Below are 121,896 nucleotides of genomic sequence, written 5' to 3'. Positions count from 1 at the left end.
AAAAATATGCTGTATGCTTTAGACATTTTCTTTAACTCTGAATAAGATTTTATTTTCACTTTTCAGGTGAGGAAATAGAATCTTAGTAAGTTTACACAACTGGATAAATTGGTAGAACTGGAACTTGAAACTTAAGTTGTTTAATTTTCAAACCAGTCCTCCTTCTTCGTGACATTATGAGTAAAGTATTTAATCTGGCAAACTACTTCAGATATTTCTGGGAGAAAACTGTATGGAATATAATTCAAATGATATTAGCTACTGGAGTTTCAGTTAGATGATTCTGCACTGAGAAAAAGAAAATAATGAGTAGTAGCAATATAGGAAAACACAGAACAGCGTTCAGAAAGTTTGCATTAAAGCATCACCAGACGCAGATGTAGAGAATGGACTTGAGGACACGGGGAGGGGGAAGGGTAAGCTGGGATGAAGTGAGAGAGTGGCATGGGCATATATACACTACCAAATATAAAATAGATAGCTAGTGGGAAGCAGCTGCATAGCACAGGGATATCAGCTCGGTGCCTTGTGACCACCTAGAGGGGTGGGATAAGGAGGGTGAGAGGAAAATGCAAGAGGGAGGAGATATGGGGATGTATGTATACGTATAGCTGATTCACTTTGTGATACAGCAGAAACTAACACACCATTGTAAAGCAATTATACTCCAATAAAGATGTTTAAAAAAAAAAAAAGCATCACCACTAGCTTGGCTATTTTTCTATTCAAATATATTTATAATCTGGTTTCTATCCAAAGCACACATTTCCAATATTACTCATATATGAATAATAGCATAAGTTTCTGAATATTTGGAAGGATGACACAAGGAATAATGGTGATCATTTTTTAAACTTAAAATTTCTTAGAAACATAAGATATAGTTAAATACTTTAATATGAGTTTTACATAGGTTCATTATAAAAATAAAAACATTCACTGCTTTTTACCCCTTTTACCCATGTTCCATATTAAAAATTTTATAGCACCTCTTAGGCAATTATCTCAAAAACAAATTATTAAAAATTTCTAAAATTCTAAATATAAAATTTTTACATTTTTCTTCATTAATCTTGTTAACAGTAAAACTACTTAATCTCATTTCTCATTTTAAGAAATTGTTACTTTAGCAAACAAAATTTACCTAAAATTTCCTACTCTAACTTTTAATTGCCTAATTTATTTGAATAATTCTTACAGCTCAAACTATTTTTTAAAACTTTGGGAAATAATAAATATTCAACACATTTTAATATCAATAGCTATCATCTTATGGATACTTACGGTGCAGCAAACACTATGCTAAATACTTTCCATGTGTGCTCCCATTTACCCTCATAATCATTTCACAGGCAAAGAAGAGAGAGTCAGGCTTATTGAGTACAAATCCAAATTGGTTTGAATCCAAATCCTATGCTGTTTATTATTGCATTTGATTTGGTGTTTTATGTTTTTCTTCTACAATACTTAAAATATTCTTCATTTGTGTCTGACAGTTTACTGGCAGCCAGTAGATAAAGAGAAACTGTGGGATTTACTGGATTTTAAAGATTTTCTTCCCAATTAAATGATGGTATGTATGTGTGTGTAGCTTGTGAAGGAGAAAAATAAAGAGAATATGCAAAAGGTTGAATAAAATTTTTCCTAACGTATACTTAGCTTTATAATTCCACAAACTTTCTCATCGAACAGTGGCAGATATTTTGAGTTAAAAAAAAAACGGTAATTGTTTATTTCTTCATCTCTGGAGTAGAAACTTCTTGGCAAGATGGATCATTTAGGTAGCTCACAGCTGTTTGCATTTTGAAACTCTCTGGAAATCTCCCTAGAGTGATTTACAAATTTTGTAGAACATTCTGTTGAGAATAGGGAATACGTTAAAAAAAAATTGACTTTTGAAGGTCAAAATTCTTGCTTTCTGATTCCAAAAATTGACTAAGAAGGAAGTATTGAAAGTTTCCTCTGACTTCTAACTTGAGAGCACCTGCAGCTTAAGAAAAGAGGTCAGTAAATTGGAATTACACTCTTTATGAAAATACAGATTAAATATGGATTAAAACCCCAAAGACACTCAGGTTCATAACTGACTTAGCTGATATTATCTCATGATAAATGAAGAAGAGCAAATTATCAGTAGTGTTGACAGAAATGGCTTAATTTTGGTTCAATTGAATTTGCTTAAAACTTATTAGTTAGAATAAATTGTAGATTGAAATAAAATATTTTGGTACTTGAAATAATTTACGCTTCACTAAATTTTGCTAGCTCTTTCAAGAATTATTACAAAAAGAGATTAAATACTTTATCATAAGCAAAAGCCAAATGTTAAGGCATTCAGAATCTTCCAAAGTGAGTGGGCCCCCTGTAAAGTAGTAACTTGGAAGCTTGTCATAAAAAACTTCTGTTGTTTATGGACTAATCAGGCACTGAAAAAGAAAATCTGTTGCAGGTGTAGTCAGTTTAGATAAGGCAAGCTGCATCCACATAGGCTAGTTTTGGAGGAATATAGCAGACCACTGAAAATGACTTCCTTAATCTACATGGAATGCGGTTATTACCAACAGAAGAGCCTGGCCAGTGTTGACTTTTGTTTTTTAGTCACAGAACATCTTCACATTTGTTTTGGCTTACCATGTATCGGTGTTGGAGGCTTTAAAATAGAGAACATTTTTATAAAATTCTAAAATGCCAAACTGGAAGAATTTTTATAAGCAGTCAAGTCCAAAACACTATTTCTAAATATGAGTAAATGTGGGGTAAACAAATTAGATGACAAACAAATTCATCCACCAGGTAGTGTCAGTATTTGTATAATAAACAATATCTCTTAGTTCACAATTCAGAACTTTTCCCCACAGCCTCTGATGGAAAGTGAAAGCCTTAAACAACTTTACATTTATTTTAGTTAACATCTATTTTTCAGCTAAGCACTCCAGGCACATAATTGAAAGATCAATTAGTACTAAATGTGTATAACAAGTAAAGAGCTATTCCTCATCCCTCAGACTTCCACATCCAACTTTTTTCTGGCTTCCGTCAATTCTTGCCATTGAGAGGCACAATTCCTTTTTTTATTTCTGCTTCTCTGTATGTGACCTATTCCTCCATATTTTCCCCTGTTCTTTAGAATTTTCTCATCTGTAGTGTTTGAAATTTCGTGTGTGCATGTGTGTGTGTGTGTGTGTGTGTATGTGTAGGGAGTGTGCTGGGTAGGTTTCCCTTTGTTGAATACAATATCCCATTTCAATAAAGGAAACATGTTAGTTCTATAAAATTTCCCTCCCCTCAATTTTATCTCTTCTATTTTTGTAGAACTTCTATTACAACAAGTTTGGGCTCTTGAATTGAATTCCGAATTTTCTTACTCTTTTTTTCCTCTCCCATTTTCCTTTTCTATGGCTTTTTCCTTCTATAGCTTAGATATTTTCATCACTTTTCTCTCCAATTTCTTAATTTTAAAAATGTTTATTGTATTTTAGTGTTTTTTCTTCATAATCTAGTGTTCTTTCTCTGCAAATACTAATTATAAGGGTTACAATAAATAGAAAGGTATTTAGCTTTTTTTACATCCCTCAATAACATATTGAATTTTTCTGTGGGGTTTTTCTGTAAAGGTCATTTACACATCTTTTGTGGGATTTACTGTTAAGTAGATTAGGGTTTTTGTTCTATTGTCACTAGTATGTATTTTCTGTTTTTCTTTTTTTAAATTTATTTTTAATTTTATTGCTATTTTCCTATTTAGCCTACAGAAATACTATCGATTTCATATGTTAAAATTGCATAAAGTAATCTTGCTGAACGCCAGTGTTCTGTTGTTTTAGATTCTCTTGGATTTTCAATTATGACAAGCATATTATATGCAAATAACTAATATCATGGTAATATTTATACCTAATTTCTGTTTCTTGTCTTTTTGCTTTGACTGTAAAACTAAGCCTGGATATGTTAATAGCAATGGTAATAGAGAGCATCTTGCTCCTGTTCCTGAGTTTAATGAATATGTTTCTAAAAGTTTACTCCGAAGTATTATATAATTTTTGGTAGATATCCTTTACCAGATTAAGGACGGTCTCTTCTCCTAAATTTGCTAAATTTTTAAATCATAAAACAAGTATCAAATTTAATCAAATGATTTTTCTTTATATATTGAAAATGATAATTTGGCTTATACTTTTTATTAATATTTTTTCATTACATTAAACAACAATCGCATTTGAACCATCTTTATATTTCTTGTAAATCATCAGTATTATTGGTTTTTCCTTTTGCCTCAAATAACAATATGGCTCAGTTACTGACCCTGTCTTTAAAAAAATTTTATATTTTCATCATGGATATTTGCTTTATTTTTGATTTATGAAAATACTACATTACAGTATATTTATCTTACTGAGTTTGTTTATGTCCCTTCAAACTTTGTGCCTGAGGCAAGTGTCTCACTTGTCTCACTCTACTCCCAGCCCTGCCAGTCAGATCACATATTTCAGATAGTGCTGATACCAACCAGATATTTGGGACTAAATTTGTGAATCAAATCTGGTCAGTCAGAAAGTTACATTTCTCTAAACATGGCATTTGGCTCAAGGCTGGCCATAAGACATTTGGGTCAAAGAGAGGGAGGCCAGGATTTGTTTTTGTTTTTAAGTTAAGATTTTTATTATTATTATTACTGCTACTACTACTATTATTATTATTAAAGCAGTTTTAGATTCACAGCAAAATTGAAGGAAAGGTAGAGTTTTCCCATGTCTCCTCTACCATAACACATGCATAGCCTCTCCCATTATCATTATCCCTGACCAGAATGTTACATTAGTTACAGTTGATGAACCTACATTGACACATGATCACCCAAGGTCCATAGTTTACAGTATGGTTCACTCTTGCTGTTGTACATTCTATGTTTGGACAATATATAATGACATGTATCCATCATTATGGTATCATACAGAGTATTTTCACTGCCCCCCAAATCCTCTGTGTTCTGTCTATTCATCTCTTCCTCCCCCATGCCCCCAACCCCTGGTAACCACTGATATTTTTACTGTCTCCATAGTTTTGCCTGTTCTAGGCAAATGCCATATATTTGGAATCATACAATATGTAGCTTTTTCAGATTGGCTGTTTTCACTTAGTAATATGCATTAAGGTTCCTCCATGTCTTTCCATGGCTTAGTAGTTCATTTCTTTTTCGTGCTGAATAATATCACATTGCCTAGATGTAACAGAGTTTATCCATTCATCTACTGAAGCACATCTTAGTTGCTGCCAAGTTTTGGCAATCATGAATAAAATTGCTATAAGTATCTGTGTGCAAGTTCTTACATGAACATACATTTTCAACTCCTTTGGGAACACCAAGGAGCATGATTACTGGATGGTATAGTAAGAGTATGTTTAATTTTGTAAGAAATTGCCATGCTGTCTTTCAAAGTAGCTATACTGTTTTGCATTCCTACCAGCAATGAATGAGTTGCTCTTGCTTTACCACATCTTTTCCAGCTGTTGGTGGTGTAAGTGTACCTTATTCAACCATCCTAATACGTGTGTAGCTCACTGTTGTTTTAATTTGCATTTCCGTGGTGACATATGATGTGGAGCATCTTTTCATAAGCTTGTTTGCTGTCTGTATATCTTCTTTGAGGTGTCCGTTAAGGTCTTTGACCCATTTTTAATAGGGTTATTTGTTTCCTTATTGTTGAGATTTAAGAGTTCTTTGTATATTTTGGATAACAGTCCTTTATCCAATGTATGTTTTGTAAATATTTTCTCCCAGTCTGTAGCTTGCCTTCTAAGCTCTTGATATTTTGCAGAGCAGAAGCTTTTAATTTTAATGAAATCTAGCTTATCAATTATTTCTTTCATGGATCATGCCTGAGGTCAGGACTTTATTTCAATTCTTTGAGGTAAGAGAGTACAAACTTTTCTAGAAAACTTTACTCTGAGAGGATGTGGGACTTAAATTCTGGAAGTCATCTTGAAATCCTGTGAGATTAGAAAATAAAGGCAAAAAATGTTGGGCAGCAGAATCAGAGGTGAAGATAGATTGAATTCTGATGACAATATGAGGCCCTGAATCCAACCATAATGCAGTCAGATACCTTTGGCTTTTTCAATTTTTGTGATAAAAAATATCCCTGTTTTGTTTCAGACTGTGTGGGCCAGAATTTTTCTCATTTGTAAGCAAATTGATGAGGAGATCATACCTGTTGTCCTAAAGCTCTATTTTATTTATTGTTACGTTATATGATTAAATGCCTGTGCACCTCTCTCTCTTTGGTAAGATGAATTATCATGTATTATTACTCCCTTTAAAAGTGGTCTGAATAATCCTAGCCAAGACTTCAGCTATGTGGTTAGAATAGTTCAGAGGTTGGGCCTGAGCGGCTGACAAGATCAAGGTTTCCGGTTCTGCAAAGCAGAATGCAGGGAAGGCAACTAAGATGTGTCCATGTTCAAGTCCTTGAGAAAGAACTAAAAGTCAAAAATTGGAGAGAGTAAATACAAACGCTAACTTCATGAAAACGAGACAAGAGCAGGAAGAGCTGGTGAAAAAATCAGAAAGTCCCCTAAATAATTGGTTACTTTAATGTCATATTCTTCCTTCTTCTGGTATAAAAATTGGACAGGCCTCCTTCAATAGTCAGGATCGGAAGTCATTTATATAATATATTGTCATATGATATATATTTAAATATATTTGTACAAATATGAGATGATTGGTAGAAATATATATGGAATAAATTAAATGTAGAATATATGGATTATAAGGCATAGCACACTAATTTGCTGAGTAAGAAATCATAACACATGGATGCCCATTTATAACTGAAAGGATTATTAGCAAATTCCAATTAAAGGAGGTAAGTAGAGTGGAGCTTGTGGAATAATTTTTTTCTTTGTCTTAGAACTCTTTATCTTTGGAATAACTGAAGAGCATTAATTTTTATTTTTTGAAGTATAAAAAACTCATGAGTATAACAGTCATACTTTACTATTCAGGATAATATATTTTATTTCTTATACTGTAAAAAATAAAATCATTTGAGCAATTTTCAGCATACATGGTTAATTTTGAACAGAGAATAAACAAAGTCGGTAAATAAGCATTATATGCTGTATAATGTAATTCTATATAAAATTCACAGTTAGATGCATTTGATTATGCAAAATAAGGGAAAACAATACCACCAGCGACAATCTTACTTAAAAACACAGTAAACATAATATTCACATGCATTAAACATTGCAAACCATCTCTCAGTGTGTGTCTTTCTTGACTAAGTAATGAAGCCATGAATAGTTGTTGGCGAAAATAGTCAACTCACCAATGTGCTGTTTATATGTCCTTGGTAGCAACTTGCAACTTGACCTAGGGAGACTTTACCCTTTATTTAAAGCTATCGCTATCCATGTATAAAAGATAACAGGAATATTTCACAAGAGATTTTGATTTCCAAAAGTTCCAAATTCCACAGCAGAGACTCAGTTTAAGGCAGTTACTTATGTATGAATATTTGAAATCAAGATATAGAAATTTTCTTAAGTGAACAAATTGACACTATTTTTCAATGATATAATTTTTACGCCATAGGGTGTATATTAGAACTTTTCATATTATGCCTCAAAATACAGTGATTTTATAGTTCACATCAGCTGTACCCTGACTTCACATGAATGGTCTGGAGGGGATCATATTTTTAAATAAAAAATCAGCATGAATAAACTAAGTAATTAAACATATATTCAGTGATCAGTGAATACCACTTTAAATTGAAATAGTCATGAAAGAGTAGTGTAGGTAAGTGCAAAAATATATATAAATATATCAAAATTGAGGGATGGGGTGGGGTTAAGTACCAATTACTGAGTCATCGAAGGTTTGAGTGGTGGAGAAATATATGAATTAATTCTTAAGTGGTTTCCAAGGTTTGGGGAAGGAAAAGGAGTGAATAGGTAGAGCAAAGAGGATTTTGAGGACAGTGAAAATACTTCGTTTGATACTGTAAATGGTGGAATCATGTCATTACACATTTGTCCAAACCCATAGAATGTACACCAAGAGTGAACTATAATGTAAACTGTGGACTTAGAATGATTATGTTTTGTCAATGTCGTTTCATCAGTTGTAATAAATGTCCCACTCTGTTGCAGGATGTTGATAATGGTGGAGGCCATGCATGTGTAGGGTCAAGAGTTATTTGGGAAATCTTGAAATGTCCTCTCAATTTTGCTGTGAACCTAAAAGTGCTCTAAAAAAATAAAGCTTAAGGAAAAATTTAAAAAAGAAAAGAATTAATAATGATATGAAGAATGAAGTAGATGTAAAAAGCCTGGGAGTTAGATGAACTTTATGAAAAAGGAAGCGTTAGTGTTTAGAAACTGATTGGAAGTAGTATATGAGGGAAAATAAGAAATCAAAATGGGTTCAAACTTTCAAGCCTGAGGAGCAGGCAGAATTATGCTACTATTGCTAGAGAGAAGTAATTAAGCTAAACTAAATGGATAAAGTGGTTAGTTGTTTCTAGATGACAAGTTCAAATTTTAACGTGAAATTTGAAGTGAACATCATAGAATCTGAAATATCTAGAAGGCTGTTGAGATGTCAGGCTGTACATGACTCAGCAGCGAAGGAAAGGTATAGATCTGGATAAAGTGAATTAACTCCAGAGAAATGTTAGTTAAAAGCCTGAGAGTGAATAACACATATGTTTTCTAGTAGAATCTTCCTTGCTGATAATTTTCTCTTCCTTTTCTACAGAAATAACATGATTTTGTTTTAAAAGCATGAATTACTGGTTGCTTTGTGTGCAAAGCCTAATTATAAATGAATAGGTTTCAGGAGTTTTAAATATACTTGCTATTTTTGGTAAGAGAAAAGTTTGTCAAGCAATAAAATTAGGAAGTACATAAACAATTTCCTTTTGATTGCCACTAAGAAATTCCCTTTCCCACCAAGTCTTTTCTTATCATGATCTGTATTTAACACACAGCTATTCAGCCGTCTTTACTGATATGATGAGCCATAAGCAAATAAAAGTTACATCAATCAAAATCAGGCAGGCACATGACGTAGAGTTGACTTTCTTTGTTCAGATACGGTTTGGCTCAAGATTGTTCGAGGTACTGGTTAATGCAAAAGGAGAAAAAGTATGTCTAGGGAGGGAATCACATGACAGAATTCTGTTATTACCAGCTCTTTCCAAATGAGTGATCTTTCCAAATTGAGTGATCTTTATCAGAAGAAGATGCTTGCCACTATTTTAGATGTGAAACCCCAAAACCACTTGATCTTTAATAGTTGTATTTCTTAATCTGGACATAGGCTGTAAAAAATATAATTGTATACATGATCAAAACAAATAAGGGACAACACATTCTCAAATAGGATGATCACCAAATGGTAAAATGGACTGATTTGATGTCAGTTGTATGATAAATTGTAGTTATGGCAGATAGTTAGAAAGGGATTGAGAGAATAATAAGTTCAGAGTAGACAGTTAATAAGTTATAGCCATAGAATAAGCAATTTGACCAGATAAGTAAAGGAACTCTGATGCAAATGCATTAATAGCAGGTAATATATGCATAGAAAATTCATGAAAAATTCATTAAAAAGATTTCAGGTGAGAAAAAATAGGAATCATAATGAAAAGTTTTATCCAAAATATTTAGTAGAAATAATGTTGTAATGTAACAAATTTATATCTTTTTAACAAAAATTTCTTCATATGCTATTTTCACTGGCTGCTTCTTTCTTTTTCTTTTGGTTTTAATTAATCCCCCTTTTGATATTCTTTGGATAAAACCTAAAAAGGAAGATAAATAAATTTATGCATGATAAAGTAACAACATAATAAAACATTTAATCTAAAATTTCTTCAAATTATCTTTTAATGTTTAAAACCAAAAAACATGTAATTGGTTTAAAAGTCTTTAATTTGTCTATATCTTTGTGTAAACAACCTCTTTCTAAGGATGTCACTTTGCATAAATGGGTAAACGTTATTGATTTTTATTATTCACCTTGAGCTACAAAATAATACTCATTTTATTAAAGTGGACATGTGGCTATGTAGAGTTATAGATGATTTTTATTTACATATTAATACTCTATAAATATGCAACATTTTTATTGTCAGAAGAAAATAAATACATTAAAGTTTTGTGCATTAGAAAGCTTAAAGATATTTTGGTATAATCCTTTAAAATGAAAGCTTAGTATTTAAATATTAAAAGAATAAAATATTTTGTTTAAAATTGATTTTTTTCTATGAAGACACATTAAAAGGAATTACAGTTAACATATCTGGCAATATTATCAAAATGTAGTTGAAAAGGGGACACTTAGTTAAATAATAATACTGTTTCTTATCATAAATAGAACTCATTTCATACTTTCATAGATTAAAATTCATTCATAATTTCAATATAATTATTATCTTAAACACTAGTGAATTAATAGGAAGAATGTCCTCTATACCTTTTTTACAAGTCTTAAGACATGCTTTTTTAGAGGTAAAATTGTTTTCATTCCCTCCACATCCACTGTACTTAAATGGGCGGCATTTCCCAATGATTGAATTGTAGTAGAATCTACTCTCATTGGCTTGACATAATCCTCTGTCTGCTGGGCTCAGACACCAGGAGGGGCCATAAAATTCTAGAAACATCAAGAAAACACGGTAAGCCATATATGATAGTTAATCTGAAACTTTCATATTTATTGTTTATAGATTAGTCTTGTGGCATGTTTATGTAAAACAGTAATCTGAATGAATTAAAGTAACAAAATTCATGTATTTCAATTCTAGGAAAATGTTAAACCAATCTCCAAGTGTCCACTATACTGACACCTTTCTCCAATAAATGTAAAAGTAGGTACATTTGTTAAAGGAAAGTGCCGAGATTACTCTTTATGTGACAAAACTAGTTGTACATAATACAAACAACCACTATTCAACAATTTAATTTGTGAAAATTTATTAACCATATCAATTTTAAAAAAAATTATCATTGTTTACATATCATTTGTTCATGAGTATTCAACTTTGCAAAACAAGTCCTGATGAGCAAAATCCTTACTCATTGTATGACACAAACTGAAGCTGAGAAAGAGTTCTTTCCCTGACTAAAGTTCTGAATGATATAACATATCACAATTTAAAGCGCAGGGAATCAGGTATAGCAAATTCTAACCTTAAGCTTTGGAAAAGGAGCTCAGAAGAGATGATCTGGCTTAGTAATAAAGTTTTCTTGTGAATTGAACCATCAGTTCTAGATGAGTTAGATATTTTTGCAAAGGAAGGAATATTGCTAAAGGCAGGAAAGATCAGACATTTACAGGTTTAAACCAGACAGACAGGCTGGTCTGTCAATGGGACCAACCACTTTCAAAAACAGAAGGAAAAAAACCATGCAATTAGGGTAATGAAAGGATAACTCATTTCCTTAAGGCGAAGCAGAAAAATGGTTTCAGCCCAATGATAATTTTTAGCTCCTTCTGGAATTCCTGTCAGTGAGGGGAAGCTGGTACTCTTCAGTAGCAGAGCTAAACTGCTTGATATTATTATTGGTAAATCAGTACCGCAGGTAAATTGGTGGATGGTCAGGAATCAGTAAAAGAGAGCTTTAGTGGCTTTGCCAAATAGTGAGATGTGGTACAGCAAATGCAGATGAAGAGGATTTGCTAAATGTACATCACTGGCAGAAAACAGAACTTTGAGGAATCCAGTAGCAATGAAGGCAAATAGGTTGTGCAAAAAAGCAAGAAGTGGTTTGATGGCAAGTGAACCCCAGGTGAATAGACTAAAAGAGAAATAAAACAATTTGAGAAAAAAATGAAAAAGATCTTAAATTGATAAACACAATTTTATAACCTTCTGCCTTCTATGTATTTAAATATTAGAGTGTCTTGATATAACGTCTCATGTAAAGAGAAATTCTGGAACATATAAGAGAAGCAGTGGGAATACTATGGGAATAATTTATGATAAAACATTTTAGAAAGGTGACATTTTCTGTCAATTCAAGAACTGAAATCACATTTAAAATTTTTGTATTATTTAGTCTTTGACTAGGTGTGTAGACACTGATTTTTTTTTTTTTGCGGTACGCGGGCCTCTCACTGTTGTGGCCTCTCCCGTTGCGGAGCACAGGCTCCGGACGCGCAGGCTCAGCGGCCATGGCTTACGGGCCCAGCCGCTCCGCGGCATGTGGGATCTTCCCGGACCGGGGCACGAACCCATGTCCCCTGCATCGGCAGGCGGACTCTTAACCACTGTGCCACCAGGGAAGCCCTAGACACTGATTTTAAAAGAAACTCGTAGGATCTATAAAACATCATTCAAAATCACGTAGTCTAATTTGTTTGGCCTCACCCCATTTGGGGGTTACAGTGCATGATTATTGCCATCATAAATCAAATTTAAAATGTACTTGGTGAGAATGTGTGCTTAATTTTTTAGAAAATGTCAAGGTCTTTTTGCCCCAACAATGGCTCAACTAAGAGGAAATTTCTAAGAACCTAGGAGAGATATGTTCTAATTGAGTCCAATATTGTGCAAGCTTATCCAATAGGTATGTTGTGGATTCTCATTAATCCACAGCCAAGAATATGAGATGATGAGATGGTTATCAGTTGCCACCACTTCTAATTCCATGAGTCATCAAAAGTCATCACCTATATTCAGAAACAAATGAAATACCCCACAAGCAATTAGCCTGATTTGAGAAACAGAGAAAACAGAGGAAATTGCTATTCTTTGAAAAATTATCCTCAGAAAGTACCCACAGATGCTTCATAGTATATGTGTAAGTATGATGATATGATTTATACATCAATTTCACTTTAGCATTTTGTACACAAGATGTCATTAGCCCACAGTAAGTTGAAAATAATAATATGGATGTACTTGTAAGTTGTACACTTCTTTTCAAATGTTAGTTATTATGTCTTAATAGCAATGCCCTACCTAAAGTTCCTTATTCCGGGACAGAGAGAGTTTTCTGATGACAGGGAGCAAAATCATCCTTCTTTTTGCTTACAATCTAGAGTAAAACTGGCCCCATAACAAAATCAATGCCATTTCAACTTGAGCAAAAGTTGGCTTGGATATCTGGGGCTACAGTCCCTAGATTAAAGGTAACAAGGGATGTGTCTCTGTTATCACAGGCCAGGAGCCTCAAACATCTTGTGAAAGCTAGAACCAAAATGATCTCTCCAGTGGGATCTGAAACCATGGAGCATACACCACACAGTTTTGGTGGAGAGAGGTACTGCAGCGTCTGTATTCCTTTGGTGACCCAGTCTTCCAACAGTTTGCCACTGAAAAGAGCATGTTTTGCCAAACTGTTTTGCCAACGTTTTGCCAAAGAAAGAGCATGAAGAAGGCAGGGGATTAGTTTGAAAGCAAACAGACAGTTGACAGCACAGATCCATCAAAAAGAGTTTTTCTACCTGTTAAATTGTCCCAGGCATCAGATTGCCTCTACCCGAAGCTCTTTGTGACTTCTGAATCAGAGGATGTGTGGAATGCTGCTTTCTGACAGCCTGGCATCTGGTGTGCAGACTTGAATTGTCCCTCTTAACAGATAGCAGCTCCTACTCAGAAAGTGTCTGTCCATGACTGACCCGATGACAGCTGTTTGTCTATCTCATTTATTTGTCCTGTTTTAATCACTACCCAGACAGATCATCAAACACAACTCACATTTGACCCAGGTCAATATAGAGAAGTAAGAATATTTTGATTAGGGTGTTAAAGCTTGAAATTAATCACTAAGAATGTTGTATTTTAAATTTTAAAAATTATGTATTTAATAATGCAATAAATTATCATCAGTTGGGGAGTCTTCATAATGTCATTACTCTTCAGAAACATGAGTTATACCCACTACATAAACTAATCTATTTCTCCTAAAATCATTTAAACTCTAAGCAGTTAAGACTCTCATTGGATTATTTTAGCATAAACAACAGAATTAAAATAATGAAGCAGATGGTTTCTCAAGGACATTTTAGCTCCAAGGATGTTTTGGGTCCTTGATTATCATTTGATTCAATCTCCAAAGGTGAGGAAATAGAAATATTTTTGCCCGCTGTGAGGAGATAAGCTTGACTGTTTTAAATTAACATATTTATTCTAGATAAACACAGGCACTCACCTATTCAAAATCCAGACTTTGATATCTACAGTGAAAGAAAATATAAAGATTTTGAAGTAGTTGCACAATGTGATATTTTGGTCTAGATTATAATTATTCACAGAATTTAAGATCGAATAAAAAGACGCTAACCTGACTTCTGTTCTTTTCCAAAGTAATTTAATAACCAAATGCATTCTGTCTTGATCTTGCCATTAATAACAATTTGGATAGCTTCCATTTAGAGGGTCTATGATAGATTTCAGAATTCAGGATCCACTTATATTCTGCCAGGAGCTGCCATGATGTAGTATGACTGGTAAACTATAAGGTGATGCTCCAGAGCCAGTTTTATATGTAAAGTGCCTTATGCAATTGCTTTGAAACTTACACACTAAACTTTGAATTTTGTACTCACTTGAATCTTTACTATGGTGTCTCTCTTACTGTCTCATTTTACATGCCTATATTTAGGCTTTTATTTTACCAACGAACTTAGGTTTTAGGAACTACCTCATCACTTGTTGAATAAATTATTTTTTGTCTTCTGAGATTGTTTTAGGGAATTGAATAACAAATCTTTCCTTTGAACAACAAATTCTTTTTTCCCATAATTTTATTGTGAAGAAAAACATAAAGATTTTTATTTTCTAATTATATTTTATCATTGTAAAATGTTGAAATAATATAAAAGTATGACAAATATAAAACAAAAGTTCTCCATAATTTGACCCTTGCCCTTTAAACCACCACCAGTGGTTTGGGAATATCTTCCCCCAAATCGTTTGCATATGCAAACATATTAGTATACTGTTCTGTCTCATTATTATATTTGATAATATTTTCTGGCTTGTTTCCACATTTCTTCATCTGTATACCTCATTCTTTTTTTTTTTTTTTTTTTTGCGGTACGCGGGCCTCTCACTGTTGTGGCCTCTCCCGTTGCGGAGCACAGGCTCCGGACGCGCAGGCTCAGTGGTCATGGCTCACGGGCCTAGCTGCTCTGCGGCATGTGGGATCTTCCCGGACCGGGGCACGAACCCGTGTCCCCTGCATCGGCAGGCGGACTCTCAACCACTGGGCCACCAGGGAAGCCCTACTACCTCATTCTTTTTAATGTATGCACAGTATTTAATTTTTTGAATTGACTACAGTATACTTAATCCATTATTGTGTATACATAGGTAATCTATTTTTTTCAGTTCCAGACAGTGGCTCATGAACATCCTTATATACTGGTTCAGATATTTCTAGGAGATATTTCTAAAATTAGAATAGTGCAAAAGCTATATTCAATTTATAATTTGGTAGATGCTGTTGCCTTTTCCACTAAAAGTTTATATAAATTTATACATTTACAACAGTGTTTAAAAGTGCCTAAACAATTTAACAAAAAGAAAAGTGCCTAAAAATTTTAACAAACTTGGACCTTACTGCATTGTATTTATTTACCATTTGTTGCTTTTATTTTCTCTTCATACCGACAAAAGTGGAAGTAATTGCTCATTACTCAAATGTTCTGCAAATTTACAGAACCTAAGGTGCCATTGATTTTAAGATGCACCATTATTTTATGCACGGCTTATAAAGAAAAAAAATACAATTACACTGTTACATACCATAAGTTACAAGTTTCATCATGATCTGAACCATGTTAAAACATGGAAAAATATGTACCTCACAATCAATAAAATATGATAGTTTATCTTTTTGTGTCAACACCCCAAAATTAAGCACATACATATACATATATAAACACACACAAAAAGCTGAGAGGGTATGTAATCAGTGGGAAAGGTGATCACTGTAGAGATGTTTTTATGACGTAGGGAGCTTAGACTTTACAACTCTGCAAAATAGATTCTTTTGTGCTAAGCCTATTCTATATTGCTGGGGATCCTCCAGAAGCTACTTTTACGGTATTTTATTTACTTCATGATGAGCTGGAAACAAAAATAGCAAAGAAATAGTTAAAGGAAATATGTTAGAATATTAATGGTGAGTGTCTCCGCGTAATCCAAATATGGCTAATTTTTTCTTCTACTTTTGTATTTTTTGCAAGTTGTCTTCAATTATAATGCTCAAATTATGTAATAAAATATATTATATAATAAATATTAGAGATATTATATAATAAAAATATTTTTAGGGGGATCCCAGTGTTATGGGGTCATAAAGAAAGGCTAGAGATTAGAATCTATTTCAGATTAGGAATGAAGAATAAACCTGTCACTTGTAAATTTACTATTTACAGATAGTAAATTTGTACTACAGGGAAAGCATGTATCTCCATTCACTAGGTAGAACTGGTGTTAAATGGGTAGAAACTGACATGCCATATAGAAAAGAGGGCAGGGAATGGGAAAACAAGCACTATGGAACTTTCTTTTTTCTGTGTGTACTGGGCCACTTAGCTGAGGTTGAAATGTAAACGGTAAACTGCCGGGGCACTTGAAACTGAAAGGTCATGGGGAAATTGACTGTCAGAAACCTTGCCCAGACAATGAAGCCCCACAGATTAAACAGGAGGAAGGGAAATTAGGTAGATATTTATTCAGTTGGATTTCCTTGCCTAGATATTGCCTAATCCATGGACAAAGTTCACAAAACTATTTTCATCAAGGGATTTTTCTAAATAAAGCCACAAAGGAAGAAAGCCATAGTAAAATCACAAATTATGAGACTCTTATGAGTAAACTTACACTAAGATAATTATACCTTATAATACATTAGAAAAACTTTTCTTCATATCTGCAACACTGAAAACCCTATAAGATTTTAGTAAAAGGTGAAAAGTAATGCTTATTTAGTCCCTTGATCAGCTTTCAAGAAATTTTAATAAGCAAAGGAGGTAGAGGGAATATAGGTGAAGGAAAGCACAGGTCCGAATATTCCTGGTTTGTTGAGGTACTTCACAAACTCCAAGCTATCTGAAGAGCAGAGTGCATGGAGCGTATAGTGGGACACAAGGCTGGAAAAGCAGATTTAGACAAAATTAAGAAGGTCCTTGAATATTAATATATTTGGTTTTTATGATGTAGACATTAATAAATGACTGAACATATAAAAGGATGAAAGAGACAAATTCTGATCTATATGCGTGAAACAAACACAACCAGGCATGTGTCAGCTGAATCCAGTAGGGGACTTGCAATAGAGGAGAATATAAGATAACCCTAACTAAAGCAGTTACAGTGGGAATGGCTAAAATTAAGCACCAGAGTGAATGTGGGTAGTGAGACAGCTAGAGAGTAGGTAATTCTAATATGTCTAGACTGGTTGACTTAGAAGATGGAATATTTCTAATGTATTATGAAATATAATTAGAGTATAAAATACAGGCAGTAGTTTCAAAATTTGTCATTTTATCATGGCTTTCTTTCAATGTGGCTTTACTTAGAAAATTCCCTGAATGAAGATGGAATTGTGAACTATGCCTATGGATTAGCCAGCACCTAGGCAAACAAGTCCAAGACGTTAGATAGAAGATGGAACTCAGGTTTTGAGAAGACAGAAAATTTTAATTTTGACAATCCTTCAGTGCAAGTACAACATCATGACTATGTCCTCCCTTCATCTATGTATGCCCCTATTTCTCAGGCATGCCTGTAAAAGACAAAACCACCCTCTTATTTATTATTATTAAACTCCCAGTCTGCATGACAAATCCTGTCATATAGAAGGCACTCAATTGTTATTGAACTGAATCGAAATTTAGAAACATAACAGATCTGTACCTAAAGTCATAAGATAAAGTTGGAAACACAGGTTTGCAAGTCCTCTGATTAGAAATAAGACCCAAAGACACGAAACAGGTATTGGTATTTTATAATTATGTTTGAATTTTACAAGTGCTTTATGTTATTTCAGGTAATCATAGTATTAAGTATATTAAATACAGACGCTTCAAATCAAGGTTACATACTTTAGTTGTATTAAAAATTATTACTGATAAAGTGCATACAAATGATACCCCTGATTATTTTATTTTTTCCTGCTTTAAACCTCTGTTGATACTGGATAATCATTGATACCACCATCGTGAAAAATTCAAATATTAATAACTTTGAGCTCTTATTTGTGCTAAACACTGGGTTAAGATGTCATTACAATCTTCCCCAAAAGTTTATGAGCTATCAGTCTTCACATATAACAAATGAGGCACCTGAGGCTGAAAGTTGTGTAATTTTTTTCAAGGCCACAGAGAGAGTCTGCAATAGCAGAACTGGAATTTAAACCACATCTTTCTGCCCATAAAGCCAATGTTCTTAACCACTATGATATGTCTTCTGAAAACGAACTAGAAAATAAAAATAACTGAGCAAATATATTTTAGTAATTATCAGGTAAAATGAAAGTTGTCACAACTTATCCTTTATGTTTCATTCTCAAAGGCTCTCTTCTTTGAAGCTCAGATTCAGTATGTCTTAGAAGCTTCTTACCCTCAGTTATGTGAGTGGAGTTGGAATTTATCAAGTTTGTACAGGAGAAATATACCTAATCAAAACAGGTCATCAAACAAGGAGGCTGAAGACAAGTTTTGGGAGTAACAGTGCTGAGCCAAACGGTATTCAGAGAGCTCAAACATTTGAAGGCGAGAATTATTGAGTTGGCATGTTCAGCCTGGGCAGATTCTAGAAATAGACCAAAGTTCCAGGATTTTATGCCCTCTCTGATCATATTTGCACTGGCCAGTTGGATCCATTTAATAGCATTAAGATGTGATAGAAGACTAGAACCCTCATTCTGCTGTGTCCCTAGGAAAGATAAAGTTGGAATTTTCCTAAAATATACATTTTATATCAATGCTTCTCAAATTCATTCCTGCAAAGATTGTCCAGCATTCAAATAGAAAAAGGGCAAAGGCTTACACGCAACACAGAGTAGCACAGGGTTTTCTAACCTATTCCTATCTCATTCCTAACATGTCCTATAGCAGTCCATACCAAAATCATAATATAGGGATTTTTCCTTTTTAGCCGAAAACATGTGCCATCAAATGAATCAATGAATTAGTATTATTAATTTGTTAGTTTGTATTGTATTCATTTGTGAATAAGTTTTGATTTATAGTTGTGTAATGGTCACATGCCAAAGAAGTTTATTCCTACCATTTTACTTGTTCATATAAAATTAATGTCATTCAAAGTAATTTGGTTTTCAAAATGGAGGTCTGTGAATTTTCTCTTTTAAAGCTATCCATATATTTAGAAACACTTCTCTGGAGGAATCTTATGACTGGGGCAAAAAATTTATCCTTGTTAAAACCAGAGATGGTCCAGGAAGAAAAGGATTAGCAAAAGTAGTCAGTGGTCACCTAGAGTGACTATAGTCAGATGGCAGCACTCTTGGCAGAGATGAAGTGCTACATTTTTGTTTCTCACCAGATCTCCTGCCAAGAAATAGTAGGTCTGATGAATCCTTACCACAAGTTGTTATCAAGTTTTGTAAAGCCAGCTTGAAGGCACCTGATTCACCATGCAGGAATATTTAGATTATGAGGGAAGTTTCTGTGCTTCTTGGTTTGAGAACACAGTATGAAAAACAGGATACTTCTTTGGGACTATGGAAGCGGGTTGTTGATGAGTGGGGTTTTCCAGAATTGTTGACACTGCTTAGTGATTAACTGTGGTATATAGCTAAGTGTGTAACTCTTCAGTTGATGGAGGTTATTTTCTTTCCAAAAAATTTCCATGGTTGTAATAGTCTCCTTTATGTAACCACAGCTTCAACAAGAGGCCAAATAGGTGACAACATTCTCTTGCAAATCTGTAAATTGACCATATCAGTAATGGTGTTTGTTTGGTGTCAATCAGGCAATTTCTGAGCATAACACCTCTTCCAGATGAGCATAACACCTCTTCCAGAAGGCTGATAACCAAAATTTTTAAAAAGATGTGTGTGTGTGTGTATGTGTGTGTGTGTGTGTGTGTGTGTGTGTGTGTGTGTGTGTGTGTCTTTTCTACCCATTTTTTTCACATATATATGGAATCTGGCCACTAGGTCATACAATGAATACAGTCAGGAGAGACACAGAGTTCCAAGTACCCAAATGGCCTTCAGAATACCATCCAATCATTCTCCCTTGACCTGGAGGCTGCCAGGAAGCAACATGGGACTAGGTCAGGTATATAGATGTTCATTTTCTTAAATAGTAAGTACCAGACTGGGTTGGCAATAGACTTTTGAAGTCTACTCAAAGTTTTTCTTTCCGAAATATCATATAGCTGGTGTAGTTCCAAGACAGCTATTAAGAGTTGATATACAGGGGCTTCCCTGGTGGCGCAGTGGTTGAGAGTCCGCCTGCCGATGCAGGGGACATGTGTTCATGCTCCGGTCCGGGAGGATCCCACATGCCACAGAGCAGCTGGGCCCGTGAGCTATGGCCGCTGAGCCTGCGCGTCCGGAGCCCGTGCTCCGCAACGGGAGAGGCCGCAGCAGTGAGAGGCCCACGTAGAAAAAAAACCAAAAAAACAGTTGATATACAGAAGCAAAGGAAGCTATGAGCAGCAGAAGGATAATCCACTTTTTTCATGAATGAGTCAAGTCCACTCAAAAGGCCCAGTACCAATATGAACACTTGAAAACATTAGTTTTTCTTTGCTAGTTAGATGTTTATCAAAGAGATATATTGAGAGGAATATATTAACTCTATGCATATAAATATTAAAACTTTATTAATAGTATCCTATGAAAGGCATCACATATACCATATAAATATTAAAGAAATACCAAAAAACAATTATTAACATATGCATAAAATGCTATGTAATCTTAAAATGAATATGGATGCATGAATGCAGATGTTCAGAAAGACTTGGTAAGTGTGATCAGCATTCTTCCAACCATCATTTGTTCTTTCTGTTGTAACTGTGGATTACAAAATTAATAAATAAAAAAAATATTAATCTTCTATCCTGTGCCTAACAATGGGATAAACACTAGGGGAGGGAGGTCTACAAAATATATAATCCATGGTCTCTTCCTTCAAAAAACTTGTAATCTAGTCAGTGAGGCAGAGCTGACACATCAAGCAATATAAATATTAAATGAATCAAAATAAAAAGCCAGGGGAAAGAGAGAGGAAGAAGTCTTCCTTATGGTGGTAAAAAAGCAGCTTAGATACGATGAGGAAGGCCAGTGAGTTTTAGGTGGGAGAAAGCAGTGGATAACTTGTGTTTAATAATAATGAAGATAGTGGATAATTTGTGTTTAATGACAATATCTATTCTGAATGGACAAAAAACTTTTTTATTTACAGGATAGTGAGACAAAATCTGGAATAGGTAGACAGCTAACAGATAACAGACAAATTTAAGCCAAGTGGATGAGGCTAAATTAACATGGGGAAAAAATGTATCCATTAAGTTAAAAATCTTTTCTATAAAGCAAGAGAAATATGTAAATTTGCTTGACTCTAATATAATGAATGTATCTAAGTAGGCCAGTCATGTCAAAAAAGTCATATCTTATACATGTTATATGTAGCTCTGATTCTCCATCTACGTCTTTTATGTCTATACATATACACACATATACATAAAATGTTTTACTTGACTTATGCCTGGTATATGACCATATTAATAATATATGTAGTATATCTGAGTTATAGCTGAACTCTGCGATATCTATTTATTTATCCTCCTTATCTACCTATCTAATGTCTATAACATCTGGTCTGCCAGAGCTAGTATTAGTTCATGCTTATTTTTTGGTATATCATGTTCCAACATATTGTGCTTTTTAAAAATTGAAATGTTTTAAAATAAAACTATAATATTTATCCACCAAAATGACAAACCCAATTTTCTGTCTATATGTATATATTTTAAATAAATAAAATTTTTTTTAGCATTCTCCTTTCATTTCTTTTAGCATCCCAGTTTGGTTGACATATGATTGTTGTAATCTAAACATGAAGGATTGATAGTCTGAAGGAAACAGGCTAGACGGAAAATGGAGACGATGAGAATGGACATTTCATCAGAAAAAGCAATAGAATTTAATGACTGACTAGAACAGAAGTGATCAAAAGAGATTACCAAATGCTCAAGCTGAAATAAATGGAAAAATGGTGGCAGAATTCTGAAAATTTGGAAAGCTGGAAATACTGAAAACTATAAAGAAAAATTTTACAAATAAAATTCTTTTGGTTTCAAAGCCCCATGATACTTCTGCATGCCTATATTCTCAATTTGTTTCTAGGAAACACATTTGAACTGTTTAAGTTCCCACATATGTATTTAGTTCTATTGTGAATTCTCTTTTAAAGGTTAATTGTAATTTTTTTTACTGAAGCACTTATTTGAATAATTAGAGATTTTATAAGTGGCTGAAATACCACCTTTTCCTGCAAATGGGAATTTACAAAGAGTTGTTTTACAGATGAGAAACTAAGACCTGGGAACTAAGGCTTGTATTGCTCTGAATTACATGGGTAATAATGACAAATCATACTTATGTAGCACTCAATAGGTTATCAGGTACTGTCCTAAGCAAGTTATGTATATTGACTGATTTCACCTCACAATAAAACCTATGAGGTAAGTACTATATTATTAACATCCTCATTTTGCGGTGGGAAAAAATAAGGTTCTGAGAGGTTAAGAATTATCTTAAGGTTGCACAGCTAGTAAGTGAAAGAAATGGGATCTGAGACCAAGTCTTCAGGCTCAGAGTCATTTCTCTTATCCACTATATTTTAGTGCCAATCCCAGCAGGAAAGTCAAGAAGAACCAGTTGTGACAGTCTTTCATTCTGAAGATCTTACACAGAACTGCATACATTTAGAGATACTGTGTTAGAATTACTTCTCTCCCACATGTACTGAGCACATATTTATTGTAACTATGCAGAGATCCTCACAATTCAGGACAAAGAATTAAAATCAAATAATTTGCTCTCACTTTTGCACAGGGCCATGCTTACAAAACATTTATAAAAAATCTCTTTAGGGCTTCCCTGGTGGCGCAGTGGTTGAGAGTCCGCCTGCCAATGCAGGGGACACGGGTTCGTGCCCCGGTCTGGGAGGATCCCACGTGCCGCGGAGCGGCTGGGCCCATGAGCCATGGCTGCTGGGCCTGCGTGTCCGGAGCCTGTGCTCCACAACGGGAGAGGCCACAACAGTGAGAGGCCCGCGTACCGCAAAAACAAAACAAAACAAAACAAAACAAAAACCTCTTTAAGGAAGAGCAAGTTTCAATATTTGAGGTCACCTATGTAGCCTATTAATATTGAAATATGGAAATGAAAGAAAATTAAACCTCAGTTGTTCTTAATAAGCATTCAAATATCTTGAGTCAAGAGGGTTCACTGGAAAATATATATTCTCATGCTAATTTGCAATATTATGGTTGAGAATAAATAGCAATTAAAAAAAATTACCAAACCATTTTCCAGTAACATTGAACAAAATTTCTAAAATGTTTTTCTATTATCATCAGAAAGAGAAACATTAAAATTATATTTATAAATATTTCACTTAATAACAATAACACAATCTAGCTATATTTTTGGAATATTCAAATACCTAAGGATTGTTTTTAATGAAAAGAATTTTAAATGAATGCTATTCTATTTGTATTGTGGGGCACATTCTTATTCCTGTACACTGAATCAAAACCTTAAAGGATTTACATCTTTTCAAAAGAACCTAATACCCACGGAGAACCTTACACATTTGCTAAAACGTTGAACAAGTTTTTACATAAACATAGAACTGTATTTTCTTAAGTTGTTATAAAATGTATTTATATAATTGCAAGCAGTGACAGATGTAATACTTCACTGCTCTAATTATAAAATCTAAAGACCTGAAGGCATTTTGAATATACTAACTCCCTCTGAAATTTTGCATGCCCTTTATGACACTGCAAGTACTATTGGAACACTATTTGACTGCCTGCAATTTGGGGAATTTAGTCACTGAAGCACTCATTCATTTTTGAAGACCTCACATTAAAAATAAACACTTTACAGAAAGAAATTTGTACTTTAGATTTCATTCATTAATTCTGATTCTTAGGCTGGGTTGAGGGAGATAAGGAACCGGGGGGATATGGACAGGGAAGACTGAAATGGAGAAGATTGAGTGAGGCATGTACAGAATTTAATTTTCCTTTCACATGACAGTGTTTCAAGTACTGAGAGTATATATAATGTTCTCTCTTAGATCTCACATCTCCTTACACTTTCCAGTCCTAAGTCTCAGTCCAGTGACTTCTAAGGTATGGCATTCAGGGCTGAAGCAAGTCCACAGACATCATCAGGTCAATGTAGGACTATATTCCTCATTCTAGATAAATCACAGACAACATTTGCAGTCCTTTAAATCCATCTGGGCAGAAGTTTTGCTTGTTTGTTTGTTTTTTGTAAAGAAAGATGCTCAAAGACATTCTGAACCCCATCCAATTCTGACACATGGCTGGGGTAGAGAACCTGTGCCCCAGACACTATGTCTCTTTTTACCCTAAGGCTGAAATTTTAATAGCCACAGAACTCTCAACACATGCCACCTTTACGTTTAACACTTATACGGACTGCTTCTAAGCAAAATCTCCAATTTCTGAATAAGCACTTGTGATTTTTTAAATTTAGAAAGAATTACATTCATCCCATTAACTTTCAACTTTTTAGGTTGTTTGTCTAGATATTTGTAGTGTCTGGTTATGTTTTCCAGTATTTCCATTATTTTCCCAGCTCTGCATTTTTGTGAGCATATTTCCTGTATGTTTGTTTAAATTTGACAAATATGTTGACAGGACAGAGTCCAGAAAAGTGTTCTGCATACATCCAAAAGAAAATTCTCTCAGAGTGACATAGCCTCACGGATGGTTAGTCACCGAATTCCTAATCTGTCCTGTGACTAACACCAGAGAACTTCTCCAATGCTATGCTCAATTTAAGAACACTTTAGGATGCTTTTGACACACTGCTGCCATTACAATGATGAAGTTGATAATTCCTAGCATTATTTTATAAGATAAATTTGGTGCAGAGTTAAATATCATGTAAAAGTTTTCATGGGATATGTAATCAAAAGCCTACTACAAAGCATACTTTAAAATAGACTAGGAAAATTATCACTTTTCTGGGACAAAAGGTCTTAAGCAATTTTGAATCTCAGTATTTCAACACACGTATTATTAAGTAACAAAAGAAGTATAATTTTCTAAAAAGCATAGTTCTCATATACATTCTATTTCTATTGTTACCATGATAATATTTTTCTGGCAGCAATTAAAAGAGAGTCTTACCGAAGAAGCTGGGTACCTTGGTAGGCTGGGGAGTCAAGGAGTCATTATTCACAGCATCAAGCTGGGTTCTATGATCATCCACCTGGAAATCATTCACTGGAAAAAAATACAGCCAATTAAAATAGAAGACATTTTCACAAGCTCATAATTGTACACATAAAGCAAAGCACAGAAGTTGTGTTAAGAAAAGTAGATGTCTAGAAATTTTATTCACATTGGTATGTTAAATTAGTGAATCTTTATATATCTTTATATCTCATATATATAAGATATATATATCTTTATATATGTATCTTATACTATAATATTTCCACGAGTAACTTTGTGGTTCTTTGTCAAAACAAAAAAGGTAACAATTAATGTTTAAGTCACTCCTTTAATTAATTTTAGGCTCAGATAAAACTGACTGATTTTAGGTGGTAGTTTCTAAAGAACCACGTGCTCTCAAATTTTTATAAGCCTAAGGGATTTCAGCAGTCCTACTCTTGTGCCTAAATTGCACTACAGTATTCTCAGAAAGGAAGATTAAATAATGTAACCTAAAAGCAATTTCTATGGAAATAATTTCCACTATAAATTTCTTAATTCTCTGTTTCTTAAATAAACTAACATGGTGACTAATTTCTATCAGATTAAGAGTGACTACAGTGGATCTTCATTTGCATGGCTGCAACAAAATCTGGGTAAGCCTGAACATCCTCTAGGATGCCTTATTTTAAAAAGAATGCTATAAAATGAAGTAAAAGGAGATGAGAAATGAACGTACATGAGTCCTCACAGGTGTCCTTGCATTCTTCCAGTGATTCAAAGTTGTTGAGATTGCCAAGGCACCCACCATACTTGAAGCGTTCACACTGCTTTGATTGATTGTTATAAAAATACCTAGTAATATAACCTCGACAGATTCCAGCATCTTCTTCCAAAAAGCAGAAATCTGGCTTTTCTAGAAATTATAAAAATGTCAGAAAGCAATATTCCTTTTTGTTAATAATTTAATTACGTTAATTAAAAATATAAATGGTTAAGTTGAAATTATTTAAGGAGTAAATATGAAAAGATAAAGATAAAAGGTAAAATATAACTTTATCCACAACTATACTATATCTACTGTGACATTTAGAATAAGGGAGTTACAACTGTTGTCATACATTGTGTCTATTGGAATTTCAAATTCTAAATTTCTCATAGTAAATTAATAGGGCATTAACTATCAGCTCTTTCATGAACTGAGAGAATAAAAGATATTTGGTTTTTTTACCCTTGGTTTGGAAGTCCAAAATATTATGGCAAAAATTTGGTTTAATTATTTTTACTAAGCTTATGTGCATCAACATTTAGGAAAGATCTACAAATATTTCTTATTTTTCAGGTGTGCAGTCTCATTTAAGTATACTTTGTTGCTTCATTAGAATGGTTTCAATTTTTTAAAAAGGGAGAAGCTTTGAGGGGTATGGAAGCTTTCATGGCTATACTTAGAATTTCCTGAATTCTTATGCTGAAATTAATATCTGTATTAGGTATGACATCCTCCTCCACTGTGTCTCTTATTTTTCTTCCAGGCATTGGAATGACTCCAATAGTGCAGAGGCAGACAGGAAATACATGTTCAGGGATTGGAGAGGCTTTTGAAAAAGTCTAATACCCATTCTTTGATAGTGCTCCAAACCAGGCTAAACATAGCTGTCACAAAAGTTGTACCACTGTGATCTACATTACAAGCCTTGTTTACATGCATACTCTGTAAAGAAAAGCAATAAATTATTTTCAAAATTATGATGATTGCAAGATATATTGGGCTTGAATTTTTTAGGGCAAAGTTCCAATTTCCCCATTTCTTTCCCCCTGCAACTATATATTACCATAGCTGCAAAAATGAAGAGTAGCATCTTTTCACATCTTAAAGCATCTTGCATTTATCTCAGGGAAGCAATATTCATGAGTGCTTTATTATAAAAACAGTATGTATTTAATAATGTTAATGATTTCTGCAACAGTAGAAAAACCAATCCCCTATGAAAAAATTGTTTTATTAATTAAAACATCCTATTTTAATATAGAGTAAAATATCTATTTTCTATGACTTCTCAAAGTACCAATTTGAAAGTTATTTTGTTCATTGTTTACTGCCTCTTGTTTCTTAAGGTGAATGTAACTATTATTCCCATGGTTAAGTTTAATATATGGGACAAGGAAAAATCCTACTTCTTTAAATTTTTATAATACACCTTATCTTTGATAAAGGAGGCAAGAATATACAATGGAGAAAAGACAGCCTCTTCAATAAGTGGTGCAGGGAAAACTGGACAGCTACATGTAAAAGAATGAAATTAGAACACTCCCTAACACCATACACAAACTCAAAATGGACTAAAGACCTAAATGTAAGGCCAGACACTATAAGACTCTTAGAGGAAAACATAGGCAGAACACTCTATGACATAAATCACAGCAAGATCCTTTTTGACCCACCTCCTAGAGAAGTGGAAATAAAAACAAAAATAAACAAATGGGATCTAATGAAACTTAAAAGCTTTTGCACAGCAAAGGAAACCATAAACAAGACCAAAAGACAACCCTCAGAATGGGAGAAAATATTTGCAAATGAAGCAACTGACAAAGGATTAATCTCCAAAATATACCAGCAGCTCATACAGCTCAATATCAAAAAAACAAACAACCCAATCCAAAAATGGGCAGAAGACCTAAATAGACATTTCTCCAAAAAAGATATACAGATTGCCAACAAACACATGAAAGGAAGCTCAACATCACTAATCATTAGAGAAATGCAAATCAAAACTACAATGAGGTATCACCTCACACTGGTCAGAATGGCCATCATCAAAAAATCTACAAACAATAAATGCTGGAGAGGGTGTGGAGAGAAGGGAACCCTCTTGCACTGTTGGTGAGAATGTAAATTGATACAGCCACTATGGAGAACAGTATGGAGCTTCCTTAAAAAACTAAGAATAGAATTACCATATGACCCAGCAATCCCACTACTGGACATATACCCTGAGAAACCATAATTCAAAAAGAGTCATGTACAGCAATGTTCACTGCAGCACTATTTACAATAGGCAGGACATGGAAGCAACCTAAGTGTCCATCAACAGATGAATGGATAAAGAAGATATGGCACATATATACGATGGAATATTACTCAGCCATAAAAAGGAAAGAGATTGAGTTATTTGTAGTGAGGTGGATGGACCTAGAGTCTGTCATACAGAGTGAAGTAAGTCAGAAAGCAAATACTGTATGCTAACACATATATATGGAATCTATTTAAAAAAATGGTTCTGAAGAACCTAGGGGCAGGACAAGAATAAAGACACAATCATAGAGAATGGACTTGAGGACACAGGGAGGGGGAAGGGTAAGCTGGGATGAAGTGAGAGAGTGGCATGGACTTATATACACTACCAAATGTAAAATAGATAGCTAGTGGGAAGCAGCCGCATAGCACAGGGAGATCATCTCGGTGCTTTATGTCCACCTAGACGGGTGGGATAGGGAGGGTGAGAGGAAAATGCAAGAGGGAGGAGATATGGGGATGTATGTATACGTATAGCTGATTCACTTTGTGATACAGCAGAAACTAACACAACATTGTAAAGCAATTATACTCCAATAAAGATGTTAAAAAAGTTCAGGTGCACCCTGCCCCCCCCGCCCCCCGGGCTTCTGACCAACAAGGCTGTAAATCTGAGGTTCCACACCCCCCTCTTTGGGTTTGATTAATTTGGCTCACGGAACTCCAGAAAAGTTTTCTTACTAGATCACCAGTTTATTACAAAAGGATATAATTCAGGAACAGCAAGGTGGAGGAGATGCACAGGGCAAGGTATGTGGGAAGGGGCAGAGCTTCCCTCTCCAGGTATCCACTCTTCCCGAATCTCCCCAAGTTCAACAACCCGGAAGTTCCCTGACCTCCGTCCTTTTGTGTTTTTATGGAGGCTTCATTACACAGGCATGAATAATTAAATCATTGGCCATTGGTGATTGAACTCAACCTCCAGCCCCTCTCCCCTCTCCGGAGGTGGTGGAGGGGGGATGGGATTGAAAGTTTCAACCCTCTAATCAAGGGGTTGGCTCCCCCAGCAACCAGCAGTCCCCCCAACTGAGGAGCTGTCCCGGAAGTCACATCATTAACATAACAAAAGATACCTTTAAGACTCAAGTCAGGAAATTCCAAGGGTTTTTTGAGCTCTGTGCCAGGGACAACAGGAGGAAGACCAACTATATCTTTATTATAAATCACAATATCACAAATAAGAAACATTCAAACAACCCAACAGTAAAATAAGCAATGGATTTAAACAGGTAATTCATGAAGATGTTCAACTTCACTCAGAATTCTAAAAGGAATGCCTATTAGAACCACACCGAGGCCTAGGTGTCTAGGCCAAGAGAAATGAAATCACATGTGCACACAAAAACTTGAACCCTAATGTACCTAGCAACATTATTCCCAAATTCCAAAAGGTGGAAACAACCCAGATGTCTATCATCTGATAAATGGATAAACAAAATGTGGTCTATCCATATAATGGAATATTATCCTGTCATAATAAGGAATGAAGTACTGAGATCTGCTACGACATGGAGGACCTTGACAACATTATGCTGAGTGAAATGAGTCAGACACAGAAATCCATATATTATCCATATATATCTATATATCCATATATTATATGATTTCATTTTTATGAAACATCCAGAATAGGCCAATCTATAGATGTAGAAAGTGGATTAATGGTTGCCTGGGGCTGGGGGAGCCGGAAGAAATGGGGCAGTGTCTGTTAGTGATTACAGAGGTTTTTTTGGGGGTGTGTGTGATAAAAATGTTCTAAAATTGATTATGCTGATGGTTGCGCTATACTAAATATACTAAAATTATTAAATTGTGCACTTTAAATGGCTGAATTGTTTAGCATGTGAATTATATCTCAATAAAGCTGTTTAAAAAAGTTTTATAATATACTGTATTACAAGAGAAAGAAAAATACATTTGGTCACTAATTTGATTTGTTTAGGTCTTAGTATGTATTTATGAAATTTTAAATCATATTAACAAATAATATAAGAATTCTATGTTTAACAAAAGGGAGTAGGTAAAAAATATTGCATACAAAGAAGAGAAAACAGTAACAAATTACTCTGAAAATATGATTAAGGAATTATACAACTGAAAGTTGCCATATTTATATGAGGCCCCATTCTAGGACATACATTTATTTTAGGAGTTGAAATTGCATACTTGTAAAATAATTCTGCTTAGACCTAGAATTTAATATATCTACGGTCACAAATTAAGAAATTCATTCCCAATATTCCTCAGATAAATAAAGTTCTAACGTTTGTATTGAATCTGCATACACAATCCTCGCTCTAAATTGATGCTCAGTTAAAACCCAGAAGGCAGGCTTTAAGATATATGCCAACTTCCACAAACCACATGATTTTCACTACTAACTTTTGTTTGAGGCTGCATACTTGGCAATTGTCTTAAACAAAACTTTCTCCCAAAAGGGTTGTAAAGAATCCCCATTGTCTTTATAACTGTTCTGATGTGATGTTAGGAAGCATATCACAAAGTTGACTTCAAATCAATATGCTTAAAGGTCTTCATCATGGATTGGTTTTAGCATCTGAACATTTTTTACACATGTGAATAATATCCATAGCTTTACTCTCTAACTTTCATATATAATATCAAATAAGAATGCTTCAATTCTAAATCATTAAATATAAATTAAGTAGCATAATTTTCCAGTAAATTTCCCCTGCATATAATTTTTTCCTAAATCTACATTTTTTTTTTTTTTTTTTGCGGTACGCGGGCCTCTCACTGTTGTGGCCTCTCCCGTTGCAGAGCACAGGCTCCGGACGCACAGGCTCAATGGCCATGGCTCACGGGCCTAGCCGCTCCGTGGCATGTGCGATCTTCCCAGACCGGGTCACGAACCCGTGTCCCCTGCATCGGCAGGCGGACGCTCAACCACTGCGCCACCAGGGAAGCCCCTAAATCTACATTTTTGAAAAAAAATATACTAATGTTTAAATGTTGAAGATATCATCTTTTACTTGATGGACAAAAAAACCCTATTTATAAATATGCTGTATTCTTTGATATTACAGATAAGAAGAATTTCATTTAATTGAAGTATGGAACACTTTTGTAAAAATTAATTCAATATTTATAGAAAGTTATTTTAAAACTTATAAATAAATACATTTACTTATGTTGTTTGTACAAACTTTGCTGAATTTATTTTATAACTTTTGATTGAAATTCTGGACAGTAGTTTGTCTTAAGCTTATCAGTGAGTTATAGAATTTTTCAGCTCTTTCCCACATAATTAAATCAAAGTTAGTAAAACTAAAATTCACTTTGAATTATGTAGCTTTTTAATGTCCTGAATTAAATAATTTGATCTTTTTGTTCAATATTTTCTCATTTAAATGTAAATGCTGTGAATGGTAATTGAGCAAAGTCAGCTTCTAGACCTTTATTAAAAGGAGCATGTCTTTCTTCATCTCTTGTAACATTTTTCTTGTACTGATATAATATATTCACCAAAAAGTAATTCTTTTTAGTTAAAAACTATAAATAATTTAAATCAAAAATATGCAAATGCTAAATAATGTTGACAAAAGCAATTATTTATTGTTAAATATCTCCACTTATTTTTGCATACAGGCTGTTGACAACTCAAAGGCATATATATATTCAGAGTAATACTGGATGAAACTTACTAAAGCCACACAATGCTGAGATTATGAAAGGATTAGAGATCTGAGAAATAAAGTAAGAACAACAACATCTAGATCACTATTTTGGGGATGTTAAAATAGCATGTGCAAAAAAAAAAAAAAAATAGCATGTGCATGGCTCTGGATTGTTACTCATCTAATACCAGATATCACACTGAATTAGAATGAGTAAACACAGTGTTTGAAGTCTTCCCTTACCAAATATCATGTATGTTATTTCTACATTTTCATTATATGCACTGAAACAAAACACCATGTCAAAGATCACATGGATTTATGATGAATCTCATAGCAGAGAAAGCTAAGAATTGAATTGCCAAGTGCCTTATGTAAATGCTACTAATGAGCATACAAATGAATATTCACCTTTTTGCAATGTTGTCTTTGTCCTTCTAGTTTTCTTTGGATAATCTGCAAGTAAAACAGTATATATGTATCAATTACCACAATTTATAATATAATGTTATGACTTTCAATTTAACAAACTAGGGTGATATGTTTATTACTATTAAAATTATTCTTATACAGAATGTCAATAAATTTCTTATTTGCTCTAAAGATTAAATTAAATTATTACAGTATAACCATAAAGTCACCTACATTTTAATATAATAATGTCTCAAAAACTATTTTAAAACTTTCTAACACATTTACAAAAATAATAATTCATGGTGAACTAAGTTTGCTATTCAAAATATCTATGATTAAAATAGTTACTTATTAAAATAATGTGAAATGTGAAAGTAATTCAAACAGATCATTTCTATAGAGGAATGGAAGTAGGGGTGAAAGGAACCAGAATTACCTCCTTCCCTGATTCCTTCTTCTGCTTCATTATCTTAATCCAATTACAAGCTTCATTATTATTTCCAATTACAGAGGAGAAATGAAGCAAATGGTATTTGTGATGTATTTTTTAGTTTAATCTCATAGAATTATTGGAATTACTCCACTTGAGAACTAGAATGCTACTTGTCTTTGACCCATTGTATTTCAAGTATGGATTCTAAATTCTAATTTAAAGGATAATGAAATTCAAATTGATATATTATGTAAAATTTTGATTTGTTCACATAAACATTAGGAAAACTAAGTGATATTTGATTTGTTGTATAATCAATTGTTTTACAGAGAAAAGCTTTGTTCAAGGCAGCTTATTATTAGTTGTATGGCCAGAGAGACATAAAAGGGAGGGAGAGAGAGGCAAGAGAGAGAGAATATGAGTATGAGTTGGCTTAAATGCCCCTTTCAGCCAGTGATCAATCAGGTTATTCTTTGGAGAGTAAAATGTCTACAAATGATAAGGTGATGTGGTTCATCTCCCTTTTGAGCTTTACTATGTTTTATTCAACAGTCTTAAAAAAGATGTGCGCGCGTGTGTGTGTGTGTGTGTGTGTGTGTGTAATTCTAATTGTATTTTAAATGTTAAGAAAACCTGATTTTTTTTTTATTGTAAATAACCAACCCCCAGTTAATGTTTTTAGATGGTGGATTGTCATAATAAGCTTACATTAAAATATTTTAATGTACAATTATTATGTTACATTTTTAATTTATGAAGGCAGGGAAAGAATATATACATATAAACAGTATATAAGACTAGAGAGCTGAGTAATCATTTTTGCTCTGTTTTACCTACTGACAATAGCCACGGAACAGGAACATAGAGATGCTTGATTTCAATATTCATGCAATATTAAAAGAGAGAACTTGTTCCTTTCTGGTAACAACCATGGATACCCTATTTAATTTATTTTTATGCCAATTACAGTCTGAAAAGATAGATAAGGTTTACAGCAAATTATCCAAGTTATCATATTTTCCTAGATTTATGCAGAACATAACATTTATTAATGATGTCTTAAGGAATAATGAGAGTATGTTTTACTAATTCTTATTTTAGTAATTCCTTGAACTCCAATGTACATGAATTCACATTTTAATATTTCATCATGAATATTAAAATTAATTAATATCAAAATTAATTCATAATTACCTGATACATTTAAACAATTGTAAAAAAATTTTTTTTTGCCCTATTCTTTCTTCATCTTTTTGTTTTCTGTTGGGAAAGGGGAGGGTAAAATCTGAATGCTAACTTTTATATTTCATATTTGTTGAAGTCAGCCTAGAAAATTTTCCAAGTAGATGGGAAAAGACTCTATGGACAGAATATTCTTGTTACTGGGTAAGTCTTCACTATTCCAAACAAATAAAACACAAAATAAACTTAAAAATAAAGAGAATGGAAAAAGTATTTACATGCTCTTTAATTCCCAGTGGAGAAAATTCCCATGTAAATCCCCATGAAAACCTGCAAGTCACAGTTAGTTCAACTAATAAAATAGTAATTAATATAAACAGAATACCTATTGGAACCTTTAAAAGTTGCTGTAGAGGCTGACTAGCTAAAAAGTTAAGTGGGAATTTGATCTCTTTCATCTAATTCTTTAATTCCCACACTACATACACCTATTTTTCAAAAAATAATAATCAAATACAATGTTGTTCTTGTATAGGCTATGGGAAAAAAGCAACTAAACCAAAAGACAAACATTTTGAAAGCCATGTGTTTAGAAACCATTTTACAAACTATATTTTAATTTTTTCTACCTTATTAACGTTGTTACCATGTCTCTATTATTACATAGGTAAATACATCATGCAAGATTATATATATTTGGAAACAACTGATAAAACAGCTTTACATGCAAAAGGACAGCTGAGCATACATATCAAACTAAACACATGCCTAGTTCCTATTCTCTGAAATATTTGGCTTGACTTTATTCTCAGGCATGGTAATTTACAAGCCATAGTTCTCGAAGGTCTCCAAAATAAAACAAAAATTCAGCTTCCAAGTCTTAATATATAAGATATACATCATATTTCTCCTTTCACTTCTGTCAGTTTTTTCTCTGAAAATTTTCCAGTTCTGTAATGAAGGCATACACATAGACATTGAGGATTTTTATGGTTTTTTGATTAATTGGCCCTCATTCTTATAATGTGTCTTCCCTTTCTCCTGCCAATATTGCTTGTCCTATAGTCTACTTTTACTAATCATTCTTCTGATCTGTGCTTGCATCGTATATCTTTTTTCATCTTTTCACTTTTAACCTCTCTGTGTCTGTATTTTTAAAACGTCTTTCCTGCAGACAACACGTACTTAGTTCGTGATTTTTTTATATTGTCTACTATATACCTTTTAACTGGAGTGATTATACCATTAAAATTTAATGTAATTTTAATATGCATCTTTAATTCATGACAATTTGGCTTCAAGTAATTAATACCACTTTCATCTGTAGTATCAGAACCTTACAACAGTAATCTCGTATGTTCCCCCTCCTTTCCTGTGTGCTTTAGTTTTAAATCTTTTACTATTACTCACAGTACAAGTCTGCTAGCAATAAATTTTCTCAGACATTGTTAATCTGAAAAAGTGTTTATCTCCATTATGAGGGTATTTTTAATAGATCTAGATTACTAATTGGCAGTTTATTTTTTCCTTTAGCTCTTCAAATAAGATGTTCCATTTTCTTCTCTTGTGAATTGTTTCTTGATGGGAACTTGGGGATTCTTTCGATCTTCATTCCCTCATGTATCATTTTCCTCATTTTTTTATGATTTACTTTTTATCCACAATTTTCAGCAATTTGATTATTATATTCATTTGTGTAGACTTCTTTTTCTTTTTTTTTTTTTTTTTTATTTTGTCAGTGTTCTTGGTTCTACATGTTACAGTTTTCATCAAATGTGGATAATTCTTTGCCATTTTTTTGTTTACATATCTCCTGCCCCAACTGCCAGGACTCCAATTACCCATTTTGATAGACTTCTTGATTTCCTGTCATGGGTTATTGGGATATATTCTTTTTTGTTTGCTTGTTTAGCCTTTTTTTAATCCCCACTGTCCTTCATCTTGAACAGTTACTATTGCTCTGTCTTTAAGTTTACTGACCTTTTCTTCTGTAATGTCTAATCTGCTTTAAGTACATCTGGAAAATTTCTTATTTTATATACTGAATTTTTCAGGTTTAGAATTTCCATTTAGTTCTCTTTTATATATTCCATTTTCTTCTTATTATGTTCATGTTTTCTTTAAATCCTTTACCATATTTATAATAGCTATTTTAAAGTCCTTGTCTACTAATTTTGTCACCTCTGTCATTTCTCTGTCTGTTTGAATTGAGCACTTTTTTCCTAATTATGGATCACAGTTTGCTTCTTCTTCAAATGTTTAGTATTCTGGGCAGGGGGGATTATAGATATTTTTGAATATTATGCTGTTTGCTGCTGGATTTTATTGTCTTCCGTTAAAGAATGTTTTACCATCTTCCATTAAAGAAGTGCCTTCTGGCAAGTAGTTAAGTTACTTGTGGATCATCTGGAACTTTTAAGGCTTGGTTTAAGCTTCACTATGGCAAGGTTAAAGTAGCTTTTACTCTAGGTCTAATTTAGTCCTAGTACTAAATTAAATGTAAAATTCTCCTAGTCATGTGGGAGCTCTGGGAATTGTTCCACTTACAAATCCCTGTAATTACTTTCTCAAATTCATGGAATTTCACCAAGTGCATGCAGTTTTATTATTCAGTAACAAACTCAAAGGGACCCTTATCCAGATTTTTTAGCTTTTTCTCTACATATGTCCATTCTCTCTCACATATTGTCCCTCAAAACCCAGCCACATCAGTCTACCAGTCTCCAATCTCCACATCCTCCACCATGGAGACCACCATGCTGTGCTGGTATTTCCCTCCTTTAACTGTGGTCTGAAGTGCCTTCATGCAGATTGCTGGGGAGACCGGAGCATTCACCTCATGTGTTTCCCGTCTCTCAGAGATCACAATCCTGCACTGCCTTTTGATCAATGTCTGTAAACAGCTGATTCATATATTTTGCCCAGTTTTCTAGTTATTTACATTAGGAGAGAAAGTTCAGCTCCAGTTACTCCATCACAGCTGAAGATGGAATTTTCTCCTTAGGTGATTTTTTAAAAGTTTAGTAATTCTTCTATGTCAGCTATATCCTTAACAGTAGCTTACTATATAAAACACTCAGATATTCAAACAGTAATATCAATGACTTTTGAAGAGATAATGAGGAGATGGGGGCAAAAGACATATAGTTATGGTAGGCAATAATGATGTTTGAGAAAACATTATAGCAGGACATTCACTGAAGAACAAAATCATATTTGATTAATTTCTAAAGAAAAGGGTAACTTTTCACAATGGTGAAATAAAAGATTTGTAAATTATAAAAACTAAATAGGTATGTATTTCAGGAAAGAGGCCAGTTGATGAAATTAAGTAGGCTGCTACATGAAAAAGTGAGGATTACAAAGAATGAGGCAACCAGGCCTCTAGCCAAGGTGCTGAACCTGAGTGATACTCAGTATGAAAGGATACTTGGCCCAGTATGGAAAAGAACAGGGTATAGAAATCTGTGATGAATGGAAAATGACCAGGCAATCACAAAAACCAAAGGTACTACAGAGAACCACTGAATTGCCTAATCTGTGTTAGTAACATTTCTAGCACATCTATGGAGAGGAAAGAGGGAAATAAGTGCTCTGAGATAAAGAAATTCATTCACATCAATTCTTTTCTGCCAGGTCTGGAGCATACAACAGTCACAGAGGAGAAAAGCTCTCTGTTTTTACCACACTGAGATTTTCCCATAGGCCGAGAGCATCATGATGCCAGGGCTGTTTTGTAAAAGCTGTTTAGGAAAGCATTATCAGAGTGAAAATGCAGACCTGCCTGCTTTGCAAAAAACAAGACACCAGTGTTAACTAAAGATACCATTGCTATGGCCCTACAGTTTAATTCAACTGTCTCTAAGAACATGCAGTGGGGAAATTTGGGACTAGAAACTGCAGAAATAAAGACAACTCAGGATTTTCTATCTCTCAAGTAGCTCTCAATTCAGAAGAATAAAACTGAGATAAAAACATTCAAAATTTTGACCAGTAATTGTTTGGAATTTATCTCAGTCTAAAGAGAGAAAACCACATGAAACATTGTAATTTGTAGAATTTGAAAAAAAAAGTTGTTTTAACATGATTAAAAGAATAAAAGTGTTCAATAAAGTTTAATAGTAGAATGTGATATGCTTTTAAACCTTATAACTCAGTAAAACTATGAAAAGTTGGGTTCAGTAAGGTCTTCATAGGTCATCAGGGATGATATTTTCTACATTATTCCAAGGCTCCAAAGAGAAGGATTTTACTTTCATATATATATTTCTATAATTTTCTAATTAGTAGCTGTTGAGAACCTCAAATTGGATTAATTCATTATCTTGACAGGGAAACAACTATGAGATCATTGTATTGGTAAAGGAAAGTCTAAGTCACTGTGAATAACAATTTATTTCCTGTGAACTCATAGCTACCCAAGGAGGCTGAATTACACTTAATTTGTTGCAGATATAAAATCTGTTCTGCAAACTTAAGGGTTTTCTTCCCTCTTTATTATGGGGAAGAGTATAGGACAATAAGCTTACTGTATTTTATAATGACTGATACAAAAAAATGAAAAACAGTAGTTGAACATTAAAGCTAAAAAAGTGAAAAAGATTCCTTGGAATGTTAAAATAGTTTTAACATTTTTTCTAAAATGATCAAATCTATGATTAGATCTAATAACTCTAAAGGTTTCTGGGTAATAAGTATCTCCAGAAACCTACCTCTTGTACATTTTTCTTTGCACTCTTCCAGACTTTCAAATCGATTCTGATTTCCTTCACATCCCCCATATATAAATTCTTCACATTGCTGAGTGTGAATATTGAAAAAAAATCTCTTTATCATTGCTTTGCATGGGCCATCATCTGCTTTAAATGCACAGAATGAATGTACAAGTTTCAACGGTGGCAACTCAGCATCTACAAGGTAAAAATAAAAGAATAACATTCATTTTTAATACATCTTAATTTTAAGGAGAAGTGCAACAATAATAAAATAGGCTGATATAAGAAACTATGAAAAGTTATCAAAAAGTTAGATAAAATATATAAACTCATCAAATGAGACAGGTCTTACCAACTTTATTAAACTTTAATAGTTGATTATTAACCAACTTTTAAGGAAAAATATCAAATATTTTTTCTAGACTCTTGTTATAGATGTTGCTTAAACTTGTACCAGTTGACCAATATGGAATTGAGTAGTAGTTATAAGGTAACTGATGTGTTGACATTACAGATAAGTAGAGATGTCTCCCTAATCCACAGCTGTGTCATTTTTTACATACAAAACAACTCTTTAAAAGCAACAATATCAGGGCTGGTACATGACTCCAATCCTCATGAAAGAAAAAGCAACAGAATATTTATATTCATACATGTATGTATATATCATACTACATTAAACCATTCTCTATTTATGAAAATTTAGGTGTTAAATACTATAAATTACAAATAATTAATTTTCTTAAATTATACACACAAGTACTTCTTTTCCCTAGAAATTAATAATATATAATAACATTTTAGAGTATTGTATATATCTGTATATAAACAAAAAATGACATGAAAAATATATATTTTCCCTTCATCACTGAAGTTACAACTGTCAATTTGAATTCAAAAATAAGCGAAAGCATTTTCTGAGTAGTACATTTATGCATGATTGTGAATGCTATTTATATTCCTTTCTTTACTTAAAGATTGATAATTCTACACATGACATTCTGAGTTGTTAAAAAATTGTGAGAAGTTAGAAAGCTTCAAGGACCCTAAGTGGTGCATCTGACTGAGAGATGACGCACAATGTGTCACTGAATTAGCACTTTATGTTTTATCTGCTCTATATACATTTTTGTAGGGCTGACAAAAATTTGACCTATCAGTTCTATAAATATCCTTAGGAGCAGATCTTAGAATCTCAGAAGTCACATAAATAATTTTGAGAAATGAGCTAGAATAAAAACTCTGACATTTTCATAACTTATGGCTATATACCATTATTTCAGAAATTCCTATAGCACTTCTCATACAATATGATGGTCTTGATTCCCAAGTTAATGTTACTTTAGAACTCTACAGACACCAAATCATTGAAGCAGTGCTTCAGACAGGCACCTTTAATATAGGCCACTTGTAGAACACAGCTTTACCTGAGTTGCCAAATACTGTATACTTAGGGAAACTATGTCTTATAAATCAATAACTTATATCAAATTATTTCTCATTGATTATTCCCGCATTTTTGACTTTTCATATATTTGATATTCTTTATTATCATGCCAAATCTTTTATTTTACATTTTCTGTATTAAGGATATACCATCTTATTTTCAACCTGCTATTTAGTAATGGTGCCACCAGGTGGTGGCAGCGTACCACAAACAAAGGATATTACACCATAGTTGTAGCAGTTGTCCTGGTAGTAAGAGCTAACGTTTACTGAGTAATTACTGTGCTCCAGACATTTTGCAATTATATTATTTAACGATCACAACAAACTTCTGAATTAGGCATTATTATCTCCACTTTACAGATTATAAAATAGCACTGCAAAAATTAATTGTTCAGTTCACACCATAAGTGACGGCTTCAGAATTGACCCTCAGATAGTTTTATACCAGATACTGCTCACCTTCTTAATAACTGAGTGATACTGTCACAGATCTGTGTGACTGAGATTCCTTAATTGGCATTTAAGTCAAGCACATAGATTTAATTGTACAATTTCCACTCAATAAATTTTTCTAAACTTCACTTTATAAAAATTAAAAATGGTTTCAGTGATGAAAGCAGGTAATGATTTTATAGCAATTTCCTAAAGAAAACACTAAGAATTAACTTTGAGTAATGTATTTTACTAATTATTATCTAGTTACTCATTTTTACCATTCATATTTTATTGTATTTCTTACACGAATCCTATATTAGAATATTCTTTTGTGCAGTGACCTTGCAACCTCGCACTTGGGCACAGCATTCTTGATTTGGGGGAGTGATCAGGTGGCCCCTCTGGACACACAGCCATGCTGTGCCACTAAAAAGGGATGAAAGTTTGTCTTGTTTTGATTTTTTAATTTAGATAAACCTTTTCAAAAGTTAACAATCGTGTGTTGGTCATTTGTCAGGCACTGTGCTGTCATGGCAGATATGATAGTAAATTAGGTGGCAGTGACCACCCCCCCTTCATGAAGCATGCGGACACTAAAGACTTAGTTATATAAATATTCAAGAAGTTCAGGATGCTGTGTAAGTGTATAATAAGATACTTAAGCTTTTCTGAGGGGATCAAGGGTAACTTTCCCAAGACTTGAAGAAAGCGTTGACTGTGACAAGGATCTACCTAAGGCCGTAAAACTGGAAAAAACATACAAGACAATGTAACAGGACTTTAATCTGATGTAGTAAGATAAACAGAATTATGGTTTATATGTAATTATTTTCATAATTAATTTCTTATATTGGGTTGGCCAAAAAGTTAGGGGTTTTCCATCACATCTTACAGAACTTTCTGGCCAACCCAATATTTTATGTCTCACAGTCTGAGAATTAAAATCTCAGTCTTCCCTCCCCCTGTCCTGGGATGTTGAATGGAAGGCTCGTGATATATTTGGGGATGTGTCATATCCTTGACTATTAGAATCCTCATTCTCCTGGAATTTGTTTGGGAACCTAGAGCTTTATGGTTAACCTACTATCTATATATATGCTACTTGACTCTCTAACTAAAATATTTGATTTCTCTGGAAAGGAAGAACACAGACGTGTACTCTGCCTCCTCTGTGCTAGGAAATATGCCAGATGCTTTTATGCAGTTTATATAACAACCATTTAAATGTAGTTATTTAGATCACTTACTTATAGATTAGGATACTGGGAGTCAGAGAGTTTACATAAACTCATCTAATTTTGCAAAGCTGCTATGTGGCAAACTACACATGCATACTTAGGTCTGTCTGATTCTAAATGTTATGAAACATACTTGCCTTTCTCTAAATGCTCCCTGCTAATCTTGTCTCTACCAGTCTAAAGGAATTTAAAAAAAAAAAAAAAAGTTTATCACCACTATTTTTTAATCATTTTTATCTTATCAAAAATTTCTCTATTTCATCCTCCCTGCTGGTTGAACTAATTTTAAAAGGTCTACTATTGACTTGTGAGAGAAGCCGTAAAATCTTGTAATGTTTTTCAATAAAATGCTAGTACAGTATTTCAATGAACTGGCATACATCTATAAAATGATGGCATGACCTTGGCATAATGTGATAGATGGTATCTCCAAAATTGAATCGATACAGACACAGGATCATGCTATCACAAGATTAATTAAAAACAAAACAAAAGAAAACCAAAACTGCATAAGACTGTGCAGCCAGTCAGCTAAGTGGTCTTCAAATCTAGCTTTAAGATCAAAATTTTTCCTTATCCAGGTGGGTTTGGTCTGGATTTATCCAGAGATTTTAAACTTGGGTTTAATTATTGATAGGTTAATTCTGGTTTCTTGGCTGACTGTGGCAGTAGCAACAGTTTCAGGAACATCCTGGTTAACTGGCATGCATTTTCTCAGCCTAATTGAGGGAGCTTGGAGGAGGTGAATATTAGGAACACTTGGACTCTTTCTCCTCCCACTTTCTAAGACGGGATTGCCTCCTTTGCCCTGTTGGGACTTACTGTAACCTCCGCATTCCTTCTCTACCCAACCTCCAGAATATTAGAACTTTAGCCATCCCTTTTGAAAAATGAGTGGAAGGAAGAATTAGAGTCCATCTCATAGTGCCCACATTCCTACTCTCATAAGGCACATAATGGTTTTTACTTTATCAAATAATGTTCCATCTTTAGGAAATTTTCCCAATAATATATATGTATTTTTTGGTGGCATATAATAATAAGCCTTTATTTTTCATTCATGGGTAGGATGTGAATGGCCCTTCTGATCCCAGCTGGGTTTGATTCTTATCGACCGGTCAGCTGGGGGCTGATGTAGGCTGGGCCTGCCTGGGCAGATGGACTTCAAGCTGTGGGTCCAGTTGGTCTAGACCTTCAGATCTGCTCCCAGTGTCTCATTTTTGGGTGCAGGCTGAAGTGATGTAGCATGTACCATTTGGCCACTTCCCTGTGCCAAGCTCGCAGATAGCCAAGCTTAGATGAGTCCCCCTTTTCTTTGTATCAACAGCAGCACCCTTATGCATGCCTCTTACCATTTCACTTACCACATTACACTGAAATAATCTGTCTACATTAAAGTCTCCCTTGTGAAACCATGAAATTTTGGAGAACCTGGTCTCAGTCATCACTTCTTCCCTAGCACCTACCAGAGTCTCAGGCACATAAGATATATTTATTCAATCTTTATCAAAGGTTAGTACAAGGAACAAAATCACATTAAAGAGCTGTTGGAGATATGAAATCAAAATGTATTTATGGATATGTTTTGTACATCATAAACATATATACAAATGAATAGAAGCTATCACTTTGTTCAGTCTCTCATTATTAACAATGATGAGATTTTTATCACTAATTTACTAATTTGCCACAAAATATTACTTTTAAGAAAGAAATAAATCTATAATAACGATCACTACACAGTCTCCTCCTTGTTCTATTGTTTTATTGTTAAAACAGTTGATGCTTGAACAACACAGGTTTGAGATGCATGGGTTCACTTATACAAAATGTTTTTTTCAGTAATAAATACTATAGTACTACATGATCTGTGGTTGGCTGAATCTGCATGCAGAACGCAGGACCTAGAGGAATCATGGATACAGAGGGCTGACTATAAGTTATATGCGGATTTTTGACTTCACTGATGGTTGGTACCCCGACTCCTGCATTGCTCAAGGGTCAACTGTATTTTATTTTTAGACACAGAACTTTATGGGATTAGAACTATCTTCTATTACCCAGATCTTCTGGTATCCTGCTTGACTAGATTCTTACTTTGGACTCATCTGAGAAGTTTTTATTTGAGGAATAAAGGCAAGAAGGAGAGAATGACTGAAACTTCAGATGTTTGTACTTTCCTTTTCCTTCTCATACTTTTCCCAGACAAAGGGTGACATCAAGGTTCATAGAGAGTTGTATCTATACCATTTTGCTCCTTGCAATTTTTCAGAGGTACTTCAGTATTTAATATATAGTCTGAGAAAAAAGAGATCTTCCTTGCTAAAGTGACTTTATTTTTTGGACTAAGATTTTAGAAAAATGTCACTTCAATAAAAACTGATTTTTCTACAAGATGGAGAAAAATGTATTAAATTTTTGTATTAAAATTGAGAGCATTGACTAGCTTAAAAAGATGAATGCTTTTAACATTTTACCTGTAATGTTTGTATGTTCTTCACCTTCCTCAGGAACAGCATTAAGAGGGGCAGAAGCACAACTAAGCAGCAGACATACAGAAACCCAAAAAATCTGTTCTTTCTTCATTGCGTCAATCATCTCTGAAATACAGAACACAGATATATCTAATAAATAAAATGTTAATGTGGATTTATATACAGACTAGTAGGAACTTTATGCATACCTCCACATGTAAATTTCTATGACATTTAATGTGTATTCTCATACATTTCTGTCCACAAATTCCATGAGTCATATTTAAAACATGTGTATTAGCATTCAATATTGTAGATACACATACTTTCAGTGCATATAGCTAATAATGTTCAAGTACAGAGGTCATATTTCAATCTTGAAAATATACATTAAAATGGCAATAACTGAGAGACATGGGTAATCCTGATCAACATGACTAAGTATGTATTAAGAACCATTTACATTCGCAATTCTATTTGCCACATCTTTCTCATAACTATTCTTTTTTGAGTCAGAACTAATTTTACTTTAATTTTTCTTGCATTTTTCTATTATTTCTTTTTTTGTTGTTTTTTTTTTGTTTGTTTGTTTTTTGCGGTATGCGGGCCTCTCACTGCTGTGGCCTCTCCCGTTGTGGAGCACAGGCTCTGGACACGCAGGCCCAGCGGCCACGGCTCACGGGCCCAGCCGCTCTGCAGCACGTGGGTTCTTCCTGGACCGGGGCACGAACCCGTGTCCCCTGCATCGGCAGGCGGACTCCCAACCACTGCACCACTAGGGAAGCCCTCTATTATTTCTTTAATGCAGCTTTCAATTTCTGATTCCTCTTTCCCTTTACTCCCATTTCAAAAAAGAAACACATTTCCAAATTTTCATCTTTGTTTCCTTTAAAGTATGTTTCTGTTTTTATAACCAATTTCCTAACCAGGTTTTCTATGAGATTGCAAACAGAACTGTTGAAAAAGAAATTGTCTAACATTCTAGCAGTCCTTTGTCCCAGTTCTTCTCCCTCAACTTAGGGAGTTATTTGATTCAAAAGAGTTTCATAGAAAAGTGACTTTAAGTGATAAATCAACACATTTACTCTCTATAGGAAACAGATTTCAGCAGGAGAGTGAGACTTCCTGTTTCAAAATTATTTAAAGATCAATAGCAAAAAATAATGGAAAAGCACATACAAATTTTTTTTTTTAAGGCTATTTTTCCTTTCGATTCAAAAGTGGAAGGAAATGTGTAATGTTTACACAGCACGGGAAGAGAAAAAGAAGAGAATACATGCACGTGTTCAGCCACTGATGCGATTGGAATCAGGAAGGAAAGAGCAATGTTATCAGTAAACATTCAGAAATGCAGGAACAGATATTCCATCAAAAACAATTTAGAGAATATTCTGTTTATGTCTATAGTGGATCACAGCTGCAATATACATCATTAAAGTGTAGTCATAATAAATAATAAAGTAATAAATGGCATTTGCTTTAAACTTCATTAAAATCACTAGTGAAATGTATAACCCATTTTCTCACACTTTGGAAATGATAACACATTTTTGAATTTTAGTCAGTAGCAGTGTTACAAAACTCCTAAATCATATCATAAAGTATTTGAATTCACAAATATATATGTATTTAAATGTATGTACAAATATACATATACACTGTTGACCTTTGACCAGCATGGATTTGAACTGCATGGGTTCACTTATACATGGGTTTTTTTCAATAGTAAATGCTATAGTACTACACGATCCACGGTTGCTTGAATCCTTGGATGTGGAACTGCTGATATAGAGGAATTGTGGATATGAAGGAATTGTGCATATGGAAGGCCTAATCAGAATAGTGTGACTACTTTTCTTCATGGACTAGATTCACATAGCTTCAGTATGGCATTGATAGTTTTAGTTTGGAAGTGTCCCACCACTGGACCAATATGTTTGAGGTGGAGAGCTACAGGAGACTAGCACAGATTTGGTGGACCCTAAAAAAAGTCAGGGGTCAGGGAATAGGAAAATGTCAAAACACTGCAAATCTTAATGTAAGTATATGAGTTTAAGGGTGGAGTGGACAGGTGTAGCTCCCAGGAGGAGTAGATTATTGCTTCCAGAAGAAATCAAGGCTGTTGGACAGAAAACACTATGAGTATGCTCTATAGAAAGCCATAGCTAATTAATGACTGACACAGAACTTGAATTCAAGTGAGCAGATTGCTAGTTCAGTACTTTTTCTTCTCCACAGTGTTGCCTCTGAAAAGTGACCGAAACCACTAAATATTTCAATTTCTAAGAGCAGTGTGGAAGACTGATTTGGGTGTGCGTGCCACTGAAAAAATAGTACAACTTGTTATAACATTCATAAAACTGTAATTTGTGGAGATCAACTAGAGTGAACTGATGTAATTATATATTACTGTAATGAACTTATTTTTAAATTTCAAAACGCATAATTACATTGTAAAATGACAAACAAGATAACAAACCTGACCTGAAGCTATCCAGTGATTAACACACTTCTTACACATCCTTGTATCTTTCTGTACTCGATTGTCTTAAATAGCTGGCCCCATTAAAAATATGTATTACCCAACCTGGTATCATACACAAAAATTGATTCAAGAGAATTCAACCATCTAAATGTGAAAGATAAAACATTAAATTTTAGGAGAAAAAACATATGAGAATATATTCATGATGAGGTTGGCAAGCATTTTTGAATCAAGATATAGACAGCACCAATTAAAAATAAAATACTGATAATTGGATTTCATTAAAATCAAGAACTGTTCAACAAAGGAAGCACCCTTAAGATACTGAAAAGGCAAGTTGTGAGGAAGTATTTGAAATTCATATATCTTAAGATTATATATTGAAAATGTATAAAGAACTACAAATAAATATGCAATTAAAAATGAATCAGGGCTTCCCTGGTGGCGCAGTGGTTGGGAGTCCGCCTGCCGATGCCGGGGACACGGGTTTGTGCCCCGTTCAGGGAAGATCCCAAATGCCGCCGAGCGGCTGGGCCCGTGAGCCATGGCCGCTGAGCCTGCGCGTCTGGAGCCTGTGGTCCGCAAAGGGAGAGGCCACAACAGTGAGAGGCCCGCGTACCGCAAAAAAAAAAAAAAAAAAAAAAAAGGATTAAAGATTGTACAGGCACTTTTCAATAGATTATATATATACAGCCAATAAGCATATTAAAAGATGCTCAACATCATTACTCATCAAAAAATACAAATCAGCACTGTTATGAGACACCACAACTAAAATTAGTAAAAACTGACAATACGAAATGTTGGTGAGGATGTGGACCTTTAACACTGTTGGTGGGATTATGCTATGATCTGAATGTTTGTGTTCCCCCAAGTCCTTATATAGAATTCTAACTCCCAAAGGTGATGGTATTAGGAAGCAGGACCTTTCAGAAGGGATTAGATCATGAGGGATGGGATGTGTTCTTATAAAAGAGATCCCACAGAGGTCCCTTGTACCTTCCATCATGTAACACAGCGAGAAGGCACCAGCTATGAACCAGGAAGAGGGCTTCACTCTTGCTAAATCCTCTTTAATTTATGATCTGTCATCAGAAGTTATTTAAGCAAGAATATATTACATGAATGTGTTGAGTCAGTGACTAGTTGTGCATAATAATATGTTAGTCACAAAGGGAGATTTAAAAATCTAGAGAAAGCCTTGACCCTTAAGGAATTTATGCTCAACCAATTGAATTAAATACAAATGCAATGTTAAGTGCCAAGATGAATTGTGAGAATATCTTTGCATATACCAGGCACATAGTAGTGGACAATAAATACATGTTAAATTATTTACCTTGAATAAAAATAGTATTTATACATTAGGGCAATAAACTAGAAATTCTAATCTCAGCTCTGCCAGAAACCTAAGTAACCTTCGGAAATTTACGTTTCTGAACCTGATTCATAAAATGCTTGACTTGGGCTAGATTGTCCTTAAATTACATTTCAGTTCTAAAAATTTATGCATTTGAACTAACACATTTTCCTCACTTTGCGGAATAACATAGTTATGTCATATAACTTACATTTTATAGTCACTTTAATGGTAATTTGCAGCATCAATTTTAACCTTTTTAGTCAAGGTATGTTCCTCGAATACTAGTTCAGCAAGATGTTATTAGTTATTATATTTAAAAAGTGTTCATAGATTAATATATATTTATATCTAAGTTTAAAAATTTATATAGGTTTCTTAACTCTAGGACTTTTAAAGAATGCTTAATGTGGTAATGTGTAATAGTATCTTCTATGGGAGATATAGTAACTGCATTTTGAAATTTATATGTCAAGGGCTATTTTCCCATAAAATATTTTTGGAAAATATCTTGAGAGATAATATTACAGATAAGAAAAAGTCAAGAAAAAGTCAGTAGGTTTTCTGAGCTAGAAAAATATTAAAAAGTATGATATGCTTTGTGCATTAATAAAATCCAGCATGTATGGAAAGATGTTGAGAGGGAAAAATTATAAGTGGAATTAACAGCTAGAATGTTGCAGATCAGATTGAAATTATGAAAAGGGAGTTATCAGTGGAACTACAGAGAAAGGGGCAGGTATTTTGAGTTAGTATTGATAAAACTGAGTCATTGAATAGATACAGAATATGAAGGTCAGAGGATTCAAGTATATCCTGAGTGAACTGTTGTGTGCTAGTCACACAACTTGGTAAATTAATGTAAATATTGATTGGTGTACATATTAGGGACAAATTCGGTCAGGACAGATTACATTTGAGGTTATGTTTTCTAAGTGGAACAGTATAAGGGCAGTTAAAGACACAAGGCAGGAGATAGGAAATATCTTGCTGTAGCCCCATCATCATCATCATCATTAGGGAGGATCATTTTGACAAGGGAAAAGGTGTCCAATATGTCATTCCCAGCTCCCCTTTCAACTTTATTTCCTGTCAGTCTTTTCTGTAATTACTCAGCTTTATGGATACTGCCTACTAATCCCTTGGCTCCACTGAAGCTGTTGATTCTTGAACATAGCATATTCATTCTAGGTTTAGTACTTTAAATTTGTTATTTCCTGTCATGGGGGCACTCTTCTACAAGATCCTGGAATGACAGACTCCCTTCTTTTAGTTAGGACACTTGTCAGGTATCCTCTCTCCAAAAGACCTTCTTTGAGCACCATATTTAAAAAGTAACAACCACCAGTTCCTCTATTACTCTCTATCTCAATAACTTGAGGGTTTTTTTTTAAAGATTTTTTTGTCTTTTCATTATTGAATTGTAGGAGCTCTTCATATATTATGGATATAAGTTCTTTGCCAAATACATATAAATATTCTATCTTGGTCTATCTTATCTCTTCAATTTTATATGTATCTTTTGATAAGCACAAACTTTTAATTTTGATAATTTCAATTTAAAAAAAGTTTTAATAGCTATAACTATATCCACAGAGTTGTATAAACATCACCACAATCAATTTTAGAATATTTTCATTACCCTATAAGGAAATTCCCCACCCTTTAGCCATCACCCCCAGCAATTTTCCCATCCTCACGTTCCTAGGAAACCATTAATATAATTTGTTTCTATATATCACCTAATTCTAGACATTTCATATAAATGGCTTTGAGTCTGGCTTCTTTCATGTTTACAAGGTTAACCCATACCGTAGCTTATATCAGTACTTAATTTCTTTTTTTAAAACTTTATTTACTTTATTTATTTTCGGCTGTGTTGGGTCTTCGTTGCTGTGTGCAGGCTTTCTCTAGTTGCAGTGAGTGGGGGTTACTCTTTGTTGTGATGCACGGGCTTATTGTGGTGGCTTCTCTTGTTGCTGAGCATGGGCTCTAGGCGTGTGGGCTTCAGTAATTGCAGCACACGGGCTCATTAGTTGTGGCTTGTGGGCTCTACAGCGCAGGCTCAGTAGTTGTGGCACATGGGCTTAGTTGCTCAGCGGCATGTGGAATCTTCCCAAACCAGGGCTCGAACCCGTGTCCCCTGCATTGGCAGGCAGATTCTTAATCACTGTGCCACCAGGGAAGTCCCAGTACTTAATTTCTTTTTATTGCTAAAAGTATTCTATAAATATACCACAATTTATTTATCCATTCATCATTTAATGAACATTTGTGCTGTTACTACTTTTTGGATATTATGAATAATGCTGCTATTAACATCTGTGCACGAGTTTTTGTGAGGATATATGTTTTTATTCCTTTTAGGTATATACCTAGGAATGAAATTATTGGATCATATGATAGTTCTGTTTAGTCATTTGAGGAACTGCCAAACTGTTTTCCAAAGCAGCTGCACCATTTTACATTCCTAAAAGTAATGACTTGCTTTGTTTTTGGAATAGCACTTATCACCACTTACATATTTATTTGCATACATAGTCACTGTCTCTCCATCACTAAAGCATTTTCCATTCTTAGCATAACATTCACAATTCTATGTTCAATACCCAAAATAATGACATAAGGATAAATAAATGAATTAATATGGATAAACTTTGTGAATTAAAATTAGGTTATAATATGGATCATTAGATATATCCATACAGTTTTATTTATTTCTACCAATCCCACCAAAAAATAAAGACATTAGAATCAATGTGACGGAATGTCCATTTATCCACATTTATTTTTCTAATTGTGTCTTTTGTATTGCTTATTCCACTTTTCTGGAAGTATAAAATATTTTAATTGAAAAATTTGTTTAAAAAGAAAATTTTCAAAGAAAATGTAAAATGAATAGAGTAGATTTCTATTTGTAAAATTTTGCTTAAGTGATAGGTAATTTGCAACTCAAAGAAAGAAGACAGGGTGATTACTTAAATCCAATCAAAAGAGATGGTGAGTGTGTAGGAGAGATGACTAAAGAAAGGTGTGCTTAGAAAAGAGGTAATTAGGTGAAAGAAATGTATTATTTATTACTTCACTATTTATTTATGATATTAATATTCTTGAGAGGGTATGTGAAAGAAAGGCAAGTGGTCTGTGTGAATCTAGTAAGTGAGGAGCAAAAATGGAAAGGAAAAATGAAGAACTTTGAGGTTTTCACTTGTTGAGGATATGAGCTCATCTATGAACTTCACATCAACTATAATACTCTTAAAAATCCTATCCTATATGAAATATTACACCCATGTTAAGAAAACTGAAGCTCAGAAAGGGAATATAATTTTTCCAAGTAGAATGAAACTGAGCTAATATTTGCACCTATATCTGTGTAACTTCAGAGCTCAAGGTCACATCACCATACCAAGCTGCTGTCCCAAGAATTGGTCAATCTGTCTCAGCATTGTCTAGAAAGCACCCTACCTCCAGCTGCCTTCAAGGTTATTCTGGTTTGCTTGACAAGTATATTACTGTGGTAGAGGTGGCTATATCCCATATGGAAACCAAGAGCCATCAAATCAATCCAAGTAATGCCCTAAGTAACATCTCTCTCCCTCCCTCCCTCCCTCGCCCCTTCCTCCCTTCCTTTTCTCCTCCATCCCTCCCTTCCTTTTGCATGTTTAGTGGTTAAGAGGAGGGATCTGGATTAACACTGTGATATGAGCTGAACTGTGTCCTCTCCAAATTCATATGTTAACGTCTTAACCCCCAGTACATCGGAATGTGACTGTATTTGGAGACAAGGCCTTTGAATAGATAATTAAGGATAAATGAAGTCATTGGGGTGGGTCTATATGACTGGTGTCTTTATTAAAAAAAAGAGAAAGCAGACACAGAGAAAGACTGACTACCTATAAACCCAGGAGAGAGGCCTTAGAAGAAATAAATCCTGTTGACACCTTGATCTCAAACTCTAGCCTCCAGAACTGAAAGGAAATACATTTCTGTTGTTTAAGCTACCCAGTCTGTCATACTTTGTTTATGGCAGTTCTAGTAACCTAGTACAGACTGTAAAACTTCAAATACCAGTTCTGTACCTTACTACTTACATGAATTTGACAATATATTTATCCTCTCTTTGCCTCTATTTACTCATTTATAGACTGGGTATTTTACTAAAACCTATTTCAGAGGGTGTGAGGATTAAATGGAAAGGTCATTAGATTGATGACTAATACAATAAATTTTAGCTATTATAATCATTTTAAGTAATCCTTGACATCATTTTGGGTGTACTGTACAAACGGAAGCAAAATATTTTGCTTATTCTTTGTTGAGCTATATTGAGCTTATTCTTTGTTGAGAATGTCATCTCAGACCCTGAAAATCTAAACAATTGAAAATATAGCACTGATTTGTAAAGACCTTAGGCCCAAACTGAGAGACATTTTTGTGATAATTTGGTTAGGTTTGGGAGGTTTCTTGGGCTACAAGTTGTAAGATGAGGCAGTACAGATCTTAATGTAAAATGAATGTTTTTCTAAGAATCCAAGTCCATTGGAACTAGAAATATGTTGGCAATTTGGCTTTGGTGAGAACAACTCAAAGGAAATGGCAATGGATGTTGATGTGGATGAGAACTTGTGGCAGGATTCAGAGCAAAAAGCTCATAGGTAATGGAAGAGACCAATAGTAGGCTGGAAGGATAGCATTAAATTTCTTTCTTTTTTTTTTTTAATTTTGGCTGTGTTGGGTCTTCATTGCTGCGTGCGGGCTTTCTCTAGTTGCTGCAAGCGGGGGCTACTCTTCGTTGCAGTGCGCAGGCTTTCTCATTGAGGCAGCTTCTCTTGTTGCGGAGCACGGGCTCTAGGCGTGCAGGCTTCAGTAATCGCAGCACATGGGCTCAGTAGTTGTGGCACGCGGGCCCTAGAGCGCATGAGCTTTAGTAGTTGTGGCTCATGGGCTCTAGAGTGCAGGCTCAGTAGTTGTGGAGCATGGGCTTAGTTGCTCCGCTGCACTTGGGATCTTCCTGGACCAGGGATCAAACCCGTGTCCCCTGCATTGGCAGGCAGATTCTTAACCACTGCACCACTAGGGAAGTCCCCAGCATTAAATTTCTAATACATCATTTTGGGAAAGGCATATAACAACATGTAGGCAGTTATTACTCTATTTTATCATTAGTTTTGGGGTACATGCTTGTTATTTTATCATCTTATAAATTTATCTGGAAAAATCACATGTTGTGTTTACGTGTATATTATCATCATGGTGCTTATATAATTTAAACTTCCTAGTTCAGATTTTCCTTATCACATATCACTAAGCTTTTTCTTTTTTAAATTTTACTATTAATCTCTAAGTTCAATGAGTACTTTGCCACGTCTAAAAGAAATTTCATGTTGGCTGCTTATTTATTTGCAGTGTAGCAATGAAAGACAGGAGAGACAAAACCTGACAACTTGAAAAATAATTCCAATTTTCTGCTCAGCAGTGGCAATGTTGTTATCCTCTTGGTGTTTAATACTTCCCTTCACTCAGTTTGGCTGAACCCCAGGGGGGCTGCCCACTAAAACCTAGTGCCTGTCTTTATCTCTAACCTTTGTGCTTTCTTGGCTGTTTCTCATTTTGGGTGAGTTTGCAGTGCCCTAACAACAAGGATAATGAATGAAGAAAGGTAACATGAGAATAAATCTACAGTAAGGGGAGGAAGACAAAAAGCCCTATCGGTATTCTTACAGTTTTCTATTTTTTTTTTTAAATGTTTTGAAGTTCATTTTTTATAAGTAGTATTTTCAACTGAAAATTCCCAAATATTCACAACAATTAGAGTCTGGAAATGGATTTTTGTTAAATATATTTCTCACTAGACTTCCAACACTTGTTCCTGAATAGAGTTACTGAAATTGCATAATCTCAGTGAGAGATTTGAGAGCCAGATTTTTCTCAGGAAAAGAGTATTTTTCTAAATAAATACATTGTGGAAATACAAATGTTTGGGCAGTTTCCCAAGAGAGATCTAAGGCTGTGTAACTGCACGTTTGCCACATAGCAAATTCTAACAAGTCAGTACAGAGCCTTATCTCTTTATTAACTCCCCCCGGGATCTCACATTACTGAGGCATTGAGTCATCACTATAAGCATTATTTTGGTATCAGGATTATTTATCTATGACCTACAATTAAAATTAAGATCAAATTTCCTGAGGCTCTGGCTGTATGGTATATTCACCACATTTATTTTAAGAATGATAATAGAAGTACAAAGATATATCATTATAAAACATTTGTATTTTGTAATGATTCATTATTTTTTGAAGTGGTTTCTTACCTATTAGGTTACTGTATCTTTTTTTTTAAATTTATTTAAATTTTTGGCTGTTTTGGGTCTTTGTTGCTGGGTGCGGGCTTTCTCAAGTTGCGGCGAGAGGGGGCTGCTCTTCGTTGCGGTGCACAGGCTTCTCATTGTGGTGGGTTCTCTTGTTGCAGAGCACGGGCTCTAGGTACGTGGGCTTCAGTAGTTGTGGCACATGGGCTCAGTAATTGTGGCTCACGGGCTCTAGAGCGCAGGCTCAGTAGTTGTGGTGCATGGTCTTATTTGCTCCGCAGCATGTGGGATCTTCCCGGTCCAGGGCTCGAACACGTGACCCCTGCATTGGCAGGCCGATTCTTAACCACTGCGCCACCAGAGAAGCCCCAGGTTACTGAATCTTGATAATAATGCTGTGTAGCCAGTGGGGCAGGTATACTGAATTTATATTAGAGATGCATGGTTTGTTTTCCAACCTCATATGCCCAGGTGGCTAGTAAGTGACAGAGGCAGGATAGGATCTCAAAGCACCGTTAAAATAAACAAGATTTGTGGAATAGAGACCAAATCCAATGCAGGAAACTATAATTAAATGTATTAATCACTTATCTCTTAGTCTCTCTTATCACTTAGTCTCTCTCTGTTTATTTCTTTTTGCGATATACCTTTATTGTGACTTGAAGACGATGATTAGGCAATATCACCGTGGGAACTACGGGATAAAAATTGATTTCTCAAAATAATTGATTTCTCTGGTTTGCTAATCCTACAAGTACAATTAACTGACCAATATAAGTTTTTACTGTGATCATTACTGTAATTTTTGATTCAGTAAGTTGCCGAAATGTTTTCTATTCCTAGCTTTAGCTCTACACTTCATTAGTAATTATATTTATTACTGTGTAAATATTTCCACATCACTCTATCCATATATACGGGTAGCTGGTTTTTGGCCCAAGCCTTAGAGAACCATATTAGAGAAGGTAATAGGTCATAAACCTTAGAAAACTTAGGTGTTTGCCTCTCATACCTGGGAAGAGGATACAGAAGTTCACCCATCAGTCAAAGCCTGAATGAACAGATTAGAAGAAGTCTACACAAGGGAACCTCTAAAAGAGGTACTTGAAAAATCTGTTAAGTAACATATTTTCTCTTTTTTTCCCAAACTTTAGAAGAAATAGAAACCACATATACACGCATTTAAAAAAATCTTGGCTAAAGACTAGAGTTGAAAAGAGCAAATTCCTATTTTATTTAAGCCCCATTTCAAACATGTAATTATAGTCAGCTCTTGAAATATCTGGGATTAATTTTCATATTGTAGATTAAGTCTTTGTTTAGATTTTCTCTCTAGATGCCTGCTTTTAAGCCACCTTATTTTTTGTTTTTACCGTGGGGTGGTGAAATTACAGTTTGTCACTTTAATGATAATAAATCATAATGTGAAAAGCAGTTTCCAATAATGAGCCTTAATTATTATTTCTTTCTCATTTATATTTCACACTCTGTCTAAGATAATTTTGTTAACTTATCCTCATTTGATAGAGAAAACAAATAGTGGTTCAAAATGATAAAATAACTTTTCTAAGAAAACAGCTTGCAAGTGGTTGTGCAGATGTACTAATTCTAAAGCAAATGCCTTAGTTATTGCTTTATACTGTCAAATTAAAAAAAAAGTTTTGGTAAAAGAAAATTTAAATATTATTAAAAATTATATTTACACATTCCTCTGTGGACTGATTAGTGTGATTTGTTGTAATAAAAATGGTTAAGTCAAAATTTGAAAAAGACACTACAGATTTGATTAAGGCAGTCATCATAGAATGGAACCATGCTCCAAAGCATGTTGGCAGCGTAAGTTTTTTGGAACTCTGAGCATGCAATATTATAAAGGAAGTTTATGTTGATAGGCCAGCTAGTAAAAAATGAGTGAAAGAGCCTCAATGCTTAAGGTAGGCAATCATCAATGACCTGGTCCAGGTTTGAGGTCTGGCAAGAATGCTGAATTAGACCTCGTTCAAGGTAGTTTTTCTTTCCTATCACTTCCAACCAGCCAACACGGCTTGAAATGGATCTTTGTCAGGTAAGGATACAAGTGATTTTGTGGATAAAGCTCACAGGAGCTATCTTAGTCTACTATGGCTGCCATAAGATGATACCATGAACTAGATGGCTTAAACAACAGAAACAAATTTCTCACAGTTCTGGAGGGAAGTCCAAGACCAAGGCATTGGCAGAATCAGGCTCCTGGAGAGAGCTTTCTTCTTGGCTTGCAGAAACCACCTTCTCTCTATGTCCTCAAGTGGCCCTTCTTCTGTGTGTGCATACATAGAGAGAAGGATCTCTCTCCCTTCCTCTTCTATAAGGTCACCAATCCTGTCAGATTAGGACACCACTCTTATGACCTCATTTTAACATTAATTATCTCCTAAAAGTCTTATGTCCAAATACAATCATATGGGGGATTATGGTTTCAACATATGAATTTGGGGTGGGAGGGACACAATTCAGTTCATAGCAGGAGCCCTCCTAGTTTCTTAAGAAAGTATCTCTAAACTTGGTGAGTAGATTTGTTTCAGAAGCAAGGGTCACTTCCCTTTTGTCATTAGGCTGTGGGAAGAGATACATCAGCCCTAGAGTTTGCTTTTTAATGTGTAAGCCGATTCTTTTCTTTCTGCACAATTACAGACTACCATGTTCTATTTCTTGTTGCTTAAAAATTAAGCCTTAGGCAGGACTGGCCATGGCCTGCCACATTCCTATAGGAAATGTAGAATCACCTATACTATAAGGATGCTTAGTATCCAGTTCTCTCAATTTATGTGCTTTTGTTGGGTTTTTGTTGTTATTTACTAAGAGGGGATGTGTTCTGAGAAAATTGTTCTGTATAATCTCTTCTAGGAAGGTGTCTTTTAAAGTTCACAACAAGAAGGAAAGACTTGGCAGGTAAAACAGACCCTCACTGCCTAATCCCTTCTCTGCTTCATTCCTTAACTGTAATCACAAATCATATGTTCCAGAGCAGAAAGCACTGCACTGTATGTCAGTCCTTATAACTTGAAATTAGAGAATAATTTTTACTCAGCCAGTTAGTTTTCTGGGCTATGAAAAGTTTTATTTTAAGATTGGATTTTTTTCATAATTTTGCATAATAAAGTTTATTAAATTATCCTAAGGGCCTAAAAACTAGGTATGTACCATTTGCCGCAAGATATTAGGAAAATGAGAAGTTATGATTACTCTTATGGAAAAGGATGTAGAGACACTCCCAGCTGCAGCAGAGAGGAAATTCTGTGGTAAATTCCTACTCACAGGGTCTTCCTTACCTCTCCACCTCTGGAATCATGCTCTGATTCAATCTCATAAATGCTATGGATATATTGGTTCTGTATCAAATCTCTGCACAAATGGAGTCTTTTCAGAATCCTGCCTTGAACACTGAGACAAAATAGCTCCATGATTATGTTCCATTCCCTTTCATGTTTTTTTTAAATCACTGCACTTATCCCTATATAACACATTTGCTTACTATCTGTTTTCTCTGTCCTTAAAAGCGGCAATTATATCTGTTCTTTCTGGTATCTAATAGGAGCTCAATAAATGTTTATAGAACAAATCAATGAATTAAGAGTTCTGCAAAAAAGAAAGTAAAAAGTCACTGGAGAAATTTAAAACAAATGTATAAACTAAAATTATTTAAAACTAAAAAAAAATTATTTAAAACTGTATGAATGAGAGGGAACATAAAGGACTTCAATTATAACTTAATCCTCTACTAGAGATGACAATAAGTATTCAACTAATTATTTCTTCCTTTTCTCCACCCTTACTTCTAAGAAAACCTGCCCATATTCTCTACTCATAAAGTCAGCTCTCCAAACTCCTACTGAATGGATAATAATGAAGTCACATTAGCATCTGGCCACTGCTGACTTGCCAAGGGGTAGACATATACACAGAGTCAGATGATTTGCTGGTCTATAGAGAGAGGTATGGTGTAGACTTCCAGAGAGGGCCAAATAACAAGAGCTCACTAGAGAGGCTGCGATGGTGATCTTAGTTGTTCTTTTTTTAAAAAAATTTATTTATTTATTTTTTATACAGCAGGTTCTTATTAGTTATCTATTTTATACATATTAGTGTATACATGTCAATCCCAATCTCCCAATTCATCCCACCACCAACAGCCCCCCGCAACCCGGTGATCTTAGTTGTTTACATTCTAGTCTCTGCCTTAGCTCATGACTGTATGTTCTCTATAATACTCCATAGTCTATCAAGGAATTCCAATTGTGCCCTTGAGGTCTTATTATATGTGTTGTTTATTTCATCTAAATGAATCTTGTTTTATGACACATAATTAAAATGTGATATATTTTATTATCACCATATTTGACATAATGGTCAATATCTTTTTATTTAAAAAAGTCAATAACAGAAAAGTAAATGTATTTAAGGAATTTTTTCTATGTGTATTTTGCAACAATTTAGTTATAATTTTATGATACAAATTTAATTTTTCATTCAAAAATATCTATAGTATATTCTTTTAATATAACTTTAAGACTATAATAAGCTTATAAGTTCTAGGTACCTAGAAATTTTATTTTTCCCATCTTTACAATGAGAAAAATACAAAAAATGTTAACAATAAAACCATCCAGAAATTGTCTATTTAATTTGTGTTTGATGCCATTTAGAAAAAAATGTAGTTTGGTTTTCATCTAAGTGATATATCTGTATAAATCTAAAGTAAGCATTCTATGGTGGTTACTAGAGCCTGAGGGATGGGGAAATTGGGGAGATGTTGTTTAAGGGCACAAACTTATAGCCAGTAGATAAATAAGTCGTGGAGATCTAATGCACAGCATAGTGATTATAGACAACAGTACTGTATTATAAACATCAAAGTTGCTAGGAGACTAGATCTTAATTGTTCCTACCACAAAAAAGAAATGATAATTATGTGATGTGATAAAGGTATTAGCCAATGCTATGGTGATAATCATATTGTTATGTATAAATATATCAAATCTACACATCATGCACTTTAAATTCACACAATGTTATATGTCAAATATATCTCAATAAAAAAGTAAGCATTCTATTTGGTATTATTGAGATAGTATGAATCATAGGTAAAATTTTACTATGATTATGTATTACTAACTGTAATAGATTTAAATAAATATTTTCATCCAAAGCAGGAGAGTTTTAAGTATTTGTAAGATACTCATTGGAGCCACGAAATAAGAAGCTCAATATGTAGACATGGAGCTCAGGGTAGACATCTCTGTAGAGACAGAAATGTGAGAATCAAGATAAAAATGAAAATTACTCTGTGGAGTGCTGAGGTTGATTTGATTAACAAGTACTTAGGTAGCATGTGATATGAAGCAGGTGTTTTTCTGAATGATTGTGCAAATATTAATTCACATAATCCTGACAGTGACTCTATAAGGTGAGTGTGAAGATGGGGAAGGAACACCCTATAAGTGAACTGTGGAGAACAAGGATGAGGGAAATAGGTCTAAGAAGAAGATTAAGAAATAGACAGGGAAACAAAAGGAAACCTGGGAGGCTGTAGTGACATAGATGCTAAGGAAGTGAATACTTCATAACATTGGCACAAGTTGACAATATCTAGAGCACAGAGGGTTCAAGTACAAGAGTTAAAAAACATGCATGGGGTTTAGTGACAGTGGCATTGTCAGTACCCTTGCACACTGCAAAATAAAATTTGGTACAGTGGTGGAGGGCAGCAACTGGTGACCTGAGGAAGGAATTGGAACAAAGGCTATGAAAACAGCAATTGAGGATATCATTTTATAAATCTATGCTGGAAAGTAAGAGAGGGTGTTTGAGGGATACTTTTGTGGAGGGCTTAGTTTAATATAATTCTGCCACTAGAGAGGAAGAGACAAAAGCTAAAAATAAAATAAATAGAGACTGAGATCCTGGACACAAGTAAAGAGGGTCTAACCTTGGCCTGAAGAAAAGAGTAACTTCCATTGAAATGAGGTTTTCTCTGTGGGGAGAGAAACAGGACACATTTTTCAGGTGTGTGTGTGTGTGTGTGTGTGTGTGTGTGTGTGTGTGTGTGTGTGTGTGTGTGTGTGTGTGTGTGTGTGTGTGTGTGTGTGTGTGTGTGTGTGTGTGTGTGTGTGTGTGTGTCTTATGATGGAGCTGTTGAAGAGTAGACAGAAGGTTGAAGATTTTCGGACTTCCCTGGTGTGCAGTGGTTAAGAATCTGCCTGCCAATGCAGAGGACACGGGTTCAAGCCCTGGTCCAGGAAGATCCCACATACCATGGAGCAACTAAGCCCGTGTGCTGCAACTACTGAGTCCATGTGCTGCAACTACGGAAGCCCACACACCTAGAGCCCATGCTCTGTGACAAGAGAAGCCACCGTAATGAGAAGCCCATGCCCCGCAATGAAGAGTAGCCCCTGCTTGCCACAACTAGAGAAAGCCCATGCGCAGCGATGAAGATCCAATGCAGCCATAAATAAATAAATAAAAGAAAATTGAAGATTTTCTTGCTGTGATTCAATTTTCTATGTGAAGAAGAGGCTGAGATTTTCTGTTCAAAATGTCAAGAAATAATGGATTTTTTAAAATGTGAGGGTTTGCCATTTTCTCCAGGTAAAATAAAATGGCGTATCGAAAATCTTAAAGGATTATGGGCTGCTGGAATCCCAAACTATAAATTCATAGTAATTTGTGCCTTCAAAATTCATTGCTTTTTCCCTCCAGATTCAAGAATTAAACTTTTGAAGGATTTAGAGTTGGATTTTATCAATTGGACAGAGATAAAAGACAAAAAAGGCAGGACTTTGAGTAGTGTTGGCAAGGGGAAGTATATAAGTGGCTTATTATTTAATCGTCGACTAAAAATTTTTCCTAAATGTGTACTTTCTTTGTTAAAAAACGTAGATGATACTTTAAGGTACTGATATGACACTTGGGAATTTAAAAATATGAAAATGACTAAATGCACAATCTTTTTAAGAATAGAAATATTACATTTTTAAACAATGTAGGTATGCAACATTGACAATTATTAGACATGGCAGCACATCCATCCACCAGGTGTAATATTATACAAAGTTAAATTGGTAATGATAATGACTAGAAGATTAAGAGGGGATTAATCATGGTAATATGAATTTTAAAAGCTGTATACAAAAATATATGTATACTTTAAGATAAACTAAGCAAAAATTGGTGTTTATACAGAAAAATATGCTTTAATAAGGGAAATTAGGTCAGTGAGATTATGGATATATTATTGTCTTTTTTTTTTTTAAACTTTGTAAGGTGTTGTTTCAGTCATCTCATTTGCTTATGCAACAATTCTGTCACTTTTCATTGATAGATGAACTGAATATGTTCATATGTCCAGTTCTCAGGGAAGGATAGCCTATGCCCACCTAAGGAATAAATTCATAAATAATAAACTCTTCATTAATCTACATTAATCATGGTGATTCCATTTCTCTTACAGACATTGGTTTAGATATTTCTATTTCATAAATCTCTGACCAATGAGATGAGAAAGGAAGTATGCTATCTTCCAGGGCTGGGGAACTTTTGAAAAAGGTCCTTATTCTAAATGGAGCCACATGGGAGGGCACATAATATTTCCTTCCACTTGTTTTGTCTGTATGTGATGCCTATGACTGAAGCAATCATCTTGTAATGTTGAGAACTATCCCTAGATAAGGATGACCTGCTGTTAGTGATGGAAATAAAAAGATGGAAAGCACTTAGATCTGTGTTGAATTAACAAATCTTGAAGCATCCTCTGTACTTTGTATGTGAACTAGTAAATGGCCTCATATTTAAGCTACTCATGCTATGGATTTTGCCTTCTAGCAGCCAAATGTAACCTGACAGTTATTCTGCTGTTTTTATTTCACAAACTGGCTATTAACCAACTTTTTCAGCATTTTTGATTGGAGAATGCTTGGAGGATGGGAAAATAATATCATTACTATAAAGCTCAGGTCAGAATCCCCTTTTCTTATCATTAAAATTATTTTGGGGGCTTCCCTGGTGGTGCAGTGGTTGAGAGTCCGCCTGCTGATGCAGGGGACACAGGTTCGTGCCCCGGTCTGGGAAGATCCCACATGCCGCGGAGCGGCTGGGCCCGTGAGCCATGGCCGCTGAGCCTGCGCGTCCGGAGCCTGTGCTCCGCAACAGGAGAGGCCACAACAGTGAGAGGCCCGCGTACCGCAAAAAAAAAAAAAAAAAAAAATTATTTTGGGACTTCCCTGGTACCACAGTGGATAAGTCTCCACGCTCCCAGTGCAGGGGGCCTGGATTCGAACGCTGGTCAGGGAACTAAATCCCACATGCATGCTGCAATTAAGAGTTCACATGCCACAACTAAGGAGCCTGGGAGCTACAACTAAGGAGCCTGCCTGCCGCAACTAAGGAGGCTGCCTGCCGCAACTAAGAAGCCCAGCTGCCGCAACTAAGACCCGGTGCAACCAAATAAATAAACAAATAAATAAATATCAAAAAAATTATTTTGCCCTTAAAATAATGCCTGATGTTTTGCTTTATAAAAGTCAGATTATCAGATTATATTCTAAAACTACACCCAGACTAATGATAAAATATGGGAAACAATGAAGCAAAACACTCTGAACCTGGTAAGTAAATTAATATTGGAACACAGTAAAATACAACCAAAACAACAACAAAAACAAGCCTCCCCAAATAGTTGCAGACTATTCACTCTAATCATGTTTACTAAAAGATTGGCCAATCCTTCAGGAAACATCTATTGGATTTGGCTCTTGTTACAGGAAGTCATATTTCTGGAGAACTGCTTAATGTGGAATTCTTTAATGTTAGCAAATATGTCAAATCACAACATTTATCTGTATTTTAGATTGTGACAATTGCACTGATAAAAAAGTTTGTTACTCTCTCTCTCTTTTGGATATGAAGTGGTTGTTAGGTATGATTTTATAAAGCAGGGAAGTTTCCTCTAGGAATGAAATGTTAAAAGCTGTTTACTGTGTAGGTCTAATTTCTTGTCATTTGTAATACTATGAGAAAGAAAACTTAAAAAAAAAAAAAATCCCAGAGAAAAGAAATAGCTATGCCAGGAGAAAAAAGCGAATATCTTCATGTTACACCAAATAGCACACAACATATGTAAACTAAGTTTATTTTAAAAATTTTAAAAAGCTGAAGTGAAGGGCAATGTCATAGAATTATATACTGCTAGAGATATAAAAGACTACAGGGAGGGCTTCCCTGGTGGCGCAGTGGTTGAGAGTCCGCCTGCCGATGCAGGGGACACAGGTTCGTGCCCCGGTCCGGGAAGATCCCACATGCTGCGGAGCGGCTGGGCCCGTGAGCCATGGCCACTGAGCCTGCGCGTCTGGAGCCTGTGCTCCGCAACAGGAGAGGCCACAACAGTGAGAGGCCCGCGTACCACAAAAAAACAAAAAACAAAAAACCCTAAAAACTACAGGGATAAGTATCTAGAATATCCTGCGTTTTTTAATGAGGACACTGAAGCCCTGAAACTATTTTTTTCTCTCCGAAGTCTTACATTTGCATATTGACAGAGCTTCAACTCAAACACAGGAATTGTGACCATCCCAAAAAAGGGCAACTGCAAGCTTAAGAAAGGCCCACTATTTTCATAAATATCTTCTTCTTTCTTTTTTCCCCTAAAGTGAATTTCAGATTATTTACATTCTCTAGAAATTAGCAATTCATCAAAACATAAGTAGGGGATTTTTATTCTCTGTTTTGGACTAAAGTTCTATAAGTAAAGTAAGTCAAGAAACTCACCAATTATTTTTTTAAACTTTTGTGTTTGTATTTTTAAGAGGAAAAATAATCTCCCTCTAAATAATAATAGGGAATATTAATTCTTATTACTAGCCAAGAGAGAAGAGTGAGAGAACTGGATGTGGAGAAGGAAAATCGAGAAGCAATAAGAGAGAGCGAGAGAGTAAAAAGATAATTATAAAGTTTAGTGGAAATGTAGGGAGTTCCCTGGTGGTACAGTGGTTAAGAATCTGCCTGCCAATGCAGGGGACACAGGTTCAAGTCCTTGTCCAGGAAGATCTCCCATGCCATGGAGCAACTAAGCCTGTGCACCACAACTACCGAGCCTGCACTCTAGAGCCCGTGTGCCACAACTGCTGAAGCCCACATGCCCTAGAGCCCACACGCCACAACTACTGAGCCCATGTTCTGCAACTGCTGAAGCCCACGCTAGGGCCCATATGCCACAACTACTGAGCCCACGTGCTGCAACTACTGAAGCTCACATGCCTAGAGCCCGTGCTCCGCAACAAGAGAAGCCACTGCAGTGAGAAGCCCGTGCACCACAATGAAGAGTAGCCCCTGCTTGCTGCAACTAGAGAAAGCCCACATGCAGCAATGAAGACCCAAAGCAGCCAAAATAAATAAATTAATTAATTAATTTTAAAAAGAATAGTGGAAATGTAAATATGTAAAGATATTTCTGAAATTTGTAAGAAAGGTCCAAAGAGAGTGTATATATTTTACTAAGAAAAATACAATGAACAAAGGAAAACAAGATAGAAATACATAATAAAAGAAATAATACCAAAGATTCTTCCTTATATCGTTGCCCATAGCTAACAAAACTCTTAGAAAAAAGGTAGGGAATTATTTTGTCTAGATATTACAGTTAAATTTGTAAGACATTTTGTCAAAAGAAGGTGGCATTCATTTCTTTGAATGAGTTCACCTTTCCTCATCACAGGGACTCTTCTTAATCTAATACAGTTTAACAGCAAAGATCTTCATAGTATGCTGTTTTCATTTCTTTCCTTTAAGCAGGAAAATAAATAAATAGATAAATAAATAAATAAAACTTGGTATTATATATCTAAACCAAAATGGAGATTTCTGAGGATATAATTCTGGTCAACTACTAATGCCAGTAGCCCCAAATGGAAGGAAATAAAAAAGAAAAACAAAGGAATACAATGAATTTTGGTGTGAGAAAAGAATTGAATATATTAACTATGTCTTTATTATCATTACTGTCCATATTAGAAAGAAAATTACATAGAAAGACCTATGGCTGCTTCTGTTTTTTCTCCTGTTTGTATCTGCTCTTCTAGGCATCCATTATTTAGTAAGATAAGAAAATGGTATTTCAGGACCATTGCTTCTCTGATTATATGTCTATCAATCAATCTCCTGATTACATAATTAATTTATTAATTCTAATTAATCTATTAATTAATATTGAGTATGACATCTTAGGCAGGAGGTATATGTATTTTGGAAAGACAGTTGAGACCTTCCTAACGGGTTTCTAATTAGAACCTTGATTCATAGCTTATGTAATTCAGGTTATTTTACCTTTTTTAATTTTAAAGATCAATAGATAAAGTCAAGTCTGCTTCCTCATTTCCCCTCAAAGTCTGTTGCCATCTTAGATTTTGTCTCTGCTTAGACAAATATATTGGAAACTTCTCAACTTCCTGCTTTTGATAGTATCTGTTGTAGTATGAGAAAAGGAGAGCAAAATGTTAGTCCATGTATGGGAAGTTCCCACAAATATTCCTATACTGTCATTTCCTTGAGGGAAAGAGAAGCAAAATTTATACTCAATATACCTGAGGCTAGATATTTATAACATTCTGGTGTCAGATAAATAATCAGGTAACTTTGTTTCTATGAAAGTGTTATGATTCCAAATATTAGCTAAAGTTTTTATACTTAAGTACAATAAACATGTTGAACCAGTAATGATCAATTTTCTCCCTCCTCAGTGAGGGTAATTCTGTGGGTAAAGTAAGTCCGAAAGTAAAAAACCCAGGAATTTCTGATTGTGCTCTAATGAAAAGCAACTGAGCTTAGTTCAAGATTGGAACCGCAGCTGTTGGTGACTACACCCATGACATCCTGAGTTCAACTTTCTGAGTCATCATTGTAAAGGAACAGGGGCCCCAGGCAGCTAAGTCATGGTCCTCCAGGAACCATTAACATGTTAATCTTCAGCCACTTCCATTCAGACTGTAAAATGTCAGACCCATGAAACAATGAACTATGGACTCAGAGAATGAAAGGAAACTAGTGCTACTTCCTTTTTTACTCATAGCATCCAATAAATAGTTCTTTTTTCTCTTGGTTCCTCACATTGAATGCTCATTATTTTACATTTTTATAAATATCTGCTAGTTTCTCTAAATTGTCATTCCTTTTTCTCCTATCCATATTCTACCTAACACATAATCTCAGGAATCATATAGCATGTTCTTGTTAAAGGCCCTACTTAATTCCCCTGATTGTAATTTTTTGAGAATGAAGACCAGAGATTTTATTTGTGTTAAGTTACTTCAAATCCTAATAGGTTAATTTATAAATGATTAAAATTTATCATATTGGGCTTGCCTGGTGGTGCAGAGGTTGGGAATCTGCCTGCCAACGCGGGGAACACGGGTTCGAGCCCTGGTCTGGGAAGATCTCACATGCCATGGAGCAACTAAGCCCGTGAGCCACAACTACTGAGCCTGCGCACCACAACTACTGAAGGCCACACGCCTAGAGCCTGTGCTCCACAACAGGAGAAGCCACCGCAATGAGAAGCCCGTGCACCGCAACAAAGAGTAGCCCCCACTCGCCTCAACTAGAGAAAGCCCACGTGCAGCAATGAAGACCCAACATAGCCAAAAATAAATAAAAAAATAAATTCATAAAAAAATTATCACATTGTATACTTTTTGTACCCTGAATAAGTTCTAATATATAAAAAGCACATAGTTAATGCTCAGCTTCAAAGATATTAAAAATTGAATCTGCTTATTCAAGTGTAATGATTGAACTGAAGATCTTAAAATAATTTAATCTCTTCCAAGCCTTCTCAGAAAAGATCTTTTCTCCAAGATTTCTTATACATAGGATAACTTATCCATCTCTACCCCACCCTTATCCCTCCTATGTCGAGTTTATCTGCCTTTGAAATCTTTATCTTGCCTTCTTCAAGATATATTATTACTTGACACTCTTTTTTGATCCCAGTGCTATATATTGTTTTCCTTGGATATTTATTCATGTCTCAGATATATTTTCATGGTGATATGTAAGCTCCTGAGAGATCTGAGGAAAACTATACCTTCCCTTCTAAAGAGCAAATGCATGGCTCAGATATTTTTTCACACGTTTTTGAGGACCATCCATGAATGCCCATTTACTCATATCCTTTCAGAAGAGGCTTCCAGTACCTGTTAGGAAGGATAGATGGTCACTTGTATCTCTTTGGCCTCTGAATAAGGAGATGGTAACGTGGAATGCAGGTGGTGGTTGGGAGAGCAATGTTGACATAGTAATGATAGGGCAAACACTGGTACCTAAGAAACCTTTTCCTTTCTTTAGGGATATAACTAATAAATGCAAATGGCTTTAAAGGAGTTTCATCCAGAGTTTACCACAAATAGAAAAACAAAAAAAAACAACAACTCTCTTTTGCCATGTTAATTGAGGCTAATCTAAATTCTCCCTAGTTAAACACTCTTCTTCCCCTGGAACATTCTCCAGCAATTCCTTAAGAGAAAAACATACAAAAAGAGGTTAATCCTGGGAAATCTGAAACTTGAAAAAAATTATTGGCACTGAAAGGAGGGCCTGAGTGTTTTTAAGGTAAATTGCTTATCTCATAATTTTTTTATAAACCTGCATTAGTGCCAAGATGTAGATGCCATAATGATTTCTTTACTGTGTACCTGTTTTCCTTTCCTCATAGACTGAATAACTATGCTAAAGGAGACTAAAACCACAGAACTCAAATAAGATGCATAGAAACTTCAATAATGTACACACTCTTACATAATTATAAAAACAAATTCTAATGCTAAATATAATTTTTGTTTACAATATTTGTCATTTGGGATTATCTGTTTATATCAATTGGTATATATAATTAAGCAGGAAACACCTGAAACATCTTTCATAAAAAGAGAAAGTTTTAATTTGTGCTGTCAATGAACTTTCACAGCTTCCAATATGTAGAAGTATCCAGGAATCAGGGGAGGAAAGATAATTATGAGAAATTGTGATAGGAAACTATCAGTAAAGGCAATCTTTAATTCATTGCAAAACTCTGGAGGCTTTAGGTAAATAACAGTCAGCACTCAGAGTTTTGGAAATGCCTGTTGAACAAGTGACAACTTGATTGGTTTTAAGCTTGTAGAATGAATTTGTCATCTAAAATAGAAGAGAGTAAAATATTAGCCACCCAAACAACTACCGTTATCAGAAAATCATAATGAAACAAACTGCTTATCTGAAATGAAATAATTATTTTTTAGAAATAGTGAATTTAAGTTTTTCATTGTACAATCATGTAAATATATTTACTCATGAAACATAGTTTCTGAGATATAGCAGGCAAAAAATATATTTATCTTACCCAGGCCAATGAACGAATTACAGTTTATATGCCCTTAAAATTTCTCATTCTATTTATGTTTATTATTTTTTAGGATATCATTAAAATATGATTTAAAAAAGTAGCCCTTCCACTGCACAGCAAAGGAAACCATAAACAAAACAAAAAGATAACCCACAGAATGGGAGAAAATATTTGCAAACGATATGACTGAGAAGGGATTAATCTCCAAAATATACAAACAGCTCATACAGCTCAATATCAAAAAAACACAAATAACCCAATCAAAAAATGGGCGGAAAATCTAAATAGGCATTTCTCCAAAGAAGACATGCAGATGGCCAAAAAGCACATGAAAAAATGCTCAACATTGCTAATTATTACAGAAATAAAAATCAAAGCTACAATGAGGTATCACCTCATACCAGTCAGAATGGCCATCAAAAAAATCTACAAACAATAAATGCTGGAGGGGGTGTGGAGAAAAGGAAACCTACACTGTTGGTGGGAATGTAAATTGGTACAGCCACTATGGAGAACAGTATGGAGGTTCCTTAGCAAAGTAAAAATAGAGCTACCATATGATCCAGCAGTCCCACTCCTGGGCATATATTCAGAGAAAACCATAATTCGAAAAGATGCATGCACCCTAATGATCATTGCAGTACTATTTACAATAGCCAAGACATGGAAGCAACCTAAATGTCCATTGACAGACGAATGGATAAAGAAGATGTGTTACACATATATAATGGAATATTACTCAGCATTAAAAAAGAATGAAATAATGCCATTTGCAGCAACATGGATGGGCCTAGAGATTAACATACAAAGTGAAATAAGTCAGACAAAGAAAGACAAATATCATATGATATCACTTATATGTGGAATCTAAAAAAGAGATACAAATGAACTTATTTACAAAACAGAAACAGACTTACAGACTTAGAAAACAAATTTATGGTTACCAAAGGGGAAAGGTTGTAGGGAGGGATAAATTAGGAGTTTGGGATTACATATACACACTACTGTATATAAAATAGATAATTAACAAGGACCTACTGTATAGCACAAGGAACTCTACTCAGTCTTCTGTAATAACCTATATGAGAAAAGAAACTGAAAAAGAATAGATATATGTATATGTGTAACTGATTCACTTTGCTGTACACCTGATACTAACACAACACTGTGAATCAACTATACGCCAATACAAAATAAAAATTTAAAGAAAAATAGCCCTTCTACTTCCAGCCACAATGGATTAACATTGGATTTATCCTCCCACCTGAAACAACTTAAAAAAATAAAATAGTCAAAATGTATTAAATGATGGTTTTCCGCTAACTAAATACTGGTCAGTGAAGAGCAGTGATCCCATAAGGATGGGAAACAAGAGTTCAGCCCTACATTCTGATTTGCTCCAGCACACTGACTGAAGGGAATTTCCACATTCAAATTCAGGAAGAGGAGGTTCTGGAATTGCCCAGTGGTCTCCCTGAGTTTAGGAGAAAGCACATTGTCTGCAGAGGCCAGGGTAGCTAGAGTATGCACGGTTAAGTAACAGAGTAGAGAGCTATAGAGAAAGAGAGATCCAGAAATCTTCAGATGGCCCTCAAGTCTTCAACCTAATACTGATCAGTACATATACAAGAGAAAAGTACCCAAGTTTGGGTAAAGAACCACCTTAAAGGGCTAGAGGGGAATAACACTTAGAACGCATGTAAAGCTGTGAATATTTTCTTGTCCCTAAATTGCAAAAACCTCCATGCATGGTGCATTAAGCAGAGTAGTCAGAAAGTTTTTTTCTCAGTACTGGGAAAAAAATTAACCATAGAATAAACATTTCTCTGATTCTGTCTAACAAAGCTTGACAGTGAGATAACAAAATACAAAATTGTTTCCAAGTAATTAAACTGCAACTCAGAACAGAGCTCAATATTATTTACAGGAATACAACATATTCAGCACTTAAGAAGGTAAGATTCATAATATCAGGCATTCAGATAAAAATTATAAGGTCTGCAAAAAACAGTAAAATATAACATAATGAGAAGAATCCAAATGACACAGAAATGACACAGAAAATAGAATTAACAAACTAAACTAAAATTTTAACTGCATTCATAAACTAAACTAAAATTTAACTAAATTTTAAACTAAATTTTAAACTAAAGTTTAAACTGCACTCATATGTTCAAGAATCTAGAGAAAATATTGAGTGTGTTAAATAGAGAAAGAAGATAGAGACTCAAACTGAGTTTCTAGAGATGAAAACATTATTTGAGATGAAAAATACACTAGATGGGATTATAAACACATTGGACATAGAAGAAAAGATACGTAAATTTGAAGATATAATGATAGAAACTACGTAAATTGAAACAGAAAAAAACTAAAAATATTAATATTTTTCTTTTACTATTTTTGATTGTGGTAAAATAGATATACCATGAAATTTGCAATTTTAACTATTTTTAAGTGTACAGCTCAGTGGCATTAATTACATTTATATTTTTGTGCAATCATCACCACCATCTATTTCCAAAATTTTTCATTAACCCAAACAGAAACTTTGTATCCATTAAGCAATAACTCACCATTCATCCCTTCCTCCAGACTCTGGTAACCTCTATTCTACTTTCTTTTTCTATGAATTTGCCTATTGTAGATATCCCATGTAAGTGAAATTATATACTATTTGTTTTTTTGTGTGTATCTGGCTTATTTCACTTAGAATAATGTTTTCAAAATCATTCATGTAGCATGAATCAGAAGTTCATTCATTTTATTGTCACATATATTTGAAATTGGTTGCACATAGAAGAGTGAGGAGGCGTTTGATATTTTGATATAATCATTTTGATTCATTTCCTGGGATACTTTGAAGTTTATTCCTAAAAGAACTTTAAGAATATTACCAATATTTTGCAACAAACACTACTATTCTGGAGACTCACCCAATTTATGAGATTTACTCCATTTCTAAGCCTTGTGAAGTAAGGAATGAGGTGATGTTTAGATTACAGGATTATTACAGGATTCAAGGATGGGATAGATGTTGGTAAGAAACATGAATTGGAGAGACAGAATGAGGTTGGCAGCAGGGTGGTGGTGGCATTGAGGGTGTGGTACAGTTGAAGGGGGTCAATGGCACTCTATGCTTGGTAATAAAAACACCACAGTATATCAGTGCTGTATTGATGGATACTTTTACATTCCTGATGTTGAAATAGCCTAATCAACAACATGTAATATTTATTCAGTCTAGAGAGAATGCTACCATCACATTTTGATTGAGGAATTTCTTGCAGTAAGTCTGTGTCTCCCCAGGCACCTGTGGTCTATCAGGTGGAGCAGGTGAGACAGAAATATTGCAGCACTGGGACTCCTAGTATGGATCATGGACCTCTTGTTTTTAAAATAATTAAAAAATATGGTTGTTCCAACTAAGAAAGAGCATAGAATCACAAAGGAAGGCCTGAAGAGAGATGAACATAGCAGATTTGACATGCATCCAGTGCTTTTTGTTATTGCTTTAGAAAAGAAGTGGAAATGACTAGGGTGCCCTCATCCTATTGGTAGCTGAATCCTAGGCTCTGGTTCTACACAGCACCTGCCACTTGAAGTGAAGACAGGGAGAGAAGGGTAATGGGAAGACTGGGCTCCTAGAGATAATACATCACACCAAGAAAGCAGTCACTGAGGATCTCAGAGACCCAAGAGAGGAGGTCTACCATAATGAGAACTCTCTGGAATAAGAGAGTTGCATCCTTTCTTCATTTTGGTGAGATTTAATATCCAGAAACAAGGACTTCAATAGTCACTCCATGTCTTGAATTCAGATTTCTCCAAATGCAGATGGTAACAATCAAATAATTATAGTATTGGCATATTTCTATAAAAAAATAATGCATTTAAAAGTATTTTTGTTTTGGGACTTCCCTGGTGGTAAGACTCTGTGCTCCCAATGCAGGGGGCCCGGGTTCGATCCCTGGTCAGAGAACTAGATCTTGCATGCTGCAACTAAGGATCCTGCATGGCACAACGAAGATCCTGTGTGCCACAACTAAGACCTGGTGCAGCCAAACAAATAAATACTTTTTTTTTAAAGTATTTTTGTTTTAAAAAAGACAGCTCTGCAAATTAAGTTTCCTGAGTTACACGTTTTAGATGGTAAACAAGAAAAGGGTGGCTAAAGACAGCCTTTATTGAGAATAGATGAGTTGGACTGTAATACAATTTTTAGATCATGTCTACATATCAAAAATAAATTTATATAATTAACTAATTTTAATCAATATTATTCTACTTATTTAATTTATACCAATAAACAAGATTTTTTTGAAAACCCTATTCTGAGTACTTCCCTTTCCTTTTCATATTGTCTCTCCTATCCCACCCCCCCTTTTTTTTGGCAAGGATGTTTTACTTTTTTTTCTTCTATTAAGTAGAGATGTTTGATTCAGTTGAAATCTGTATTAAAAGTTTGTGACAGTGAATTTAGTAAGCCAACAATTCCTAAAGAATCTATAGCATATCTACTATTTGGTTAGATTGCTAGGTGTTCTGGGAATAAACAAAACCTTTTCAGTTTGGCTTTTTTCCTCTAGTAGTTTGTCATCTGTCCAATTATCATTATCATTGAATGGTTTTTTTTTTCTTATAACTTTATTTATCTATTCTTGGCTCCGTTGGGTTTTTGTTGCTGTGCGCGGGCCCTCTCCAGTTGCAGTGAGCGTGGGGCTACTCTTCGTTGTGGTACGCAGGCTTCTCATTGCGGTGGCTTCTCTTGTTGTGGAGTACCAGCTCTAGGCAGTGGGCTCAGTAGTTGTGGCACTCAGACTCAGTAGTTGTGGCTCGCAGGCTCTAGAGCGCAGGCTCAGTAGTTGTGGTGCACAGGCTTAGTTGCACCACGGCATGTGGGATTTTCCCAGACCAGGGCTGGAACCCATGTCCTTTGCATTGGCAGGCAGATTCTTAACCACTGCACCAACTGGGAAGTCCCTCAATTATGTTTTGAATTTGAATGATGTAGATAACTAAGATCAGGAAATTAATTCTTAGGAAGGAATGTTAGTGTTATGAAAACTATAGTTTAATACAAAAACAATTTTCTATTTCATAGATTATTATTTTTAAATTTAGCAATACTGTTTATAGTAGAAGATTCTAGGCAAAATAGTTGTACAATCAATAAGCAAATGAAGCCTAGAGTTATGGACAACCAATCACACCAGCAAGCACTACCTGATGGCATAACCCATTTGAACAGGACCACATTTCCCAAAGAGGTTTTGATCTAGTCATTGGAGATAAAAGAAATGCTTAAAGATATCAGACTGTACCTTTAAAAACAGAAAACAAAACTTGTACAAGTCAGCATACCTAATAGAGAACGGAACCAAATAGTAGTATATATGCCATTAAAGCTCTCTAATAAGATTGTATAGTTACCTGAAGAAGACAAATTTGGCTTCCCAATATAACCATTCAAATTGTTAAAAGTAAATATTTTAAAGTTTTACAACTGTAATGTTAATTATCTGTATTTACATAAATAGTTTTCCAACTCTGTTGATCCCTAAGGATATTTTATACCATTTTATTAACCCATAGGCCCCAAATTAAAATTTCATACTCCAATACATTTTCAGAGATTATTCACCCTTCAGTTTAAGTATTAGATAAAATATAGATTATATGTCTTGAAATAATCATGCACTAGAATGATGAGTATAAAATAATCCTAAAAATGTTTTATGAAAGGTTAAAAAACTTTGCAATATCTCAAAATTGACACAATTTTTCACCTCTGACGTAAATACTATGCTTTTACACATAATAAAATATGACTCTCTGGGCTGTATGTTTCCTGCTTGGGTTCTGCCCTTTGTATTTAATGTTATCACAATTATACAAAGTCATTTTGTGACTAATTTCCAGAGCACTGAGTCACAGTGTGGCTGTTACTTATCTTTTCTTTTTTTTTTTTGCACAGCACTGCTCTTGACCCTCATTTTTCCATTAATACTCATACAAACGAGTGCTCTCCATAATTAATTTCTTTTGTTTCATTATTGTTCTGTGGTTGTGTACTTCTATACTATGTGCTTTCTTTACTACCAGAAGCTAAATTTAATATCGTTTTATAAGCAACAAGAATATGACAGTACATCATATAGGTATGTAATCTATTGCTTTAATTTATGTAATTGTACTATATATAGTGCAATCCTATCTATTCTTATTTTAATATATTTAGAATATGAGCTTTTGTTTTTGGAGACTTGTAAAATATTTTCTTAGAGAGATTAGTTAATGCTGGCAAGAAATATTTAGACTACAAGGATTCTAATGTTTATACCTTATTTTAAATATCACCAAGTAATGGCAATGAAAGAAGTTTCTTTAAACATAAGGCTGCCAGACAGTCTCTTTATTATATTTCTTTATATGTTACTAAATAATGTTTAAAGGTTAAAAAAAAGTCTTCAGAAAACTCCAATTAAAGACACAATTAGTAAAGAACTGCCATTACAAGCTGAAAATTATAAACAAGGCTACATCTCACCAACTTTTTATGTTCATGGTCTTAAAAGCATAATCCTATACTGCATATATATTTGCTTAAAACTAAATGGAAAATGCTGAGAATTTAGTTTAGCATTGCAATGAGTTTGTTTACAGAGAAGGGTCGATTTTCATTGTAGGGTTACAGACAATGGTCCGCCCCTACAAGTCTTTGCCTCTCAACACCCTGGTTCCCCCCGCCCCCCGCCCCCCGCCAAGGAAAAGAAATAAAAGTTACTTCTCATGGGCTAAAAAGTATATTGCCAAGTACTCACGAGTAAAATCTCTGAAGAAAGTTCTTGGAAAGATTTTTTCAAAGCGGAGTTGAGGTCATTTTGTTTTCCTTTCCAGGCATTGAAGAGAGGATTTATCTTTTCTACTTCTTCTTTTAAACAGATCAGGAAACTGGGGAGTGAAGAATAATAAAAGAAATGCAATCTGATCCTGCCAGCAGTGAAAGGGCGAGGTAAGAATTTGACTTTTATCCAGCTCAATGTCGCTCCCGTCTGTTGGAGCAAAGAGGAGCCTCAGAGCCGGTCTCAGAGATCACCCACAGCTGGGAATAGCCAGGCTTCCTGTTTAGGTCACTCCAACTCTTTTTAGGCTATTTTGCCAAATTATTCAAAAGCCTTTTCAATTATGAAGGAAACAGACAAAGGAATCAGCTTACACTAAGATTTCAGAATTACTATTTTTGTATAACGATTTCTTTTACTTTCCAGGATTCTTTGTAATCAGTTAAAAAAAAAAACACTTTTTTCCCCCAGATCCATATATTTTTAAAATATATTTGTCATCATGTAGTTACTTAATAAAGTGAACCTTTTTTTTTTTTGCAGTTTATTTCTTCAAATTATTTCATCCATGTTGTCAATATATTTGTGAAAAACACCTGAGGGCTATTGAAATTCCTTTGATTAGAGAGGCAATGCAATGTATTGCCTGTTGCAGAATGTCAGGCTGTAAACCCTGCCTCAGCTACTTACTAGCTTTGCAATTTTGGTCAATTATTTAAACTCTCTGTGCCCCAGTTTCTTTTTCCCTAAAATAATGATAAAAGTTCCTAAGTTTGATATAAGTAGTAAATGGATTAATACGTATAATATATATACATATAAATAGACATATAAAGCACTTAGTCCTCCACACATAACAAACCTTCAATAAATGTTAACTATCATGTATATTGCTGTTGTTTATATCATAATTATTATTTTACATGATATGTAAATATTTAAAGGCATCACTCACTTTGCTCTGCTCTAGCTCACTATCGCTGAAGTTAACCCTTAGTATTTCAGTAATGGAATTATGGCCACATAAGGCTAAGATCACTAGAGATTTCGTAAGATGGCGGAATCTTCTTTGCCATGACGGCTGAAGTCATTTGATCAGAAAATCCATCAGTTTCTTGTTTTTTCCATCTCTGATTGTCTTCATGTCTTCAACTTTTCTTGCGTCCTTCCTTTGACCTCTGGGTAAGGGGTTGTTACCGAGTCCAGGCTCATACTGCTCGCCTCAGGACAGGCCAATAAATCAAGAGATGAGCTGCTGGGGCAAGGAACAGCGACTTTATTCAGAAAGCCGGCAGGCCGAGAAGATGGTGGACTCCTGTACCAATGAACCATCTGGCCTGAATTAGAATTCAGGCTTCTTTTATACTAAAGGGGAGGGAGAAAAGTCAAACCTTTCCTGGTTCCCATCAGCCTCTGGAGAGGCTGTGTTAATTTCTTCCTCTCTGCAGTCATTCACAGGTGGGCCTAGTCAGGATGTTTTCTTGTGAGCTAAACAAAAGTATTTTAGTTTAATGATCATTACCTGGGAGGCAGGGTTCCCAGAGATGGGCCATTATGTATAATTTAAGCTTATAGGCAACATCCCTTTAGTGATTACCTTGTAACAGAATACAAAGGTCCTTCCCTATTACAGGGTAACTTTCCCTCTTGTGTGTTTTTACTATTTATTGAATAATTCCTAGGTGTCTGGCACATAAATTACCTCATTTAATTCTCACAGCCAGCTTGTGAAGAAAGCCCTCTCTGCATGACCATTTCACCATTTCATGGGTTTAAGAAGGTTAGGTATAGTTTGTGGAGCTCTGATTCAAATCATGTAGTCTGACTTCAGAGCACAGATACTGAAATACTCTTCCATGTTTCTTTCTCACCCATGTTCTGGATTTCATACCACAACAAAACTTTGCTGTGTGTTGAAACTTTATTTTTAACAAAGTTAAAAGCAGTCCTTCCCCAGGCCTAGTTCAAGAACTTTGCTGCATAATTATACCCCCTATTACCTGTTGCAACTAAAGCACATTCAGTGTTCCCTTCTTGCTTAGATTGTTGAGGAAAGTTGCCTGTTTTTGGACTGGAGTGGACATTGATTCGTTTTTTGGCCAATCTGCAGGCTCTACTAAGGTAGCGGTAAGCTCAGCAAATCAGATTTCCTTTTTGGAAACTTGTACTAAGAGCTATAGATAAAAGTATACAGTGCCAAGCTCTTAACTAAAAAGCCAAGATAGAGGAAGTGCTGACATCCAAAATGGTGTGCACCAGATGATTATGTGGAGAAAGCTAGTTGAGAGTGAATGGTGAAAGGGATGAATGAAAGAGGACGTGTAACCTCTGAGAGAGAAACAGGGAAAGAATGAAAGCAAGAGCAAGACTGAGAGATGAGATGAGTGATGAGAAAGTGATGCCTGAGCTCTACAGTAACAGTCCTTCCCAGGCCTAGTTCAAGTTTTTCTAAGTACTCAAGAACATATCCCCTTGTAATAAACCCTTTTTTTCCCCTAAGGTCATTTAAGAAATCTCTTTTTCTTACTATGTAAAGAACCCTATTTGAAAGAGCCACAACTGAGCTGAAATTATTTTCTCAAATATCATTGATTTCATATTTAAGTTGCACTTGACATCAGTGAAGACTTTTTACCATTTTATTTCCAGGTAATTTACACAGACTTGGGTATTCTTGTGCTGAAGAGAATGTGGGAAATTGACGTAAACTATTGTTAAGGTAAGACAACCTGATGCTGTCACTTAAGGGCTCTGTGGACTCAGGTTTTCTCTCCCTGAGGCTTGCGTGAGCTCCTTTTTGAGGTTTTATTACTAGTTTGCCTATCTATTTTGTACAACTCTAAGTCTAAATTATTTGGATAAAAAGATTTTCTCACCAACAACTTGACTATGTGCCATCCTATCTTAAAGTTCTTTGCATCTAATCATTATCTGGATGTTCCAAGTACCCACCTAATACTAAACACTGTCCTTTTCATTTCTCACCATACTCTGTTAATTTTGTCTTTCCAACTCTCACACAATTCAAATAACATTTCAGACTTTTATGAGCTTTATGAGAAGTTCATGAGTTTTATGATTCTATATTTTTCATTTTCCTGACAGATGATGTGCATGTCCCACATAAAGGTTACTCTTTAAAACTGGATCACACTAAAGATGACCCACAAAGGGGACTGAAAATAAATCCTTTCTTCATAAAAACCCTGTAGATTTTGGGATAGTTTGTTATCAAGCATAATTTAGGAAGAGATAAATAATATACTCCCTACCCCCTTACCTTCTTCCCTTAAAGATGTGTTATATTGACCACATATATATATTATTATGTTATGTAACCCTGGACCCCACACCCTCAGTCCCCCTGGTGTCCTGTGTTCCTTTTCACCCTTGGTTTGGTGAACACAAACAAAGAGAGAAGAGGCCATGGAAAGGAGAAGCAAAAATGCTGAGAATAAATTCACAGTCCTGTTCTTGAGGGAGATTAACCACCGCTGAGCTCACCTGAGTTTCAGTAAATACTCTTTCTCTAGGAAATCTGCCTGGAGACTCCCTTCAAAGAAAGTCCAATCTCAGATAACAATGGAAGGGAGTAATCTTAATTTCTATAGTTTCTACCTGCTTGCTTCTGCATTTGAATGTCAAGACTTGAAGTTTATACTTTCAACAACTTTGCGTTTTATCCTTTAATCTAGACTTTAATTGCTTTGCTTTATTTATTTTCTAGATTTAAAACCGGTTTTAGGCTTTTAGTTTTCCGGTCCTTTTAATTATTTTGTAATACTATTATTCTTAATCATTCTTCTGATTTATATTACTAGTACTATTAATCCCATCTACAATATTTTAACTAGTTTTATTACTTTTAGTGTTATTTTAATTCTCATTTTTATGGAAGTGTCTATCTTAAGTATTATTATTGGTACTATATTGATGAAGATATAATGTATTATGCCCATGTGTATCAATATAGCATGGTGTAAACCAGGAAAGTTGGGTCTTTATTTCCTTCAACTTGATATAGCAGCAAGCCCTCAATTCCCTAGGATAGACTATCCTTCCTTAACCAAAGTAGGACTCAGTGACTCTAAGATTACCGCATTGAATAATTTGATAGGCCCACAGAAGAAAATTATTTCCAACCACTGGCTTACCTATACTGCCAGGACAGACACTGGCAATTGCATGAAAAGTCTACCTTCTCACAGCACATACTTTCATTCTGAACCTCCCAGAAAGATGGCTTGTATCGATAGGTAAGTTTTATTCCAGTCTCTACTACCAACATACACATTAATTTACTACTTTTTATTCACTGTGTTTGAGGGGTAGTTACTTATACCGTAAATCACCTCTTATTGATTAGGAATGCTAAGGAAAGTTTGCCTCAGAGAGGATTATCCTTATATCCCCATTTCTATTGTTTTAGATTTAGGGAGTTAATCCCTTGATAGATTCTGCCCTCAGAAATCCTTGCTGATTAGATAATGTGATCCTGCCCAGAATCTCAAAGTATAGGACACCAGCTACCATCTCATTTTCTCCTTTATTGTAATATCAGCTGGGTTTTTGGATAATAATTTTCCATTCAAAATATTTTATTTTTATATCTCTTTGTTAAATATACATTTGTATTTTCACTATTCTTTTCTAAGAGGACTCAGAAAAACAATATTATACAGTGCCATTTGGAATTCTGAAAAAAAAGGAAAAAAGGCACACTATGATGGTGATTTTATGATTATCTGTCTCCCTTTGTCTAATGATAATAAGACACAACTACAAAAGCAAGAATGGTTGGTAGGCAGAGTTGAGTAGAGTTTTGGTAAGAAGCATAAAAATACTGTTAACGGATAAATTTTGTTTTAGAAATTTAAAACGTGTTTCTCATAAGTTTATACATTTTTATTAAATATTTTTACTTTACAAATTTCTTAGGGAAAACTTCAAAGTATAAAATAAGATAGCATATAAATATACCACACAGATGTATTTATTAAGCACCAGCTGTATGACAAACACTGTTCTAGGATTTAAGGAGACAGCAAAGAACATGACAGATACAACTCTGTCTTCTTGGAACTTTAATTTTAGTGCCATAAACTGAATGCTACTAATGATAACAATTCTTACTTAGTGAATTAGGATTACAGCAAACAAAAGAATGTCTCACCTTTTAAAATGTCTCCTTTTAAAGCTGCTTAGAAAGAAGTTATTCCAGGAGCTGCATGTGAGAGTTTATTTCTTCTTTCTAGTTTATAAAAAAATGTGTTAGTTTATCTTGTGGAGGTTTTCATCGATTATTCATTATCTGAAATTTAAAGACAAACTATTTATTACCATCTTGATTAATTTCTTAAAATTTTTAGAATAAAATTTCACGGTTAAAAATTATACTTTTAGGGGCTTCTCTGGTGGCGCAGTGGTTGAGAGTCCGCCTGCCGATGCAGGGAACGCGGGTTCGTGCCCCGGTCCGGGAAGATCCCACATGCCACGGAGCGGCAGGGCCCGTGAGCCATGGCCGCGGAGCATGCGCGTCCGGAGCCTGTTCTCCGCAACGGGAGAGGCCACAACAGTGAGAAGCCCCCCCCACACACAAAAATTATACTTTTATATCAGTTTCTAGCCACTTGAACTTCACAGTCTGATAGTACGCATATACCAACGCCCTCAACAACACTTTTCTAAAAATTAACTTATTTATTTATTTATTTTTGACTGCGTTGGGTCTTTGTTGCTGCGTGTGGGCTTTCTCTAGTTGGCGGCGAGCAGGGGCTACTCTTCGTTGTGGTGCGCGCGCTTCTCACTGCAGTGGCTTCTCTTGTTGTGGAGCACGGGCTCTAGAAATTGGAATGTGATCCAAATTTTCAGGAACAGCGAGGAAAACGGTGGTACTCTGGTTACTATTTTCCTTTAAATTGTATGAAAAGGATTCATTTCTTGCTCAGAAAAACTCTTCGGAACTATTTGTGATAAATTACTGCCCTCTGTTGGCAGAATGTTATATAAATCTTAATTTATATTTTAAGAGTATTTAAAGTTAGAGTTATAACAAATCTCATCAACAAGATGAATAATTAAATCCCAGAGAATGGAAGTGCCTTGCCCAAGCAGCCATAGCTTTTAAATGACAAGGGCAGGATGAGACCCTGGGTGTCATGACCTACCATGTCTTTTTTTTTTTTTGTCTGCTTGGGTCTAAGTAGTGGCATGCGGGATCTTCGTTGAGGCATGTGGGATCCTTTTCGTTGCGGTGCGTGGGCTCTTCATTGTGGTATGCAGGCTTCTCTCTAGTTGTGGCGCGTGGGTTCCAGAGCACGGGGGCTTTGTATTTTGCGGCACGTGGGCTCTCTAGAGGCACGCAGCTCAGTAGTTGTGGCACGCGGGCTTAGTTGCCCAGCAGCATGTGGGATCTTAGTTCCGCGATCAGGGATTGAACCCACATCCCCTGCATTAGAAGGCGGATTCTTTACCACTGGCCCACCAGGGAAGTCTCCTACCATCAGTCTTGTGTTGACTAAGTTAAAAACAGTAAATATTTTTGCCTGAGAATATTTCCCATTTTCTGAGTCAAAAAAGAAGTTTACAATAGTCAAAGGAATTAAAGAAATTATTTTATTTTAAAAATTGAAATAAGATGTTTGTTCAGGTTAAAAATAAACCATGTAAAAAATAAAAGTGAGAAGAGAAAAATAAACATCTTTCTCTCACTCTCCATCTAGATTCCACTCCAAGAGGTTGCCACTATTAACTGTTTCTTTGTCATTCTGGAAATTATATGTGTGTGTGTGTGTGTGTGTGTGTGTGTGTGTGTGTGTGTTTCAAAATTGAAGTACTGTTCTCCGACTTTTTACAAATGTAAAACATATTTTAGAGTTTATTCCATATTACTTTGCAGAGATATAACTCATTTTTAAATATGACTTCCTTTTATTGACACTTTCGAGGATTACAGACAAATTTAGAATGTCCTTATTTAGGATTACCTGACATTTCTTGTAATTAATTTAGATTGTGCATCTCTTCTTGGACTTTTACACTAGTGAAGCTGTTTTGTTCTCATTTCATCAGGGGACACTTGATTTGGGTTTGTCTCATTACTGATGACAGATGTTAACTTTGATCACTTCATCAAGGTGTTGTCTACAGGCTTCTCCATTGTAAGCTACCTAGTTTTTCTGCTTCTGTGCACAGATAGGATTGAGTGGCAGAAATGCTCAACAAAAATACAAAATCAAAATAATTACCTTGTCACATCCTTTCTCTCAGGTAGCAAGAAGAGTAGATCTTAGATGCTAAGTGTTATTTTCCCAAGAGTGCTGAGTGTCCATTTCCTGGCTTCTTGTTTAATTTTAATTCCTCTTTCTGGAAGAATACACAAATTAAGGAGGTATCTGTAGTAGTTACTCTTGGAATGTGGAATGGTTTGGTATATTAAACAATTCATGTAACTCTGAACTTTTTCATGTGTAAGTGTATACATAACATGTAGAGTAAAATAATAATTCTTTTCATTGGCAGTTAGATGAACACTGAACACCAGAACTGCTGACAGTTTTTTCTTAAAACATGTAATAATACAATCATATTTTCAAACATTACATTAAAATTTCAGTCATGTGAATTTTTACTTTAAATTTTGATATTAGATAAAACTTTTCATGTTGCATTTGTATTTTAATAAATAATTTTGATTGCTTTAGAAGAAAAAACTTTTAAAATAAAAGAAAATTTTTAATACTTAAATTTAATTTACATTTTGGACAAATTATTTCAAATTGCAGTAGAAGAAAATTATGTGATAATCTTGATTATCACATAATTATTAATTGTGCTGAAATGAAAGCAAGAAAGATCAATGGTATGGAATAAATATACAAATACTCATAAATTATGTATGTATTTAGTTTATTATTCATCCAAGCAGCACTCACCAATTAACCTAATATCCAAATATGCACAATAATAACTCAATTGGGATGTCTTACAATTTTGTCAGCTTTCAGCCATATAAAAATTATAGCTTTACATATCTTACATATCTTACAATTTCATCTTATGAAGTATATTTGTCTAAGTAAGATAGAAAATATTTTTTGTAGTACTTTTCTAACTTGATTAATAACTTTTAATATTTAACACATGTTCGTCATTATGCCTTGCTGCCTTTCACCTTAATGCAAACAGAGCATTTTCTGAATCACTCATTTACTAACTATTTATTGACCACCTACTACATGCCACTATTGGGACTATTGCAGTAAACAAACCAGATAAACATTCCCGTTTTCTTGGAACTTACATTTTAGTACATTTTTCATCAAAAGAGTCAGGGGACATATTTAACATATTCAGGCATGTGATATTACTTTTGCCCTCTTAGTGGCACACACTAACTTTCTCAATTTTCCTCATTGGCATGACAAATTTTGCTGAATTAACATGTGATTTTGGTAGGAGAAAGCCATAACTGCAGAAGGATTCATCAAAAGACTTGGAGGAAAGGTCTGGCCTTGGGGAAAATGTTTAGGGGGCAAAAGAAAGCAGAAGAATAATAGAAAAATGTCAATGTAGCCAACAGTATCCTCAAAATTTAACGAGTAGAATTTAAACAAGAAAGAAAGAAAATATAAAATTAAACTGAGTTTTGTTTCAGGTTGGAAAGGTATTCCAGAAAGTAAGCAGAATAAGCTTGATTAATTGGTACTGTAACATGTAATATAAGCAATCACAAAACCATAGCCTTTATATCTCCGTGGAGACATAGTGATAAACAGCTGCTGCCCATTTTGCACACACAGAAAATTAAGGTTAATTAGAAATACTGTAGTTGCAAATTCAGTTCCAGTAACAGCAAAATCAATTCAGCAAAAGGTATTTTCAAGGCATGATTTTTTGTGAGTTCTATTAGGATTGTGTCAGATCCATATATTAGTGATTCATTAGACAGCTTAGAAAGTGGGATGCCTGCCAAAAACCCACCTGGACTGAGAAGAATATCTATTTCTACTTTTTTGGCAACAGTAATTTTTCTCTCTTTTGAAGTGGAAGTCATTCAAAACCCAGGTGACAATCATTATAACCAAAGTCAGACTAAATAATGAAGTCATAAAGACAATACGTGGTTTTCATTCTCTCACAACAATTTGAGATGAAACGCATAAATGACAAGGTTGATCTAGATTTTTCACGTTTATCTTAAAGTCAGGGAGTGTACCTTTGCTTCCACAAAAATGGATGACAACTGAGTAATGCGTTTACTTCAGCATGGTAGTTCAGGCTAAAATACCTATATGTCACTAAACGTGGAAATAATCGTTGGTGAGTATTAACATTCCTTTATGGCACATGAGTTATGGGGCTGTTTCTCATCTTGGGACATTTCTGCTGATATTTGTTCTATTCATGCTTTGTGGATAGTTTTACTACTCCTAAACAATAAGGACCCAGACTTACCTTACTCTGAAACAGCCTCAACTCCAGTCCACTTTACAGCCTCTCTGCCTCTTTAGAAGTAGTCAATATCCTGAAGTTGGGTGAATTTTTCCCATTTATGATGTTGTACATTGCTATATATGATATTTACACAATTTACACAGTTGCTCCCTTTTTAATGTGAGTAAATAGTATTATACTCAACTTATTCTTCTGGACCTCTCTTTTTCACACATCATTACATTTCTGAAATGTATACATGGTCATATGTGTGGATCTACTGCTTTTGCTTTACCTATGGTATAGTATTCCATTTATTAAAACATACAATTAATTTTTTCCATTCCTCTGCTGAGGAGTAGTAGATTGATTAGCTTGCTTGCACTTGTTTTTGCTTCAGTGAACATTCTTAAACATGATACCTTGTATAAATGTAAGCATATCTTCAGGGTAGGTATGGAAGACTGGAATTGCTGGCTTGTAGAATAAGCAGTTTTTTAATTACACAAGGTATTGTTAAACTGCTCTACAAAGTAGTCTCACCAGAGCACTATATAAGAGTACTTATTTCTCCAAATACTTGCCAAAAGTGTTGTCAGAATTTAAAATTTTGCCTAACTGATATGTAAGAAAAGATGTCTTATTGTAGATTTGATTTTATTTATTAGATTTTTTGTGAGAAAGTGTTCATGTTTATTGGTTTACTCTTCTGAGAAATGCCTGATCATATCCTTTGACCATTTAAGATATTTGATTTTCTGTTCTGCCTTTTTCTTGTTTAAATAAGAGCTGTTTCTTATAGATTCTGAAAAAAAATCCTCTTGGTTCTATGGAATGGAGATTCCTTCTCCAAATATGTGTCTTGTCTTTTTAGTTTGTTTAGAGAATTTTTTGTCATATAAGAGTTAATATTGAAGTAGGTAAATATATCAATCTTTTCCTTCATGGCTTATGCTTTTAAATTTTTATTTTAAAAATCCTACTACCATAATATGACGAATATATTATTCTATGTTTTCTCTAAATTTTTACTTTTAAATCTTTATCTTTGAAATCGTCATCTTTGTCTTCTGTTTCAAACATTTCAAAGTTCTTCAGCTATTTTTCCCTTTATATCTTCCATATAAAGTTTAATATCTGGTGTGCCCATTTCTTTGAAAAACTTAATATTAACTGGTATTGCACTAAGTTAATAAATTAATTTGGAAAGATTAAGCTTGAACAGTTAAGGGAGCTGGACTTCAGTGATCTGGTGGATGTACTGACCTTAGCTAGGAGACAGGCAGCTCATCCACAGAAATAGAAGTGAAGGCTGGTTAAAGGCTGGCTTCATGGATGTGCTACTGCTGCGATCACACAGGGCATTGCACTGAGAAGGGTCCTGTGCTTGGTTTGATACCCTGCTGTCATCACCTTGAAATTGATAAATTTTATAATGTGTCCCCCAAATATGTAGCTGGTCCTGGAGAGGATATGGGTTCAGTTGCAAAGCATGGGTAGATAGGGTGGTGGGTGTATATGGAAGAAGCTTTTATTTTCTCATGGAATAGGACGTAAAGGTCATTTATCTCCCTGTGCTGCATTCTGGGTTATGTCTCAAGGTCTCATATTCAATTCACCAAAACTCCCTGTGCCTAATCTGCTTTCAGTTGATTCAATTAATTTATTTTATTTATATATATTTTTGAATTTTATTTATTTATTTTTATACAGTATGTTCTTATTAGTTATCTATGATTCAGTTAATTTTTAATTGCAGTGACTGTACTTTAATTTTATAAGTTCTACTTGATTTTCTTTCAGTTCTGCCTTTTTTCATAATTTGGTGTTTTTTTGATTTATGCTTTTAGTTTCTTGTTTGTCTTTAATAACTTTATACATACTTATTTTCTGGTCTCATTATTCTTTTGTATTTTTTTTCTATTTTTGTTTTGAAGTTTTTAGGTCTTTAATCATCCTGGTGGCTATGGCTGCTAGTGATCATTTATGATGCTAACAATTTTGGAAATGTCCTCACCTTCACAGTGAGGTTGTTTGTGAGAATCTTGTCTTGGATTGTGTATCTTTTCAGAGAAATTGTGCATGTGCATATGCCAGATATCCCAAGTGACTGCTATTATCCCACCTGGGAACTTTTTGTCACCTTTTCTTGTTGTATTTTATTCCATAAAATTGTCATAATGTATTAAGCTTATTAGAACAATACAACTTACTGTCATTACTGGAAAATTGTTATAGAAAAATACAATCTATGATGTCAAAGATATGACTCACTCTCCTTGAAAGCGGCACCATCGTGTAGTGCAAAACCTGCCCAAAAATCCATGATGGTGCTGGTTCCACCTATTTTTAAGCTTCTTTTTTTCACTCCTACGGGCATTTTAAAACCATTAGAGTTGTGCAAATTTGATCTCAAACTCACTTAAGGAGCATGCTCATTGATTTAAGTAATTGAGGGAAACTCGTTTTCCTGCTTTAATCCCAGGAAAATGTTCCTATGATCTACTTGTGCAGGTGCATAGATATCGCCATAGTCTTCCTTTTCAGTAATTGTGTAACTCTTTGCCTATGTCAATTATTTGTAGGTGCCTCAGTTCTAACTTCCTGTTCATATAGATTCAAAACTTATTTCTTGTCGCCATGGGTATGTAAAACTAAACTCAGTGCCCAGCCACAGCCACAAGATCAGCCTACTATCTCCATTTCCTTTCTTGCTTTTTCCCCACCAGCCCTGGGGTATTCTCATTCTATACTGTAAACACAACAATATATTGTATCAGAAAAGTTATATTTTTATTCAGCGCTCGAGAAATTTCTAGCCAAAATTTTTTGTGTCATTCTACGCATTGCCTCAATCAGAATATTTCAATTGAATTCCACTAGTTCAGGAATTTACATTTTCCCTTCAAAACAAGAGGACAACTATGAGGACAACTACAAAGACAAAGGCAAGTTTTTGAACACCAATGCAAAATAAAATATTTATATTCCGCAAGTCCCTACTCGCAACACTTTACTCTTTACTCTCAGTAGAAAATTTTATTTTGTTTGGGGAGAAAAAGGAGACTGCCAGATAGCATGTCATCAAATTTCCTGTTCCCCACTAGCAATCTTCTTTATTCATGTTATACCTTTTTTCTAAGTAGTATGGATCATGGTTGAGTTAAAGCAAACAGAACCTACGATCTATTGTACAGCATAGTGTCTATAGTTAACAATACTGCATAGTATACTTAAAATTTTGTTGAGGATAGATCTTATGTTAAGTGTTCTTATCACAAAAAGAGAAATAATATAATAATAATAATGAGGGTAACAGAAACTTATGGAAGTGATGGATATGTTTGTGGCATAGATTGTAGTGATTATTTCAGATGTGAAATTAAATATGCACAGCTTTTTGTGTGTCAATCATGTCACAATAAAGTGGTTTAAAAAGAATAAGTATATTTTTACAGTGTTCTTAATGGGTTATAAATCATTGAGAGAGCTGTCAAAAGAGACTCTAATGTAAATTATCAATAGTAGAACTGTTGCCAAAGCACCAGCAGCTCCTTCCATAATGAGAACTTGTCTATTGCATTGGTAAGTTGTTTCTATAGTTGCTGTTTCCAGACAAATGCCAACAGATACACATGAGCACATGTGTGCATGCACAAAGCACACACACATACAGACATGGTGCCATTACAATTGCTCACTTCAGAACCATGCTGCCTCTTCCACAATAAGTGCAAATAATTAGAGAAACACGCACTCTGCTTCCCTCATCAATAACCTCGGTTCTGTTTTTATTATTAATTTTTATTGGAGTATAGTTGCTTTAAAATGTTGTGTTAATTTTTGCTGTATAGCAAAGTGAATCAGCTATACGTATACATATATCCCCTCTTTTTTGGATTTCCTTCCCATTTAGGTCACTACAGTGCACTGAGTAGAGTTCCCTGCACTATACAGTGGGTTCTCATTTGTTATCTATTTTATACATAGTAGTATATATATGTGTGTCAATCCCAATCTCCCAATTCATCCCATTCCCCTCTTCTCCCTTTGGTATCCATATGTTTGTTCTCTACATCTGTGTCTCTATTTCTGCTTTGCAAATAAGTTCATCTGTATCATCCTTCTAGATTCCACATATAAGTGATATTATATGATATTTGTTTTTCTCTTTCTGACTTACTCCACTCTGTATGACAGTCTCTAGGTCCATCCATGTCTCCGCCAATGGCATGATTTCGTTCCTTTTTATGGCCGAGTAATATTCCACTGTGGTGTGTGTGTGTGTGTGTGTGTGTGTGTGTGTGTGTATACCACATCTTCTTTATCCATTCCTCTGTTGATGGACATTTAGGTTGCTTCCATGTGCTGGCTATTGTAAATAGTGCTGTAATGAACACTGGGGTGCATGTATCTTTTTCAGTTATGGTTTTCTCCAGGTATATACCCAGGAGTGGGATTGCTGGGTCATATGGTAATTCTATTTTTAGTTTTTTATGGAACCTCCATACTGTTCTCCATAGTGGCTGTATCAATTTACATTCCCACCAAGAGTGTAAAAGTGTTCCCTTTTCTCCACACCCTCTCCAGCATTTATTGTTTGTAGATTTGGCCATTCTGACCAGTGTGAGCCGATACCTCATCGTAGTTTTGATTTGCATTTCTCTAATAATTAGTGATGTCGGGCATCTTTTCATGTGTTAGTTACCCATCTCAATAACCTCAGTTCTGATTCAAGTCTCATGTAAGTGCACTTGATTATGGAGTCTAAAACACATTTGGAATTCTAGCTATGAGGTAATCTGCGATTTGTTTTAAGCTTTCCTGTCTCTGCAGTATAGAAGGAAATACTAAAAGGAATCTGGAATAAATATTGAAAGAGTAAATCTTTAATATCTTCCCCAGAATATTTCATTTGGAGCTTATTTCATTTCACATCCTCAAGTATCTCCATTAATTACTCCTATCACTTTTTTTCCATATTAGCTCTTTCTGTACATCAGTAACATAATCAAGTTTCATCCCTCTTAAAAAGGAAAGCAACCTCTTCCTTAAACTTGCTTTCTGTTTAGTATTTTACAGCCTCTTTTGGCTTTTAGAATAAAGACTCTTGAAATACTCAATACTTGTTATCTGTACTTCTGCATCTCCCAGTCTCTACTTCAGTCATAGCAAAAGTCTTTTTCCCAACACTATTCCAGTGAAGCCCTTCTTTCTAATGATTGCAATGACTCCCTATTTGCTAAGTCAAATGGACACTTTTCAATGACTATCTTGACCTTTCTACACACCTTGACAGGGGTCACTGTGTCTTTTTAGAAATTTCCAAATGGTTTTGTAAGTTTTTTTCACAGTTTTATTCTATAGATCCTCTTTCTCTGCTTATCCACTAATTGCTGATATTTTCCCAAATTTCATACATTTCTTTCTTCTAACCTAAAGGCTGAACCTCAGTTATCACCCTCATATCCTTGGTATCAAGTATACCATATATGTATCGAATCTCCAATATTTTTCTCTAATACTTCTTTTCTAAACACAAATGTTATATTTTTAATTACCTACTGTATATATCCTTTTGGATAGTCAAAAGATGTCTCCAGAACATCATGTATAAAGCTGAACTATATCATTGATTTCCTAAACCCATCTTTTTTTTTTTGTTTCCTACGGTACACGGGCCTCTCACTGTTGTGGCCTCTCCCGTTGCGGAGCACAGGCTCCGGATGCGCAGGCTCAGCGGCCATGGGTCACGGGCCCAGCCGCTCCACGGCATGTGGGACCTTCCCGGACTGGGGCACGAACCCGTGTGCCCTGCATCGACAGGCGGACTCTCAACCACTGCGCCACCAGGGAAGCCCTAAACCTATCTTTCTTGAAGATTCTCTTAACTCCTCCTTCTCCCTTATGTCCTATGGATTATACTTCATAAACAGTATTTTTATCTTTTCCATCTCCTCCAAACCCACAGCTATCACCTTGGTTCTTCATTTCTTATTCAATAATTGCCATATTGGTCTTCCTGTCTGCAGTCTTAGCCTCCTATAATTTAGTGTCCAAATTGATATCAGTGTGATCCTTTACAACTAAAACACTGATTATGTCACTCCCTATGTAAATATTTGACGCATCAACTTTACAAATACCTATTAAATACTATGTTTTAAGTATAATACAAAATAGGCATAGTTTCAGTAGTCTCAGAATATATAATATAAAATAATCATTGCAGTGGTATACCTATCCTATGACACGAGAGTGAATTATTTTTCTTAACATCTACCCATCTCTTATATGACAAAATTATTATTTTTTAATGACCATGAAGTTAATTTATACATAACATTGGAGACATTGGATATTCCATAATAGATGCAGACATTGCTGCAATTGCTTCCTAGTATATTTTTGTTGTTGCTGTTTGTTTGTTTTTGCTTTGTTGTTTTTTCCTTGTTGAGTTCCACTGGATTGACAGAAGGAGAGGAGTTTGTTGGGGAGTGATAGCATTAACTGTGAGAAGAATAGCAAAGTGCTGAAAAAGGAGACGCTGGACTGGCTTCACACCTTCCCACATGGATGAGAGGACTGAAAAAGGAGTGAGTCACTTAAGACTTAACCTATGGAAAATAAAGAAAGGAACTTGCAACTCACTGACTTTCTGATGTTTATTTTGGCTACTGAAAGGGTTTTCCACTTATATCTGTTATGACATAGCAGTGTAACATTTCAAGTGAAAACTCATTTTAATTGTTTCATGTTGATGTATTCAATTTTCTTTCTGAAATTTACAATAATTATGAACAAGTTGCTGGTTATACAAAAATATTGCAAATGATTACAAGTTCCTCCAAGTTTTTATAGGAGAAAAAAGTACAATATTTATACAGTAGTTTTTATATCTACTTAACAATTGTGTCTATCATCCTTAGGTACAGTCTTATAAAATAAGTTTTTATGTAAATAAGTGTCCAATAATTAGTAAGTGAATTTTAATACAATTGGAACATCTGCAAAACAATTTAAGTACAACTACCTCATAATTCTGATGTGATATTTTATTTTATTGATTTGTTCTTTAGTTTCCCAATAACGAATTAACAGTAAAAAAAAAAAGAGGAGTGAATTTTAGTTTTAAAAATATTATTTAAATTTAGCAAAACTTTTCATGTGTGGGATAAAATTTTGCACTTGCCAAAAATTATTATTCCTTCCAGTTCATACTCTATTTCAATGTTTTAAATTTTAAACACACATGCACAAAACCCAGGTGGTTACATAAAATGACAGAATTGAAATAACATAAGTTTTGTTTCTCCTTTTTTATAATCATTGTGTTATCATAGTTTATTTTGAATCCATTCATTAAATGCAGGAATATGTGGTTCCCCAGGATCGGAGAATCAAATGGCACAAGAAGTGAGCTGGTAATTAGAACAGTTTTATAGTCTTTGAAACTATTCATCTTAAAACTCCTAAGTCAAGCCTGATTCAGTACTCTTCTTCCCCCAACACCTCTGGCTCCAACACTTGGAGAGTCTCACTCTGCATATCTCTGCCCCTGCCCCCTCTCTTTTTTTTTCTTTTTTAATTGGGGTACAGTTAGTTTCTACTGTACAGCAAAGAGAAGTAGAGTTCCCTGTGCTATACAGCAGGTTCTCATTATCTATTTATATATATTAGTTAGTGTGTATATGTCAATCCTAATCTCCCAATTCATCCCACCCCCGTTTTCCCCCCTTGGTGACCTTACGTTTGTTCTCTATGTCTGTGTCTCTATTTCTGCCTTGAGTATGATTTTCCAATAAAACTGTCACATAAATCCAAAAGAATAAAAAATAATAAAAAAAAAGTGAGTTGGAATGATTCTGCACAGTTGTGAATTGAGTGTTATGTACTATTGGAGTTAACAGAATTAACATCCACATAAAAAAACAATGTTTATAAGAGGGTTATTAGCAAAACTGTGTTAATTTGAAGCTTACTATTCCAGTTATCTATTGACGAATAACAAACCATCCTAAATCTTAGTGGCTTAAAACAATGACGATCATTTATTTAGTTTGCACAGCTGTAAGTATGGGTAGGCTCAGTAAAGACAGTTTGTATCTTTTCCAAGTGGCACCATCTGGGGTAGCTAGGAGGACTGTCGGGTGCTGGAATCTTAATATTCACTTACTCAAATGTTTAACAGTTGATGCTGTCATCTGGGGCCTCACCAGAGAGTGCATCAAAGAAAAAAATGCATTGGATTGAGTTAAACAGAGAGGAAGACTATTCAAGTATATTGCAGTAGAGTTAAAGACTACTGCAATAGGGAGAGAGATTGAAGAGTTTTTAAGTGCTGGGGTGAGTCAGTAGAAAAGTACTAGAGGACATTAGGGGAGAATTTGGTCAATGGAATTAGGTCATTTGTGTTGGCTAATTTATCAAAGTTAGGCTCCTACCCTCCCTCAGACACTGGGAAATAAGGGTGATATCTTTCTGAATGATTGCATGTTAAAGGAATGGCTCCCAGGTCCTCAAGAAAGACTTTCCTAGGTTATAAAACTGGCAGGAGGCTGAGAGATTTACATTTCAAAAAGGCAGAGACAGACGAGATGACTGCAAATCTTCTAAAGTTAGTGCTCTAAAAAGAGGAATGTCAGAAAGACAGGAAGAAAGCTGTGTACAGTTTAATCAGCTGAGGGGACGTTAAGGCCATCTTGGTCAAATGTCATCAAGAACATCTCCATGTAACCTCTGCAAGTTACTCCCTGGCTTCCTCATAGTAAGGGTGACTGGGTTCCAAAAGCAAGCATTACAAGAAAGAGACACTTAAGACCTATCTACACTTCTGCTGCATTCTACTCAACAAAGCAGTTACAAAAGTCCACACAAAGGCAAACAGAGGGGAGAAGGTTTCCACCTCTTGATGGGAGAGTGACAACATTTTGGAAGAGCATATGGTACTGGAAATACCATTGCAGCTGTTTTTGAAAAATACAATCTGCCGCACTGGCATATATAGTATTAAAATTCATCAATAACTGCAGAAGAAATTGTTTAGAATTAGACCAATAAAATATTTTTCTGGGAGGACTATTTTATCACTGACTGTTTAGAATTGCTGGTGCATTAAAAAGAAAGACTAAATAAGTTGATTTTATTATTGTTTTTAGGTTTTTCTAGAGAAAATACACTCAATTACTGCCTATACTCATGCAGTTCCTTTGCACTGTTGTGAACTTGCTAAGATATCACCCAAATCCTTCTGAATAAAATATGAATTCCCAATATTGCCTTAAAAAGGGCTTCATAAACTAAGAATTGCCTTTCCTTTAGAACTGTTATCTCAGAGTCCCCAGTTGAGCCTTATATTCTAGATATACTGAGAATCTTGCAGTTCTTGGAAAAAAAAAGAACTGACTTATTGCCTTTTTTTTTTTTTTTTTTTTGTATGTACTTTCCTTCTGCCTAAAGTGAAAACTGCCTCAGCTCTATCTATCAATTCAGGTTTCACTCTTCAGGAAGCCTTCTTAGACCACCAGCTGAGACCTTGGACCGTTCAGCCTCAGACATAGATATCTGCCATCTATTAGGGAGTTGAGTTATGACTCAGCTTTTCCTGTCTGATGTCTAAGCCCAAGCTCCTACTCACAATGCAACCTTGTCACTTTTCTAGGACTCAGATCACCCCAAGATAAAAATTTGGAATTAGATTCATGCCCTCTAAGATCCACATTAGGGCCAAGAGTTCTTGGCTTGTATATTAGCTAACTTGTGTATTTGCTCCATAGCATCAAATAGAGACTGTAGCGGCGTAATTCACACCACTTTATCACTAAGCCAAATGTATTAAGCTACTTTAGATATACAGACACCTATCCTTTGCAGAATGACTGTGAGTAAGAGGAAATCTGCAGTTTCTCTCACCAATGCTTTCTTATGTTTATCATTTTTGCCAGGAAAGTACTCCTTAAATAAGATATAAATCCTTTGTTCTCTTGCTTCTTTAGAAATAAAACAGTCATCATTCTATTTGGAAAAAGCTTTCATGTACTTCAATCCATTATCCAATCTCATTCAGAGTCTTTAACAGAGAGAATAAATCCAGATCTCTTAATGTCCCATCACACGTCTAATATTCTAGTGTTTTAGATGCTATTTAATCTATTTGCATCATGGAACTTTCCATTGAGTATCTTCTTTTTCATCTTTTTTGCAGAACATGTATATATAGAACATGTATTTCATATAATAGAATGATAATTTCATGGTTCTTACATGCAATAATCCTGGTTATACACTTGAATAATTTGCTTACTTGTGAAATTCCTGTGATGCATCACAGAATGAAGCTTTGCTTTTTATTTGCTCTTGCCTGGATTGTTTCTTCCTGTCCTTGCACATAACTAGAAATTTGCCATCTGTGACTTACACAGTTTGTTTTTCAAGTTATTACTAAATTTCCTTTTCTGTTTCTTGTTTCTGATTCAGTGAACCAAAGTGACTGTACTGTAAACACTGACAGTTTTTTTTTTCTTTTTTGTAATGCAAGTCCCTGACTTAAGCTTTGATTGCTGAGATGCCACTTCAAAGGGGCATCCGCTTCAAAAATGGCTATCTCGAATATACACATTGCCAGCCATATAACCAGATAAAAAACCAGGTGGCCTTCCCCCACTAAGGCTCCTTTGTCTAAAGATCTTGGTTGATTTCAATAACTGAACATTTCAGCCACTTGCTTTTTTCCTTCCTTGCTGTGAATTTCCACTCTCATATTTTAAATTCACTAATAAAGAGTGAGCCCATGAAACCCTAGGCTCCCACCCTCAACCTCAGTAAAAGCAGAATCCCAGGACCGTTCTCAATCTCTCTGTCTGAGACCTTGCTGTGTAGCTCCAGGTGTGCCATGTAATATCCAGGTCTTGTAAGTAATAAACCTTTCTTTTTTTTCAAAGTTTCCTGATAGTTATTGCTGCAGGGCATCTTGCAGTCATAATAAGGACCGTAAGGGCCTATCCAGCCATAACATTGGTTTTGGGTAGGCTGAGACCAGCACAAAACAATCGGCATAGTCAGCAGGACTCCAAGATTACCTTTGCAATTGAATGCCTTTTACCTGAAACTTGCTTACTAACCACCTAATTCAGGTGGGTAACACTATCTGGGGAAGGGACACTGCTTGCTGAGGTTCTGTACCACTGTTATGTGCTTTTGGGTACTGCCTCTGTCATGTGTTACCTGTGGTATTCAACCCAAAATGTCAGGGCTGCCATAATATTCCAATGATCTTCCCAGAGCAGTGTGATCAAGGCCATATGGTCTAATGAGGTGATCAGACCACTATTTATATAGACTTTAATTAACTACTAATGTGCATGAGGGTCTTCCTCGCCTCAAGACCAATTAGAGCTAAGGAGGGTGGATTGAATTGAAAAGCTTTTGGCACTGACCAAGGAGAGGTTCTGAGGTAAAGGCACAGGGAAAGGATTCTCATAGGTGAGGAGGATGGGAGACGTCCATCTGCGAACCCTGAGTTGGTGGGTCATGGCTGGACTACATGTCCTAACTCAGAAGAATGAAAGAGCCTTGAAAGGAGGCCAGTGGCATCATCAGAGAAAAAATACAAAGAGGCCTATGGTCACTTCACTCACTACTGTTGGTCTTCATTCCCTGACCCAGTGGGATATTGTGGGTCCAATCACTGGTATATTGCTAAAAAAAGAGAAATAATAATGGACAAATATAAATGTCTTGAATATCTGGTGCCAGCACCTCCGAAGAACCCTGAAGAGGTACAGCCGTTCCTTGATAAATGCAAAACCCCATGGAAGCTTCCTAGGTGTTGTTCAGTGGCATGCATACCAACATGCCAAGACTCTGGAATTATACTCCAGAAACCTAGGGGCTTCCCCCAGAGACTATGTGTGTATCGTACAAGTGGAGGCAGGTTCCAATCCCAGAGAGATCAGCTGGGACAATTCTGGAAAGGAAAGTGACCACCCACGAAGAGGGCTCCCAGTGGCATCATCCAAACCTTTGCAGTGACAACACATAAGATTAAGGTAATGGAAGAAAATCAATAAGTACAACTGACATCAAAAAGTATTACCTTAACTGAAATTCAAACCTTTCTTAAAGATTTTATGTAGCAAGTAGGAAAGAGGGGAGCTAATCAGCCATTGTCGGGTGTTTGTTTGGAAGGGGCTCTGAATTATTACTCATGGTTCCCCAAATGCCGCAACTGGTCAGTATTTCTAATGACCTTAAAATGTATAACTTTCTTAAAGATCCATAAAGGATATACGCTTGCTTCCTCTGAGATACCACAGATCTTGAGCCCCCTTGGCCTTCCCCTGAATGTGTCAGAATTAAGAAACATTCCTCAAGAGGTATCCCTACCACCAAGGGAAAGGCTGACAGGGTTCTTGAGGCCTCTAGAGAGGAGGAAGAGGGAAACTGGGAGGCAAAGGCCCCCAGAGCCATCGATATTCATACCAGGGCCCTCCCTCTCCTCATCTGGGTATTTATTGCCTGGTACCCTGCCCATTCTTCCATCACGGTGATCACTGCTAAGGCTCACAGTGAATGGAAAACGTCAGATGAGGTTTGTCTCCTGCCATGAAAAGTGGGCGTGGTCCAATGGGCTTATCATTTCCATGACCGTAGTGACCAAAATGATGCCCCTCTTTATGTCCAACCCTGAACATGTCCCATTTGACCCTGAGTCCAGAGAAATTATCTTTACAAGGTGCTTCCCCTAATTATAGGGCTGTGCTACTACATTTTATTGGGATTACTGAAACCATCCAAAAGGCACTGAAACTCCTAGGAGAAAATTTACATTCTTTCTCTATCACTTGAAGATGTAAACCTTACCATGTGTTGGAAATGTAAACACCCCAGGTGGCAACTAAAACACTGCCCACAATCACTTGAGACTGAAGGGTTTAAATAGCCGGGTGTGGCGGGGGGGTGGGGGGGGGGGGGAAGGGGCCTTTTAAAATACAAACTGCTGTAAAAGCTCTCTTGTCCAAAATCTAGTCCGCAGCCTCCTTAAGATTACTTGTCAAGGACAAACACAAATCTTAAAAAGTCTCCTCCACAAATGTTAGTATAAAGTTTCAGCCATTGAAGCAGGTAACTTCTACTTGTTCTGTCAATTTGGATTCAGCTGTTATTTGTAAACTAGTGAGTTTTATATTGCTGTACCTGATTCATGGCTAAAATTTTGGAACAGAAGCTATAGGGTCTCTGTTTGTGTCTGTCCGCATGTTTACAAAAGTCTATGTATGTATGTTAGGTATATGTGATTATTTTTTCTTCTCTACCTCCGGATGGTATTGCCAAAATTAATTCATAAAAGAACTCTATTTAATTGTCTTAAAAATAAACTCTTATGAATTAACTATTACTTAAACTCAGAAATATAAAAACTAACTCCAAAGTTTTTCAAGTTTACATGATCTAGGATAATTTTTGGTAAGTAAAAGCTAGTTTATATTTGGTTTAATTAAAATAAGTATGTCTTCAGAGCTATCAGCATTAAATATAGTGCAGATAAACTATTTATATTCTACCTGAGTTTTCTAGTCAAATAAATTCATGTTATCTCTATTATAAAATCTGTCAGCAAGAAAAGTAGCTTGGGATGATGGCTGACTTTTTCTACTGCCTAATGAAGTTTTCACAGGTAATCTAAACATAATTGTTGGGAGCAAATGATTTAAATAGATGTAAGTAGGAAAAGAGTTTTTAGGTGAACTTTTCAGCAAGAATTATGTGTTATAGTATGTCTATTTAAAAATAGTTTCCCAAATCTTTGGTAACTTCCAGGCTTAGACTTTTGCTAAGTTAAAATAAATGATGGGAATTCATTGACTGTCTAGATCATTTCCAAATAAGATAAACTAGTAAAACATTAATTATCAAACAAGTCTAAGTTTACCGACTTTTGACCTCTTATTATAGAGATTTAAGTCTGTTAGTAAACATGATTTTTGCAACATTGAAAAATTATTCTATGAGGAAATGTATGTTTCTACAAATTATAAAATATATTCACAGATTTGCCAAACTTAAAAAATGCTGGTGTAAGAGACAGTTCACAATTGCTTACTTCTTAGTTTTCACTAGAAATTAAGGTTTTTAAGGGTTAAGGACCCTAGTTAATATATGTAATTAAAACTCCTAGAAATAATAATGAAAAAAATCTCAATATGCAAGAAAAGTAAGATGTGTTTTGGGTAAGAAAGCTATGATGTATGGAGATGCATTTTTAAGGGAAATGCAAGTAATTATTTTGGGTTTTTTTGGTTTTTTTTTTTTTTTTGGTCTTTTGTCCTAAAGTAAAGCTGGTTATTTCAGAATGAGAAAGAGGTGAATAAAGGAAAAAATGGTATAGAAAGTTGAGAAGAGAGAGAAAAAGAGAATTTTACCTTGTGTGGTCAGGTTGGCTAAAATTGACTTGTTATTATAAGAGTTTTTTTTAATAACATTTAGTATCAAAGTACACTTATGCAATTTTCTTTCATCTGCCAAAAGGACAAAGGTTTTTTGGAATATTGGTCTGCTCCTCATAAGAGATTGTGAAAGGTATTTCTTTACCTTTTAAGTGATCTGGCTACAAAGCAAAGATTATGAGTTTTATCAGAATAATTTTGTGCTTCATGTTGTCTTAATCAGGTCTTTGATTACTTAAGAAAACTGAGTTTCCTCAACATTAAAAGAGCTGTTTTGCTTACAACTATGTAACCTCCTGTATTTGCCTTTAAAATCTTTTGTCACTTTGGTTAAGTAGATAATTAAGTACTGTTTCATAATAATTGGTGATCCTATTTCATCAAATGTCCAAAACCTTTTGATATTTTTGACAGACTTCCCCAAATCAAATTCTAAATGAAGTCTTTTGACCTGGAAGTAACTTTGGGATTTCCAGAGGGCCTCTCCTCATAAAGGAGAAACATTAAACTAATTAGGCTTATTTGACATGTTAAGTTATATGGGAAGCATTGTCAAATAAGAAATAATGCTAAACCTTCTTTATGGATATATGTTATGAATATGTGTTTCAGAAATTATATGAAACTGAAAATCTGATATGTAATATTATCAGTCATAATTCTAGTTATCATCTTGAAATATCCTGTGTTAGAGAAAGAACCAAATTTCCTTATCAATTGCATTATAATGAACATTTATCAGATCTTTAACCATGGGCATTTTTAAGTCTTTCGTCACTTACAGATAGCTTTTGTTTTACTCTGATGCTTTTGCAAAAGTGCTTCATCTTCAAGGAGATTTGTGGAAGGGACTCTGACAAATACAGGTTTCTGCTGTCAGATCATACCACTGAACTAGGTAAGAATTTACAGAATTCTAAGAAAAACTGGATTCATAAAATAGCTAACAAAAGATCAAGATCAAAAATTAATTACATAGGACTGAATGAATTGATGAATGTGATTATAATTTTTTATGACGTTTTGTTTGAACATTGCTGGCCCTTTCTTCTTTTGTTTTCCAGATTTAAGAAAACTTTTTCTCTTAAGCTATGACTTACAGCAATTTGTTAAAGTATACCTTTGTGAACAAAAGTGAAATAATTACTTTTTCTCCTTACTTGATCCCTCCAGAATTCTGAAATTCTCAAACTAAAACTGTCCGTTCCTCCAAACTATGCAAGCTAAAGTAGGACAACTTAATATAAACTTAGAGGAATCATCACAATAGCTTGTGTATGGACAATCTTTGTGTCTGTTGCTATGTGGCCGCTCAGAAGGATTACCAGAGACATTCAAACTGCTAACCAAGAACCTGCATTAGATTTCCACTGCCTTCCCTCACTCCATCTGAAGATGCTTTAAACTCAACATCTAGAAATCTTGATTGGTCACCCTTGGGACTCAGACTGGGTTTATAGTCTGCTCCAACCATTAACCATTTTTTTCTTTTGTTTCTATAGAAATGCCTTTTATTAAGTAACCTGATGCAAATAAGCACCATATATACCTAACTTTGGGAGCCCACCTGCAATACCACCTCCTGAAATGAGACACGACCCTTTAATTAAACTGACCATTCTCAGAACTAAGAAACTGATTTGATGAGATATGGAACAATCTACCAGCTCAGGTCAGATTCAAACCAACTTACACCAGATGACCCAAGATGTTAAAATACTTCACAATATTACCCAAATCTTTGAGCATATTCCCAGTCTGGTCCCCAAGATCACTGACATATTTTGATGGCTGGATCCTTTCAAGTTTGAGGCAGAAGCTACAGACTGGATTTCAAACCATTGCCTGTACAATTGTTATAAATTTGCTACTATAACCCTATTTAGATATGTAATTTCTGGGTTACAACAATGCCCTGTCCTTGAATTTTAGCATATTAGATATCATATCAGTTTTTTCACCATTGACTCTGAGGCCTTCAAGTATTAATTCTGCTTACCTCTAATTCCTTATCTGCCTTGTTCTGCAGCATGCCACGCATAAAATACAGGATCAGTCAGGACCACTTCACATTAACATTAAACAATTCAGGCTGAGGGCAGGAGGGAGCAGGAAGTAGCCATTCTTGTGTATTTCTAGAATGAAATGCCATGACTTCGCTTACTGGAAGTGTTAAGCCATCCCATGGAGTAACATTAGGATCCCCAGATGATTACCCTTTTTAAAGATTATTCTGTTTTTCCTAGTTTAAAACTAAAAATCTAATTTTTATCTTAGAAAAAATAAAAGCTCTTTAACGTAAATATTTCCCCCAAAGAAAACAACCATAATTTACTTGGGTAGAGGGGAGGAGAGGGATAGAAAAGGAAAAAAGAGTAAATTGAGATTTGTGTGGGACATAAGTAATTTGAACTCTGGACATGGACATGGATCTTTACCATTAGTAAGTGTTCTGCTATTCTGCAGGAGAGGAAGGATGAAGCTAGGGTTAGAAACAATTCAGGATTGACCAGAGATGAAAGCACTAATTCCAATTAGGGTGGAGGACAGGATTCAGAAATACTGGAAAGCTTTATTTTCCTCACCCTGTGTCTTAGAGCTGCCAGATCAGAAGTTGCCAACTCTGTATTAAATATCATAACAGCTGGGATGAGGAAACTTCACAGAAGGGCCACCCTAAAAGTCAGAAATGGAAAAATGCTAGAGGAATAAACACAACGAAATCCCTCAGGAAAACATATCTGGCCATTGGGTGGGTATCAGCCTTGTGTCATACTTTGTATTTTTTCTTCCTGTGAAATATTTGTTTTCCTTTCAAAAATAAAATAAAAGTGTTGGGATCAAAGAGAAAAACCATAAATGGGACTTTAACTAAATTTTTTTAATAAGAAAAGTTTATTATAAGACTGACATAAAGCCAATGCAGACTGAAGAAAAATAAGAAAGACTGATGAAGTGTCCAAATTAAAACATTAGGAAAAAAAAAAGAAAGAAAGTGAAGCCAAAGAAACAGAGAATGTAGATCAATGAATGTTGAAATGATTAAATACAAAACAGTACAAAGTAGTCTAAACCAACCGGCCAAAAGTTTCTTTAAAAATGTCAGTTAGATAAACTTTTAACAAATCTGACAAAAGAACTATAAGAGATAGCAAAATTATGCAATATTTAGATTGATAAAATAGATATAACTTTAGAAAAAGAAGAGGATAAAAGAACAAAGGAATTATAAAATATTATGAATAATACTATGGCAATAACTTAGAAAACCTAGAAGAAATAGATGATTTCCTATAAAAATATAATATAAACTATCAAGAATGACTTCAAAAACATAGAAAGCAATCACCAAATAATAATCAATAATTACAGAAAACAATTAGAAAGATATTTGTAAATCTCCCATTGAGAGCCATAAGACCCTTATTGTTTTATAATTGAGCTCTATCTAAACATTAAAGCTCTATGTAATATGAAGTATTCTAGATCATAGAAAAATGGAATTTTTCTCATGTCATTTTATGCATTTATCATAATCTTAATATTATAACATGTTAAGAAACTCTAGAACAATTCACTTGGCACTATTAACTTTCTAAATACATTGTTCAGAAAATTAAATTCCCATAATGTGAAAAGAATAACAACAGAAACAAAAAGGATTTAGACAAAAATATAAGTTTTGTTCAAAATTAGGGCATCAATCTTAAGTAATTACATATACACATTAAAAAAGAGAAACCGTATGCCAAAAAGTATTTGCTAAAACTCTGTTTCCAATCCGAATTAAATTTCTAAAATTTATTAAGGAAATAGGAATGGAATAAGACTCCTTAAAAACAATGAAGAATATTCACCCACACTCACAGATAAACCAGCAAACAACATATAAAATAGTAAAATACTGAGATAATTAAAAATAAGAAGACAGGGATGTTCATTATCATGATATTTTTCAAAATTATTTTTGTATTTTCTATACACACTGTCCAGTACAGTAGGTGCTGTTCATATGTGACATTTTAAATTAAAATTAATTAAGTTAAATGAAATTAAAAAGCCAGTTCCACAGTTGCATTAGCCATGTGTGCCTAGTAGCTACCTATTGGCAGTGAAGTTTTAAAATATTTACATTACTGCAGAAAGTTCTGTTGGACATTATTTTTCTAGGTAATGTGACAAGACAATACAAAATAAAACAAGTTGTATAAAAAGAGAGAGAAACTTACTCTTAGATCTAGATAACATGAGTGTATACCTAGAAAACTAAAGAAACTGTGAGTATATCAATAAGAAAATTTGTTGATTGTTTAGGTTAATACACAGAAGTCAGTATAGCTTTTTATCTCTACTAACAATTGCCATTGAGAAATGGAAATAAAAATACCATCTTATGATAATGAATAATAAATACATAAATAGTAAATGATAAAATGCCTATAAATAAATTTTATGACAAAAATGAAAAACCTATATAATTTTTTTCAAGACCTGCACAAAATGGAGAAACCACGTAGCTGAATAAAAGTGATTGTACAATTAATGAATAATTTCAAACAAGTCCACAGTAATTTGATTTTACCTTAGATTTTAAATAGGTTTTTATAGATCAGAAGAATTATACCTAGTAAAATTTTAAAGAATTGGAAAAGGAGGTTCTGTTCTTGTTTTACTAGATATTAAATTTGAGTATGAAAACATTGTATGCAAAAGAAAGTGTATTGTCATATTAAGGCACACAGTATCTAGTGAAATATATAAAAAGCAGTTTGGGAAGAGATATAAACCCTATAAAGGAACCTCATATAGTATTATAAAGGAAATATTTTAGTTCAGTGGGAAGTTATTTAATAAATGTTGTTGATGGGGTCGATTAATCATCTAACAGAAGAACAGCCAGATTCTTACTTCATTACTTAAAAATCAATGTCAATGAAGTAAGTATTTAAATGTAAAGAAAATGGATAAATATTGTACAAGAGTAATAGTATTTAGAAAAATGGAGGGGTTTTTTTGTACGGCAAAGGATACCACAAAATAGCTAAAGACTAAGACAAATAAATAATAGACTAAACAAGTATATCTTAACATAATCTATGAAAAGTTAATACCTCCTACAAATACTCCTGATAAACTGGTTTAAGAAAAGACAGATATCAAGTTATAAAAATGGCAGTTGTTGTAGAAATGGTTAGTAGCTATCGAATATTCACCAAACCCAGCTTGCTTGTACTTCCCAGCCCTACTGAAAGTTAGATTGGTGCTATGGGACTAGTTAGTGTAAGAAGACGTGATGGGTATTATTTGGCAGCTAAGGCTGCTATGAGCTGATAGGCCTCCTTGAAAATTCTTTGCTTCTTTGGAAGCTCCCTTGGAACAAATATTGCAGGTGGTTCAAATACAACATCGAAGAACATTTTTTAGTCTGTGGGTTTGGGATTGCTGCTAATCCACTTTGGGCATGTAACATGATTGAGAAGTAAAATTCTCCTGTGTCATACCAGCAAAGTTTCTGGGTTAACATATTATCAGCATATCCTAGATTATCCTAACTAATACAGCAGGAAATTTACAGAAGAAGAAATATAACAACAACAAACAACATCATAAAAAATATTTTCAACCTCACTCGAGGGAATGCAAATTAAAGCAACAATTAAATAATATTTTTGTCTTCAGATTTACCAAACTTTTAAAATTTGGTAATATCCAGTGCTATAACACGATGGGGGAAATGAAATTCTCTTTCCTTTTCTTGCAAGCCTTGCTACAATTTTTTTAAAAAGTAATTTGTAATATCTATTAAACAAAAGAAACTCATAATCCTTAAACTAGCATTCCCACTTTTAAAAATGTTCCTACAGAATAATATATAAAAATAAAAGCAATAGTAACTAAATACACATATATACAAAATGTTTGTGGCAAGCAGCATGACTGCAATATAAAACTAAAAAGTAAAAAACTGTGAATATCTATCAATAGAAGGAAGATTAACAAACCTTCTGATCTGAGGAATAGTTAATATGCTTATCAAGAGATTTTATTTTACATTACAATGTACTATTTGTGATCCATATTTTTGGAAAAGAAATGAATAACTTCTACGTGTGCATGTATTTATTCATATGAATATAGAGGGAGTATGGAAGAATATACAAAAGACATTTGAAATTTATTAATTTAAGGTTGTGGGAAAGGAGATGTATGACTGGAGATCATTAAAGTTATCTTCACATATTTTTGCATCTTTCACTTGAGACAATATGCCCATACTAATTTGGTGATGAAAGAAGAAAACTAGTCAATTTAAATATTACAAGGACAGTCTTTCATATGGACAGACATTGAGATAATTTGTTTATAATTTCATAATTGGTAATTAGCTGCAAAAAACTGTATGTTTCTCTCTCAAAATTTCCATCATTTGATTTTACATATGTTGCATAAAAATAGAGATGGGGGGCTTCCCCGGTGGCGCAGTGGTTGAGAGTCCGCCTGCCAATGCAGGGGACATGGGTTTGTGCCCCGGTCCGGGAAGATCCCACATGCCGCGGAGCGGCTAGGCCCGTGAGGCATGGCCACTGAGCCTGGGCGTCCGGAGCCTGTGCTCCGCAACAGATGAGGCCACAACAGTGAGAGGCCCACTACCGCAAAAGAAAAAAAAAAAAAATAGAGATGGGTTCTAATTATGTTTCAAATAAAAAACACCAGGTAAAGTATCTTAATGTTTTGTTAATATAATCAAATTCAGCATGAACAACCTATGTTATCTTAAGTGAAAATTGTTAAAAGTTGTTTCCCTGTAATTTTCACTTATTGCTTACAGTTTCCCTGTAAGACTGAAGGAAATGTTATCTCCCAGAGGGAGGCTTCAAATATTTAAAGGTAACTGTAACTGATTATCTATGCTTTTCTTGAGAATTTAAAAATTCTCAAGTTTCTTCACCCCTCATATTACATACTTCAACATCTTACCTGTTCTCAAGATGCTTTCAGTTGTCAATGGCCCTCTTAAAACGAGGCAACAAGGACTGAGCACAGTACTCTAGATGCAGTCTAACCAGCTGGAGTTCACAGTTGGCTTATTTCCTCCCTTTGTTTTCAAATAAAACAGAATAAAAATGAAATTAAGGCAGACTAAATATTGGCTTGGCCAAAAAGTTCGTTTGGGATTTTCCGTAAGATGGCGTGGAAAAACCCAAACGAAGTTTTTGGCCAACCCAATAAAAACCTCGTCACAAACAGGTTATATTGAATCTATGTTCAACTAAGAATCTCTCTAACATTTTCTTTCCAGTGTGAACTATTATCAAATTATAATTTGATAGTATAATTCTGTGATTGATGTGACATTTTGTATGCACCCTTGTTAGTTTCATAGTAGACAGTCCATTTTTTTCAGCCTATCATGATTGCATTAAATTGTGATTTTTTTTTTGGTATCTATTGTATTAATTTTTCCACTGTGCTTTTAGAAATGGTGAATTATGAGGTCAAGTTTTCAATATCAATGATATTAATGAAAATAATGAATAATGCAATGATGAGGACATAGCAAAGTAACATGACTGTGAAGTCCTCATCGTTCCAAACACATACAACATACAATTTAATTTTTGCAATTAAAAGTCATATAGTTACACAGTCACCGTGTTACTCAATATTCACTACTTCACGTATTCAATAAAAATTATGAATAATGCCATTCAGTATCTTGGCGACAATCCACCATTCAGTAAAATACCTTAATTCAGTGGAAAAGATTAATCTTGAAATGATAATTTTATTGATTGACTTTTTTAAATTAATAGACTTTACTTTTTAGGAGAGTTCAGAGTTACAGAAAAAATGAGAAGATAGTACAGAAAGTTTCCATATCACCCCACACAAATAATTTCCATTATTATTAACATCATGCATTAGTGTGGTACATGTTGCAATTGATGAATCAATATAGGTACATTATTATTAACCAAGTCTGTGGTTTACATTAAGGTTCACAATTGTATTATACACTTCTACACATTTTGAAAATGCATAATGCCATGTATCCACCATTACAGTATCATACAGAATAGTTTCACTGCGCTAAAAATCCTCAGTGCTTCAACTATTTATCCCTCCCATCTGTCACCACCCTCTGATAACCACTGAGCTTTTTAATCTCTCTATAGTTTTGTTTAGTCCAGAATGTCATTATAATTAGAATAATACAATACATAGTCTTTTTAGACTGGTTTCCTTTTCTTGGAAATATGCTTTTAACTTTCCTCTGTGCCTTTCTGTGGCATGATAACTCGTCTTTTTATGGCTAGATAGCACCCAGCTGTATGGATGTACCACAATTGTTCATCCATTCACCTAGTGAAAGGCATTTTAATTGCTTCCAGTTTTGAGCGGTTATGAATAAAGCTGCTATAAATATTGGTGTGCACGTTTTTTTGTGGACGTAAGTTTTCAACTTATATGAGTAAATACCAAGGAGCACAATTGCTGGATCATAAAGACAGTGTTAGCTTTGTAAGAAACTGCCAAACTTTGGCAGCAAAATGGCTGTAACATTTTGTATTCCCAACAGCAATGAATGAGAATTCCTTTTGCTCTCTATCCTTGCCAGCATTTGGTATAATCACTTTAAAAACTTTTTTAGCCATTTTAACAAGTGCGTAGTAGTATATCATTGTTGTTTTAATTTGCAATCCTCTTTTGACATATGATACTGAGTTCTTTGTGTATTTTGGAGATGTCCTTTTTCAGACATATGTTTTACAAGTATTTTCTCTCAGTCTGTGGCTTATCTTTTCATTCTCTAAATAATTGACTGGTTTTTATTTTCATCCAATAACTTTTTTTACAGACACATTCTTAGAACAGGTAAAAGTGTGCAGGTTAATACTTAATAACTTTTTCTTTTGCTTGTATGGCAAATCTATAAAATATTCTTTGAATAAATCTGAACTGTCACTGGATGTCACTGTTGCTTTACCAAATATGACTGTTTTGTTCATAAAGACAACGATTTATAGTATTTTCTAAATAAGCACTTTATTAAAAGAAGCAAATCCACATCTTAAGTACTTGTCAACTAGATTTAGGTCCAAGTCACATAAGATATAAAAAATTAGGAAAACATTTTTTTTAATTTAGAAGATATAATGTTTTTTCTAGACACGCTTCAAATAGCACAAAGAATTCATTAGGAAGACAGTACAGAATCAAAAGACATTATTTGAACAATAATTTTATTTTTAAGATAGAGGATTAAGATTTAGGCTACATATGGTACATGGCTAATATATAATACATGAAACATTTTCAAAGTATTCCATTACTTATAAAACTTTTAAAATATATATGCATATAAAATATATATTTACATATACTCAAGTACTAAAAACTTATATGTTTAATATAAAATTGGAATAAATTCATCCTGTATACATTTTCCACCACATTTTTTTGAATTTTTTGAATTTTTTTTGAAAACTTTTTTGAATTTTTTTTTTCCTTAAGAAAGAAATGTCTGAAAGAAAGCAGTTTATCACAATCTCGGTATAACTACCAGATACCATAACCACAGCTAAAATTGTCTAGACAGACCGGCTTCTCTTGCAAAGTGCCTTACGCTAAAACAGCTTCTGGCCGTGTTCTTCCATGCTTTGAACATGTCCCACCCACACCCCATTGTCTGGCTAAACGATTCCACCTTAGGCATCCTTTCCTCAAGGGCTCCTATACTGGATTAGAGTCTCTTAATTTACATTATCTTAGAACATGACTTCTCTCTCTTTTTTTTTTTTTTTTTTTTTTTTTTGGTATGCGGGCCTCTCACTGTCGTGGCCCCTCCCGTTGCGGAGCACAGGCTCCTGACGCGCAGGCTCAGCGGCCATGGCTCACGGGCCCAGACGCTCCGCGGCATGTGGGATCTTCCCGGACGGGGGCACAAACCCGTGTCCCCTTCATTGGCAGGCGGACTCTCAACCACTGCGCCACCAGGGAAGCCCTCTCTTTCTTGTTTTTAACGTTCACCATCCACGTTGGTACTTGAATGCCTACCTGCCTTACTTTGCTGTGAACTTCCTAAAAGCGACACCGTATCTGCTTTACTGATTATTAATGTCTAGCGGCACATAGAAGATTATCCATAAAGATGTGTTAAGTTGTGAAACTTTGGTTAAGCAATAACAATTTTAGCATTGTAGGATATTACACTAAAAATACCGTCCGCAAAGAATAAAATAGATTTACTCACATTTCTCTTCAGTGAAGGAAACAATAGAGAATGGAAGAAGGTAAATTATAGACTGGGAGAAGATGACAGAAAGCAAGGGATTAGAACCTAAAATCTAGGGAAACTCTTACCCGTTAATAAGAAAGAGATAGAAAACTATGAGAGAAACATTCAAATGATATAGTATTTATTAGCAGAAATAATTTGCTGGCTAATCTGTTTATGAGGAGATGTTCAATTTCACTAATAATCAAATAATTAAATGCAAATAATTAAAACATCAGTGTTACGGGGTGAATGTTTGTCCTGGTTTGCATAGCATAATTTATGATTGATATCTTTTACAGTTATCATGATCTCTCCTCTTAACTATTAAAAAAGTCCTGGTTTGAATAATACTCAGCCATAAAAAAGAATGAAATAATGCCATTTGCAGCAACATGGTTGGACCTAGAGATTATCATTCTAATCAAAGTAAGTCAGATAGAGAAAGACAAATATGATATCACTCATATGTGGACTCTAAAACAAAATAATGGTACAAATGAACATATTTACAAAACAGAAACAGACTCACAGATTTTGTAAACAAATGTATGGTTACCAAAGGGGAAATGTAGGGGGAGGGATAAATTAGGAGTTTGGGATTACATATACACACTACTGTATATAAAACAGATAATCAACAAGGACCTATTGTATAGCACAAGGAACTCTACTCAGTACTCTGTAATAACCTATTTGGGAAAAGAGTCTGAAAAAGAATAGATATATGTATGTGTATAACTGATTCACTTTGCTGCACACCTGAAACTAACACAACATTGTAAATCAACTATACACCAATACAAAATAAAAATTTAAAGAAAAATAGCCCTTCTACTTCTAGCCACAATCGATTAACATTGGTTTATCCTCTCACCTGAAACAACTTAAAAAAAATAAAATAGTCAAAATATATTAAATGATGGTTTTCCACTAACTAAATATTGGTCAGTGAAGAGCAGTGATCCCATAAGGACAGGAAACAAGAGTTCAGCCCTACATTCTGATTTGCTCCAGCACACTGACTGAAGGGAATTTCCACATTCAAATTCAGGAAGAGGAGGCAAGTGAGATAATACCAAGTGTTAGTGAGAATGTAGAGACTTGAGAGCAGGTTTATCTTGCTGATGGGAGTGAAAACTGGATGAGCTGTTAGGGAGGGCAAGCTACCAATCCTTATTGGAATTGTGATTGTGTGTTTCCTAGGACACTGCAATCCTGCTACTGAGTGTGTAACCAACGGACAGTGTCACTATTTATTATTGCATGACAGTTTGTGGAAGCAGAAGATTGGGGGCACCTATGTGTCCATAAAGGAAAATTAAAAATTAATTCTAGTGGAACGCTGTGCAGAATTTTAGGACAAAAAAACTATATAAACATACAACAAAGATCTTCGAATATGATGTTGAATGAAAAAATTGGAGAAATTATATTTGTAGGTGAATATCATTTATACAAACTAATTTAAACACATGTTCCTATTACAGTAATTTTCACAAAGAATATTTTCAATTGGAGAAAACATGAGCATAAACCACCATTCTCTTTTCTAAAAAGGGGAGAAGTTACAAGATAGTAAAAAGTATAAAAACTGACAAATAATTCTGTTCTTCATATGTAGATGATTAATGTGAAGTTGATAATGACTATAACCTCCTACTTTCTAAACTAGGCAGCATCTGAGACATCCCAGGTTCTTAAAATAGCAGTATTTATGCATAAAATATGTGATTGCTTAGATTTAAAATATTTATAAGATGAGATTTTAGAAAATAATTTTGAGTATTGGCTACATGACTCTTTTCTAGTAGTCAAAACTCAGCAAGATAAATACTTTACTTCCCTTTCTCCTCCGACTCTTCCTCAGAGAAGAGAGCCCTGTGAGGTTTGTTGCCTCTAACCCAGTTGTCTTCTCTGTTCCTTTTCTCTACTATTCTCTCTCCAAGTAATTTCAGTTAGAATATCAAACTACAATATAATTTTGAAACTTGACTCATTTTTTTACTTAATAACAATAATTTATTAATGCATCTGTAATAATCATTGACTAAAAAGTAAGATATTTCTTTCATTAACTCTGTTAAAATTGATATTGTCTACTTTAGTTTCACCTTTGAAGAAGTCAATGTTATTTATTTAGTTCTAGAAACTTAAAATAAAAAATAGCAGAAAGTTGCAGTTTAATTTTACACAATCAATCCAGTATATCAAATAATAGCTGATATTAAAATTCTATTTCTATACTATAAAACATCACCCTGATAAATGAAATTGTATAATATAACTTGTTTTATCTTATTGTTTTATGTATCCAGAAAGGCAAAAAATGAAGTGCAATAGGAAATGAATATGGCCAGGAACTCTTAGAGGAATGTAATATTTCAATAGTAGAGGCAAATTCTTATCATTTAATAGAGTAAAGGGAGCTTGTTTATTTTTCCATAAATAATGTTTTGCCATTTATGAGTAGCTTGCAGTATACCTACACACTGGTAAAATGTCTTAAGAAAATATATTCTTCATAATAATCCTATCAGTTCCCTTTCCAACTCCGTTCTAGAATACAACATCTTAAAACACAATGTGGTCAGGAACAAAATTCAGATGATAAATCTATTAACCCGAACACTATTTACTTATCTATTTACCCTCACAATATCTAAATTTTTAAAAATTTGGAACCTTATGAAAACAAAGTTAAAAGCAAAAAGAGGTGTTAATAAGCACAATACAATAGTCAATAATGTTTAATTCAAAATTAATACTATACCAGAGAATATAATAATATATATTCTTTCACAGTTTTGTCCACATTAAGAAACTAAAGTACTCTTAGTCCAGTACTGTCCTGATAGGATGTCCCTTGTTTCAGATATTGATCAATTGTTGCTGATTCTTTTTTGTTAATTATGTGTTATTTTGATTTGAGTTGTAATGTCTCTTTCTTTTATATGAATCATTTTCAGCAGAAAATGTCTATCTTCTTATGTGTTATCTCACTGTTTTTTTTTCATTTGTTCATCTATTGCTCCAACACGTTGTACAAAGTTGCTGCTACAAATTATAAATTATACAATTAATAGTTTTTCTATTTGTGAAGTATTATACTTGCAGGTTTATCTCTCTGCCCTGCTTTCTCTATTCCTGCTTTCTGTTTTTCTATGTATGTGTCTGTGTTTGTGTGTATGACCTGAATCTCCTCTATCTTCAGTGTTTTCTGCTCTTAGGGTGAAATGAAAATAGATCCTCAGAGTTCCTACAGAAAACAGATGACTCACATACATTTAGATACTTCAAAAAGAGTTTATTTCCAAAGTACTAATTATAAAGGTTTGGGGGGGTCAGGGGAAACACTAGTATAGTGCTGGGATCCAGTCCTAACAGCAGCTTAGTTATCAGTACCCCTAGGCCTAAAGTATCAAAGGGATGGAGGAAACTAAAATCCAGAAGTGAGTCATGATAGAGCAGACCACCTTGAGGGGAGCCACCTTGATGATAAGTGACCTTTATGTAAAGGACATAACTAGTACAAGGCAGCCTCACAAAAGACACCATGGGGATCCATACCTTGATAACTCTCTCCTCTCCTCTCTCTCCCTACCACTCTCTTCTTAACCTGTCTCTGTCTCTTTCTCACCTCCTGCTGGATTCCCCAAAGTGCCACTGCCTATCAAGCATATTTCTTCTAGATGTGACATATGGTAGGCTCAGTAAATTTCATGGGCATGAGCTCATTGCTACACTTCCTTTGTTAGAAAATATGTCCCTGGCCTGTGATGATTCTGTGCAGTTTAACATAATAGTGAACAAGGAATTCTATAAATCCACCAATGATGGTGCTTGCAGAAGCACTGCAGTTCATGAAGGCAAATCCATATCCACGTAATTGTCTATCCATATGAAGATACTGGAAAGAAAACTAACAGAAGTTATCTGACACTAGTTACTTTTTTGAGAAGGGTTATTTCACTAAGGGTTTTAAGGTACACACATATTACTTTAACCAAAAATATATGGCATACTACTTTCTATGTAATATTGGTTTCCTGTATTTTTAGATTTTATAGTCAAGTAACATTTTATTTAAAAATTAGGTGCTCTGCAGAGAATGTTAACATTAAAATTTTCTAAGTAAAAGCAACTAAAAATAAACTTTTCCATTCACTTTAGTCACATAAAGGAAAGAATATTTTAGCAACTAAAAAGAAGGAAAAACATAATCTCAGAATAAAGTGATTATTTCAAAAGAAAATTTTAACTTAATAAAAAACTTTCTATAGTGTCTTTAGTTTTCTTATTTTTCTGTGCAATGTTTTAAAAAAAATCACAGACCGACATCTGACTGAAATGTTTAGGTAAGATTATATTGTTTTATTCCATCACAATTCCAATATGGTGTAAAGTAAGACCAGTGAATTCCATGGGCATGAGATCATTGCTACACCACCTTTATCGTAAGAGTTCCTTCCTGGAACTAATAGTTCAGGGATGTTACTGATTAACATTATACCTATAAATATAGTGTATATTTGTGTTGAGTGATATGAGAGGAAAACATAGAATGATTTAAAGGGTTACCAAGACCTATTAAAGAACCTGAAGTGTTATAGCTACTGTTTCATATCAATCTAATTGTTGGATAATTGATGAATTCTAAAGATTTTTTTTTGATGTGGACCATTTTTTAAAGTCTTTACTGAATTTGTTACAATATTGCTTCTGTTTTTATGTTTTGTTTTTTTGGCTGCGAGTCATGTGGGATCTTAGCTCCCAGACCAGGGATCGAACCTGCATCCCCTGCATTGGAAGGTGAAGTCTTAACCACGGACCGCCAGGCAAGTCCCTAATTGATGAATTCTAAAATCTCCTCTGTATCTGATGTATACCCTTCTGGCGCATGAATATAAAGGAATACCAGACTCCTATCACACCTTCCTCTAGCTTGTCAAATTATATAAGAATTTAAAATGCCTATACACACTATGGGAAATAAGTTTATGGAAATATTCACATTCCCCACCAACTTTATTCTGGCCTCAAAATATTATATTAAGATACATTTGGTGGGGCTTTCCTGGTGGCGCAGTGGTTGAGAGTCCGCTTGCCGATGCAGGGGACACGGGTTCGTGCCCCGGTCCGGGAGGATCCCACATGCCGCGGAGCATCTGGGCCCGTGAGCCATGGCGGCTGAGCCTGCGCGTCCGGAGCCTGTGCTCCGCAACGGGAAGGCCACAACAGTGAGAGGCCCGCGTACCGCAAAAAAAAAAAAAAAAAAAAAAAAAATACATTTGGCATTCATTCACTTTTTCATTTCTGTTCTTAAGGGGAGAACCATCAACTTCACTTTTTTACATACACAATACTATGCAGGGGAGAAGGATGTTTATGGAGGGTTCTAGTAATGAAACCAAATAAAAAGAACAATTTCTTGAACTCTAAAGTTGGAACAAAGCTTGTCTATATCCCCAAAGAATAGATTATTTATATTATGGTGGGTTTTTTGTTTAAAGCTCAGTCTTAGGATAAAAATTAATATGGGACTTTTAGTTTAGAAATCTCAAATGCTCTATGACATAACAGATGACTGGTGGATATAAAATTATGTTGCAAATAAGAGATATAAAGATACCTGTTAAAACATATCAAAAATAACCTCTGCTAAAGTGCCCTCAGAAAATAGCAACTTCACCTTTGAAATTAGCCTTATTTCCTTCAGGGTCCAGGGTAAGTCTCATTCGTTTGCTTCTTTGATCAAAAGCAATGAAAATCTGAAAAAAATATTCAGTATCCTGTGGTAGAATTATTCACCAGTTGGCATCAAAAGCTTAGTGTAGAGAGTATGGACTTCAGAGTCTGCCAGATCTGGATTTTAATCTTGCCCACACCACTCAATAATTCTGCAATCTCTGGCAGGTTACATAAACTCACTGAGACTGAGATTTCTCATCTGCAAAATGAAAACACAATATCAGGCTTGGGGCTTTCCTGGTGGCACAGTGGTTGAGAGTCCGCCTGCTGATGCAGGGGACACGGGTTCGTGCCCCGGTCCGGGAGGATCCCACATGCCGCGGAGCGTCTGGGCCCGTGAGCCATGGCCGCTGAGACTGCGCGTCCGGAGCCTGTGCTCCACAACGGGAGAGGACACAACAGTGAGAAGCCAACATACCACAAAACAAAACAAAACAAAACAAAATCAGGCTTGATGCCTAGCTCTAACATTCACCAGCTGTGTGACTTTGATCAAGCTGTCTCAACACTGGGCATCTTATGTTTCTTATCTGTAAAGCTATGATAATGATAGTACTCCCTTTCAGAGGCAGACTAACCAAGTGGCTAATAGAGAATCCTTCTAAGACCCTGTACCTAATTATATATTCATAATTTTATATTATTTTTTAGCTTCCCATACTAAAATCTTCAGGCCCCAGAAAAATCTGGATCCTCTTTTGCTCACTACCTTGGGCAGTTCTGGTATTATTATTGTTTTCTATATTACTATTATCTTTCAGGATTAGATAGTATTATGCATTATGTCTGGATCAAAATAGGTGCTTATTTAAAGGTAGCTTTAATAATAATGTTAGCAGTTGTTATTATTGTTGTTATTCTGTAAAGACAAGGTCATCTCATCCACCTTGATTGTACAATTTTTGCATGTGCAACTTATGATACTTAAATTCTTATTTAACCGAAGGAAGTTCCTCTTCCAGTTAGTTCTTATTTGCAAAAATACCCTTTTGATGTACCAGTATATATTTTGTTGGTTAATAAAAATAATAATGGTTACTTTAACTGTCACTATTGCTAGCACTGATTGGGTGCTTATTTGGTGTAAAGTACTTCATAAGTGTTACCTCTAATAATAGTAGGTAATACTAGTAATAGTAATTAGCTCATGCTATGTTTGGAATTATATAGTTTTTTAATCTTCATGATTTCTATGAAATTAACAATGGGATGCAATGAGGCATAGATAAATTATAAAACATGCTCAAAGTTCTATAACTTGAAGAGGTAGAACTAGGATATTAGGCAGGTATATCTGACTATAGGGTCTATATTGTTAGAACACTAATTATAATGGCTCTTCCTATTTATAGAGAACATAAAAGTATAACTATGTCAGACAGAAGCACTTATTTACTGTAGTTTTGAAACGTCCATTATTTTTTGCTATTTTGCCTGTTCAGTATTCATTTCCCCCTTCTTCAGCAGCCCTGATTTCCTTTACAGGTGTTACTTCATTCTCACTTTGGATGGTCTTAGTGGAACTGTTGATCAAGATGTTCTATCTTCCTCTAGGGTCCATGTTAGAACTTTACAAGGCAGAAAGTGGGAACTTTCTCATTGGAAAGACTCTCTATCCAGTTGAGTCTAAACCTTGGCCTTAAACTTAGCAATGAACAGTTTTGCCATGGAGATTAGATTTGCAAACCCAGGACTGACTGGTTATTTGACAATCACAAAGCAAGTCTTTTAACAGCTTTCAGTGTGCGTGAATGATAATAACTATAAAAGACTGTAAACATAATTTATCTGTGGTGTTAAAAGTAGTGGAAAGTGAGACTCATATGACAACAATTTCTGTTAAAATATTACTACTTTAAAAGGTTAATAATCTCTTCTGGATGAATGAAAAACGTCATGGTTTTCCCCTACAATCAAAAAACTCTAGAATAAGTTCCAATTAGAAAGTAAAAGCCATCTTATACTGAAGTGAAGGTTGTCTTCTATGATGTCACACAGTTTATTAAATCAGTGCCATGTTTAGGGATATACAAGTTCCTGAGAGTCGTCACATTGTTAATATAGTACACAGCACCAAAACTATACAATAATCTCTGACAGATAGTATAAACCACTGGAAACATGTAGAATAAAAAAGAAAATTCCGCTAAGTAATCATAGAGAATTCTTATGTAATGTCTGTCTAATGCTAATGAGCAGTGAAAGGATCTTTAATGAAACTGTGTAATGTGTCAGCCTGGTAATTGCCGTGGTCAAATTCTTTAAATCATTGCAAGGCTTCTAAAGGAAGATCCAAATGCCGTTGATTAAAGGAGGCATACTTCAGCAGATCTGCAAGGAGCATCCAGCTGTGTGGCTTTCCATAACCACTGATGAGTTAGCTTCCAGCACATTATGTAAAAGATTTAGATAGAATTTCTGTTAATAAAGGGAATTTTATTTGGTGACATACAGTGCTGATTTATGGAAAGATATTAGCACTTTTCACCCTCTTTTTTTTAACCATCCACAATATGGATTTCTGTAATAATTATTTGCAGAGTATGTACAGCAGAGCAATTTTTTAAAAAAATTTAATGTTCAACAACCAGGTTGCTCTGCAACATCATGTTCTGATGGCTTTTAATGACCTGAAGAATGCTCAGAAGTGACTGATAAGCGAACTGCTTTTGGTAGCCACACCAGTGGCCAATATGCCTGATGGAACAGACCTAGCATGCAAGTGGTAATCTCCTAATGAAGGCTTTTAAGGGGAAGAAGAGAATCTACTTCATGTGTGGCCTCAAATTTCCTGGAACTCTAGAGATTACTCTCTGCTTCTGGTAAATGGCATTTTAGAAATGGTATTGGAGATATGAGACACAATAGACAGAACGGAAATCAAGTGCAAATTCAGAGAATTAAAAATATCTTATCTTTAAACTTTTTGTGTTGGATTTGTGCCTTTTCTCTATCATATATGAGTATATGAGCCATATACCTAATGGGAATATAATTAATTTTGGTTTGTATAATAAACTAATGGATCAAATTTGTAGATTATCCATATTTTTGAGCATGATAATAAATGGTATGAAAATATTAATTCCCTAAGGTAACACTATATATTTCTGTATCAATATGTGTATTAATACCACTATCTATGTTAATATTAAACTGTATTATTTCTCTGAATATATTACAAAAAAGTATAGATGTTTACAATTTGAAAATCATATTTTGTTTTTATTAATTTCTTGGATAAGGATTTATTTTGTGAGTAAATATTACACAGAAAATTATTCAAGACACATTTTTATATTATATTATCCATTAATAATTAATAATATAGTAATTATGTTCTTAGCATCTCCAGTTGCTCTGGTGTCCATGTACATATAAGACAGCACTTAGGTTTGTGGATGAACTTTAAATTTTTGTTTGTCACAGGTCCTTGAAGAACTCTCCCTTTTATAAATACTGTTTCAGTGTTAAGGTTTCTCAGTATGTAAACGGTTTAAAGAGAAAAATAAAGAATGTCTTGTAACTCCTGGGAGAGGATAAACATAGCCTGAATGAATGATTATGAAAAGAAAAGATTAAGTTGTTTTCTGGAAATCACAGGTATGAGCTAAGAGGACTAAGTTATAATATTGTGTTAGAGATTTTTTATTTAGTCAGTAAATTCTGGCCAAATAGTCCCTGGAAGTTACATGATTCAGAATTTAATTCTTTATATTATAGACACCTCCAGGGTTACAAAAAAGATTAAGTAACACAAAGGTTATTTACACAATTAGACAGAAAACAAATCTATTTCTCTAAAGTTAAGTGGTCTAAAAGAAACTTGGTATATTTATATCTTACCAGCTAGCAACCTATCGATATCTCAAAAAATAAGATTAAAAAAAGACTAGCTATATTTTATGAGTTATTGTTATACCAAAGTGAGAACTGAAATTTCTGAATATTGTGAGACAGCAGTCAGAAGCTGAAAGGTTTCAGCAGTATTTATTCATACACAACAACCATAATACTTAATCTAAGAGTAATAACTCTTTTATTACTAAGATCCTTGTAGCTTCCTGATGCAACTTATCAGAGTAGATGAATTATCCTCCAGTTTTCAATTGTGGTAAACACAAATGCAGTACCGCATCAGTAAGAATAATGACTGTTAGGGGAGTAATATAATAAGCCAATGGAATACTTGTAGGAATGAAAAAGTCAAGAGTAGACCTCATGTTAATAATGAATGATTACTACTTCCATTTTTCTTCTCCCTTGTCAGGTATTCTTAATTTAGGACAATTATTGTTCTTTTCTAAACACAAAATAGAACTTAAAAAATTGTCCGTTTGTGTATTTGGCAATATCCTTAAATTAAAATGTCAAAAATACTGGTTTTCAAACTTTTAGCAGACATTTTGGGAACAGCCAACAACAAATTTTACTTTGGGGAACAAGTGAACTCTTAAAACTATGTAGGTAAGTTGGGAAACTATTTGATTGCTTTGTGAATTTTTATATCTGAGATAATCGAATGAAAGTACCTTGGACTTTTTAAGGCTGTGATGTCACAGAGCCTGTCTGGTTTCTCTCATAATTTACTCCTCAGCATCTTACATAGTCCCTAGCACATACAATGGCACTCAGTGAGCACTTAATGTCTGTTGTTGTCATCACTGTCATTGTTACTCTCCACAAATATAAAAGAAAAAATTTCAATAACTGAAGAGATACTTTTCTGTTGTAATATTTCCTTTTTCCCACTCCAACTACTAGAACTTTCTAATATTCTTAGAAACATCATTTGGAGAAGAAGAAAAGCTAGTTTATTTTTCCAGTTAATTTGCTTTTTCCTTTGAACTGCTGGGCAAACACAAGAGAAAATTTGAGTTGTTATTCTCCACAGAGAATCTCTAAATGACTAGAGCAATCCTTAATTTATAATGTAGGTGCAGGTTCTCAGGATACTAGAAAATATGGCCTCATAACTCTGAGTGTATGCAGCAGAATAAGAAGAAAAATGTATTGTTTGAGGGAAAAAGTCTTTTTTTTTTTTTTTAGATGTTGGGGTAGGAGTTTATTAATTTATTTTATTTATTTTTGCTGTGTTGGGTCTTCGTTTCTGTGCGAGGGCTTTCTCTATTTGTGGCAAGCAGGGGCCACTCTTCATCGCAGTGTGCAGGCCTCTCACTGTGGCAGCTTCTCTTGTTGCGGAGCACAGGCTCCAGACGTGCAGGCTCAGTAGTTGTGGCTCACGGGCCCAGTTGCTCCGCGGCATGTGGGATCCTCCCAGAACAGGGCTCGAACCCATGTCTCCTGCATTAGCAGGCAGATTCTCAACCACTGCACCACCAGGGAAGCCCTCTTTTTTTTTTTTTTTTTGTCGAACAGTGCAATTGTTTTCGAAGCTCAGTCAAAAACACACAATATTGAGTAATGTACATCTATGGTGACAACCTCTGAGAATACAACATTTTACTAAAATTGCTGAGATAAAATGAAAATTTCTATATTATAATATTTGTGATTTGGGAAACCTGCCAGAGATTTATGATTTGGTCATGGGAATATAGCAAATGGAAATTTAATAAAAGCAAAACTTTTACAAGTTGAAGAACTAATCAGCTACAAAGAGGTTTTTTTCTTCTTTTTTTAGCTTAGCTATTTATTGACTAATCACTGACTAATATTCTGTCAGATATTAATATATTCTGTTATCTAATGAAGATACTTTGCCATTAAAAGTGGTTGAATAAGGCCTAAATTGTTATGTGTTTAAGATCATAGGCATTAATTATAAGGACTAATTGTTAGTATATGGATTCTTTTCTTTCTAGTTCCCCATGTTACTCTTTGTTGGAATATTAAGTGAAATAGACTATATTGATTAAATCAGGAAGGATAGCTGTTTGAAGCAAAGACTGCCTTGCCAAAGTATATAGTTATTAACCAAGCATAACAAAGATAACTGAACAGTCCAAGTGATCAGAACAGCAAAAATAAAGGCAATAAAGTGTGAAATTAAAAGTTAAGCTGAGTAGCTAAGATGGGCAGAAATGGACTTTTTAAATCAGAAGTGAAACCAATTAAGACCATCTCTTTGCTGAC

At 34.6% G+C, this 121,896-nt stretch overlaps 1 protein-coding gene across 4 annotated transcripts; it reads right to left on the bottom strand.

The window, feature by feature from the left end:
• Window positions 1-6,993: 6,993 nt before the first annotated feature.
• Window positions 6,994-76,140, bottom strand: TFPI (tissue factor pathway inhibitor). Of its 4 annotated transcripts, none has more exons than XM_033859967.2 (9): window positions 75,871-76,140; window positions 65,995-66,132; window positions 44,485-44,607; window positions 38,883-39,080; window positions 32,553-32,597; window positions 26,170-26,346; window positions 25,404-25,499; window positions 10,487-10,666; window positions 6,994-9,812 (listed from the first exon to the last, which is right to left on the bottom strand). In XM_033859967.2, exons 3-9 carry the CDS (start codon window positions 44,603-44,605, stop codon window positions 9,706-9,708), a joined length of 924 nt encoding a protein of 307 aa, XP_033715858.1. In that variant the 5' UTR covers window positions 44,606-44,607; window positions 65,995-66,132; window positions 75,871-76,140; the 3' UTR covers window positions 6,994-9,705. The 4 variants fall into 4 exon arrangements, with proteins under 4 accessions (XP_033715858.1, XP_033715859.1, XP_004312276.2 ...); XM_033859968.2 differs by lacking the exon at window positions 65,995-66,132 and adding an exon at window positions 56,822-56,997; XM_004312228.4 differs by lacking the exon at window positions 65,995-66,132 and having other exon boundaries at window positions 75,871-76,139.
• Window positions 76,141-121,896: the final 45,756 nt, after the last annotated feature.

Source organism: Tursiops truncatus, chromosome 7 (genome assembly GCF_011762595.2).
Source record: "Tursiops truncatus isolate mTurTru1 chromosome 7, mTurTru1.mat.Y, whole genome shotgun sequence".
In the NCBI taxonomy this organism is placed as follows: Eukaryota; Metazoa; Chordata; class Mammalia; order Artiodactyla; family Delphinidae; genus Tursiops; species Tursiops truncatus.
This window is presented reverse-complemented; position numbering and strand designations above follow the sequence as displayed.

What these genes read in the sequence shown, in the direction of transcription:
- TFPI (XM_033859967.2), bottom strand. Translation starts at nt 44,605, where the DNA reads ATGATTGACGCAATGAAGAAAGAACAGATTTTTTGGGTTTCTGTATGT. An exon ending in CAAAGAAAAATGTACAAGAG is followed by an intron (nt 32,598 to 38,882) that starts GTAGGTTTCTGG and finishes TTTTACTTGCAG; the next exon opens with ATTATCCAAAGAAAACTAGA. An exon ending in TCTTAAGACTTGTAAAAAAG is followed by an intron (nt 9,813 to 10,486) that starts GTATAGAGGACA and finishes CTTCCTTTTTAG; the next exon opens with GTTTTATCCAAAGAATATCA.